General features: G+C 39.9%; 4 protein-coding genes across 11 annotated transcripts in view; 2 read left to right on the plus strand and 2 right to left on the minus strand.

Annotated features, from left to right (window-relative positions):
- PDCL3 (phosducin like 3) overlaps positions 1–4644 on the minus strand; it is a 17048-nt gene extending 12404 nt beyond the window's left edge. The window contains exons 1-2 of one of the 3 annotated variants that reach the window (XM_081949504.1): positions 4289–4644; positions 908–1040 (exon numbers count right to left, since the gene is read on the minus strand). In XM_081949504.1, coding sequence (XP_081805630.1) covers positions 908–1040; positions 4289–4300 — 145 coding nt within the window. In that variant the 5' untranslated portion in view covers positions 4301–4644. Of the gene's footprint in view, positions 1–907; positions 1041–3186; positions 3340–3579; positions 3712–4288 lie in introns of those variants that run through there. The other 2 variants (XM_081949505.1, XM_081949503.1) reach the window with 2 other exon arrangements.
- Positions 4645–11114: 6470 nt separating this feature from the next.
- On the minus strand, positions 11115–24894 carry NMS (neuromedin S). 4 transcript variants are annotated; one of them, XM_081947652.1, is made up of 12 exons: positions 24763–24894; positions 18871–18885; positions 18019–18074; positions 17695–17745; positions 16645–16704; positions 16526–16552; positions 16384–16437; positions 15144–15218; positions 14323–14358; positions 13783–13824; positions 13029–13078; positions 11115–11494 (listed from the first exon to the last, which is right to left on the minus strand). In XM_081947652.1, exons 1-11 carry the CDS (start codon positions 24785–24787, stop codon positions 13040–13042), a joined length of 480 nt encoding a protein of 159 aa, XP_081803778.1. In that variant the 5' UTR covers positions 24788–24894; the 3' UTR covers positions 11115–11494; positions 13029–13039. The 4 variants fall into 4 exon arrangements, with proteins under 4 accessions (XP_081803778.1, XP_081803775.1, XP_081803776.1 ...); XM_081947649.1 differs by lacking the exon at positions 24763–24894 and having other exon boundaries at positions 18871–20382; XM_081947650.1 differs by lacking the exon at positions 24763–24894 and having other exon boundaries at positions 13761–13824; positions 18871–20382.
- A 138-nt stretch (positions 24895–25032) lies between these two features.
- Positions 25033–41357, plus strand: CHST10 (carbohydrate sulfotransferase 10). 3 transcript variants are annotated; one of them, XM_081947648.1, is made up of 7 exons: positions 25404–25538; positions 29063–29253; positions 30538–30673; positions 32244–32335; positions 33616–33850; positions 35719–35824; positions 38033–41357. In XM_081947648.1, exons 2-7 carry the CDS (start codon positions 29215–29217, stop codon positions 38568–38570), a joined length of 1146 nt encoding a protein of 381 aa, XP_081803774.1. In that variant the 5' UTR covers positions 25404–25538; positions 29063–29214; the 3' UTR covers positions 38571–41357. The 3 variants fall into 3 exon arrangements, with proteins under 3 accessions (XP_081803772.1, XP_081803773.1, XP_081803774.1); XM_081947646.1 differs by lacking the exon at positions 29063–29253 and having other exon boundaries at positions 25033–25538; positions 30535–30673; positions 38033–41356; XM_081947647.1 differs by lacking the exon at positions 29063–29253 and having other exon boundaries at positions 25033–25538; positions 38033–41356.
- Positions 41358–55789: 14432 nt separating this feature from the next.
- On the plus strand, positions 55790–94590 carry LONRF2 (LON peptidase N-terminal domain and ring finger 2; the record flags this gene model as incomplete). Its single annotated transcript, XM_081947645.1, has 12 exons — positions 55790–56552; positions 73750–73868; positions 74386–74508; positions 75172–75333; positions 77233–77452; positions 78195–78294; positions 78986–79100; positions 80216–80337; positions 86784–86942; positions 87512–87674; positions 89198–89347; positions 91375–94590. The coding sequence occupies 12 exons, from the start codon at positions 55790–55792 to the stop codon at positions 91531–91533; spliced, it is 2355 nt and encodes a 784-aa protein (XP_081803771.1). The 3' UTR covers positions 91534–94590.
- Positions 94591–144179: the final 49589 nt, after the last annotated feature.

A 144179-nucleotide genomic window follows, 5' to 3' on the forward strand; every position in this document is an offset into this window, starting at 1 on the left:
TGAGATGGGTGGCATATAAATTGAATGAATGAATGAATGAAATGAATGAGTGAATGAATGAATCAATCAATCAATCAATGAGCAGGCAAGAATACCCTTTACAACTAAGAGAATCTCTGGAATTCTTGATTAATCATTAGTGTTGACCTAGGGGCATGTTTTTAAGATTGCTATGACTTTTAGAAAACTATGCAGTTTGTAGCTATCAGTCAAAGAGTATTGTTTACAAAACTAATTCTTATTTATTTTGTTGCTTTACAAAACAATACCCTTTCCCTGACTTTCTATAGGGCCGGGATGGCGAACCTATGGCACCCGTGCCACAGGTGGCATGCGGAGCCATTTGTCAGGGCACGCGAGGCGTTGCCCTGTCAGCTGGCCAGCACGCATGTACGCGCTGACCAGCTGACTTTAGTCTTTTTTGGAGGCCATTTTTCACCCTCCAAGGCGCCAGAGCTTTATAGGAGCCTGGGGAGGGCGAAAACAGCCTCCCCCACCCTCCTGGAGGCCCTCCGGAGGCTGCAGGAGCTTCCCTGAAGCCTCTGGAGTGCAAAAAACGGCCCTACGGGCAAACCGGAAGTTCAAAATATAGAAGCCTTCCCTGAAGGTTCCAGAGGATGAAAAGCCACCCTACAAGCAAACCGGAAGTCACTTCCAGTTTGCTCATAGGGTCCTTTTTTGTCCTCCGGAGCCTTCAGGCAGGCCTTCTGAAGGTCTCTGAAGCCTCCGGAGGACTAAAAACGGCTCTACGGACAAACCAGAAGTGACTTCCGGTTTGCTTGTAGGGTAGCTTTTCATCCTCTGGAGCCTTCAGGGAAGGCTTCTATATTTTGAGGTGATAAATAACCCAGCAACCTGGGTAATAGTAGTTTCATATTAATTCAGCATTCTAAACTAGACTACTTACCAACTGATTGTTGCTGGAGGATCTGCTGCTCCTTTTCTTCTTCCGCCTGTTCTTGCTCTTTCAGCTTTTCTTTGGGAGGAAGAATGCCTTTTTTACGCAAAATGTCATTCCATTCTGTATCTGCATTAGGATCCTAGAACATAAAATGATAAGAGCACCATCATCATATGCCAACATGACAATCTTATTCCACCTCCCTACATATTAAGACTGTACCAACTTTACTACAAAGTTTGAAGATTCCTTTGAAAAATATTGTCAGGTCTGTAGTTATGTTTCTTTTAGGATCTTTGGCCTGCCACACTTTCTATTATTTTCCTATGCTGTTTCATTAGTGTAGTAGTTGGGAGGGGGGAATAGAAAGGAGTAGGATTGTGGAATGTATTGTTCTGATTCTTTCTAGAAGCTCAAGGTCATCTTTTGTCTCCGCACCTCGACACCTGACCAGAAGCAGAGGGGTATAGATGCCAGCGTGGAAGATGATGATTGGAACATGTGATGGGATTATGGGTGTGGGGATAGATCATGATCTTTCAACTGGGTGGAATTCCAGGAAGAGAATCAGAGTTGGAATTCCATAGCACAATGCCAACATGTCTGTCTTATTAAATTGGAACTTTAAGGAAAGTTTTGCCTTTGATTCTGATTTAATTCTGCATGATATTTGGAACGCTGACAAATATAGTGGATTACTGAAGGAATACCAAACCCCATGACTACCACCCAATTTGCATGTCTGCACAGATATAGTGCATAGTTAATGAAATATTTCAGCTAATCCTATAGTTCTCTTTAAAGAGAGACAATTAAGGGAGAAAATTCAGTTGAACCCAAGGGACATTTTTTTGTATCAGAGTAAATATCCAATCCTGCTTCCATAAGAAAAAACCCACAGAAAAGCAACCAATAGCTAAAAATAATAAAACTGAAGTACAAATATATGCCTTAAGATATAAAAACAGCAATTATATTTCAACCAATAGTTAATACAAGTGTTTTTAGTAATATTTGCATACAGAAGAAAATAAAGACATGGCAATGTAACTGACCACATTGCCATTATGCCAATAAAATCATAATAGTGGCTAAAATGCATTAAGCATGGGAATCAAATAGCTTAATCATTTCATGCTGTTTCTTATGCAATCAAAAGACCAGCAGAAAGCTAACACATGCTCTCCTTGATGGGCAAAATTCAATAAAGTAAAATTCAAGTGGTAATACTGGAAGTACGGACTGTATGAAAACACACAAAAAAGAAAAAAGAACAGATCAATTCTGGGACATCCTTTTATGTAACAACAAGAGATGTACTTTGGCTTTTAAGAATTGACATTAAATAAATCTTTCTTGGACTTTCAACTATAATCAAGTGTGTTATCATAATAAAAGATGCTGGGATGAGATATTACATATGCAACAATAATGCCTGCCATCTCCCCGAGAGAGCTGCTCACAACCTCTGCCTGGAAAACCAGAGATGGTTAAATTGATTCCTTCATCCAAAGAAGAAAATATATTTAATTTTCTATTTGGAAATTGTTTCTGGATATTGTACTTGCATACTTGTTTTAACTATCCATTTTGTTGTATGATGCCCAAAGTCAATTTGTGAGATGGGCAGCTATATAAATTTGCTAAATAATAAATAATTTATCTTATGGCATTAAGAAACAGTACTGGGAATATTGGGGGAAGCCCTGTTGCTATCCTCTTTTCTTTAAAGCACATGTGCCAAACTCAATTGTGTCACATGGCGACACATTGTGATGTTTTTTTCCTTTGCAAGGCCAGGGTAAGTGTGGCCTGTGTGCGATGCATCCAGCCCGTGGGCCTCCAGTTTAACAGGTGTTTTAAAGGGTCATCATTTTACTAATTATACTTTGCAGCTTTAAAGTCATTATGTCGGATTAAAATTATATTACCCTGAGAGGACACAGTTGTTTGTGGGTTCAGGCACCCAATCCATCTTCTCTAATCAAGCAATCTACAGTCTGGCTACAATTTTCAGCTTTTCCCTTCCCTATCATTTACAACAGGAAGGCAGTTAAACGAAAACAAAACCAGACTTCATTCTTTCTACTCCTCCAAACACAGGAGCAATTATTGCAAGAACTTAGGAGAGTCCTAAGAATATACCCTAATAAAGGAGAGTGTTTGTAGCTCAGGTTGAAATGAGGGGTTCTTGGTGCCCTCTGAGCTTGGGTTGCTTGCTTGCAGACGTTTCATTATCCAAACTAGGTAACATCATCAGTGCGCTCACACTCTTGAATACATACTACTGTACACTCATCCTCGGCACCCGGAAAAGCGGTCTCGGAGCATGCGCTGAACGAACATTCAGCAAGGGAAAAGAAACACAGGCGAAGAGTCGCCACCACGTGTAGCTTCCTCCAGTGTTTCTCAAGCTTGGCCATTTGTAAATATGTGGACTTCAATTCCCAGGATTCCTCCAGGCTGGGCGAATGCTGGGAGTTGAAGTCCACATAGCCCCAGACTGCCAAACCTGAGAAATACAACGCTAAATTGACGCACCCATGAAGATTTATATCCAGCTAATCAATCCGGATTCCGGATTCTCACCTCCCTGGCGGCTAACCCTCCCTCGAAATCTCGCTCCTATTAGGCAGGCACTCGAGACTTTCCTCTTCTTCTTTCCTAATTTGGCTAACCTGCATTTTGGGGAAAGGTCTCTCGTTGCTGTTGCCGCCGCCGAAAGGCCCAGATCGCGGAGAATCGCCCACGCGCGTCCCGGCGGATCAGTGGGAGGAACCCAAGCGGGCGTTGCACACACGCTACTAACCCGCCCACTGTCCGTCCCGACGTCTCCTTATTAGGCTTGATCCGGGCATTTTTTGTTCCTGGCCTGGGCGGCGAAGTAGTCCGGCAGCATTTGTGCTGCTATACACAAGGAGGAGGAGGAGGAGGAGGGCGGGGGGCCTCTTGCAGTCGGAGGAGCTGTTTTTATGAGGCACTAAATCAGAAGTCTTCAAAGTTGGCCACTTTTAAGACTTGTGGACTTCAACTCCCAAAAATTCTGGGAGTTGAAGTCCACAAGTCTTAAAATGGCCAAGTTTGGGGACCTCTGCATTAAATGATGATATTCTAGAAAGTGTATTTAATGTCCACACGTTTTCTTAGTGCGCTTGTGTTCAGCAGGGAGACGGATTGATAAATCATAGACACGGTTCTCTTGCAGCTCAACTTTTTTTTTGGAGGGGGGGGGGACACCAGGAGGCATGGCGAGTTACTGGCTAATGTGTATTGTGCCAGCTATACCCATGCGTTATTTTATTTTATATGTTGATTTTTGGTTGAGAACGCCGTTAGGTCCATCTACAGTAAATACAGTAAAAATATAAATGCAAAATGAATACATACCAACAGAAACATGAACCCCGTTAAAAGAGAATATATGTAGCTCAGGGATGAACTGTGATTCTTAAACTTGGTGAGTTGCTTGCAGGCGTTTCATAATCTGATTTAGGTAACACCAGTGAACATTAGCACCTAGTTGGGTAATGTCTGCATGCAAACAAACTCAGCCCCTAGATTTGACTATTGATTATAAATTATATTGTGGTTGTAAAGGTAACTTTCCAAAGCAGGTTTCAAGGATCAGACAATTAGAAATAAAACATCCAGTAAATAGTACATTTAAAGATCTTTTTCCTATTAAGTAAGGACCTTGTGAATGGAGGAGAGTGGCTAATGAATGACCTGGGTGTTCAGCACACTTATTAATTCAGCACAAGAAATATGTCTTACTTTTTGGAAACTATGCTTACATTCTTTGGAAAGAATGCTTACAGGGCATTTTTACTAACTTAAAGCTAGATATATCTGCATCTCGTGTATTTCTAGCACATCAGATTTGGCCTTCAAGCTGGTTATGAATGTACAGTTGTGGTAAACATCTTGCTGACCATAAGTTTTCTATTGTAAGATGGGATTGTAGTTTTGTTGCCAAGGAAAAATCAGCACAATTACAATTAGTATTAATAGGGAAATAGATGCAGCTGCTTAAATCCACACTAATTATAAATAGAGGTATTTAAAAAGAGGCAGTATCTGCTTCAAGCAAGAAGGAAGTATTTGGCTGTATAAGGACACTATAGAGTAACATAAGCTGTGAGTAATTTTGGGTTTTTTTTTTAAAGTTATAAATACTGACTTTGGTTTTGGCTTGCTTAATATTATCTGACAAAATAAGAACATATAGTTAGCTTTATATTATAGAGAATGTTGATTTTAAAAAATAATATAACTAGATGTTTTATTTAAAACATTACAATATTGGCCAGAAACATTTAAACTGTTCTGTAGCAGTTATCTAATAGCAGATTTAAGTAATAAACATCTAATATTTTATATCTATACAAAGAAACCTGCTTTTTAGTATCCCATTTAATACATTGTGCTAAATGGTGGTTTATTCAATAAACTGTAATTAAATATAATCCACTGATAACACACACACACACACACACACACACACACACAGCCAATATGAAACAAACTGTATTGTGGATAATGATGATGAACCAAGATATTTCATAGTTTTATACAGAAGTAGCTACAAAGCATATTCCTAGAATATGTAATGGTTCCACTCTAAAACTGTATTGTATTTGCTGGGTTAAAGTTAAATCTTAATAATTTATTCTTGTTATACTGAACTGCAGTTGATGCCTTTTGTTATTCTGAAAATATTTGCCAGATTTTTCCAAACTGACTGAACCTGATAACATCAGTAGCAAAGCTGTTGCATTAACCATGATTATCTTCCAATGGAAAGATGGGGCTACTATTTAAAAAATGGTACTACTTTAACAGTCTTTTATAGAAATATGGTAACAGGACTTGTATTCTTACTTGTAGAATTCATGTTTAATGGCTAGTGCTTAAGTTTGTGAGCAGAATAGTCTTATTAAGCTCTGTTAAATTGCAGAGTTAAATTGAAGTAATGAAAGGTTGTCTTTGTTTATAGGAACAGAATGTCTGGGCGTGGCAAGAAACACCCAAAGCCTGCACTGCCTGCCAGAATCACCAAGACAAAAAAATGTGGCTTGCAGTTTCCTGTGGGCCGAATTCATCGGTTCTTAAAACAGGGCCATTATGCCGAAAGAGTAAGTCCAGGAGCCTCAGTGTACCTGGCCGCAGTCTTGGAATATCTGACTGCAGAGGTCATAGAATTATCTGGGAATGCTGCTCATCAGAACAAGAAGAGGAGGATTGGACCACGCCATATCCAGATGGCAATAAGGAATGATGAAGAGTTGAACAAGTTGTTTACAAATGTGACCATTCCTGAAGGAGGAGTTCTCCCCAACATCCAAGCCATTCTTCTTCCTAAGAAAACAACACTGCTGAAAGAAGCCACAGGGGATCCTCAGTCCCAGGAATTCTGAAATCTTCTACATCTTATCTTGCAAGAACAGACTCTGCTAAAAGGAAAAGACTGGAAATTGGTTCTGTTTGTAGCAGTTTCCACTAGTTATCCCCCACAGTCCTCAAAAGAGGAACAATGTCCACCTAGCTAATATAAATGGATTTTAGTCCTGGGGCAGAGAACTAATGGTGCATACCTTTCTATTTCCACACAGACTAAATATTAGTGATCATCATTTGTAGTGTTGTGGGAATCTTGTTGCAGAAAGCATAGATGATATCTTATGTTAACCTGGCTATCTTTCAGATATGTAATTCTTCAAACTCACAACTTAAGTGTTTTTTCCTGTTTTTTCAACAGTAAATAAAATGATTGGTATTGGCAAAACCATTCTTATATTCATCAAGGTTTTGCCCCCAGTTTGGCACTTTAAATTTATTTACTTGCATTAAGAATTATGATTGTGAAATAGAACTGAGTTACATTCTTTCTTGCATTTATAGTCTTGGTTTTTATGATATGGGGAACTTGTTAGCTTTTACTTCATGTACTTTTAGATGAGTTCCTCATTTCAGACGTTCGTCATTGAATTGATAAAAATTCTTCTTGACTGTTTGTTTCATCTAATACAAATCCTTTATGTAATGAATTCATAATTAAAAATGTACCTCACTTGCAAATGTGTCCCAAAAGGTTTATAACTCAAAAGCAGAGATCATGCTTTTTGTGGCAAAGCTCCCAAGTTGGATCTCCAGGACCCATTGTTAGCATTATCAACAATGCTGGTCTAAATGGATTAATAATTTCAAATTGTGCTGATCCATAATGTGGTTTGCTTGGTTCTGATTAAGTTTGTTGTATGAGTCCATCATGTATTTTTTTAAACAAACCATGGCTTGGTACTAAGTGAATGTTGGCAATAAAAGGCAGCTTCCTAATTCATGCTTCGTTGACATAGAACTAGCTGCATTTATCCACCTATGAGCAAGCATGCAGAAATGAAGAGATGAATGTTGAATCTGGCATTAAAAGTAAATGGAAGCATCTCATAATTACTTGATCTTCCTCAAATGATTTTAGTAACATTGGGTTGGCGATAACTGTGTAAATGTATTCTATAGATATTGAGTGCTTTCAAAATATTAATGAACTTCAAGTCACATTTGATGGCACAGCTGTCATAGTTTGGAAATTAATTATAGTATAAATATATTATATTCCTAGTACAATTTTAACCATGTGAGTTCACTCCAACGACACATAGTTGTTCCCAAATATACAGTATTTAAGGTTTCAAGTTTACTTTATACTTTATTTATTTGGTCGTGTGTGGTTAGACAAGGAATTTGTCTCTGATACAGAAGCATTCAGTATACTTGCAAAACAACAAGCTATAATACAACCAATAAAAGGGATAAATAATACTGCAGCCACACCCTATGGGTTAACATTATATATACATTAGGCCAAAAACTTAATAGCCACTGTTTTTTTCCAGCTGCAAGAATTAGCTGTCCAGCAATGAGATGGCATGAGAAAGAAATTGTCCCTGTGTCTAGTTTTGGCATAGAACGCCCTATAGTGCCATCTCAAGGGAAGGAGTTAAAACAGCTGTATGTAGATCCATACAACTTTAGTGTATATAGTGGGGAGAGAGATAAAAATAATTCAGTTTTGCTTTATCACCTATAACTTGCATTCCTATTTTGTTAAATTGTTAGGATTGCATTAGAAGCATTTGCCCTTGAAACCTATACGTTGTATATTCAGCGTATGGATCAGTGGTGGGTTCCGGATTCCGTTCCAACCGGTACAGTTAGAATGGCCCCAGCGTCAACCACATGGATGCATGCAGCATGCACGCACATGCGCATGGTGCGCACATGCGTCGTACTTGCCTGCGACGCTTCCGCAAGCTTCCATGACGTTCTAGCTGCTTGGCGGAGCATCGCGCAGGTACCATACGTGCCATGCATGTGCGCGGAAGTGCCAAGGCTTAAAGAACAGGTGAGCTCGGGCAGGCAGGTGGGCCCTCCGGAGCACCATACCGGAACGGTACCCAGTGCTCCGGGCAGGCTCCAGTACGCCCGTCCCATGGTGTACCGCCTGCAACCCACCACTGGTATGGATTACCTAGCTTGAAGTTTCTTGCAAGTAAATTCTGGAACCCCCAAAACCTTTTGTGACCTATCAGTAGAAACTAATAGAATATTTGATATTTATGCTAAATTTTATTTTTCATTTTTAGTATTTTTAACAAAATGCCGTTATTTGGTTAACTTAAAATTGTATTTCATAGCTAAATGCATTTTAAACAGGATACTTTTTCCAGCCATTGAAAATTAAACACATGTCACTTTGTTGTCAATATCAACCTGAAGCCACACAAGTCTGGGAAAAAGTTTGGAATTCTGTCTTACACATAGACCTCAAGATACAATAGTTCATTTAGTGACTGATCAAAGTTACAACGACACAGAAAAGAGTGACATGACCATTTTCTACACTTATGACCATTGCAGCATCTACTTGGTCACATGATTAAAATTCAGAAGTTTGGCAACTGATTCATGACGGTCGAAGAGTCCTGAGGTCTTGTGATCACTTTTTATAATCTTCTGATAAGCAAAGTGAATGGGGGAAGCCAAAATCACTTAATAACTGTGTTACTAACTGAATAACTACAATGATTCACTTAACTGTGGCAAGAAAGGTCGTAAAATGGGGCAAATTTCACTTAACAAAGGTTTCACTTAGCAACATAAATGTTGGGCCCAATTGTGGTCATAGGTCAAAGACTACTTATATTTAATGGCCTCAGAACTTCCTGGAATCTCCAGGATAAGGGAAGATCTTTCCTCATCCTGGAGATTCCAAGAAGTTCACTAGGGAGTGAGGCAGAGGGAATGTTTTCGGGAATCAGTTACATCTGAAAAGATAGGTAAACTTATAAGAATATTGTGTTAAATATGAACTTTGTTTTCCTATGTTAGATCTCAAAGTCTCTCTTATTTCTCTGTACTATACAAAATGTACATTGAAATAAAGCGTGGAAGATCATTAAAGAATGGTCCAACTTAGAAGTGAAAAGAAATTTCCTGGCAGTGAGAACAACTAAATCAGTGGAACAGCTTGCCTCCGGAAGTTGTGGTTGCGCCATCACTGAAGCTTTTTGATAAGAGACTGGACAACCATTTGTCCAGAATGATATATGATCTCCTGCTTCAGCAGAGGTTTAGACTAGAACAGGGGTGTCCAAACTTGGGAACTTTAAGACTTGTGGACTTCAACTCCCAGAATTCCCCAGCCAGCATGGCTGGCTGGGGAACTCTGGAAGTTGAAGTCCACAAGTCTTAAAGTTCCCAAGTTTGGACACCCCTGGACTAGAAGATCTCCAAGGTCTGTTCCAATCTCATTATTCTACTGTATGTTCTATGTCAGTAATGGCAGCCCTTTTAGAGACCGAGTGCCGAAACTGCAACCCAAAACCCACTTATTTATCACAAAGTGCCAACATGGCAATTTAACCTGAATAATGAGGTTTTACTACCTAAAATAACGATAAACAACGCAGAGTTCAGATCATTATTCTAAGAAAAATGTGATAAATGCACTCTTATACACCTTCATTTTTTTCTGCTTTTGAAATATTAACGTTTTGCAATAATAAAAGCTTTTGTAATATCATTTCTTTCCCTCCTTCTTTCCCCCCTCTCCCTCCCTTTCTTTCCCTCCATTTTTTCTTCTTCCCTCTCTCTGCCTGTTTCTTTCTCGCTTTCCCTCCATCTCCTTCTCTCCGTTTCCCTCCCTCCCTCTTTCTGCTACTGTTTCTCTTTCCCTCCCTCTCTATCTCTATCTCTTTCTCTCTTTCCCATTCTCTCTCCCCTCTCTCTCTGTCTCCCTATTTCTCTTTGCCTCTCTCCCTCCCTCTCTCTTTTTCCTTCATCTTTCTCTCCCTCCTCTCTCTCTGCCTCTTTCTGTTTCTCTCCCCCTCTCCCTCCTGGGGGGGGAGGGGAAGGAATCACTGAACTGGTGCTGGGTGGTGGGAATCTGACATCTGGAACAGGGGTGGGTTTATGCCAGCATTACTGCCAATTCGGTGCGCGCACAATTTTGTGCTCCGAAGCCCCAGAGGGCAGGACAAGAAACTGGTTAGAAACTAATCAAAAAGAGAAGCAACCTGGAATTAAGGAGAAACTTTTTAACAGTGAGGACAATTAACCACTGGAATAGCTTTCCTCCAGAAATCGTGGATACTCCATCACTGGATATTTTTAAGAGACTAGATCAGGGGTGTCAAACTCGCGTTGTCATGTTGCCACTTGATTCCCCCCCCCTTTGCTAAATGGGATGGGTGGGGCCAGCGTGTGATGCCTGCGGGCAGTGAGTTTGACTCCCCTAGTCTAGACAGTCACTTTTCTGAAATGATATAGGTCCCTCTGCTTCAGCAGGGGACTGGACTAGAAGACCTCTAAAGACCAGCTAAAGCCTAAGCACAGTATGTTTGTAATTTGTCAGGCTTTTATCTTTCCCTGATTTATCTACCTGTATGTCCCTAAATGCTTGCTTTTTTTTATTTCTTTTTAGTGTAATCTGTTTCCTGTTTCCTGAAGAGGAAAAGGAAGAGCTTAACGTTTAGCCAAACAATTCTAACCTAGAATTGCCCATCTGCTCTGAAGCACCTTGTATGTATCTCCAGACTGCATTAAAAGAGAAACTATGTAATTATTTTGTATTCAATAGCATTTTTGTGCAATCTAAATTAATGCCTTCAAAGAAGAATGCAAATTTCCTTTTAAGCAATCTCATTACTTTAATGTGATAGCTTTTGCCATTGAATTAGAACTTAAAATGGAACAAGCATGATAAATTGGATTGTAACACAGCGAATATCCACTTTTATCTTCTAAATTTCATATTATTCGGGTTAACCAACTGTAAACTTGATTTTTAGTTCTAAGTAATTTGTCGAATCGGTCATATGCAATTCTTTATAATAATTAATTTGGAAATGAAGTGAAGCTGAAAAGATTATCTTTGAGCACCCACACACATTTTTCCAACAAAATGGATAGCTGCAAATTTATTGTATGTGACTTCACATGATACAGAACAATCTCTGTTAATATTCATAGTTTTCATAGTAGAAAGTAAAGGAGAAAATAGCCAAACATGGATATATCTTCTGCAGAAATCTGAAAAGAATTACATTTTAAATTATGTTCAGTCTTTAGAGGACTATAAGCACTTAAAATATGATGCAAACAAACTTTCCTATCCAAATGTACCATTATTTACTATGTGAATCTCTGATGAAATATTAATTTGTATACTAAGATTGTGCCATGCATATGAGGGAGCGATCAGCCTGGGAGTCATAAAGCTAAGCTGAAATCAAACCGTATTATTTCTTAATGTTATTTGGGATTGAGACCAGTGGTTCAGTCCTTTAATTTTATGACAGTTCTGGTACACACATTACTACAAAAATAAGGATTAATATATAACAGGCATAAATACTTTATGTGAAGTAATTTATAGCTCAGACAAGTAATCTCTAATAAAGGATGGATTGAGAACCCCTAAATTATATCCACCTTGGGCCAGATTCAGCCTATGTTGCTTTTGAAAATGGTCCATATTTCCAACAATTACCATATTTTTCGGAGTATAAGACGCACCTTTTTCCCTCAAAAAAGAGGCTGAAAATTTGGGTGCATCTTATACATTGAATACAGCATTTTTGCCACCCGAAACCCTGCCCCCTTCACCAAAATGGCCGTGCAGAGCCTCTAGGAAGCTTTTAGAGAGCTCCTGGGGCTGAGTAGGGCAGAAATGAGTGGAAAAATGGCCCGTTTTTTTGCTCAGTTTTACCCCGCCATCCCCCAGGAGCATTCTATAAGCTTCCTAAAGGCTATCCGTGCCCCCCCTTTTTTTTACAAAAAATGGGCCCTTTTTAGCTTGTTTCCCCCCCTCCCAGGAGCACTCTGCAAGCCCCCTGAAGGCTATTCATGCCTTTTGGGGGAGGAATGGGCCTGTTTTCACAAAAAACTGACTGTTTTGGGGAGGTCTGCAGAGTACAAAAACTTTTTTTTTAATTTGCCTCTTCAAAACCTTGGTGCGTCTTATACTCCGGTACATCTTATGCTCCAAAAAATACGGTAATTTTAGGAAGAAAATAATAATAATTAACATCAATAAATTAAATAGGGCCTCCTTCAAATGAAACTCAACTCCTGATGTCTTGATAACATCTCCATGCAGCATTCGTAGCTACAATATAGCTTAGGAGGTTTTAGAAACCTTGCTTTCTATAGACTAAAGCTACTCAGTAGTACTAAGTACACATTGCAAAACATCAACTCACTTAAATGATTATGGGTATAGAATTATCTGTTGAGTGAATGAATGAATATTGTGAAGTGTTACAAAGGCATCATGTTAGAGAAGCATAGCAGTGACTACAGCTCTTCCTGATGAATAAGACATAAGCAACATGAATAATACCTTTATAGGTAGGAATATGTATGATCATATAGATCCTACAGATGATGCTGTTAAAAATGATTCATGCAGGACAAATACAATGTCCCCTGAAAATGCTACAAGGACTAAATAAATATGTAACAATTTGTTCCAAGCTGCATCTTATGATAACATTTCCAAAGACAGAAAGTGTGTAATTATATGAATAAAGAAATACTATTCTTATAAATAAATAAAAATCACCTTCTAGTGGCCTATTTGTCATCTGTATCAACAGTTCTTCCATTTCTAGGCTGAAAATGAATAATAAGATGGTGCTTGATAATATTCCTTATTAGATACCAGTTTGTACTTAGTTTGCAATAAAATTAGGCACTAGGTAATTAACAATATCAATAACACTTAGACTTATATACCGCTTCATAGTGCTTTACAGCTCTCTCTAAGCAGTTTACAGAGTCAGCATATTGTCCCCAACAATTTGGGTCCTCATTTTACCAACCTCAGAATGATGGAAGGCTGAGTCAACCTTGAGCCAGTGAGAATTAAACTGCCAAATTAGCAAGAAAGATGGGCCTATGTTTCAATTAATCCCTCCTTCACCATCCTATTGCATACTCCCTCCCCGTCTCAACATCATTTATTCCACTTAAATAATGAGAGTGCCATATTATGACTCAACTAGTACAATGTAATACCTTATTTTGGCTTCTTCCTCAGTCAATTTCAAAGGAGAGACTACTAAACATAATTATATTTTGCTATTATGCACAGAAATATTTTAATTAGATTTCTTGACTAGGCTATTTTATTCCTCATCAAGCTTTTAATTAGTATAATATATTAGCTTTTTAATTTGGGGGAACAGAAATTCATTTGTGTAGGGTTTATATAATTTGTTATAACCTATAAATATGGTTTCCATTTTTATTTTATAACAAAATGGCTGTAAATTAAAATGAAGTTTCTTCTTACAAGGAAACAGAAAAATTAATACCCTGAAAAGAAAAAAGGATCGTCCTAAATCATCCAAACCATCCTGTAAAATAAATAAGAGAGATTTAATAAAATACTTCAAAACTCAATATAAGTGAACAGTTCTCAAACAGTTCTACTGTGTGTGACAGAAACATGATGTCATGTGCTCTCTCTCTCTCTCTCTCTCTCTCTCTCTCTCTCTCTCTCTCTCTCTCTCTCTCTCTCCCTCCCTCCCTCCCTCCCTCCCTCCCTCCCTCCTTCTCTCTGACATTAAAAATAATGAATACTTCAGAGGAGGTGAAAGTGGTAACAAACATTTTGGAGCTGCAAGTCTTCATCCAATAGCCCAAGGCCATATTATATGCACACACAACAATGGGCTGTGAGATATAATAGATGGTATAAGATTCAGAGGTCTCACATACAATACAAAACATGGTTCCTGGCATCTGTATCTTTAATTTGCTGATTGTGATCAATCAGTCCAAATCCCCATCAAAAGATTGGGAATTGGCAATAATATTTATATATAACAATAAGATCTGCATTTTAACATTACCCTTTTCCTGAATTCTGCTGCAGCAATCTGCCATTCCTGCAGGAGAGAACACATGTGAATTTCATTAGCTAAATGTCTTCAGTTTGTATCCTGTTAATAGTAGTTCCATTGTACTGTATTAAACAGAGCATTCAAAAAACGAAAGAAGGCAATGTTTGAAACAGAGTGAGAATAATAAACATCTTTAATTTATTGGAAATAATTTTTTGACCATGTTACAAACAGAAAGCACGTTTTGGCCACTTCAACCAAAATAGCAGACACATGCTCCTGAACATAATAGTAATCTCAATAACAGTCATATCTTATATTTTTTTATTTGTGCTAGGACTTTTGCTCTCCCCCTCTCTCTTTTATTATTTACTGAATTTTAACCCAGTCACAAGTTATAATTATTTTTATTTATTGAACTGGTTGCTAGTTGATAATTATTACAACTCACTTTAGACAAGTACTCTATCATATCATGATAATACAGGGTATTATGCTCCTGTACCAACAAAGAGAATAGAATATGGACAATATATGGGTTTGAAGCCTTAAGCATGAAGAGTATCAAGAGTTGGCCACTATTCATAACAGGCATAACATTTATTTTTTTTGACTGAGTTTAAATAAACAGCAAAGTGAGAAAGACTGGGTAAGATAGAAAGGATGGAATATACGTAGAAAGAAAGAAAAATGTTGAAGAAAAGAAGGGAAGTGGAATAGTATTTTTCTTTAGTAATTGCTCACAAGCTGATCACTTGACACAATGTCTTTAAAAAGGTGAAAATGTAAATTAAAAGACGCAAAATAATGTGGAATATCTGAATGCATACTGGATTAAGGAACCTTTTCTTTCTTCTGTCCGAGAGCTTTGGAGCGAGGCTCATTAAAGGATGTAGAGGGAATGACTATAACAAAAAGATATTGTGAATGCTACTTTAGATGTTAGAATATTAGAATAAGTAATATCTAAAATCTAGATACCAGCTAGCTGGTTTGATGCACGAATATTTCTAATGTAAACATCCATAAATTGGAGCCTTTTAGAGGTCTGAAACAGACATACTGACTGGGGACAAGAGTTGCATGCAGATAAATCTGAGCCCACCTGAGGATGAAGCTGCATATTACTTCAAGTCTGGGCGTCTTGTTTGTGCTATGTTTCTATCTATATCACCCACCTTTGCTCTCTGCCTTTAGCTGAACCCAGTGGTGATATTCAGCAGGTTCTGAACAGTTCTTGAGAACTGGTAGCGGACATTTTGAGTAGTTTGGAGTAGTAGTAGTAGTTCGGAGAACTGTTAAATACGACCTCTGATTGACTCCACTCTGCATCTATTCTCTGCCTCCCAGAGTCCCAGCTGATCGGGAGGGAATTTTGCAGTAACCTTCCCCTGGAGTGGGGTGGGAATGAAGATTTTACAGGATACTTCTCCTGCCACGCCCACCAAGCCATGCCACGCCCACAGCACCGGTAGTAAAAAAAATTGAATCCCACCACTGGCTGAACCACTTGAAAATTTACGTAAGGTCAGTATCTATTGCTTGTCTTGTCACCAGCACAGTAATCACTGTTCTAGCCAAATTATTCTTTTTATTATTGACAAATATTAATGAAAGAAGTAGTGACTGATAATATTGAATGTATGTAGGTACAATTATGAATCATCAGGAAGGAAAATCTAAAGAAAGGTGCAAGGGGCTCAATTTTGCATATTACATATTGCATATTACAGAAAGCTTTTGATAAACAGACATTTACATCATTGTTTGTAGTCAATTTGACTCATGAAACTAATCCTTTGATTTTTAAAAAATATCCTGAAATTACAATATAAATTACAGAAGACATCAAGCATCTGCAGCATACCAAGAGTTCATTAAAATAATGAAAAATGCATTATTTGCCCCCTCCTTGAAAATATCCATGGAAGATCCTTTCATTTTACTTTACTGACATGCTGCTTAAAGAAGTTATAAATACACTGAAGAGATATGTGTTATCTTATATACCTTTGTCTACTTTTTTGTATATTAAAAATGTATAACAAATGAATATGTTAAAGTACTAACCCCAGTTTTAAGTGGATATGTTGGGTCTTGAGCTCTAGAGTAGTGAAACAAAAACTGCATAAAAAGAGCTATTTTAGTATCTTATAGTGTTTCAATTAAAATATTGTGCATATCAATTCTATTTTTAAAAATTAATACTCACTCTTTTATACAATTCCTGATTATTTTCCTAAGAAGGACAATGATGATCATATTAGATTAATAATAATTATTACCAACACAATATTACAGTACCGTTTGCAAGAAGAACAATCACCTTACCTCATCTATCTGCAGGCTGTCAAACATGGAGTTACAAAAATCCAAAAACGCACTGGAAATCTGGAGGGAAAATGTATTTCAAAAATAATTCTGCTGTTGATGATATTATTTGATCTCAATTTTCCCTGAAATATTCCCATCCATCCATGAGAGAATTTTTGAGAATAATTGTCCAAACTGATCAAAGGGAAAGTTCTTCAGGATCACCTTGATATATTATTATAGATGTAAGCTTTTTTTAAAAAAAAATACAAAGAACTTCTAAACTAATTTTAGTGTTAAATTAATATATTAATAAGAATAGTAACATACAAAACATTTATATTATTTTTTTATAATTCCCACAGCTGCTTATTAGTAAATATTTGCCATTTTCTACACTTTATTGCATCATTTATTAACATAACATTATAAAAACATTTTATGAAGCAACAGTTTAAAATGTGAAACATGTTAATTATTCATCTCTTACCCGTGGCATGATCACTATAAAAATAGACTGGAATGTTAAAACATATACTAGCAGAATATAAAGGTTTACAATAGATCATTTTATAGTGTATGATCTAAAGTAGCCAAGGACAGTCAAAGAAGAGTTCAAAGTAAATCAACAGCTTTTAATAAATACTTTTAAATATAAAATTACTTTTTATACCCACATTCAGACACTAAGACTGAATGTTAGATTATTCCTTATGTTGTGTTATTTTCACACTGCTTTTTTATGTGGGGTTGTGGTTCCAACAATGTTAGTTGATTAGTTGACCCATAGCCAAATAGTGCATAGGCTGGAAAGTGTAGTTACTTAATATGAACTAATATGTGCATGGATAGGTTGCGAAATACAGCAATTTTACTGAAAATTGCTGAAGGAAAAACAAATGCTTATGTTTCAGTATTAGAGAAGGGCAAATAATTTACATTAATTATTTGCTTGAAAGAGGTTTTTAGAAAAATAAAATTAATAGCATGCGGGTGAATGTGCACACATTTTGAACGCATTTACATTGATGATTACTCTATGGTTCTAAACTAATTAGACATTTTTACCTGAGATTGTTCAAAGAGTTCTGTCCACTGACTGAAACATAGTGCCAGCCTCTAGAGCAAAAGTAGGAAAAAGAGAAACTTCTAATCTAGTTAAAAACTTGTGCAAGACATTATGATATTATAAGTTCTAACATTAGTTCATATGCAGTCCATATTTGTATATTTTGCTCCTATAACCATTTATTAACATGCATTTGCACACAGTAACCACTACTGTATATGGCCTTTCTTCTCTAACTGCAGTAGATTTTGTATTTTCCATGGATGTACTATTATTTATATTTTTCTGGCAGAAACATGGAAAATATGTTAAATGTTATGTACCTCGTTTTTAGGAACATTTGATTCACCCAGATAGCTGGCAAAAGTCTGAGGAAATCCTGTTAAAGTGAAATAATAGGTGAACATTTGATGTGGTAAAGCATGATTGATTTCATCTGAATTAACATAAAGAAAATGCATACACTCCTGAAAAAACTTGTATATTATAGATCAAACAAAATCCTCTGATCAGAGAATCATATCACTTTCTTTCCTAGAACTTTAAATTTGAATTTAGCATTTAAAAAGTTAATTCTGTAATTAACTCCCACTCTCACTTATAAAAGAACAAAAACCTTTAAATTGAGATACAAAAATAAACCAATATTACGTAACTGAGAAGGAAGAAGAGAAAGGGAATACATCTACACATATGAATGCATACTTTAAAGAGTGGTGATCTGGTTTTAATTAATTAATTTTCATGAATTGTTTCAACCAAAACTTTTATCTAAAAATTATCCATAGAAATGGACATGGTTGCCATGTTCTATTCAGGACCTTGGATAGCTCAGAGATTGAAAGTTCACTTGCACTGAATTTGTGCAAAGAAAAGAAGGAAATGCAAAGCCTGTTAATCATTCTTAGTCCATTGATTGAAAAACACTAAAAGTGTTAAATATGACTCAAGGAAAATCAGTATCTCATTTATTCAGCACAAGAGTTGTATCTCTTATGGTAACGTTCTTAAAACAAGAATTCCATGTTAGTCTTTGACTTTTTATAAAAACAAGAAGTACACCATACGCAGACAGGATATCTACAAGGTGTTTTTAATTTGTACAGTAAATCACCCATAGAGTTTGGGCAATACACAAACATCTTAAATAGATATGGAGTAAAAATGATTCTTACCTGAAGTGAATTGTCCTGTGCAAAAGCAGATTACAAAGACCAAAGAGAAAGGAGGAAATGACTGTTTCATTTTCATCCACCAAATCAAATCCAAACTTTTCTGTACCACCAATTCAAGTTCATGAAGCAGCCAGGTTGCTACTAATCTTTCTATGCCTAGTCTAAACTCAAGAGGCATCTTTATTTGCAACACTGAAAAAAGAACCAATCAGGGCCTCACAGTATCCTCGTTTTCTCATTAAGCTTCATGCTGTGTTTTTATTTAAGAAGCAAAGTTTCCCCCCATCAACTCTCAGCAAGTCTACCAATTAGTTAGATCTTTATATACAGAATGAAAGTCCTTTAAAAGGACAGAGAGGCGAGGGGGACTAGGACATAGCCAAGCGGGAAAGGGAAGTGCCTTTAAATTTTTCTGGTGAAGTAGTGTGGCTCAAATAAGCAGTCCCAGCAGGACAATTGGATACAGACTTAATCATACTTCCAACAGACACTGAAATCAGTTTCTATATTAGACTTAGACTTATCTACCGTTTTACAGTGCTTTACAGCCCTCTCTAAGCAGTTTACACAGTCAGCATCACAGGTGGGTTACTCCTGGTTTGGCCGAACTGGTAGTAACGGCGGCAGGAGGCTCCACCCGCCCGCCCGGACGCTTCTGTGCATGCGTAGAAGCGGTGCGCGAGCGAGATCACTAGCGAACCAGTAGTAAACTGGTTAGCAACCCACCACTGGTCAGCATATCGTCCCCAACAATCTGAGTCCTCATTTTACCAGCCTTGGAAGGATGGAAGACTAAGTCAACTTTGAGCCGGTAAGAATCAAACTGCCAAACTGCAGGCAGTAGGCAGTCAACAGAAGTAGCCTGCAGTACTGCATTCTAACAACTGTGCCACCATGGCTCATATGTTAAGAAAGCAAAAAGGAAGCAATTAGTATTATTTGTAATTCAACAGCAGGGGTGAAATCAACTTACCTTCGCTACCAGTTTGCAAATGTGAGCATGCGGACAGGAGGACATAACTCAGAGGACAGAACTGAGCACATCTGAGAGACTTGCCAACAAACTACCTTACAAAAGAACCAATACTGGAAAGTAAACTCTCACAGCTATATATTGAATGGAGGCTCACTCCATGGGAGCCAATACTGAGGTTTTTTTCCCGCCCCAAACTACAGTTCTAACATGTTTATCTTGCCATGTCATGCTTAAAATCTAGCTTCTACCTCACCTTGTGTTTTGTCTTGTTTTTTGGATTTGTCACTTGTTTAGTAGATTCCTTATCTCAACCTGAGCCAACCCTGTGATTACATTTATAGTTGCTGCCTTAAAATATTAGTAAAAAAGACTAATTTTTGCCTGAGCCTACATATTCACTGGATATTTTCTGCCTGAGCCTACATATTACTGGGGTTTCTATCTTGCTGGCTGGCAGTCAATAGTTCAGCACAGAAAAGCCTTATTGAAACCCAAAATCAATAGGAACTTGAGAGATAGTGATTAAGATATATTTTTCTTATCATGTTCTAATTATCCTTAGTAATTAGATAAATCATCCCACTTGTGGCTAGGTTACTCTTTAGCCAGGTAAACAGAATTGATTGCCAGATCCTCTCTGTATCATGAACAGCCCTTTTTCCAATTTCAGAATTGCACTGGGCAAGATTCTCAGAAATCCAGTCTGCACTTTTTATAGGGCAAGAAATCATAAACATAAAATATGTGGTATTTTAAACATTAAGGCTTACATTAAACAGAATCATATTGATCACCTTTCCATTCTGTCAATAGAGTCTATTCAAAGGGCGAAAGTCAGCATATAATTTCAACTGATTCTGGGTTTCTCAAAGAATATAGAACATAAAATCAATGAAATATAGTTAAATTACAGAACAAATATGAATTACAAAACAACTATATGAAGGCAAACCATACAACAATCATAAGATATAAAAAGAGCACAAACAGGAGTCTCAACCTTCCCATCCCAAGACATAGAAATAAAACCACGTTTTCAAGCTCTTCCAAAATGCCCTCCGATTGGAGATGTATTGATCTCGGGGAGGGGGGGATCTCATTGTTCAGGACAGGTGCTCCTATACATAGGGCATACTTCCCAAAAGATGACACATTCTTGAGAAAAATGAGACGTGCCAATTCTGCCAGATCATACTAGCCAGGCAGCAAGTGTGGGAAACAGGCAGGCTCTCAAATACCAAGCTGAAAGCCAAATGTGGCCTTATAAGTCACAACTAGGATTTTGAATGGCACACCAGCAACCAGGGCAGCTTGCAAAGCAAGAGTGAGACGTGGACATGTGAGGTAGGCTTGTTCTGATTGGTTTTCCAGGGGAGCTCCAAGTAGAGTATGTTGCAGTAATCAAGATGTGAGGTAACAAGGGCAGACCGAGTTTGTGTTCTGGCCATGCAAACTCGGAACCAAACCAAAGCCCGGGATGTTACACCACAGCCATCTGCTCAGGACATTATATCACAGAACTCAGGAGGTTACAACGCAAAGGCTCAGGATGTTACAACGCAGCCAACCATCCCAGGAGGTTGCAGCACAGGACTCAGGATATCACTATAATAGAGCTCAGGATGATATCACACAGCCCATTACCCAGATCGTTACAACACAAAAGAACAATAGGTACACAGCCAGTACCTCAGCCACACAGGATGTTACGAAACAGCCGACTAATCTGCAAACATCAACTCCATCAACTAATCAAGATGTTACAACACAGCCAACCAATCCGCTTACAGCAACAAAGCCAGCACTCCACACACCCCCACCAAAATTTATAGAAAGACAGCAGCTCCGATCACGCTTTGCTCGCACAAGCACGAAGCCGAAGGCACCAGCCTGAAGATGACGAACGGGACCTCGTCGAAACGTGGCCAAAATACTCTCAATCTTACACAGGAAAAGACCCGAATACGCCAAGACCTGCATACCTGTACCCGTGAAAATCTAAGAAAATACACACACACACACACACACCTCAGTGGTGGGTTGCAGGTGGTACACCCTGGTATGGGTGTACCGGAGCCTGCCCGGAGCACCGGGTACCGTTCCGGTACGGTACTCCAGAGGGCCTGCCCGCCCGTGCTCCTTACCTGTCTTTAAACCCTTTGGTGCTTCCATGCATGCGCACGGCACGTACAGCACCTGCGCAACACTCCACCAAGCAGCTGGAGCATCGCGGAGGCTTACAGAGGCGTTGCTGGACTGTAAAACACATGTGTGCACCATGCACATTCATGTGGAGGATGCCGGGCCCCATTGCAACCGTACTGGTTTCAACGGGATCCGGAACCCACCACTAATACACACACACAAACACACACACTGTTTTACATATCCTTCTCTTTTCTATTAATTCTGTACATAACATATTTTACATACCTACATTTAATCCTCTTATATTTCTTATTTCATACTATTTTTATCTATAGTCTATCTTGTGTTTCCCCCTCTTGTTCATTCTGTGGTTTTGTGTTTGTTTGTTTTTTAGTTTCTTGATTTTTCTTCTTCTCTTTCTTGCTTTCCTACTTTTTTTCTCTTTCCTCTAGCCAATTATACCATAAGTCCCATACGAAATAGTACTCGGATTTGTCTTTTGTGAGCCTGTCCACTGAAATTTAAATGGATTATAGTTCCAAAGAATGCGTTGTGGGAGATTGGTCCATTAGGGTACAACAGATCTTCCTTCTTGCCACACAAACAATAGTTATGTGCGCTATAACAAGGGGTATTTCATCTATGAGCAGCATCTGGGTATAGTCTGAATTTGGGTGACCAGAATATCTACTAATCAGAGGTAGTATGAATCTGTCTTAATAAAAGGAGCAACAAAAGAGAAAATATTTTGTAGTTTCCCCCTTTCTGAAATTCCAGGACAGAGCCTTTCAGCTTTTCAGATACTTTTTTATATTTACAATCCAATATTGCAGAGGAGAGAGCATGGCATCAGGCAAGGGAATGCTTTCTGATGGCTGGGTGTTTCTAGCTGTGTAAGGTAATTGGTAGCAGTGAAAATATATCTTGTATGCTGATGACAGGAAGACTGGGTCCTTTCCTAAATCTGCTTGCCCCCCTGCATCCTTTATCCTTTGCTTCAGGATTTGTTTTACCCAATTGTATTCAATTTTAAGAACTGAAGAAGGATGGTAGCCTAGATTTTAAATTAGATTCAGCAGCCTTAATCCACGTGGGACTGAAAATTATCCTGAAGAATTAGTGGTGCTGAGCCTTTAGGATAGGTTAGTCACACTCTTAGCTCGACTTTTATCATATCTCTCCTCAGGCATATATTTGCATTTGAGACACAGCAAGAGTTGAAAAGTTGCTCTAATGCAGGGGTGTCAAAGTGGATTTCTTCGAGGGCCGGATCAGCATTGTAGTTGTCCTCCACGGGCCAGGCTGGGGGGGGGGGGGAGGGAGATGGGACGGCCACCTCCTGCAGCAGCCTGCCAGCCAAACTAGGGCACAAGCAGCCGTGCATGCCCCCCACATCCCATTTTTGGCCTGGATGGCCTCTTGCAGAAGTCTGCTGGCAAAAATGGAGATCTTACTCAAAATATCTTGGTAAATCCTCTGAAAATGTAATCTGCAAATTTCAAAGGGTAATGAAATGAAAATGTAATGTAATGGGTAGAAATTCTGAAACCTGATAAGATCACATCAATATTAAAATTAAACTAAATTAAACATCAATACCCAGGAAGATATTGGAAAAGATAATCAAAAAACAGATCTGCGAACATCTAGAAATGAGGAAAGTAATAGCTAGAAGTCAGCATGGGTTTGTAAAAACAGATCATGTCAAACTAATCTCATTTTGTTCTTGGACAAAGTGACTAAATTAGTAGACCAGCTAAATGCTGTGGACATAGTATACTTAAGACTTCAGCAAAGCATTCAACAAAGTAGACCACAACTTACATCTTGGTAAGCTAGAAAAAAGTGGGCTAGATAGCATCACCACCAGATGGATTTGTAACTGGCTGACAAACTGTACTCAATAAGTAGTCCTTACTGGTACTACGTCTACATGGAGGGAGGTAAGTAGTGGGGTACCACAAGGTTCCGTCTTAGGCCCAGTACTCTTCAATATCTTCATAAATGACTTAAATGAGGGAATAGAAGGGGAACTCATCAAATTTGCAGATGATTCTAAGCTGGCAGGAATAGCCAACACCCTAGATGACAGGTTCAAGATCCAGATGGATCTTGACAGACTTGAACACTATCTAACAAACAATATCTAGCAAAATGAAATTCAATGTAGAAAAAAGTAAAGTCTTATACTTAGGCAAGAAAAACTAAAAGTACATAGATTGGGCAAAACCAGGCTTAATAACAGTAACTGTAATAGGGATCTTGGAGTCTAGTGGACAATCAATTAAATATGAGCTGGCAGTGTGCAAGGCAGCGAAAAAAGCCAATCTAATACTAAATTGCATTAACAGAGGAATTCAATCAAGATCACATGAGGTACCAATACCACTTTATAAAGCCTTAGTGAGATCACACCTAGAATACTGCATCCAGATTTGGTCACACTATAAAAAAAGATGTTGAGGCATAGAAAGAGTGCAGAAAAGAGCAACAAAGATGATTAGGGGATTGGAGGCTAAAACATATGAAGAACGGTTGCAAGAACTGGGCATGCCTAGTCTAGTGAAGAGAAGAATCAGGGATGACATGATAACAGTGTTCCAATATTTGAGGGACTGCCACAGAGAGGAGGGGTCAATCTATTTTCAATCCATCAATCATTCTTGAGGCGCATATAAGCGCCATTTATGAAGAAAGCTATTACTGGTCAGCCTTTGCTTCACTAACAAACGAAACCGCGGTTTAAGCGAGATTTGTCTCCCGCCTACCTCCGTCCACACGGCGGAGCAGCATTTGAAGAAGCTCCTCTTCTTTTGAACTTCCACTGAACAGGGTGCCGGCTTTTCCTCCTTGCTTCGCCCGCCCTTTCGAGGCTGAGTCAGCACAGCCCCCCAAGACGTTTCCCTCCTCCCGCTGGGAGCCCCGTCTGGTTGGCGGCCGCCTTCTCCCCCTCCCGCCTTTCTCTTCCTTCTCCGCCTCCTTACAGGCCTGCCCGCCCGCCCGCCTGCCTGCCTGCCCCGGGAGGCAGCGCAGAGAAGGACGCCGCGGACCTAGTTTGGAGGCAAGCAAGGAAATGGAGGCAGTGGTTGGTGGCGTTTCAGCGCAGCCAGGCAACCGGCGCTAAAGGGAACACCCAGGCGGGTGGCCCTGTTGCTGCTGGAAGCCGCGGAGGCGAGCCGAGCCAAGGGCGATGCAGCTTCAATTGCAGCTGCAGCCGAGCTTGGCTGCCCCTGTGGTCGGCTGAAGTGAAGCTTTTTCGGTGGCCCGGCCGGTAACTATCAGGACGGGCGGCCCTGGAAAAAGATGGCACGCACAATGCGCGAGGCGGACGCGGCGCTGCGTTGCTGAGCAACTGCGGCCCGGGGAGGAGGCTTTTTCAGCGCGATCCCCGGCAGCGACAGGAGCCCAGCTGCGATGTAACCCAAGGCAGGCGCGTTGCATGAAGGCCTCTCTCTCCAGAAGCGCTGGCCTTCGGCCGTGGGCAAATAAATGGTTCCTCTTGGACCCCAAAGGGATTGGCTCGTTTGACACGTCCTCCTCGGGAGTAAGTATTCACTTCTCCGTATGCAGCGCGGGGAGCCGGTGGCGGGCATAATGAGTGGTTGTTAAGACTCCTGGGAGCAGTTAACACCAGCAACGGTGTCTTTGCGTCACACGCTTACCTACTGTGTGACTCAATCATTGCTTTCTCAACCTAGTTTTCCGAGTTCCCGTAATACAGTGAACCATCAATGGTCTGGGTTTAAGCAAGATGAAAACCTTTGTGGTTCATAGAGAACGCAACTGATTCTTGAATTTAAAGCGTTAAAGAAACGATGTCCATTTCTTATATAAGTGTCATAGCCTAAATATGCAGTCCAAATATAAACTGGTTTATTATTTTGGAACAATTGACTATTGACGGACCATGTTTTTACCTCATTGAATTGACCCATTTTCTGGATTTGCACATTACATTGAACCATAAACTAACCAAATAGGTAAAGTCTTATAGTTGACAATCAGATTTGTCCTTTTCTACAAATGCTTTACATATGTCCTGAAGCCCAAAACTGGCTGAATTGCTCAGGAAAGGAATGTTCAGTTTCCCACACTCAGTGCGCTATAATTGTGAAAAAGAGCATATTCAATATTGGGAAATTACAGATTAAACAATTTATTAATTAAATACAGTTGCTGTAAAGTGCTCAGATTGCTCAGATTGATGCTAGCTAGTCCAGAGAAGCTGAAGTCTCATCTTGCAAAGTTATCTTGAGATGAGTTTGATACTGTGAATCTTATATGTAGAGGAACCTCTGTTGTACAAGTAAATCTTGCTTAGATACACAATTACAACCCCAACTTGTAATTTTACTTCCACGTTCTCCATTAATTTTGCTAGTTGCAAGCCACTAGTTAAGCACTCATGTGACTCTGGGACACAGTGACAATTATAAATGTGAGAATTGGTCACAAAGCTGCAGGTTTTTTTTAACACCATTGTAATTTTGATTGGTCTCTAAATGAGGCAATCAGTAAGCAAGGACTGCTCAGCTCCCCATAGTCTACAACACTCCTAGTTAATAAAAGCCTCCAGGTAGATGACTGAAAGCTGAATCAGAATGGTAGTAAATCTATCCTTCAGAAAGGAGTTAAACATTTTCTTTGAAAAAAGGGTGATATACCTCCTCACTCAACTCCAATATACTGTATAATTATTATCTAATCTCCAGCTTCTTTGGGGGCAAGTTATATAGCAGGTTTTTGCCTTGAACTTGAGATCCCTGGAGAAGCAGATTATTTAGACCCATTTCACTTTTGGCTCAGTATAGAAAAGGCATTGTTTCCCCTGTCAGTGATTTCTGGTGGGAGAGGAAAGTGATCATTCTGATCGGACTTGGTTTCAGCAGCTTTCAGAACCTTCTTTTTATCATTCTTTCATTCTCCAAGCATCAGGAATGAGGAGCACTATATTACATAGTTCTCATTCCTGAAGGGATAGAGGCAGTTGTGAGGGCAAAGTTGAGCAGTAGACCTTTCCATTGATGATTACTGCAGAGCTTGATATGGTCCTATTCAACATGAAATTAGTCTGAACAGGATTGTGCTTCCCAGGTGTTCACAATTTGAAGATCTCAAAGAGCAGGTGGCATCGGTGGGAAAGAGGGCCTTTACATATAGTAACTCCATCTTAAGCAGCAATAGCCTGAGAAAGCAGGCATTAACTCTGTGTCACTTGTGCCTTAGTCACCTCTCAGTTGGACTGGTTTAATGCACAGTACATGGATCTGCCTTGAGGAACATTAAAAGCTCCAGCTGGTCCAGATTGCAGCAGCTCAGATGTTTGTTGATGGTATACCTTAAGCCAATCACATAACAATTCTGCGGAATGCAGAAATTAACAGTGAGCTGCTGGGTAAAATTCAGAGTGCTGATTGTCAAATTTAAAGCCATTCCTGATTTAAGCTGCTTTCTCTCTGTAAAATCTGTCCACCCCATAAGATTCAGTAGAAACTAGTTACACGTCCCCATGATTAGAGATTATCACCATCAGGAACCACAGAAATGTTCCTTTTCAGACACTGCTCTTTCCTCTGGAATACTATATCCCCACCCCAATGTTGGATGAGGCACATCACTACTGGTTTTTAGGAATCTTGCCTTTTGGTCGAGAGATTGGAATTCTGTTAAAGTTTTACTTGCAACTCATAGTTTCATACGAATATTTCTAGTTATTTTTTATCTATTATATTAGAGAGTTTATACTCTGCTAGATCAGTAAGTTCTGTAAATAAGTTCTTTCCAATGATAAAAATAGGCAATTGGCAGTATATTTATTGACATATATTTCTCATTTTTCTGTGGGATTTTCTTTCCACTAGATGATGAGAAACTGTAAACATTTTGTACAATCCTTTGTACTAAGAAATGTTATTGTCTAAGAGAACAGTCCAAATTATCAAATGTCTGAAAGTTTGCCCCAAAACACTAGTGTATATGTGCATATACTGTAGTAAAATTGTTATTTTGAAATGCCACAATCTCTTGTTCTTTTGTTCAATATGTAGTGTTAATCTAACTTTCTAACACAATCAACTTGACCTTGACACAGAGACAAAAATATGAACATTTGATTCTGAGTGAAAATAACTTGAAAAAAATTAATAGTTTTACCAATTTTCTTTGCTTATTTGCTAGGAAATTCAGAGCTTTGTTAGTTGTGATTGAAGTAAGAGTACAATATTAATATTTCTATTCATGTTAGTGTTTTGTATTTTGATTTCACAATCCAAGAATGTATGAAACAAATGGCAGTTTTGGCAGTTTTGTCCAAAAATTAATTTAAAAAAACCTTGAAAAACTTTTTTGATAGACAATGCATGTTCCAAAGGCTAATTGTTCCCTGAACCACAGTCAAAGCCACATCGGTAGTCCTTTTTTTCATTGATTTTTTTAAAAACGTATTTTGCATCCAAAATCTATCAGAAATAGATTTTTATTATTTGTTCTTTAAAGTCACACTGCCTGTACTAATTGCAATGAAAAAAATATTTACCAAACTGGCACCAAATATGTTGAATTTAAAGTACAAAATAAGTAGATATTTATTAAATATACTTTGCATTCTGGGAATTTTAAAAATGTATCGGTGACTCACATGAAAAATATAAAATAAATTCCATACAAAAATAAAAAACACAAGAACAATGCTGTACTGCTGTAAGAACAATCTAATAATGTGCACAGGTGCTGGGACCAGGTCTAATCCCAGTTCCTCACTTATGACTTATTAGTTTTTTCTCATTAGTTTGTAACAAGCATTTTCCTAGGGGCCTATATGTTACAGAAATTTGGAATGGGATCATATTAAATACCTTTGGGGGGGCTGTTGTGACTTCCAGCAGTTGCTAAGCAACTAGTTATAAGTCAACAGTTTATTTGTAACCGTTCAAAGTTACAACAGCACTGAAAAAAGTGACTTGACCGTTTTTCACACTTAATAACTTTTGTAGCTCCCCTATGATTATGTAATCAAAATTCAGATGCTTGGCAAATGACTCATACTTATGACCATTGCTTTATCCCAAGGTCATGTGATCACCTTTTGCAACCTTCTTACAAGCAAAGTCAATGGGGAAACCAGATTGAATTAACAACTAGGTTACTAACTTTTATCAACTGCAGTGATTCACTTAACAATGTGGCAAGAAAGATTGTAAAATGGAATAAAACTCACTTAAATGTCTCACTTAACAACAGAAATTTTGGACTCAATTGTCGTAAGTTGCATTATACATTAATTTCAATTGTCTTTTCCTTGCCCATATTAGATTAATTAATATCAGTGGGCAGTAAAATGGTAATTATTTTATAAAATTCATATACATAATTAAGCCAAATTGCTAATAAAAGATACACGAGTACTCAATTTTGTCTTATGCTGAGGTCAGTGTAATATAAGCACCCCGCCACACCTGTGTCAGCAGAGGAGACATGCTACAGGCCCTGTCAGACAAGGAATTCTGGCTGGCAGGATCCAGGAGATGGGTCTCTGCTATGGCACCTGCCCTTTCAAACCTCTGAACTCCTGCAGTGAGATAGGCCCCACTTTTTTGAACTTCCATATGAGACACTTCATCTGCATTGTGACGTTATGTTACCAAAGATGGACTATGCTGTTGTATATACACTTCATTGAGCAGAATCCCATTGAGCTTATTCTGAGTAATATATGATTGCATGGTAATTGGGCTTCTTAATTCTGGCAATTATGTGCTGTTGTCTTTTACAAATCTGTTGTGAGTGAGCATGGTGCAAACAGCAGTGTTGATAGGGCTCATTAAAAACTGATTTATTCAAAGGAAGATTGATTCCTTCCTAGAAACACAGCACATCTGTACGTATTTACAAAATTAGCTGATAATGGGGGGGGGGAGTTTTGAAGTTAATTGCAAAATTACCTTTTAATTTTGAGAAAATTAGAAAAATAAGTTTAGGGAAATATTTTTTTAATGTCAACATACCTCCTCAACTTCGCTTGCTTACTGAGCTCAATAGCTATATTCTATAACCTTTGATATTATTGCTAAAGTCTGTCTTTCTCCAACATAGTTATAATAAACTAAATTCTCATTTTTAACATTAACCTACTCAAATATGTTCAGGATGGCAAATAATATTGCTAAATCTGAATGGTTACACAGTAAACCTAATAACAATAAAGGGAAACCTCATTTTTCTTCTATCCATGCAAAAATACATTAAAATCTCTAAGCTGCTTTTTTTTTGCATTCAAACTTTGCTTTGTTACATAGGAGCATTTCTTTAATTCTCCATATAGATGAGAACAAACCAAAATTTAGGGCAACTAAGTAGATTCATCTTTTCAGCAAAAATAATAATACAACAGGAAGACAAACACCATAGGTAGTTTAAAGGCTGTGCTGTGAGACCCCTTAATAGTGTACTGTGTATTTCAGATAGCTTTTGTTACTTGTAGAGACTGCTCATAAAATAAACAAAAGGGCACACATTAATTTATTTTTGTGGTTTTTAAAAAGCAGAAACGAACAGAAGTTACATGGCTCATATCTGACATCATGCAGCACCGGTGGCTGCTGTTAGCTGCATGCTTTTGGGTAATATTCATGTTCATGGTTGCTAGCAGGTTCATCACATTGACCTTCAAAGATCCTGATGGTAAGTTGATCCAACTTTATTCTTATTAATGCAAGTAATTGCTGAACAATTTTTGTGTCCAAAACTGTGTGAGAAAAATTAAACAGAGTTTCTAGTTTTGCTTTTTTCTTACCCATTCCTATTTTCATTATGTTGACTTCAAAATAAACCTAAATGATTATGCAGCTTGCCTGAGAGTTGCAACAGTGAAATATTTAATGCAAGTGATTCCCACTTTTTCTTGGTTTTTTCTGTCTTTGTTTTTGGCAAATGTCTAAATGTTGAATATTACAATCATTCTTTATTTCTTTCAACATTGAACATTATCGAGGAAAATGAAAGTGAAACAAAGATTTGATAGCATTTTAATTTTATTTAGAAAGGTATAGATACTGATTTTAACATATCTGAGCATTTTGTGTATTGTTCCTTTTCAATTTAACCTATAAAACTTGTGCATAGACATTAAAATCACTTATGTCCTGTCCTGTAGGGAAGGTTTTTGCTTAGCTCTATTAGATACTTCTATCCCTGTTCCTTTTACAAACTAGGAGAATGTTCTTAATTCACTAGAAGCACAATACCAAGTTAACATCTTCCAATTAACTTTGCAACACTTAGATAATTTTGCGAGACTTCCCTTTTTTATGCTCCTAGTCTAAAATTCACTCCTTGTGGTAAAAATGACATCTTTTCAGACTTGGTTTAAGAAACAGCACAAACATAACAGTCTCAGAAGATGGGAAGTACTGTATTGTCTCAATGCATGTAGGTGACAAGTTTGGAGAATCTGATTTACAGAGATTATTACAATAAGGGTTTCCAAATCATGAAATTTGTTTTTTAAATAATTTGCATTCTATTTAAAACCTTGAATTACAGCCTGATTTGAAGTGTAATCTATATATATAAAAACCAAATCCACTCACTCATCACGAAATCTCAGAACTGTAAAGCCTACAAATGTGAAATTTGGCACGTATGTTCCTCTTGGCTTCTAGGTACTTGCTAAGAAAGGGTTTTTTGAAATGACCATCAGATCATTAATATTTCTTATACAGTATGTGTGTGTGTGTGTGTGTGTGTATCTCACACACTGATGCTAATGAGTTAGACGTTCTACTCCCCCTCCCCATCTGAAAAGAATTCTGTTCCAACTGCCACTTGGGGTGGCCAGTGCGTGACTCATCTGGCTTGCGGGCTGGGAGTTTAGACAATGGGGCCAGCTTGAGGGGGAGAAGGGGATAAGATAGGAGAGGCCTGTGTGGGACATGCCTGAGAGAGAGAAGGGAATAAGATAGGAGAGGATCAATGCGGCCAGCCTGAGGGAGAGAAGGGGGATAGGAGAGGAAAGGCTTCTGTGGGACAAACGTGAGGGAGAGAAGGGGAGAGGAGAGGCCGATCAACTACTCATTAATTTTCAAGCTGTGTCGATTTATCAAGCCCAATCACATAGTTTCGTAGCGGAGCACGGGTATCCAGCTAGTTTAATTATAATCTTATGAGTATAAATTGTGATCAATCAAATCATTTATGCAGTATGAAGGAAAAAAATTTGCTTTTCTTTAGCTGCTCTGTTTTCTTCATCTAGTTCATGGTGCCAAGCCAGTAATACCAACAACTATAACTGAAGTAGGAAAAGATCACGTAACAAAAGAGAAGAGACTTCCGGGACAGTTCCAGGTATATAAAAGGGACAGGTTGAAAGGCTAAATAAATGGTATGGGTGCAGAGTTCTCTATGTCATATTTCATTGTGTTAGATTGTAACTGGTTCTTAGAATCAGTCAGCCAAATAGTATAGAGATTTATGAGCAAAGCATCTCTGTAGCCATCTGTATTGCCTTCTGTTCAAAAGCAATTTTCCCTTGCTTTATTGTCCAGGAATTGAGGAGTTTTAGTTTTGAAAACTACTTTGGTATTGTTTTATGAATTAAAATTTTGTTACATTATTGGGTTATATTCATTTTTAAAACACAGTATTTTATACGTGTATATAATTGGGGATACATTCCTAAACATGCTTATCTGGGAATCTGTTGAACATAATAACAGATTATAATAATAATCTGGAGAACCACTTTCTGTAACAGCTTTTAGAACACATCTAGAAGCTCTATACGTTTCTAAATTGTACTTCAGTTTTTCATTTAAATTTAAACATTTAACACAACCACTGTGCAACATTTTTGCATAATTTTTATTTTTAATCAGTATAGTTTATACAGAACCATCCAAAGTTTGCAACGGAAGCTGATGTAAAGTGAAAATCATCTTCCTTTTTCTTTCTATGAAAAAATATTCATTCATTTTAGCTCACATTTAAAATATTGTTTGGTTTGTGTTCCCCATTTAGTTGTAAATTCAATTTCTAATTTTTTTCCCCCTTACTGCTGAAATCAAATTACTTTGCATCAGCTTGATAGAAACAGCTAATTCAAAAGACAGTAATACTGCGATACCAATACCTTTAGAAACCTTGTACAGATAGTCCTCAACTTACAACCACAATTGAGCCCAAAATGTCTAAGCAAAACAGTTAAGTGAGTTTTGCCCCATTTTGCAACCTTTCTTGCTACAGTTAAGTGAATTACTGCTGTGATTAAGTCAGTAACAATTGTTAAATTAATCTGAGTTTCTAATTGACTTTGCTTGTCAGATGGTTGCAAAATGTGATCACATGACCCTGGGACACTGCAACTGTCATAAATACATGCCAGTTGCCAAGCATCTGAATTTTAAATCATGTGACCATGAAGATGCTACAATGGTCATGTGAAAATAGTCCTAAGTCACTTTTTTCAGTGCCGTTGTAATTTTGAAAGGTCAGTAAACAAATGGATGTAAGTCAAGGACTACTTGAATGTGTTTGAAATGCTAGATTTTCTTGTATGAGTTGAACGTTGAAATGCAAAATAATTTTTGTCTTTCTCTTCTGCCATCCCAATCCATTTTTATATCAAGACAATAGGAAAAGGTCTATCTGAAGACCTTGTACATGAAGGCCTGGTCCATATAGAGAGGCTTGAACTACTCAGGAATGTCTGCCAAGATGCATCTCTGAAAAACCGCACCCATACTCCTGTTTCCAAGTTTGTTTTGGACCGAATTTTTGTATGTGACAAGCACAAGATCCTCTTCTGTCAAACTCCAAAAGTTGGCAATACTCAGTGGAAGAAAGTCTTGATTGTTTTAAATGGTATTTATTTAAGTTTCAAATGTGTGTTTGCTTAGACACAAAAAAATTCAAAAATTTCAAAGAGCAAAATATAAAAATAATATGATTCAGTGGAATACATTTTTATTTTTGGCATTTTATATTTTGCTTGAAAGCTGCTTCGAGTATCCTAGCCTAGTTCTAGCTCTTCTGCTTAGGTGTGTTACTGCCCACCCAAAGAATCCTGTCCTGGTTATTTTGTGAAATGATTGTGTGCTGGGTTTAATAAAGGAGAAATTATGCTAACCTTTTAAAGTTAGGCAACTAAGGTATCACAGGTACCTTAAATTTAAAGGTTTAATTTAAAGCTCTCAAGATCCCAGGATTCTTCACAACATAAAATTTGATCAAAATGCAGCTTGGAGAAGGGAGGAAGAAAAGGATGATTGCAAAAATGTTTGCAGCGTATTTCCATATTTTAATCTCTACTGGAAAATGATGGTTTCCATGGCTGGAATTAATACAAGTCAATAGTTTAAATGTGTATATCCATTTTTTTTTAGAATTGAGCAATCAATTATTATTTGAACCTAACACGATATTTAGGGAATATGTAGAGGTTGTTTGGTAGAATGTTTATTCAATTTTATTTTAAATCACATGAGCAATAGCACCACATCTATCTCAGACAGATATAGATATAGATGGGGTCTGACAGCCTATCCTACTTAGAAGAAACAGATAATGCTTTATCTGTTATCACATTTTCATTGAATCCATTTTGAAATATTGGTAACATTTAGTTCAGGGCAAATTTAATTAAAAAAATAAAATAGTTTGTAAAAATAACAAACACCAAGAAACACTATAAAACAGAGTAATAAACATTTTAATTTATTTTAGTAGCACCTTTGATTTTAATATAAAACAAAGTAGCAGTGAGACAGATTTAACTGCATTATAAAATCAGATCAATTCCATGTGGATATTATTTGAAAGACAATATTGCTTTGAACAATTTGACTTTGGGAACAATTTGATTAAAATATTGTAATTAACGTCTTCTGTTGATGGAATTCCTTCTGACAGTGGACCTAAATAGGTACACTCAGAGTCTTTCTTAAAAATTCGAGACCCTTTGGAGCAGATAGGATGACAAGAGTATTACAAGTAAAGGAAAAGGAAGTGTATAAACAGATTTCTACAATATTAGATTTTGGCTTAAGGACAGGCCAAACTTGCTAAACTACCTGTATGCTTGTATTCTAGCTTATATACTTTTCAGACATAAGGCAGTAATGGAGAGTTACACATAACTCTAGGTAGTATGAAATCAGGGAATTGGCTAATCGCATGTCAGAATTAGGAATCTGACTTTCTGCCCAAAAAACTAGTACGACTGACCCACTGTATTTTTGGATCCAGCCGTTGCAGTTCCAGATTCAGCAAATGGTCTGACTTTGGGATAAAATATCCACGCATAGAATGTTATAATTTGGCATGCTGACAGCTGAAAAGGATTAATTACTCCAATATGCAAACTCCAGGAGTCTTTGAATAGAAACCCTAGATTGTCACAACATGCTGTCACATGGAGACCTGAGATGAAAACAATTCATTGAGCTTTCCATTTTTTAAAGAGCAATTTGGGGTTCAGGCCTGAATTGTAGGAAGATGAGAAACTTAATAGCAATATCAGGACATGGAGACTGGACCGTAAAGTAGAAAAGTATTCTATAAATAGACAGCAGCAAACTACTTGATGGACATTTTCATGAAGTCACCAAAGCCTGATTTGTCTCTTTTTACCTAATAACAAATAAATAATCATGACAGCCACTAGTGTAGATCATAATGGGAATGGAATGAAAGGTGCTATTGTAAGAGCAAGTTCTGACTTATTTCCTCAGGAGTTTTTCCTTCCATCGACGAGATCCCTGAAAACATTGTGCATGACCATGAGAAGAATGGTCTTCCACGCTTATCTTCCTTCAGTGATTCTGAAATTAAAAAAAGGTAAGTAGTATTTTAATGTGTCTTTGAAAACTCTTTCCATTATGAAAATCTCATTTTTGATCATTTATGCAGCTTATGATTATTTATTTAAATTGTATTATAGCTGCCCACTCCCATAGACTCTTAAATAGAGGCAATAGTCAGAAAAGGTTTTACAGGTAGTCCTCGACTTACAACCACAATTTGAGGCCAGAATTTATGTTGCTAAGTGAGAAATGTGTTAAGTGAGTTTTGCCCCATTTTACAATTTTTCTTGCCACAGTTGTTAAGTGAATCATTGAAGTTGTTAAGTTAGTAACACAGTTATTAAGTGAATTTGGCTTCCCCTTTAACTTTGCTTAGCAGAAGGTTGCAAAAGGGGACCATATGATCCCAAGACACCACAACCATCATAAATATGAAACCAATTGCCAAGCATCTGAATGTAAATCATGTGACCATGGAAATGCTGCAAGGATCATAAGTATGAAAAATTGTCATAAGTCACTTTTTTCAGTACTGTTGTAAATCTAGGTCTACCTGTATTATAGCTTTGGATGATGATCTGTGTTGTCTCTGTATAGGCTCACAGTTATATGAGAAGCATTAAAATGGTAGTAAAGATCAGTTTGCTATAAAATCCAATTTTTGTTATTTTTGCATGTCACATCATGGCTTTAGAAGAGAGTATAGCTGTAAAGTACTGCTTTGGGATTTCTAAGAAATCATGTGGAAGCAAGGACGGAGTTGACTGCCTACATACAAAAACAGAGACCTTTACAAGCAATAGTTCTGTGAAAACAAACAAAGTGATGGTTACAGTTATTACTTCATTTTTTAAAAATAATCCTTAATCTTGATAATAAATGGTATTCATAAGTGGCCTTGATAGCCTTTGCATTTTAAAAAATAAGATATAACTATGAAAAAATAATTTGAGTACAGCAAATCTTTGTTTAGTTGCTACAATTGGGACTACCAAAATCATAAATGTCAGGATTGATCATAAAGTTACTTCTTCATCACTGTCATAATTGTAAAAATTCGCTAAATGAGGGAGTCACTAAGCAAGGATTACCTGTATAGTCCTAGGAGCAGGACTAAAAGAAAAAATACATGTTGACATTGTCATCTCTTTAAATAGACTTTTGTATAATTTGATTTTATTTAATCTCTATCTTTATTTTTTGCTTTTTTTAAAATAGTCAGCTATTTTAGCAGGTGCATTCCACGTTAAGTGATAGAAGTTGATTGTGCACTTCTTGGAACAGATTTACAAGACATACAACACTGAGTAAATCCTGTTGACAGATTGCTGTCAGGTTCTTTGGCAATTGCTTACTAACAGTGGCCAAATAGTGCCTTGATTCTTTCCAAATAATATTCTCAAGGAGCTCTCTTTAACAAGATTGAGAAGAAAAGGATAGTGTTGTAAGAATTTCAACATTCTGTATTTAGTAGCAATGGATACCTGCATGATAGATACAAACTTCTCAATTTTCTTTCTAAGAGCCTTCCTGTAATCCTGCAAGGAGGTAGATCTTTTACTTAAAATGGAGAAGCTAGCAGTTTTTATCAGTCTAGGAACCAATTACAATAGTGTTTTTTTCCAGCAACCATTCCAAGTTATGGTAATGATAAACAAAGCGATTTGCAACTGTTCGTCACACACATGGTTGTCACAGTGTCCTACAGTCATTTGATCATGATCACTTGGCAACCAGCTTGCAATTCCAATGATCACAGCATTTGTAACTTTCATTGCTAACTTCCACCAAGGAAAGTCAATGGAGAAGCTGGCAGGAAGAATGGCCAGGTCATCTAATAATAGCAATTGGAACTGCTAGAACTGTGCTTTTTAAGTCAACATGGTCATGAGTTGCCTGTCCCAATTACATCTTTAAGGGAGGGCCATCTGTTCTATAATACTATTCTGCCATTAGATGAACGTAGCTGGAAGCAATCAAAGATCCTAATTTTTGCAGATTTCTCAGTTGAATAGTGTTCAAAAATGCTTACCGGCAAAATAAAAATATTCTTTCAAAATTTCCCTAACAAGTACATTTAACCTGTTTATAAAGTCTCTAACTATGGGATGCCTCAATTTCACATCATTTGCTACTACAGTCATTAGTATGGCAAATCAGCACTCTTGTAAACTGAATTTTTAGTAAATTTTAAAATATTAAAATACATCCACAATTATTTTTGCTTATGTTTTCCATTTAGATTGAAACTGTATTTCAAATTCTTCATCGTAAGAGATCCTTTTGAGAGGCTTATTTCTGCATTTAAGGATAAATTTGTCCACAATCCTAGATTTGAACCTTGGTATAGACATGAAATTGCTCCTGGAATTATTCGAAAATATAGAAAGAATCGCACTGAGACTAAAGGACTGCAATTTGAGGACTTCGTGCGCTACTTAGGTGATCCAAATCATCGATGGTTAGATATACAATTTGGAGATCATATAATTCATTGGATAACCTATGTTGAATTATGTGCCCCCTGTGAAATAACATACAGCGTAATTGGACATCATGAAACTTTGGAGGAAGATGCACCATACATCTTAAAGGAAGCAGGAATTGATCATCTGGTATCTTATCCTACAATTCCTCCAGGCATAACGATATATAACAAAACAAAAGTGGAACACTATTTTTCAGGTGTAAGCAAGAGAGACATAAAGCGCCTTTATGCCCGCTTTGAAGGAGATTTTAACCTTTTTGGCTATCAAGAACCAGATTTTCTACTAAACTAGTATCTAGAAATTCTGGGCAAATGAATCTAAATCTTAACTATAAACATATACTGGGTAACAGGCTCATATTATTGCAATGTTTCTAGATGTTCTTTGCATTTGTTGAATATTTGCAATAGGAGCCACAAAGGACTGCCAATTAGTCACTAAAAAAAGTATTACTACATGACACTGCGATAAAGCAGTGCAAAAATTACTAAGATAGTAAATGTCAGACATTCCTTTTTTCCTTAGCCAATAATGAATGGACCAGTAACCTGTAAAGAAACTTGATATGAATACAAAACATTTAGAAAGGGCAGGAAATAACACTTATGTCAATGGTCTTACAAATCTATGGACGCCAAACAGATTGGTAAGTATTGTGTAACTTAAGGAAAAGACTCCAGACCATGGAATCAATCTGAAAGCCTTATGATGGTTGCTTACTGTATTCATACAGGAAATAACAGTTGCACAAATTTTAATTTGTAAACTCTTGAGTTATTATGAGGTGAAAAATCTTTAGCCAGATAAGCTATGGATCCCATTGAAGAAATTTTAGAGAACACTAAAAATGATTCTTCATTTGCTTTGTAACCTTAAATAAATACCAGTATAGTATTGACTGCATAATTTACCGAGACCATTAAGTCTATGCATTTTGATATGGTCTGCTAATCCTATCCCACAGTGGTGCTATTATAAAGTTGCCATAATGAATGAGATCAATGTTCTATTAAAACCTAGCATCTTATTTTGGGGGTTTCTTAGTTTAAGAAATAACCATACATATAGATGAGGCAGCAAGCTGCCATAAGGTGTATTTATTTCATGTGTAATATGTTATGTAAGTCATTTTTGATCTCTCAAATCTTGATATTATAAAACGGATTACAAAATTGAGAAGCAGGTACCTATTGGTATAAACATGTGCCATGTTGCATCCTACCCATAATGAGGCATAATTCCATCCCTTAAATAATTTATGTGGACTTTTCACAACTGGCCACTAGGTTTGTTTATTTCAGGTTCATAAAATTAATAAATTATCCTTCCTCCCAAAGTACTCAATTTTTCCAAATGAGTTTCTTTTCATACTTTCACAGCAGAATTTGCCATATAAAATTATCAATCAATAAACAGCCAGCTTAATCCAAAATATTGATGTCTGTTTGCATAACAATGGAAATATTAATATAAAATGTAAATGCCCAGGATTGTAAAAGCATAATACGTGTGTGTTATTTCTTTTGGATGAAGAAAACTTTTAAGTTTACCAGCAATAAGATCTTAAAGTTGATGCCTTTGCTCCCTTGGTTTTTCAGGAGGAACAAACCAGTTAAATTTTAGTTAGCAGTACATCAAAAATAAATTTGGAGCAATAGTTTACGTGCTGTAATAAAGTCTTAATGACCTTGGCTAGAATGGTGGAAATGAAGAGAAAATCTATTAAACTGACTATAATTCTTTAAAACTTTTGTATTTGTAAACTTAAAAAAAAAATCAGTGCCAAAACTGTTCCTTTCTTTGAAATAAAGACCGTGCTAGTGAGGGCTAATTTCAGAAAGATTCCTAAAAACTGAGCCATTCTACACAATATAGAAACAAAGGTAATCAAATTCATAATGTAACAGTGGATGAGCAGGGGTGGTTTGTACAACTGCTTGGTTCTTTCTACTCCCCTGCATGTAAATAAGGAATAGAATAAGACATACAGTAAGTAAGTACTCTCCCAAGTCCTACAAAGCAAATTTGGTGATGTGGAATACCTGGGCCTATAGACAGTATTATATTTATTAACAAATGGTTCTGTTTTACAATCTTTCCATCTCAACTGTAGCAAATCTGGAGAAAAGTTCATAATCTTTGTGGGATTTTTTTTTGGGGGGGGTGCCTTCAAGTTAGTCTGGACTCCTGGTGATTCGATGGAGAAGACTTTGGCAACGTTTTTCAGGAGTAATTTCCCTTTGCCTTCTTCCTAGGGCTGAGGGTTGCTTTCATGCCAAAGGCAGGATTAGAACTCACAATCTCCTGGTCTCTAGCCTGGTGCCTTTAATCACAATAAATTAGCACTTCCTATGTGATTACAGAAAGCATATAAAATAACCCCCACATAGATTACTGCTATTTTTATTTTGTAATGTGTAGAATGGTTTAAATTTATGTATTGTGAATTATGGGATATTTTTTATGTAGACTTTTTCCTGACAGATTCCTATTCTGTGTAGGAAAATTACACATTAAATTGTTGTGTGCATAAGTGGAAAGCTTGTGTGTGCATACTGCCACTTGTGTATGTACTTGCAACTTTCCTTTAAAAAAGTAATCTCTCTATAAAAATTATTCTATATGAAGCTGTCCTTACTATTAGCAAGAAAATAACAAAACTTCATTCTTGTCCTTCTAAAGAAAGGATATTAATAAGATCTCTGACATGGTAAGATTAAAGTTATTTTTATATGAAGTGGTAGGAGAAAATATGTTTATTTCAGGATTAATGAGCTGATCAAGTTATTTCTCTGCTGAATTAAAATGTAATAATATGAGAAATGTGTAGTAAATTAAGGCCTTAAAAATTAGTTCTAATAAAAAAAGTGAATCTTCCCTTCTAATTGCCCAGAGTATATTTAGCCATGTCTCTGTTCTCAAAATAAATATGAAATAAAATACAGGTGATTGTATTTATGCTGCAAATCTATTTTTTGTGGTGGTTTTTTTTTACCTCATAGAAGATAACCGGCACCTTTCAAAATAGCATATTTCTCTGCCTCTGGAATGAGAAGGGTGCATATCACAGTTGCTTTATGGATGGCATCCCTTGCCACTCCATGACTTCACTTCATACTCAGTCAATGAAATCAGTTCTTGGTTTTGTTTTCCCTACTTTTTCCTAACAATCAGCATATGTCTCTTAAATATATAAATAATATATATGAGCACAGCCCTCATTCAATGACAGTTAACTAATTTTATATATTCCTAAATATTCAGCTGTTAAGACTCAGAGCAGCCTTAAACCACTTGACCAGTTTCAGATTTATGTTCTATTTCATTTGTATTATATTTGTATCCTGCTACAATGAATTCATCCATCAATGGCTTACACAGAAACTACATTTGAAATGAACATTAAGCAAAAACTTTAAAAAGAAGAAAAGTATGGTTCCAAACTGGTTAAAAAGTTCTCTGGAGCAGCTCCATCATTATCTTAAAAGAAGGGACTCTGGGATAGCACCTATCTGATATTTACAAGGAAACTGTTTTAGAAGATTACTGCGACTACTGAAAAGCAGCACCTCCTTGTTTCAACTCTCTTTAGTTCCTAGTGTGGAGGAGTAGGGTTTTTTCTAGATGATGTAGATGAAGTTGGACCAATTGGGGTTGGAACAGGTGTCATATCTTAAAGAATGTTATGGACAAAACCACCCAGGATCTGATTCATAGCCAGTGAATTTTTTCGCAATCTACATATTACTACCCCAACGACACTTCAAATGTAGCTCACCAACAAGTCCCCCGTACTATAGGCCAAGTTTTTGAGGTTGCTAGAACTTAAATTCAGTACATTTCAATTTTCAAAAGACCAGACCTTGCTCATCCTATATTCATAGTTGATCAGCAAAGGAAAGTCAAATGTGAAGGATAAAGGCAATTATCAATCTCACATGCTGAGTAATTTCCTTTGTTATAACTAAAGGTTTTGTATCAAGTGTCCACAATGGAACTACTATTCCAGGTATTGATGAAACCAGAATATATCTATTTTTGATGTGCCTTTTCCTTAATGCTTTCATCCTGTCTTATGCCATATTAGGTAATTTAATTACCATAACATGTGCTGGCCTAATTATCTCACCCTATTGTCATTTGCTGTAACTGCTTAAGGCACGCTGCCTATTGTCACCACAACCAGAATTATAACCATGCTTATCATAGTAGCAGTTTGCCTTGTAGTGAAGAGGCTGTCTTTCCAGAGCAGGCACTTAAAAGAGCTGATTTGCTTAAGGCTACAACGTTATCAAGTGCTTTCTCTACTTTTTAAAACCAATGATGCTGCCCAAGTTTTATTACTAGTAATGGTCAATTAGTTTCTTGTTAATGAACCAAACCACAAAAAATTCTCAAAAGAAAAATTAGCAAGAGAAACTCTTCTGATGAGCAGCAACACTTCAGTGAACTGTAGGATAGAATCAGTTGTAATTATACTTAGAGTAGATCAATTGGGATCAGTAAGACTTGATAGATTTACTTAGCATAATAATGTAATCTGTGTTCAACACTTTCAAGCATTTTGTGGGTTTGGTAATGCCTAATTGCACACAATAATGCAACTATGTGAAGTGCGCTTCATGTGTCTATGGATAGTTTCCATTATGTCCTGTTGGGTCTGTTTCTCTTTTCCATGCCTTTGTAATGATCAAAAACATGATTGGCTATTCCGAGAAAGAAAATCACCTACCTTTCAAAGCTTTTATAAGTTGGACAAGATACTTCTTGCTTTCTAACTTTGATGACTAACTAAGATTACAGTTTCAGATCAGACTTTCTCGAGTCCTATTAAAACTAACTGAATGACTATGGCATGCGTGCCACAGGTGGCATGCGGAGCTCTCTCTGTGGGCATGTGAGCCTTCGCCCAGCTTAGCTGCACTGCGCATGGTCGTGCACCTACCAGCCAGTTGATTTTGGGGTCTCTGCTGCACATGCAGGAGATGCGCATGCATATGTGGAGGTTGGGGGAGCAGGGGGGGTGATGTGCCCCCCCAGCCCATTTTTGATCCCAGGGGGGCTTCAGGGATGCCTGCTAGGCCAGAATGGGGTATGGGGGATCACGTGCATGCACGGGGACAGGAGTGCAGGGGGTCATGCGTGCATGCACAGGGGTTAAGGCACATTGCATTGTAGGTATGGGCATGCGTGCGCACGCTGTCATGCATGCGATTTTGGCATGTGAGGACAAAAAGGTTAGCCATTGCTATAGGATTATGTTATATAGGTTGCCATTGGCTTATTATGTAGCAATCATTTCAAATTATGATACATCCCCCCCAAAAAGCTATTTATGACCCACTTTCAAAGCTATGGCCACTGCAACAACCTCAGTCATCCACCCTTACGACTGACTTCAAGGACCTTGCAGCCCCCCCACTCCAGGTCCCTGCATCCACTCATCCAGCCAAAGATCAGGCAAACTATACTTCATGTGAATCAGCTGTATTTTGAAAGCTTCTGGCTTCCTTCCCTCCCAGTGACTAAGAGGAGATCAGGCCAGCTGGAGTTTGCAACTTAGGCTATTCTAAAACAAGTGCTATTCTCAGAATCCTGGAGATAGCTCATTTTTTAAAGGAGACTTCATACGTTTGTGGAGCCTCTTCAAAAAGGGAGTCCCCTACAGGTTCATGAGAATAATATCTGATGTGCCATAAGGATGTAAAAAAGCTTAAGAAGCTGCAAAAAACAGAAATGTAAGTTACTGTAGGTGCTGCTGGGCCCTGGAGCAGGCCAAGACCTGTAAGTCTCTGGATGGGAAGGAAACAAGCAGGAGGATTGCAAGCTGCAGATGGCCTGATCTCTTCTTGGTCACTGGCGGGTTTAAACTCCAGCCAACCTGATCTCCTCTAAGTCACTGGCTGAGAAGGACTGCAGGGATCCCAAAAAGCAAGAAGTGTAGCATGGATGCCTCAGGGGATAGGTGAAGCCTGGGGGTAGGGCAGGCACTCCTGAGGTACTCCATGTTCTGCTTTAAAAACTCATGCATTTAATGGCTGCATCAGAGAAAAAGGAGGGTGGAGGTCATTAAGTGAGGTCATCTTGCTCAATGGTCACCACCATCATGCAACCATAATGGGCAAGCTTCATTGCGATCATAACTTGACTACAGTCTGCATGTCAGCTCATAAAATATAAACCCATTGTGAGTTGTTAGATTTTATGGATTTGCTTACTAAGTTATTTTAACAATCTAAGGATGAAACATTCTGCAGGCGGATTAGACATTTTGTTCTTCGACTGGTATTTGTGTTATGTTAGAGATCCTAATTAGCATGTCCTACCCTGCTAGCTGAGGTTAAATGGGGCTTTAGTTGTGCTTATGGGATACTGCTCAAAATGATTGACCATTTCCCCCCCTTACTGTTAGCAGGCAATATTTTTTGTGCCACAGACACTGCTAAAGCTGATAATTCAATTTACAACTTTATTATTCTGACACAAATATGTGAAAGTCTCAAACTTGTCATGTTGGGCAAGGGAAGACAATATTTATGGGACCTTAAACACAGGTTTGTGATGAATTGTATTACTAAAGCATCAGATAAATATCTGCATGAAGGTGATCTGATCTTATGGAGTTAATGAATAAATGCTAGGAACTGAAATTATAAAATTAATTGTAAGTGAAAAGGCTAACATTTACATCGGAAAGAACAATGTGTCATCTCAGTTGTGGTTGTATACAAAAATAGGAAAGAACAAGGTGTCATCTCAGTTGTTATAATCCAGCGAACAGTGATAATGGAGAAATTAGGGATGGATTTGGAGAAACACTGTTCGTATTCTGAATGAATGTAGTTCAGGGAAAAAATTATTCTGTTAAATGATATGAATGGTTGGATGAGAATTAATGGAAGAATTTTTTTTAAAGTCTTGATCATTTAGAACAGGACTGTCACCATGATCCACGGGCTGGATGTGTCACATGCTGACCGCACTCATGCCCGGTTTAGCGAAGGGGGGAAAAGTCTTGATATGTCACATGATGTGACACTGCCAGTTTGACACCCCTGATTTAGACACTGAAGAATGAATAATTACTTTGTACAATATCACGTTTGTCTATTTCAAATATGAACTTTAAGCATGTCCATTTATTTAATGAAATTAGCATAAATCTAAAAGCTTGTTCTGTTATGAGGAAACAAGAAAGCACTGATCAATTCAAGGATGAGTAAGTTCTGAATGTGAGTAAGGCTAAGTAGTGTCAAAAGTAGAACTTTGGGAAAAAGGAAAAGTGAAAAAAGTAGACTACAAGAAGAGAAAATATGTCTTGTGTGAAAAAGTACAAGATATTGCCAAGAGAATGAACGAGAAAAAAAAAGAATCTCCAAAAGAAGATGTGGAAACTGTTGGAAACACAATAAAAAGAGTGTTATGGAATGCAACAGAAGTTTCCAAAATTATTCTAATGGAAGGTAAGAAAAAACGGTGGAATGTTGAAGTGAAAGAAGCTGTGGGTAAGGTTCCCTATTAAGAGGATTGCTGCAGAAATGGAAAAGAGAAAGGTATTGGTAGGAAGTCCACTAAACATGAGAAAAGAGGGAAAAAACTGAAGATATGCAAATGCTGATGGGAACTTTAAAGAACAATTAACTCCAATTTTGTCCCAGTATTGTTTTCCTAGATATGAGGTAGCAGCAACATTTAAAGATACATATTTCCTAAAGGAGGCACAAGCCGAACCTAAAAGAATTAGGATTATTTTATTAGCTTTATCTGTTCTTTCTTCAAAAGAAAAAAACAGAATATCCATTTAAGAAGTAGAACTCATTAGAATACCACTTGACAATATCAGACCCAATCCTGATGGCAACATTTTTGCCTAGAATGTTCTGAAATGCCAATTGCAAGTTTATGGCATGTGGATTATAACAGTAGCAATCTCAAGGGCCCAAAGTAGGAATAAGAACAATGTGTGAAAGCACAGAATTTAGATCCCCAAATCCCAAAAGTAAAAAAACCAGAAGATATAATGCCATCTAGAACTGAATTATTACCCAACTAGGTACTCTGAGATCTTTCTCTATAACATATACATGATCTTCCTTAAAAGCTCCACTAAAGATAAAACAGCTGAACAGCTGATCAACTGAGGTAAAATTCAGGAAGGGAGATCCATAGCTTGCTGGCCCAAGGAAACTATATGTTTTAAACCATGTAATATTTCTTTAAACACATCCTTGTAATAAATTGAAGGGAGTAGCAAAATTAATCCCTGCTGATGATAAATTTGGGACTAATATATTTTTAGAAAGCTATAAAATAGTGTGCTTACTTATTTATCAGGTTTAGATACAGAGGGACTCTTGAGTTGTGTACAGGTAAAAAATGTCTAGTGTTTATCATGCAAAATATTTTTCTGTTTGGATTCTTAATTAACTATAGTAAAGCATTTTGAAACAGTATTATGTATATTGAAAATCACTAGATTGTATGGATGTTAACCAAATCTAACTCTAATGGGCAATACAAGAAACAATATTCTTGACATTTCTGAAGAATTACAAAATGATGAGTATAGCCAAAAACACTTTAGTTAGCCTCCTATGTATGTTTATGTCTCATAGATTGAGATATAAGGCAGTTAGCAGCTGAAAAAGTGTTCCTTCAAATCGGCAGGGATAGGAAAAATCAATCTGTTTTTGCCTGTAGCACACTGCCAGCTAGAATGCATCATTGGACAATTGCCCGATGCTATATAGGTTGACGAATCACCAAAATTAACTGCTGCATCTGACGTATTCCTTCGACAAGTGAAATTGCTTATTTTCCACCCTATGAGTCAAATCCAAATTAGCCTTCCAAACTGAACAGCAGCGTGTGAGCAAGAGATCACGTTTTAGCTTTAAGGAAGTGAAAAGAAATTCTAAATGACAGCATCAGATTAAGAAAGAAAGATTCTTCAACATATGAATCATGCTTTTAGAGCAGTGGTTCCCAAAGTGGGCAGTACCGCCCCCTGGGGGGGCAGCGGGATGACTTAGGGGGGCGCTAAGAGGCAGGGGGTGGCAGGGGGCGCTAAGAGGCAAGGGGGAGGCAGGGAAGCACTAAGAGGCAAGGGAGGTGACAGAGGAGTGCTGAAGGTGGCCTCCTCGCAGGGCACAATTCTGCCTGGGGCTCTGTTGGCCGCCAGTCAGCTGAGCACTTCTGGCAGGGGTGAATTATGGGCAGTTCGGAGAACCAGTAAAATGCACCACTGACTGGCTCCGCCCTCACCTCCCACCCTTCCCACTCACTCCTTTTCGTACCTCGCCTGCCTAGAGACACAGGTGCTGCTGCTGCTGCTCCCTGGTTACCTCGCTTATCTCAACCACACAGCCCAGCAGATCTCTGCCCAGTGAGCCTTCCTTTGCTTCTATTCTAGCTACCTCCCCCACGCCCCAGCCAAGGTATCTATTCTTTTCCCAAGCTATTTCCCTCCGTCTGGGCTCTCCCTTACAGAGCTGAGCCTAGCATTCAGTTTAAAATCCAGGGCAGGGGAGGGGGGCAACAGAGCAGCCAGGAGGAGGGGAAAGGGTTTTCTTTTTTTCTAAACTATTTCCCTCCGTCTGGGCTCTCCCTTGCAGAGCTGAGCCTAGCATTCAGTTTAAAATCCAGGGCAGGGGCGGGGGGGGGGGCGCAACAGAGCAGCCAGAAGGAGGGTAAAAAGTTTTTCTTTTTTCCAAGCTATTTTTTTTTCCACAGGGAGAGGAGAAGAGAGGGAGGGAGGGAGGAAGGCAGAGAGAGAGAGAGGAAGAAAAGGAGGAGTGAAGTGAGAGGGAAAGAGGAAAGAAGTGAGAGGGGAGGAAGGAGAAAGAAAGTGAGAGGGGAAAAGATGGAGAGAGGAGAGTAAGAAAGAGTGGGAAGGAGATAGGGAGAGAAAGGGGGAAGGAGGGAGGAAGAGAAAAAGAGGAAGAGAGGAAAGGAGAAAGAGGGAGAGGGGAGGGAAAGATGGAGGAAGAGAGGTGAGAGAGAGACAACTGAACTTTACTTATGAAAAGGTGTTAATTATGTCAATGGAAGAGATAGGAAACTGCATTAGTGATATATATGTCAATGCATTGATTTGTAGCTAGAAGGGGATGATCTTCAAGTTTTTTGTGACCATTTGGACATGCTGCATAAAGATATATCTGAGCAATATCAGGATCTTCTTTTGATGGAAATTCCAGATTGGGTGATAAATCCATTTTCAGATACTGAGGAAGATGGGATAGTGGAGGAACAACTCATAGAGCTGCAAAATGACATTGAGCTGAAGCCAAGTTTAAGAAATCACACCGAGAGTTTTGGTTACAGAAAGAAATTTCTGATCGTTATCCTGCACTATGGACAGTGGTTAAGAAGCTCGTTGTTGCATTTCCAACATCATATTTGGTGGAACGTGGCTTCAGTGTGGTCATCCAATTTATCTCCAAGAAAATAAAGCAACTCCAGATTACTGAACATGGTGATTTAAGACTCCTGCTAAGTGACTTAAAACCAGATATTGGGAAACTGGTATCACTTCATCAAGCCCATCCATCACATTAAGAATTTACTGAACAGTGAAATAGTTACTAAATTTTACTGAGTTTACTAAGTTACTAGTTACTAAGGTTCTTGATAAATGACTATCAGACTTTGAAAAACTGGTATCACTGAATCATGTTCAACAATTTTGTTGAATTAACATTAACTAAAAAGGTTTTTTAATTGGATTTTGAATAAATGTGCAATTAATTGTTACAGTTTTGAATTTTACTGTTACTATCTTCCTTCCGTCATGCAAACCGCCCAGTCACATGACCCCCCAGCCACACACCCCAAGCCACGCCCACAGCACCGGTAGTAAAAAAAATTGAATTCCACCACTGGGTGGGGGGCACTGAGAATCAGTTTGTAGCACCAAGGGGGCAATGGACTGAAAAAGTTTGGGAACCACTGTTCTAGAGGGTAAACACAAATGGACGCTATGCTAGTTCTCACAGAAGGCTAAAGTGATCTAAGCAAAATGAAGTGACTACATCAAGGTAAACTGAATATTTAAAAGTCAATCCTTTTATAAATAAGCAAGCTTGTTTTATTTAAATTATGACAGATACTGGTGGAACTGGAGCACAAGTAATATCATCCCAATTCCAGAGTTCTGGGCCTATTGCTTTTGATGGTACTTAATTTGATGGTATTTAATTATGCCAATCCTGCTGCCATGGTTGATCAAAAGTGGGATCAGCAAGATACATACAGTATACCTTACGAGCCAATATTTTTGAGGTCCTTGCAAAATTGATTGCAATATAACAAAGATAAATTCTAGCAGGAAATACCGGTACCATGCTGAACTGCGTATTTGGTAAGAACTGTTGGACCTCATAACAGATAATCCTCAATTTACGATCATAATCAGGACCAATTTTTTGTTGCTAATCAAGGTTAAGTCAACTTAACACACACTTTTAAATGTTTACACCTGATTTCATTGACTTTCTGTCACTTTTAAATGAATCTGATTTCCCAAGATTGCTTGTCGCTGAGTTTTTCTTACTCTGCAAAGCTGCCTCTTTCATTACTTCTTTCTACTGGTATGACATACAAACTAGACAGCTAAACATAGAATTTTAGGCTTTGGCTACTATCTTTACCTTATGTAATATAGTGTGGAATCTGGTACAATCTGTTTCATGACTTTGGTTTCCCAAAATGGAATTATTGATTTCGTAATAGCAATAGTCCGACACCTTGTTTTGTTACTCTGCCTTCTGCCCTATTTCCCCAACTTGCTTGCCTATCTTGTTACACCTGCCCAGCCTTGCTTTATGGGAAGGTACCCTACATTTTAAAAAGAAGTAAACTAGCCTTAAGGCATACAACATTAATGCATTATAATTATTGTTAGCTTCAGAATTGTAGCAATTGTAGCTGGCCCAGGCATCCTTAAATATATTGTAATTTACAGGGAGTCTCTTCTTTGTTCTCAGAGGATGCAGCACAGTGGCAATACTGTTGTTTTAGCCACAGTGATAACCAGAGGGTGATTAGGGTAGATTCCATTATAAATAGACAGCTCTCAATTATTTGAAGCAATTTCTAATATGCAGCTATGAACAACAAAACCAAGCTAATTCTCTGATTATATTGAAATATTTTTCTGTTTTCACAAAGACAGCTACATCGGAATATAAGAAACTCCTGCTCTCTGCACAAATCTACCCTTCACATATTTTTGTGAGGGAAGAGAAGCTCCAAGTGAAATGAAATATTTGCTTTCTCAGTGGTCCCTCCGGTCTTATTAAGGATTACCTCTCCAATAAAGATCATTGATGTTAGATCTATGTATGCTCTCAGAAGGCAAACGAGTTCGGCTATAATTTGCAAGCATTTACTTCATAGCTCCCTATAACTAGATACATTTCTTAGCAATTTCTGCCCAGTATGTATTTTAATCACAATCAACTAAAAGTGATCCCTGCTATCATCTCTCTATCATTGCCTGGTAAATCAGAAATGGGCAGCTCCTGGTTGCATGCCAATTCTGGGTTTTCAAAAAAAAAATACATCAAATAACCCAAAATAATGGCATGATTGCTCATTAATTACGTACAGAAAACTAAATATAACAAGTGTGTTAAGTCTTGAACACAGTTATTAATGCTAAAAATAACTCAAAATTTAACAAATAGTGAGCTGAACATTGAATATCTCCTTTCTGACCCTTATTCCTTGTGGGTTTTTTTTTTACCACCAACTCTCCATTTCAAATTCCAGTAACTCTTAGTTAATTAAAAAAAAAACTTGCCTTCTCTGGAGGTAAGTGAAACTTGCTATGAGATTTGTCTTGAAATTATGCTGAATATTAAGAGTCATTACTTCATGGTTCATATTTTGAACCAAAATATATTAATTTTTTTAAAAAATCACTGTTGCAACCCGAAATTTTAATCAAAAAAGAGAAAAGTACTTCATTCCATTTATTAAAAAACCAAGAACATTTTGGATTCACATTGATTTGCTACATGTAGGAGTGTCCTGGGACTGCATTATTTGCTGACTAATTACAAAGTGTTTACCTTTGCAGAGCAGATAAACAAGTCACTGAAGAGACAAACAAGCAATTTAGTCATAAGTGCAGCTTCCTCCAACTAGATGCCCACACAGCTATTCTGCTTCAGGAAGACAGGTGTTGCCTAAGCCATTTGGAAAGGCAGATCAACAATGCATGTTGACACTGTTTTCCATTCATGATGCATAAACATGGCAGGTGATTGAAATTCAATTCCAAGCAAAGAAGCAAAACTGCCTGCCCAACTCCAACAGTCCACTGTCTTTCTAGTGACCTGAATTCAAAATTCCATGTTTTCACTGTTAAATGGTTCTTTTTTCATCTTAGAGATACATATCAGACTTGATAAATGTGTTATAAGGGGCATGAATGAGCTACTTCAAAAGTATTGATGTAATAGAAATCTCAAATCATAAAATACGCAGATAGTAAAGGTTAGTGAGAAGGATACATCTTGTTCTTCTTAGTCTCCTGGGAAATACCCTCTATCAAAGCATCTTACTTTGTTGTTGTTTTCTACAGCCTTCCACTGAAGGTACAGCCTTTTGTTTGTTTTTTAAATGCCAGCGGGGGTTATATATGGCTCAGAAGATTATTTGATGAGATGTTTTGAAAAAATAAAAAGTTGCTGAAGAAAGTAATGCCCAAACCAGCATTCTTTGCACACCTAGGACTTTCTCAGTTGCCTTTTCAATAAAGAGAATGTGCAACCACTCCAATAATAGATGGTGGAAGGTAGAATCAGTAAGAAAACATTAAACGAAATCTCAGTATATCATGGCCAGTACAATTATGTTGCCTTGGATGCAGTGGAAACCATTCTCACAACAAAGTACAAAATAGGTTGTCCTTGACTTATGATCACAATTGAGCCCAACATTTCTGTTGATAAGTAAGACATTTTATGACCTTTGTTGCCACAGTTATTAAGTGAATCACTGCCCTTGATAAATTAGTAACCCAGTTATTAAGTGTATCTGGCTTCCCCATTGACTTTGTTTGTCAGAAGGTTGTAAAAAGTAATTACATGACCTTGGGAAACAGCAATCAATATATTGCATCAGATTGTCAAATTGTCCATCATATGGTCAATCACATGATCGTCAAATCAAATCTATCATATGGCCCTCTGCAGCCTCCTCACATTCACTGTCGAACTGCTGGTTAGGTAGACCTACCTAAGACTTACCTAAGCATCTTAAATATGGTTCACTGACTTTAGAAGGGATTAGCCACGAAGCAACTTAAATATTAAAATATCAAAAAGCCGGTTTTGAGTACAGATGTCTGTGATGCTGTATTAAATTGTATTGTCAAACAAATAAACCTTCCCTCCTCGAGATAAAATCATGAATGGAAGATATAAGAAAGAATATCTAAAATGGAATTTCACTGGCCTGGAATGGTAAATGCATGCACTATAGTTCAAAGTCCCTGGTTCAAAGTTTACTTTAGCCGAGAATTTATATTACCTAGCTTTTGATAAGCCAAACATCACATTTTAGTATACACCATAACACAAAATTAATGCCATTCTAGATTTTAATGCTGCAGTATAGCTATTGCAATAAAATAAATGAAGAGTTTTCATTATTCCATTTTATGCTTTTTTCTTCCAAATCAGTTTACCAGATTAAATCTATGCTTCCCACCTTTTAGTTTAAAAACTACAGTATTGTATTATTTGGATTCACCACTAGATGTCCGTAACAAACAATTCTTATTAAAACAGAATTTTCAGTATCTTCTAACCCAGTGGTTCTCAACCTGTGGATCGGGACCCCTTTGGGGGTCGAACGACCCTTTCACAGGGGTCGCCTAAGACCATTGGAAAACACATGTTTTCAAAAAAATACAGAAAACATAAAATAATCTTATGGTTGGGGGTCACCAAAACAAGAGGAACTGTATTAAAGGGTAGCAGCATTAGGAAGGTTGAGACCCACTGTTCTAACCAATTTGGCAGTTGTTTATTAAACTAATTATTATACAAAATTAAAGGCATACAGGATGATTTTGCAGTAAGGATAATATATGAAAAATTCTGGTCCCAGAGATGTTTTGCCAGGTATCTTCATGGTCCAAATTTGTGAATAAATGGCTGAAAATGACTGTGTATTTCCATTGATTGTTAATGTGAAACACATAAATATATTTTTTGTCTATTTTAGAAAGTCCGGAGAATTTTTTTTTATCATGTCTTCATGACTGTACTGCGAAATGTATCTAAAGCTCAATTTTATTAGTTTCACAATGAAATTCTTTATGTGACTTGGTGAAAATGTTTTGAGTGGATAAATGATAAAATACACTGTCTATTTTTTAAAAAATCTGACGATTACTTTTCAATGCAAATTCTAGATAAGAAAGTGCTCTGTATTCAAAACAAAGATGACTGAAATTGTGATTGCATCTCTGCAGGAAATTTTGCCAATATTACAGAAGCAATTCGTCTTTTACCAGGTTTTTTTTTCAATTTCTTACTATTTAGTCTAACTATTTAATCTTTTCTGGTGGTTTCATTACAGCAGGGTTTCCCAGACCGTGGCAACTTTAAAACTTGGGGACTTTAACTTCCAGAATTCCCATGCTGGCTTCCCCAAGCGGAATTTTCTAAGTTGAACTTCAGGTATCTTAAAAAGTTTCCAAGATTGGAAAACCCTGCATTACAACATTTAAGAAATGTGCAAATGGAGAGTCAAAAAACAACAACAACCCAAGAACCTCTTCCAGTTTCCCAGGAATTCTAACCTAGTTAAAATGTGTTTCTCAATGGGATCACAATATCTGACAATTATAACAGATTCATGCAAACTATAAGCAGAGACTTACAATGCTCAAATTCTGTCAGTATATAATGGAAGGACTCGAATTGACATGTATAATCATAAAAATATTTCCCTGAAGCTGATGAAGTTTTCTGTCTGGCACAGAGCATGCTAGGTCCTCTGGCTATTTTACACTACCAATTCCATTATCCCAGATTATTAACCATGCTTGCCAAATGTATCAAGTTTTGACTCTCCCAGCCTAGTCAATTCAAATTGTAAGAAAATACATTAAAAAGTGGGGAAAAGGTTTACCTTGATAACCTTGGATCCTGATCAATGTAAATGTCATGTCTAATTTTGGAAGCTACTATTCAACACTAATGTTTATAATCAAATATAATCATTTTGATACTGAGGGGAGAGAATAGGTTCTTGCATAAGAAAAGAATGATAGAATACCCATGTAGTCTCTCTGTGAATATAATGCAAGCCATTCTTATGAAAAGATTTTTTAAAAAGGTTAGGCATAGGTTAATAAATTTGAGTAAGCTGCGTATTTATCTTGACTTTAGTGCAATTTTTAAACTCAGTATATTTTGCATGGTATGATTTATGATTCAGCAAACCAGGCCAGAGTTTTGTATTTAACACATTATGTAAGCTCTTATAAATTGTCATCTTTTGTTCATTTCCTGCTAAAAAGGAATCTAGACTAGATTAGAAGTAATCCACTATATGTTGAATTATTCGTCGAGGATCTCATCTTTCATTAGGTTCAATTTTTATAAAAACTGAATGGGTCCCGCTCCGATAAATGGATTACAAGAACTCCGCTGTGCCTGATAACGTTGCTGCGAAAGTTGCCTTCGCTTCCCTCGGACGTTGCAAAGGAAGGCGGAACAAGTTCGCCGAATACCTCTGTTTTTTTCTCCAAATTAAAAAAAAAGCAAGCTACGTAAAACGTGTCTATCAAAATACGCCAGATTTACACCCAATGGTTGAGAAGGAAGTTCTAAAAGCGTTGGGTAACTGAGACCGCCCCGTGGAGCTCTTTCGAAATCGATGTCACCTACCCAACTCGGCGAAAGAGCACACAGAGCCTCCCTAACGGGCGAAGGAAGAGGAAGCCCGGCCAGAAGGGAGCCATTTAGTTACCTGCGCTTCCCTTCCAGGAAGCCTCCGGACGGCGGGCCGACCTCTCTCCGGCCACGCACGTGCGCTGCGGCTGGCGGAGGGCATGTGCGCCCTGCTCACCAGGCTGGAGACTGGGCGGGCTCAGTAGGGCGGTGCTGCCCTCCGTCGGGGAGGATGAGTTATACAACGGCTCAGAGTTGCATAAGCGCCCGAGCCCAGAAATAGTCGCGGTCTCCTGTTCGAGTGGCTCCAGGGAGGGAGCGCGCGCCGTCCGATTCCTCCTCCCCCTGACCCCCGTCTTCACCGCCGGGGACCGCCCGAAGCAGGGCTGGCGGCGCTCCTGAGTGGCCCAGCCCTCTAGCGCGAGGGTCCGAGGCCGGGCTGGGCCGTGGGCGGAGGCGATGGAAGGCTACGCTGGGACGATTCCCCGCGCCGCCTGCCTTCACGGAGCCTGACTTCGACCATGGAGCCATAGCAGCCGCAGCCCCCCGCTGCCGCCGCCGCCGCCACACCCACTTGGCTTCCTGGCGGCGACAATGGAGCTGGGGCCGGCCGCGCAACAGTATCCCCACCATCCCCAGGCCCTGTCGGGTGGAGGTCCCTGCCCGGAGATGCTGCAAGTGGCCGAGGAGGCTTTCCGAGGCGGACAGTTCGCGCTGGCGGCCGAAATCCTGAGCTCGCAGCTGGCCGAGCTGCCGCAGCCCGAGCGGGGCCTGTGCCTCCGCCAAGGGGACGCGCTGGCCCGCGCGGGGCGCATGGCCGAAGCCTTGGACTCGTACAGCGTCGCCGCTAGATTGGCCCGCTTGCGTCCCGAGGAGTTACGCGAGCTGACCGAGAGTTTCGCCCTCCTCGTCCGCGACAAGGAGCTGCGGCTGCCTCCCTGGCAGGGCCCTGGGAGCGGCGGGGGAGCCCCGGAGGCGGCTGACCCGCTGGAGGACCCCGCTTGCTGCCGCCCTCCGGAGCCGCTCTGCTGCCCTTCGTGCCTGCGTCTCCTCCACGAGCCGGTGACTCTGCACTGCGGGCACACCCACTGCAAGCGCTGCGCCCGGAGCGGCGGCGGGCAGTGTGTCCGCTGCGCCGTCCGGCGTCCCGTCTCCGCCTGTGCCTCTTCCGCGGCGCCCAGCGCGGCCGGACAAGCCCCCGCCGACCTCCGCGTCAATGTGGTGCTGGGCAGTTTGCTGGAAAAATGGTTCCCGGCCGAGAACAGAGCTCGCCGGCTGTGCGCCGAAGGGGATGCCTTGCGGGAGAAGCAGGATCTGGCGGCCGCTTTGGAGAAGTACAACCAGGCCCTTGAACTGGGTGAGTGTCCGTTCGCCTCGCCCCCATTTACATCGTACTCGCCTTGCTGAGTTCCCTCGGTCGCCGGTATCAAGCCAATTTTAGAAAAGACTGGCGTGACATTTAAACCTCAGTGCTGTAACAGTCATAAGACGACTTTTTTGACTCACAAAGAACGGAGGAGGGCTGGTGGTGAAAAAATAGGCCAACTTGTATTATTGCATGTTTGCTCTTAGCTAGGAAGCAGGTTAGTGGGGGAGGAAGCCCTGTGTACTGTAATCAGTCTCCCAGAGTGAGGTAGTGTATCTTTTAGACAATAACCAGACCTTGGATAAGTAAAAGGCAGACTTGCAAAGTGTTAACAAAGTTGTTCTGTTACTCTGCTTCAAGAGTCTGCATTTTGGGGTTGTGTTTCAGATATAACCATTTCTTACAACTATTCTATACTGTTCTGTGCGCCCCTCTGTGCACTGTTGACTATTCTGTGCTCCTCTGTGTTAACTGCTGTAACTTAAAAGAAAATCCAAACTTAGTTTAGATCACTTTTCCTGCAACATAGGCTTGTATGATGAATTGTATTACAAAAGGGAAAGCATCAGATAAATAAGGTTTCTAGTGCAATCCTGTTTAGAACTGTGACACAGATCTGAAAATGTAACATGAGAAGTTGATTTATTCCATCACAATTCAATGACATAGGTAATGTTTTTAAAAATTTGAAGTGGGCGAGGGGTAAATGTGATCTTTTTAATTACATTTACTGAATATCATAGGAGCCAGCATAAACTGATTTGCATTCTTCCACATACTATATCATAGCCAAAGATTTTCCTAGTTATGCAAACAACTCTCTTTAGTCTGACATTGCAATTGTAGAATGGTTCCTTGTTAAATATAGTGTAAGGAATGTGCTGCTCCAAAACAGTCATGAACTTGTGTGATATTTAAGCTGAAATCTTAAATCTTCTGTGAGTTGTTACATTTCTTGGTGTAAGTGACAGTAAGATATTCTGGGTCTGATGTGTGAATTAGTAAGAAAGAATTCTATTTGTATATTTGTCTGTTATATAAAACATAATTTTAGTACTGTTGTGAGAATTTTAGTGAAACAGCACTGTGGAAAAGTTAGTATATTGGAAACTTGGGAATGATTTAGTACACCCGAAACAGTACGCATATTACTCAGGACAGCTTTTTACCTAATATCTTTTTCTTGCCAACTAATAATAGCCAATCTGATTTTCATTATCTGTGTTTCCGCTAGTCATAGAAGTAGCTGGAAATGAATGCCACAAGTATGGGTATCAGGGAGCAGGAGGAATTATGAAACATGCACAATGACATCATCACATAAGTGCCACAACTTACATACATGCATCAGATATTGAGTGCAAGGATGGCATATGCTTTATGATACCATTATAGGGTGCTGTGTTAATCATTTTACTACCATTGCAGTTTGCTGCAGATGGTTTTGGTCCCCTTCCTTTGGGGCAGAATTCCTAGAACAGCGTTCTGTCAACAGATATTCTCCAGATACATTATAAACAACCACTTTCATCCCTAGATGAACCATCATGCTAGTGAAGATCATGGGAATTACAATCAAAAATATCTAGGGACCAGTAGGTGGGAAATACCTGCTTTAAAGTGTGTGTGTCGCTGTATTAAGACATAACTTCATTGCCAGTCCTCTTAATTCAGACCAAAACATCTAAGAACTTCCTCAATATTTCTTAAAATTTGGTTGCAATAGTATTTGTCATTGTTTTTATTATATGGAACAGGTCAGTATATTTAATTACAAATTCAGTTCAGATAACTTAAGAGTTGAAACAATAAGTACAGAATTGCAGCTGACAAAAATCAAATAATTTGCACCATCATCATTGCAACACAATAGGAAAGAGAAGAAGTATAATATAATTTAAAGTGCAAAATGCAGGCATTTTGAATGTTTTGGTCTTGAATGCTGCTTATGAGTTTTGATCTATGGTGCTTATACAATTATCCAGTAACTACTCTAAATTTTACATGTCAATCTAACTCTTGAAGTGCAAGTACAGAAAACATTTATAACAATGTTAGATTTTTTCAGTTTTGTAATTTGATCAGAAATATATGGATAAAGTTTGGGGGGGAAACTTAGTTAAAATGCTACAACCTATGAAATTATCTCATTCTTTTTTCCAAATACACACTGAAGGGTGCCTCTTTTTTGATGAATGATTCTTATATTCATCATGAAAACCATATACTCAAGCTAGGGTAAATTTGTGACTAATAGGTCATTCTTAAAATTCTAAAAGACACAATCACTTGTTTTCAGTAGTTTTACATCTTTCTTGCAAAAAATATGGATTTTGAACAATTTTAGTGATTAGATGCTTGTGATACAAGAAAGATAAAGTTGCTAAAAAGTTGTTTCCAAAATGTTAGAGCCAAGTTGCAGCTGTACTCAGCCAGCTGTGAAGCCAGCCCTCATTCTTTGCTTTGTTTTTCTGATCCTACCCTGTTTTCCCCAAAATAAGCCCTCCCCGGATAATAAGCCCAATGGGGCTTTTGAGCGCATATGCTAAAATAAGCCCTCCCCTGAAAATAAGACCTCCCCGAAAATATTTTAACACAGCAGCAACCATGAGGTGACCACGCTAGTCACCTCCAACTCAAAAATAAGACCTCCCCGAAAATAAGGCCAAGTGCTTATTTTTTTGGGGGGGGAGGGAGAAAATAAGACCATGTCTTATTTTGGGGGAAACACGGTAGTATTCCTAACATATATTACCAGAAATGACTAGATAGGATTATAGAATTTATACCAAACATGGCTGTCCCAGAAACGTCGTAAGTTCTTCTAAATCCACACATGCTTCCTGTGCCAGGAGAGTGCTGCAGTTTGGTCACTGATTGTATTGAGGCAGCTGTCGTCTGACTTTTTTTTTTAACCATATTTTGCAAACACCCCAGTCTACAATCCCACAGTACTGTAGAATTGGGTGATAGGAATTTATTTTTGTCATTGCTTTTCAGTGCAATTTATGTTTCAGATAATCTCCTTTCTTGCAATCATGCCAACCTGGCCACTGATGCCCTCCAGTTGCTTCTTTACAAGGCCTTGCTAACATGGTTGCTGCAGCCAAGATATATGTTGCTGTTGTTGCTTAGGATATATCCATAGCATCTTTTCTTAGTTGGGATTATAATGTGTTGGTTGGATTTGTCCCCCTTCTTATAGTTGTCCTTATGTTTAAATTTGTGAGGCTGTGCTTCCAGGTAGATAACTCATGACAACTGTTCAGAATCAGATCCTTCAGTGGGAATTTTCTTTTTACTTATATATGTGGGACAGAGAAAGTTTCAAGTTGGAACCCCCCCTCCCTACTTCATTTTGAATTAAAGAAAAGCACAGATGCAGCTGCCTGCTTCATAGTGAAGCAGTGACTTGTAGATTCTCCCTGTCTCAATTTTAGGCTACCAGGTATCTTATATAAACTCACAATCTTCTTTGAGAAAAGCGGCTGCTTATTAGATGAACAAAAGTTGACTTATCTCAGAATTACAAATGGAGTTGATTGTCAATGGCAGGGATTTCTTTTAAAATACGAAATAAGCTAGAAATAAACATTTGCGCAGAAGAGATCTTGCAGAGCAGTTTTTCATTTGATTACTCAGGGTTGAAAGAATATAGTTTTAGTTAGATGTCGAAGTGATTTAAACTTAAGTTTAAAGAGCAAACCTAACTGTCTCATACAAAAATTTAGGCCAGTCAGTTGATGATGTATTTGACCTACCGTATTTATAGTTTGATGTTAAACATGCCACAGATCTAGGTTTTTTTATAAAAAAAACATAATGTGACAGAGAAAGTCAATAAATCTTACCACACAACATTACCTAACTTTTATTTAAATGTGATTAGAGCTACCTTGTGTAGATAAGATAGAGGATATATGGAAATGCACATAATTTACGACAGGTTTTATCTACATTCTAGAGGAGTCTGTACTTTTAACATTGGAAGGCATTAGGTCTAGTAAATGGGATCCAATGGAAAACAAAGCTTGAATTAATCACTCTGAATCAAGTTATCAACAGTGAAATGCTTTACTGCCTTGCAGTTTATGACTCATCCTGCAGCATTTCTAGAAAAGCCTTTTCTGGTTTATGATGAAAACAACCATATGTAAAATGTGTTGGTACTGCTGCTTTGACATAAAATAGACAGATTCATTGCGGGACCATTACCTTTGTCCTCTGCTGGTGAAACATCCAGAGTGATTTATTTATTAATGATTTTATCCAAAGTTGCTAACCTTTGCAGGCTTATGTAACAAGTATACAGAGTAAGCAAGAGCCAGCTAAAGTCAGATAACAATTACACTTGAAAATTTTCTTTATTCAGAAGGTTAAAAAAAACCTTTGTAAGGAGTATAGTTTCTTATGCATTATGCAGAAGCAAAGCTAGGATTACTTCTGAGTATAGGGGTTAGCAGGGCTTTATAGTTAAACAATATCCTAAGGTAAGTAATGATTCCTGAATGTTGGCATAGCTGTATTATTATAGCTGTATATGTACTGTATTTACCAAGAAGAATAAGGAGGTCAGATAGCTGCAAATAAAGTTGGATGCCTTTGAAGATCCGTTTTTGCTGTTATAGGAGAAAAGCATTCATTCATTCAATTTGTATAGCCATCCATCTCAAACCAGTAACATTGGGCAGCATATAATCATAAAGACAATTTAGACAATAGAAAAGAATAATTAAATTCAATTAGCAGCCAAGAGATACTATAATCCATCAGTGTCAACATAAATCAGGAAATGGGGCCCTTCGCACTCTTGGGACCTCAGGCCTGGGTACATAGCCAAGTCTTGAAGGCCTTCCAAAAGGCCATCAGGGTTGGGACCATCCTAATCTCTACAGGGAGACTGTTCAAGAGTGCAAGGGCTATGACAGAAGGCATGTATCCTTTCAGCCAATATTCCCTGGCCAATAGGACCTGAAGAATGCCCACCTTGCCAGATCCAATTGGACAGGTAGAAATAACTGGAGAAGAGTAACCTGGCTCAAGACATGAAAGACTCTAAAGACTGATAAAGAGCACATTGAATTGCTGCCAGAAACACATTGGCAACCAATACAGCCCCTGAAGCAGTGGTACATAGCCAACACCATTTACAATCTAGGCAGCTGCATTTTGTACCAGCAGAAGCTTCCAAACAATTAAGGGCAGCCCATGTGGAGCATATTGCAATAGTCCAAATGGGAAATAACAAGTACAGTGAGCAGAGTTTGCTGGTCCTAGAATGGGCTCTTCCAGCAGGAGCGGTGAATCCAAGAGGACCCTCAGATTGTGCACCAAGCAGGACCAGAGCTGAAAAAACTTTGATACCAGAAGACCCAACATTCAAAGCCATTTCATTGATTGACTTTCCTGTACAGCCTTGAGGACGATTGCCTCTCTAGCCCTGAGGGTGGTTGTTTTTTGCTAGCTTTCTAACTGAGCTTTGCATCAGTTGGGCACACCTGTCAGCGGGGAAAGGGGAAGGCAAGTGGACTTGGCAAGATGAGGCAAAAAGAAGGCCAGGCCTCTTGGTAATATGGGAAGGGAGAGGAGGGAGGGAGAAGGTCTGTGTGTTACTGGGCCTAGTCAACTGAGGTCTTCCATCTGCAGAGGGGAGGAGAAGGGTATTGGAAATGGAGGTGGGAAGCCCACATGCTGTTGGGCCTAGCCAAGCGACACTTTCTGACCCATGTTTTCATATACCAGTAAAACTTGTCAGCAAAGTCCTCTTGGCCGGACTGGGGATTGCAACACTCCTGTGGTTGTAAAGGTGGGCACATTGCTAATCACCCAAACTTTGATCACAGGACCGCAGGAGTGTTGCAATGATTAAAACTTTAGGCAGGGGTTGTAAATCCCTACAGCACGGTTGTAATTTCAGATAGTTGTTTAATGAATGGTTGTAAGTTATCTGTACAATAAGAGAAGCCCAGTTCCACTAGGACATTCCTGCTATTGTAACTGGCATGCCTTTCAGGAATTGTGTGAATGGACGGGATTGTCTGATAGTACTAAAGAAGTTGCTGAGTACTTTTTAAGGATGTTTTTCTACCCACATTGCTATAAATAGGACCCCTGCTAGCCATTGAATTCCTAGACAGCTTTATGTAATTTGGACCTTGATTGTGTCTCCCAGCAGGCATTCCTGTTGCAAATACCAGTAACGCTCTTCTCACAGGTTTTATCCTCTTCAACCAGTTTGCTTTAAGAAACTCAATGTCTGAGCTGCTTAGGAATTGACATTTACTACAGTTTTCCTCTATGTTACTTGCATTGAACTAAAAACAATACTAGAGTATCAAAATGGTTAATGGGCAATGAAAATTGCATTCTTTTCCTCTTGAATTCTTTCAGGGAAGGTATTTGAATGAGTTATTCTTTATTTATTGTCTGAATATCTGTGCTGATCATTAAAATTAAGATTAATTTTCAGTATTAATTTCAATTCAGTCCCCGTCCCCCCCGCCATTTTGAAAACTGAACTAAATCTTGCTTGGTTTTGTCTGCTGTTGTGCATATAGATATTCTTCCATTTTGGATGCCATTTTATTGGTTGCTATGTGAGAAATCCACACTCAATAAATCAAGAGTAGTTCCTATATGAGAACTGCTATATTTAAACATTTAAGAATAGGTTCATACATAAGCCATGTAGTCAAATAATTTAAAAACTATAGTTAGCAAAACTAGCTTCTCTTTTTTTTCTTTCTGAATAAGAATTCATGTTTTTGAGATGGTTTGCAAGACTTGTGTGCGACAGTTGTGTTGTGGCAAAATAGTGATTAAGCATGTAGAATGGGGCGTTGGTTCTTACCTGATACGCCCCTTCTCTGGGCAGGTGGAGACAGCAGTCATGCGTGGGTTAACTTAGTCAGTAACCAATGGCGAAAGGCAGAGTCCATTAGTGAGACAGCGGTTGACATGCGCCTTGGCCATGGTGTTGTCCATTTGGATAAACACATGGGAGTTGCATACCAATGATTGGAAGTGGAGGAGGGCCAGATGGATAGCCCTCAGCTCCAGCCAGTTCATGCTGTGAGCGAGGTCGGAGCTGGACCACAGACCTTGGGCCATCTGATCGTGTAGTTGAGCCCTCCACCCAGATAGATTTGAGTCCGTCATGATGACGATATGAGGAGGCTCCCTGAAGAGAGATCCCTGGGAGATGGCTGGGGAGATCCACCAATCCAGAGATTGGAGTACCTCTGGGGTCAACCTGACTTTCACTAGGTAACAACTGCTGTTGGTCTTCTGGTACGGCAATAGGAACCACTGGAGGCCGCGGTTGTGAAGCCATGCCCACAGAACGATGGAGAAGCATGAGACCATCCTCCAGATTAACTGGGACAGTTGAAGCAGTGGAACCAGATGTTTCCTCTGTACCTCAGTAGTTAGATCCCTGAGACCCGCTTGCCGCTCTAGGGACAGAGAAACCTTCCCCTGAATTTAATCTATCAGGGCTCCCAGATGGACCAAACGGAAGGTGGGGACTAGGTGGCTCTTTTGATGGTTTACGGAGAATCCCAGTTCGTGCAGTACTCCGATAGAGGTGTGAAGAGCCTGAGTGTGCGACCTGGACAATAAAAGGATGTCGTCCAGGTAGCACAATATCTGAATGGGCTAGGCTGGAAGGTAGGCTGCGACCACTGACAGTAGCTTGGTGAACACCCTTGGGACTGAGGACAGCCTGAAGGGCAGGGCCCGATACTGAAAGTAGCTGCCTGCGTAAAAGAATCTCAGGAACTGCCTGTGGCATTTGAGAATGGGGACGTGTAGATAAGCCTCTATGAGGTCCACCGAGGTGAGAAGATCGTTCCTGCGCACACACTTCAGAATTGTCCGAAGAGAGTGCATCTTGAATCTCCTGTACCTTATATATGGATCGAGAAATTTGAGGTCAAGAATCGCCCTCCAGCCCACCAAAGACTTTGGCACGATATAGAGATGAGAGTAAAACCCTCGTCCCACCTGGCCTGGGGGCACAGGTTGAATGGGCCGAATGTGGAGCAGGTGATGAATGGCTTGCTCCACCAGGAGCCTCTTGTGAGGATCTCTGGAGATTGGACACGTGACAAAGTGGTTCGGAAGGCTGGAGCACAAATCCAGAGGTAGGCTGAATCTGACAGTGGACCTGACCCACACGTCATTGGTGATGTCATCCAACAATCTGCAAAGACCGCCAGGCGTCCTCCTATTGGGAGGGACTCCGGGCAGTCACGTCTGCCTCTTGAATGACTTATTGGAAGAGTCCCTGAAGGACTTCCGAGGGGCCAACCTCTGATTACTCCTGTTTGATCAGTTGGGGAATGAGGGATCCTCTCTGGGAGGGGCCTGACGTTGTGGACGAGAATTGGAGAAACTCCCATCCTGGCCACAAAAGGGCTGCCTGCAGTAGAAGGAGTGGCCTAGATCTTCCTGTTATTTAGTGGCAGCTTGGAGAACCTTCCTCTTATCTTTAGAGTCTACTAAGAGGGGCTCCAGTGGGGGGACCAAAGAGAAGGTTGGAGGAGTAGGCTGAAGAAACAAGCCTTCACTTAGCCCGGGCCTCTGCTTGACATTGCCTGAGCCAAATGAGTCTGCAGGACGAGATAGAGGAAGCAATAGATTTGAATGCGAAGCGGGCCGCGTCCAAAGAAGCGCCTGCGGTGTATTCCAGGGCTGCCTTTAGCTTGTTAATGTCTCTGCGAGCCCTGGAATTTCTAGGCGGAATCCTCTCCTGAAGCTGCCTGAACCACAGAAGGGCAAAGCGCCTCTTCAGAGCAGCAGAGGCTGCATTAGGAGAGGACAAGGTCAACACAGGCAAATCAATGGAAGGTACCTCAAGAGCTTTGGCGAGGTCGGGACCCACGTCATACAGACGCTTGTCCAATGTGGGGGGAGAGGACCTGTACCTGGCGACACCCACTGGTTCTGGACCACATCGATGAATAGTCTGGGGGAGATCACTTCCTTCTCTGCCCTGGAATGAGAAGAAGATGAAGACCTGTGTTTTAGTCCCGCAGCAATGCCCCGTTCAATGACATCAGAAATGATAGTTGCCATATCAGGTGTATAAGGCAGGGCCCCGAAGGGTGTATCACCCAAACGGTGGGAGAAGACCTCGCCTTCAGGAGTGAGACTCCTATCCCAATCCAACTCCTCCCCACTGTAAGCCTGGGCATTTGCACCCCTGGCTTCCTCAGGTTGAATGATGGAGGCTGCAGGAGGGAGATCCTCCTCAGAGTCTGAAGAAAGGTCTGCAGGAGGGCTAACCTCAACTCGCCTTTGGGTCTGGAAAGGGTGGGGTTCCACATGCTTGGTCTTCTCCCTGGCCTTTCTGGGGGCAGCCTGTTGAACTCTGCCCCCTTCCTCCATAGGAGTATCCGAAGTAGGCCTGCGGTCAGGCCTGGGTGTATTAGTTGGTGGTGGAGCGGAGGAGACCCCATTAGTGGCCCTGCGTTTGGAAGCCCTTGTGGGGAGAGGATCAGCTTGAGGAATAGAGGCCTGGTTGTCCAGGGGAGCCTGTGGGCCTTGATCCGGTGTGGCAGACATGGCCAGTACTCACTGTGACCTTCAAAATGGCCACCGAAGGTTTCCCACCAATTCAAAATGGCCACTGCGGCAGAAAGCCTATGGACCAGAAGGCAGCGTGGCCGAGAAAGCTGTGGAGATGAAGGGCACTGTGGGAAGCTTTGGCTGGGTCCCCAATGTTGCGGTGGAGGTGGCGAGCGCGGTGGCAAGGTCAGGGTGACAGCGAAGGCGGCGGCAGCAGTGGCTATGACCGCTGTGGCGACCGCGGCAACGGCAGCAGTGATGGCAAGAAAGTTCGGTCCCAAAGCCAGAAAGGCTGGAAAGTGCTGCCTGAGGGGTGGAAGCCTCCAATGACTAGTGCCCGGCAGCACCGCCACCAGAGAAGCTGTGAGGAAAAATGAGGCGCCTCGTGTTCTTCCTTCCCTCAGCCTTGAAGGGCTGCAAAGCCCAAAGCTCCAGGAGGAAGCTGGAACTCCGAAATGAGATCCCCTGCCCTATGGAAGCCAATTAGTAGCAGGGGAAACGAAAACAGTTTCCTTTGGTGTTGCCCTTTTTATTTTTTCCAATCTACTGAAATCAGCTGAGTCAGACCTGTCTAGACTTACTGAACATAAATGCTGCTAAATGGGGCACTTTTGAGAAGGCTACATTACTTTAGCTTTTTCTTCTCTCCAAAGCACATAGATTTAGTAGTAGGATATCTCTGCCTATTCCTGTTATTTAATTAAATTAGCTTAAGTATAAATCACTTTACTTTACCCTTTTCTCTCAAGACAAGTCTCTGAAGAATCTTTTAGTAGGTGTCCAATTTTTGGTGGTAAATACTTTGTTGTGTATATGATGGCTTATAAATCTGAAAAGAGTATTAATGCTGAAATTTATAACCAACCCTTTTCCAGTCAGTATAATGAAATAATTATGCAAATAGTATTCCTGCTAGAGTTGAAACACACCAAAGTGGAGAAAAAAGAAGATTTTCCCTGAGAGTATTTCTCCTGGTATTTATTAGAAATATTTTTGAGGGAGCATGTCTAGGATTGCCCAGTAAATAAAATATAAGTTTCACTGTGACTTTTGATACTCTCAATAACCTATAAACTTCTTGAATGTTCCCTGCTATTTGCCTGTTGCTGTACACCATGTGCTGTTAAAATATTATGTATTGCTATTATTATTAACATAGGTTCAGAACAAGCTTGATGTGAGTCCATTTGGAAGAGAATGTTTCAATCTCTTAAGTAATAATCTTTTGAATGAGATCTGTTGTCAAATGTGAAATAATTATCTGTGTCCATTACATTTATTGATGAGATTATGACAAGGATTTTTTCCTCCATCTCTGTCACCTTTTATGAACTTGTAGTGATGGTATGGAAATTATTATTTTGATGTTTTAATAGGTCTTGTATTGCAATTAATTGTTGTGACATTGTAGACTTAATTGTAGACTTGAGATGTGAATGGGATGCAATGTTTGATTGTATTTGATTAATATAGATGTCATCAATAATAGTACTCCAGGCATTTGTTCAATATCAGAAAAGATACCAGACATCTAGACCTGTTATGTAATATAAAGAATTTTTTCTTTAGTTGTAGAAAAGGAGACAGATAACCTAGTCCTAGACTTTTGTTGACCAAGTAAGTAGACAAATATTAATCACTCTGTAAATACTTACTCCCCCCCACCCCCGATTAACCAGTGTTGATCCATTGGTTGTGACAGGAATTGACTGACCGGCTTGTCAACCAAGCCTGACGTTGCTGTAGACATTGTGCTTGTTTGTAAATATCATAATGTTCTGTTGTTTGCCTTGGAACCTGATTCTGCTTGCTCTTTATTTGTTGCTTCTTGCGATAATGCTTTGCTACAACTTAAGGATATTATCCTCAAATACCTTGGCCACCTAATGAGAAGGAAGGACTCACTGGGGGAAGAGCCTAATGCTGGGAACCATTGAGTGCAAAAGAAGAAGGGGACGACAGAGAATGAGGTGGCTGGATGGAGTCACTGAAGCAGTCAGTGTGCGCCTAAATGGACTCCGCAGGATGGTAGAAGACAAGAAGGCCTGGAGGAACGTTGTCTGAAACTGAAAAGTATCCATGAGAAAGGGAATAGCTTTTGCTCCTTTTCATGGAGGGGGTTGTGTGTGTCTGTTTATCTCACTCTACTGTCCATTCTTGCAAACCAGGACCCAGTTTCTGCCTCACAGTCATGAGCAAAGTAGGAGGGCAATTGATTTGCAGTGCAATCCCTCTTTCCCCGTGGAATGGTTTGAACAGTGTTTTTTGTTGGGAGAGTAACAAAAAGATCATGACAGAGAATGAGTTGTTTCAATTCCATAATTGTGACCAAGCAAGCTCCATCTTCTTTTTTGCTTCTTTTTAATCTAAATACTTGATTAAAATATAACCTGGAAGTTTATACTTATATAATTTTGTTTTTCTTCCTTTGTTTGCTTTTATAGACTCAATATAAACAGTAAGGCATTGACAAGGTGCCCCACAAAGGACTTTTGCATCCTTTGACCTAGTAATATGTCTTATCTTACTTTAGGTTTAGGTTTAATAAGCTATTTCAGCCTTTCTGTTCCTATTGCCTTCTATGCAAATTCAGTGCACGTCTTATCCAACATCCTCAAGTCCTAACACATCTGGTTGGTGCTAATTTGTGGAATACTGTGTTGTTTGTCCACCCAGTACAAATAATTCACTTCGAGTAAATCTTACCCATTTGATAGAAAGTAGGTTTTATTAACCACAGCAGCCAGTTTAGAATGTATTGGTTCTTCTTTTCAAGCAGAGTTTAAAAATTAAACTATCTGACCATTATCAGGGGCATAAGAAATATATTTGAAATGAAATGGCACATCATTTAGGAAAAGGAAGCAATTATCCTTTTCCTTTCCAAAAGCATCACATTTGTTTCTCTGAAATTGGTTTTTATAGTTAGAAGACATGCAGAAGAAAGTATCATGCAGTGGGTGTCTAGTTACCTAGAGACTGTCAGTAGCTCACATTTTTATGAAGCAATTTAATTTTTTGTTATGATGACTCCTTTTCCAATCATTTTAATATACACTTGGTAACTAATTGGGGTCTTACATTGTGAGTTATTGCTAACAGGTATGTGCTGAAATATTGGGGGGGGGGGGGCTATATTTCTATTCCCCTTCCCTACTTGTCTCCCCCAAATTCTATATGTCCAAGGATGCAGTATTCTGACAAAAGAGCTTTAGGAAAAGGGAGCCGCTAACTCTTTATCCACCTTTTTAGTACATTGTAATTAGAATATTTACCATTGACATTACTGGAAAGAAGGAACCAGTGGGAAGGAAGGCAGCAATATTACAAGGATTCTACTTCCATTACCACCACTACCATAATTCTCTCAGATTACAATTTCCTGATTCCATAGACTAGCCAGTCTCCAAAAAAGGAGGAACAAAAAGTATATGTAAGGATTTCAGAAAAAAGGTAGATGGCTCCAAGTGACAGTAGATTCTGTGGTACTTCTGAATAGAACCTTGTAAGATTGCCTTCTTAAATTGTGAAGTGCTGTCAAGCATTTGTATTCCCAGTAACCAGGTACAAAAAGTAATTATTTTACAAGAATCAAGGCTGGGAGAACATCCAAGTGAAGAGGAGAACTAAACCCGACCATCTGACTCTCAAGTTAGGTCAACAGAATATGCTAGTGAGCATATTATGTTAATAGTAACATAGCAAATTATCTATTGGGCTTCAGTTGCATCAGACAAATTACTGTCTGGACATCCACCCTCCAAAAAAGTGAACATCTTCTTTAGAGCCAAAGTAATCAAGATTTAAAAACTGAAATCTTAAAAATCTATTTAATAATCCCACTAGATGTACCTTATTTGTGTCAATTTCTATCATTTGCAAGATACTGTTTTATGAATGACCTGAAGGCAACTTTTGTGTAAATTTTCATTTTTGTGGAAAAAAATTGTCTTAAATTTTCATCATCACTACATGAATTACATAACATCATTGCATGAATTACATAAACATCATTACAGTACATGAATTACATAAACATCATTACATGAATTACATAAATCACTGGGGATGGTGTACTGTAATTTATTTAATAGACATTCAGGAAGAATGGGCACCCCTTTCACCAAAAAACAAGCTTCACTTTGTCTGTATTACTAACACTGTTTCATTTTCTCAGTACAATTCAGTCCTTTTCTTCGTACAGACTAAAGAAAAGTATGCATAGGAACTGTGCTTTCACAGTTGTTTTACCTCACAATTCCTTCTTTCTTGATGGTTTCTTTACTGAACCAAACTTATGATCTCTTAACTCTGACTTGAAAATGTTTCTGAGATATATAGAGTTCAGACAATTAACTAACAGTATGTAGCTCATATTTTTAATATTTAGCAAGAATGGATGATGGCTTTGCTTCTAGGTCAGTTAGACTTTAAAAAAGGTTTTTTTGAGTCATTGTCATCATTAACAGAAATCCAGGATATAAATATTTCTAACCATATTGCTTGAGCTGAGATTGCATTATTGACACACTTTAATATTAATGCTCATTACACATATCTTATTTTATTGATTTCCATAGCATTAACAGTATGTATTATTAAACAAACTTTTTAGGCATAGACTTTAAATCAACTTTCCCCAATTTGATGCTGTTCAATTACCATCATCTTCAATCTGGCCAACCAGAAGCTAGCAAGTTGAGGAAGACTAATTTAAATTGACCTCAACTATTAAAGTCTGAAAGTAAAGATAACGTGATCTTTACGTCATCCCCAGCTCCTAGTCAGTTCAGGCACAAGTCTAGTAGTTTTCTTGGTGGTGTTGTTTGCAGTTGCTTTCATCCACAATAATTTCTATATTGTTATTATTCTTTGTATGTCCAGATATAACTCTGGGATTATACAATACAATAGCAGAGTTGGAAGGGACCTTGGAGGTCTTCTAGTCCAACCCCCTGCCTAGGCAGGAAACCCTATACTGTTTCAGACAGATGGCTATCCAACATCTTCTTAAAGACTTCCAGTGTTGGGGCATTCACAACTTCTGGAGGCAAGCTGTTCCACTGATTAATTGTTCCTGGTGGTTTCCTACTCTAGATTAGTTTAATATGATTTGGCCAGATGGTATAATAGGAAGTAGTCATATCTTGGGAAATGTCCATATTAGGGTATTAGGTGGGACAAAATATTATAATTGCAGGGAGTCCTTGATTTATAACCATTTGTTTAGTGATTCGAAGTTACAACGACACTGAAAAATTGAGTTATAACTGTTTCTCTCACTTACAACCTCACAACATCCCCATGATCAAAATTTGGGTTCCTGGCATTCAAGACGTATTTACAATGGTTGCAGCCTCCTGGAGTCATGTGATCACGATTTGCACTCTTCCCAGCTAACTTTCAACAAGCAAAGTCAGTGGGGGAAGCTATAATAAATTAACAACCACATGATTCACTTAACTGCAGTGATACACTTAACAGCCACGACAAATAGGTTGTAAAATTGGGTGCGACTCATCATCTTGCTTAGCAACCCAAACTCTAGTCGCAATTGTGGTTGTATCTCAAGGATTGCCTGTATGTGACAGTTTTTGCTCTATGCTGCTGATTGTGTTGCATAATTTAGATTGTAACCACTCTGCCAGAGCATGATTTCATCATATTTGTTTAAATATCAAGCATTTAAGTTTGAAAATGAAAATGAAAAAATGAAAAAAAAATTCTATTAGCCATTTATCTTTTATCTCTGTACAGAATTAACACAATGCACACAGGAATGGGCTAGGATGAATATACTTTGAAAGAAGCATAGCTTAACTGTTGGTTGGTAGATCAGCTTTCTCTAGTTACAAAATGTGTGTGTGTGTGTGTGTGTGCAGTCTGATTAATAAATTCTCAATTTAGCTTAACTACAAGAACATATTATAGGTGAAGGATGTCCAGATTGATTGATTGATTGATTGATTTTGTGTGTGTGTGTGTGTGTGTGTGTGGTATATATATTGTAGTGATTAGAGCATTGCCTTTGACATGGAAAACCAAGGGTTGAAATTCTAGCTGGTAACTACCTAACTAATAAAAGTCCTTGGATAAAGCTCCCCTAATGTTTCACTTGCCTGTGTCGAATATAAGAGTGACATGAACAAGCAGAGTTGTGCCAGCTTGGACATCACTTAAATTAACAGATTCATGTCAGATTTTGGGGGAGCAAGCCAATCTGACAACATTTGGGCTCCTGGAACCGACCATATATGGCGACAAGAGAACCTACAATTGATGGAATGCTATTACAACAAGAGACCTAATGAATAAGGATATATGAATAGGTGTGGATACATGATACATGAATAGGCATGAGTTTGCTTGATGCACAACCAGGCAGAAATGGTATCACCTGTTAAGACTGATAAGTATTCATACACTGCATAGACCCATTTATTTGCCTTTTGATAAAAGATAGCAACATTTAAATTAGAAAATCCAGAATCTTCTTGTTACACAAGAACCTGACTCATTGTATTATGAAATAAGTCATACTCTGGACTTAAATTTCTGTACTAGATGAAATGGAAATGATTTATAATTGGGGAAGGCTATTATCACTTCTATCATGGATGTATTACTAACAGCTTAAGATGTTCTGATTCATTTAGATTTCTAAGTGGCTTGTGATGCCATTGATCATAATATGTAGGCCATATTTGCATTGTTGTTTTGTAGGTTAGGTAAGATCCCAGTGGGTCCTTCCTAAATGAGGGCATTACTGAATTGGAAGATGGTAAAACATAGTTGAAATGGAGAGGCTGAAAGCAATGAAGTCTGATACAAAACCCTTTTCTAGATGTATATTCCTTGTGTTTCAAGAACAACATACTAATATTCATAGTAATATACCTTATTTCAGCATTTCCAGTAATAGCATCCATGGCTTAAAAATTGTTTTTCAAGTTTCATTGATCATTATTTTTAAACATTTTAGATCAGTTGTGTATTAAATGTACACATTAAAGCCTGAAAAAAGGAAAGGCTGCTTCCTGGAGTTTTGAAACACCTCTTATGACTAATGTTGGAAACTGCTGTATGCCTGAATGTGTTGGGAAGTTTAGAAGTAATGAAGAATGAACTGACTCGTTTGAATGAACTAGTTATTTTTTAAAAATGTAGTATGCTATAAGACAAGAAACTGCTTTATATTTGAAAGCAAAAAAAAAAAAAAGCTGTTTGGAGCTACAAGGATTTGAATGTGGCATTTGTGTGCAATTTATAATAACCCTGACAAAAAAGTTGTTTGGTTTAAGAAATTGCAGGTCAGGATGTATTCATGTTCTGTGCTTCAACATTCCTTCTTTGGCCTTAAACCAAAAGCACCATATGACCAGATTGTATTGCATTGGTTATATTTATATTTATTTATATTATCATACACATGGTATGGATTTTAATTTTGCAGGCTGTTTTTCCTCAATCGAGTACAATTTTAGTAACATACACATTTGTTCATATTACTTCATTTGTCGACATTTTTGTTACAAAAGAATGAGTAGCTAATATTTAGTTAATTACAGTTTCAGAAAGTCATCCTTTGTCATTTACACACTTTCTTCTTGTATTCCAGCTTCTTGTAAATGTTGGTTAATAGCACAACGGGCAGAACTTTGTACAGCTATGAAGAATTATCAAAAAGCCCTTCATGATGCAGAAATACTGTGTCAGAATAAACCCCATTGGCCTAAGGTACAGTATCTGTTTGCAAGTTGGCAGTTAAGAAAAAAAAATATCTCTTTGCATATAAGAAACAGGAATTATTTATCATGTATAATTTAAATCTCTTCAGTGAAGGTTTCTAGCTTGGTGGCTTAACCATTACACAAAACTGGCTTTTCACTAGCTGCCCTCAATTCTTTGGGTATACATACTGTCTCTAAAAATATGTAAGAAGCATTGAATGATATTCAAAATAATTGCAGCATTACTTGTTATTCCCTTTTGTAACTTTTCAAAGTGTGCACGGCCTAGTTGTTTGACTTAGATGCATTTCCTACACTTAAATTTATCATGTGGGATTAAAATTTGCACCCATCAATGTTTCCCTTTGCACCTTTGTTTCTTACCTTCGTTTTCTGTTCTGTTTTGAAATACCGTCATTCCCGTAAGAGGTAAACACACTTTAGCTGATATTTCTTGAAATCACAAAGCTTTAACTCCTTATCTCCTTCCTTCCTTCCTTCTTTCTTTCTTTCTCTGCATGCAGGGTCATTATGTCAAAGCACAAGCTCTTTCTGGATTAGGAAGGATTGAAGAAGCATTGAAGGAATTTCTTTATTGTGTTGCCTTAAACCCTGAGTGGAACTCAATGAAGATGGAAGCCCAAAAGGTAGAATATTATACTTTTCATCCATAAGCAAAACATGACACTTTTATGTACTTAGTTTTTAGCCTCTATAGCTATGTCATCTGACCCATGTAAAATAGAAGTTGTAAGCATTAATTGTTTAATTATTCATTTTTTAAATTCTGCTTTTTGCTCACTGAAAGCCAGTGATTTGCTAAATGAAAATCAAAGCTATTGGGTAAACTAAATATTAGGGTGATTTTTTAAAACATCAGAACAAATGTTAATATTTAACATAGTAACATGAAAATTCTAACTGGTGGCTTGGTGACTTTGAGTCAATCACTTTTTCTCAACTCTTGTTGGGAAAATAGGAGGAAGGAAAATGTATGCTCACCATCTTGAGTTATTCATAAAAATAATAAATGCATAATAAAAAATAAATAAGTAAATAAAGTAGCCAGTGAATTAGATATTCATATAATTATTAATCTGCATCTGTTAGCCTTCAAGCATCATTCAACCATGAATAAACTTTCAACTAGGAAGTATGACATTTGAAATAATCCTACATTTATTGGTCTTGTTTTCATTTTTCTTAATTGGATAGTGGAGAGGACAACAGTTTGCAACATGATTGCATATGAATGTGAAATCCTTTATGTATGAGCTGAATTTTATGATATTTCTATTTTTTTAATCTAGATAATGTGTGAGATGTTTTTTCCAGCATTTGAAAATGTTCCTGATAGTTTAACAACACCTTTTTGTAATCGGACCTCTTACACAAGATTGAAACCTGCATTTCTAAGTAGTATAAATACACAGTCTTCTAGTGAAGATGGGCCAACAGCAGAGAGCTCAAAGGTACTTAACACACGGGTCTGATCTTTATTTCAGGGCATTATATATGGCATTTTATTATATTCAGCATTATATTCAGAAGTATACTGTTATTTAATTTAATTTTAGCTTTAGTTTTAGTTTAGTTTGGGAAGGACATACTGTATTTTTCGGAGTATAAGACGCACCAAGGTTTTGAAGAGGCAAATAAATAAAAAAGTAGGTAGGTAGATAGAGGGATAGAGAGGGAGAGAAAGAGAGAGAAATACAGTAAGTAGATAGGGAAAAAGAGAGAGTAGTTAGGTAGGTAGGAGGTAGATAAAGATATATATATAGAGAGAAATAGATAGAGAGAAATCCACTAGGTAGATAGGGAGAGAGAGAGTGTGTGTGTAGGTAGGTAGATAGAGGGATAGAGAGAGAGAGAAATGGGAGATATATATATATAGAGAGAAATACAGTAGAGAGAGAAAGAGAGGAGGTAGGTTGGTAGGTAGAGGGATAAAGAGAGAAATAGAGAGAAATACAGTAGATAGATAGGGAGAGAGAGAGAGAGAGAGAGAGTAGGTAGGTACCTAGGTAGATAGAGGGGGAGAGAGAGAAATACGTAGATAGGTAGGGAGAGAGACAGAGTAGGTAGGTAGGTAGGGGGGAGAGAGCGAAATACAGTAGGTAGGTGGGTGAGAGGGAGTAGGTAGGTAGGTAGATGTTTCCAGGTATATTTATCCATGTGCTGGAGAAGGAAATCGCTGACAATCTGCAGCACCTAAGACTTTGTTTCTACTGGCACAGCACTCGATCAATGTAATTCTCATCAATCAGTTAAACAGCTTTCCAAAAGGAAAAAAAAAGTTTTTGCACTTTGCAAACCTCCCCCAAAATGGCCTGTTTTTCGCGAAAACGGGCCCGTTTTTTTTAAAGGCATGAATAGCCTTTGGGGGGGGGGTTGCAGAGTGCTCCGGGGGAGGGGGGGGGAAACAGCCAGTTTATTGTGAAAATGGGCCCGTTTTTCATCAGAAAGAATTGCATGCATAGCCTTTGGAGGCTTATAGAGTGCTGCTGGGAGCTCGGGGGGGGAAACAGCCCATTTTTTGCTCATTTCTGCCCTCCCCAGCCCCCAGGAGCTCTCTGAAAACCTCCATAAGGGTATGCACGGCCATTTTGGTGAAGGGGCGGGGCTTCAGGAGGCAAAAAATGCTGTATTCGATGTATAAGATGCACCCAGATTTTCAGCCTCTTTTTTGAGGGGAAAAAGGTGCGTCTTATACTCCGAAAAATATGGTAGCTTTCCAAAGAAAACTGATTAATAATGGAATGGAATGGAAACTAAAAGTAGTGATTGGTTATTAAAATGACCAACATTGATGTATTATATAAAAATGATTATGATTTAATATAAGTTAAATTTTGCATATGTGGAGAGCTCTTTTTAAAATCAGACATTAGCTGTGATCACTATGTTCCAATTGCAACCGTGGAAGCTATCCTATCTTCTCCCTATATTATACATTTTTGAAATCTCATGGATGTTTGACAAAATTTAAGGAAATGAGAACTTCAGCCATCGTTAAGTCCTAATTTAAGTACATACTTGGTAATTATGCTTTATGTTGAAACCATAATTTAAAAAAAAACTGTATGAAAATACAGTCCATCCTTTTGTGTTCAGGTAAAGTATGTAGAGAAAGCTTTACCAGAGCAGCTGATTCACTTAGTTTCTGAAATACCCATATAGTCTATCCATATTATTTATTATTATTTACATTATATATAAATAATAGAGTTGATAGAAGCAGTCCCAGCAGAAGTCATGTAACATGACAAGTCAGTTCTCAGTCATGGCTATGATAAACAAAGATATGTCTGTAGAAGACACATTTTTGTCTTTATGTATTTATATATAACCAAATGTTTTTATTGTAGGAGGCCATGTTGAGGTTAACAAGAAATCCTTCCCAAGAGAATAATGTCTATCGCTGTATTGATTCTTCAGTTTCCCATCATGATTTCTACTTTGAAGAGAATACGAAAACATTAGGAAAAGTCCTCTCCAGCCTACCCAGTGCAAACTTGAAAAGAAAATTTCCTGCTGATGGGAGAGACTTTCAGAATCTGGGTGTTCCTAGCAAAATTCCTAGAAAAGGTCTGTTGCAGCCGCTTACATGCTCTCAATTTTGTTTTTTGTTATTGCTTGTTGTTTTTATTTTAGAGGGAAAACCCTACAATTTTGAATCTTTTTGCTAGTTATGGAATATTTTGCCAAAGTCAATCTAGCAATTCCTATTTTAAACTGAATAAGTTAAATTGCTCAGTATTTTGTGTAAGGAAAAACATAAATCGTTTCAACAATCAGTAATAACAATATGTTATAACTTTAAATGAAAATTAATACAATGTGACATTTGTTGTTCTTGACAAGTTATAATGATTAGGATAGACTAGAACAGGGGTGTCAAGCTGGTGGCCCGCAGGCCAGATGCGTCACGCATAGGCCATGAAAACCCCACCTCCGTGAAAGGGGGAAACGTTGCGAAACATCACTTTGTTGTCTTTGCTCTAAATAGCAGATTTCTTATAGAAGGGAATAGTTGTGGTATTTTGTCAGCATAGATTAAGATGAAACTTTCCGGTTGCATGTCTGGAATCTTTCTTTAATTTTTCAGAACAAAAGTTGAATTGATTATTTGTACTCATTTTAATTCTTCAGAAATGCACAATGTTTAGTCCTGTGTTCCTGTCTGATAATTTTAGAACTCGCTGGAAATTATTAGTTTTTGAAAGACCTGGTACAGCCTCCTCCTCCTTTCTTGATATTTTGAATTATCTAATGAGATTGTTCAGAAAAGGAGTCATTTATTTCAAATGTTCTTTTTTTTTATTTTAAGATGGAGATGCTACTTGTGGAAACTCCGCTTCCCTTCCCATAAAAGAGATTCCTACAAATCTCATGGATCCATCTGACTTTGAGTGTTCCCTTTGTATGAGGTATTAACAAGCTGCACAAAATGTCTTATTCTAAAGGATTTAAATTTCAGCAGCAGTTGCGTGTATCTTATTTCTCTGGACTTAGAAGCATAAGTAGACTGAAGCCGGATTTATCATCACACAAATTCCATGATTTATGTTCTTATGTCAGACATCATGACATAAGTATGTAAGTCATAGTATCCATGCAATGACACATTGCAGTCATACAATTTTAATATTGTAATTTTCTTACAGACACTGTTTTATAGTAAGAATTCATCATTTTTCTTACATAATTGTGCTCAGAAGCAGTTTTTGAAAATGAATGAAAGAGTTCTATGTCAACTTCAGAAATAAGCTTTTCTTTAGTAAGAATGGGCTAATTGTGTGATGGGTACATGATAATACCTCATACTGTACATTTCAAGAGCAGATTACGTACATGATATGTGGTGTTATGCAACATCTGTGGTGTTATGCAAAATGCTTTTAAATCAAGTTGATTTTAGAGTTCCAAATTCCAAAAACTGTTACAAATGCTTTTATGTTGCAAGGTAGAAGGAAGAAACATTATTATTATTTCTGAAATAATCATAAAAAGCAATGCATTTAGAATTCAAGACAGTTTCAATATAAAATATTTTGCACACTCATTCAAGATATACAGATGAATGGATATATGAAATTGTTATTTTCATGTCTTTTTCAGGTTATTCTACGAGCCTGTCACTACTCCTTGTGGGCATACGTTCTGCCTCAAATGCCTTGAACGTTGTCTGGATCATAATCCTCACTGTCCACTTTGTAAAGAAAAGCTCTCAGATGTAAGTCTTCCCCATCCCATTTCCAGAAGCTGCTTAAATAAAATTCTTGTGTTTCTTGAACCTTTAAGGGCCCATTTACACCCTTAAACCACCTCCCAAAAAGGGGGGAATTGATCTGAATTTTGGAGAGGGCTTCAGAATGTTTTTTTTAAAGGGTGCAATACAAAAGTTCAGTAAGCCAATTTAATGCTTGAAAATCAAAATTCCAAGTGCTGATTCTAGTGTCCTGAAATGAAGAGGGAAGGAACACATGTGACTCGCCCTAATACAGATAGGCAGTATTTAAATATAGGTGATGTTTGACTTCACATATATTTAAATTCTTGCAAAACAAGAAGAAAAAGGGTAGCTTTCTTTTGCATCACCTCAATACATCAGGATTATTTCCGATCTCCGCTCCTTCCGTGTACAGTTGAAGACCCACCTCTTTCAATCATCCGGCCTGGCTCAACCGTAATCTTCTCATATTCCTCCTGACTGTCTTTTTTAAATTTTAAATTTTTATTGTATATTGGATTTTTTTATTTGTTAATGGTTTTAATTTGTCTTAATGTTTTAATCTATTACCTCCTCCGTGCATGTATGTCTTTTGTATATATGTATGTTTATATATGTCTTGGTGTACGCCGCCCCGAGTCCTGCCCGGAAAGGGAGCGGCTAATAAATCCAAATTTATTTATTATTTATTATTTAATACAGTATTTCGCAACCTTGGGCACTTCATGTGTGAACTTCGGTTTCCAGAATTCCCTAGCCGGATGTAGAATTCCAGGAGTTGAAGTCTACATATCTTCAAGTGCCCAAGGATAGGAAACACTGCTATATATTTCAGAGTTATTTTCTGAAGAAGCAGTGTAGAATAATTAAATGGCCACTCTTATGGGCTTATTATAGCCACTTAAAACCATAACAATAAACTGCTAAATATAGTAGTGATTTAGTAGTTGTGGTTTTAAGTGCTTGACTGTAGTATTCTGTGCAAATTCCTGATTCCATTTTAAGGTGTTAAAACTTTAAAACATTTATTTTACCATTCTATTCTCCAGGCCAGTTTAATTACTGATTAGTAGAATAGCTAGAACTGAATAACGTAGATTCTTAAATTCCCTTTATAGTTTTTGGCAAGTCGAACTTACAAAAAGACCATCCTTACTGAAGAATTAATAGTTCGCTACTTTCCAGAAGAATTATCTGAAAGGAAAAAGGTTTATGAAGAAGAAATGAAGGAATTATCAAAGTAAGTGATCTTCATTTATAAAGAGAATATTAGTAAAATTATGTGGGTTGATTAAATAATGTGTATATTTTCATAATATTTATAATTCTCCTGTGATCGTGGAGACAGCACCCAGACTGGGCTTACTCCGTCCAGTAACCAATTGGACTGAGTCTACACTTACGATGTCATTGGGCCTTTGTGGCTCCACCCCAGTTCAGACTCAGTCCAACCAGGACTAGCAGTGAGAATTGATCTCTCCTCCAAATTTTAGCTTTATAGCATTAATTGGTGATTTTTTTCCTTTAAATTGGCTTTTTAAATCATTTTCTTCTTCTGACCAAATTGGAGGGAAATTCAAAACTGCTTCCAGGCTGCCTCTCTTCAGCCGTTCTGACTGTCTGCGGCCACGAGTTCACTCAGGAAGCCTGCCTTGCAGTAGGATCGGCCAGCTCACGAGCTACGGCTCCGTAGCTGTTTCTCCAAGGCGCTCCTGGATTCTGGGCACTTGAAGAGATGCGGGACCAGCCCTTTCGCATGCAGCGGTTCCAGGCGAGGTCGGTGGCCATTCTGTGGAGCGCCCGGCCACTTTGGGTGTCGATGGGCATTTGCGGGTCAAAAAAGCTGCGAAGATAGCGGTGGCCATTTTGAGGCTTGGAAAAGCCTCGGAAGAAAAAAAGTCAGCCATTTTGGACACTTTAAAAAAGGTGCGAACTCTGCAGCAGCCGTTACAGGTGCCCAGTGACCCAGGTGGACTGGATCAGGAGCACCTGGCCATCAAACGGGTGAGACAGTTGCCTATGTTTATTGTGGCTTGATTTATGTCGGGGGAGATGGCTGACCAAGCTGTGTCTGCAGATAGAGGATTAGAGGAGGCAGGGCAATCGGGGGCGAAGAGCAGTGGGAAGAGGCAAGCCAAAGAGGTAAATCCCAAGGTCTCTAAAGCCACTACCAGGGCGGAAGAGCGAAGGCAGAAGGCTCTTGAGAAAGAATTTCAGAAGGCTCAAAAACAACAAGTTCTAACTTCCCAGTCCTCCCCCCCTCCTCCCGAGGGTCTCCAGGTTGTCACCCCAGATCCACCTGTCTTGCCTCAATTGGGCCCTCGCCCTTCACTGGCAGATTCAGATGGGGATTTGTCTTCTTCTGAGTCCTCTTCTTCTATTGAACCTAACAGAGGCAATTTCTTTAATGTCCCTCTCAATAGGGAACCCACCTTTGAGCAGGCTTCCCTCCCTATGGCGCATGGTTCAGGGATTCCCCAAGCCATGTACATCTTTCCTGCAGATATGGCAACCATCATTGCTGAAACCATCAAACAGGTCATGGCTTCTGGCCTACAACAGCACCCCCAACCTGCTCCATCACATAGCCATAAGCATAAATCTTCTGCAGCTGCTCTGCTTCTACTTTTCAGGCCTCAGTTTGTGGTGAACAAGATAATCTGCGGAATTCAGATTGTCTGATGACGAGGTGATCATCCCAGATGCCCCGCCTTTGCCAGATTATTTAAAACGGAGCATTTTAAGTCCCTACTGTTTAAGGCCATTAAAGCTGCTAACTTACCATCTTCTGCTTCAGCTTCTACTTCACAGGAAAAACCAACAGAACCGGCTACAACTGAGGGTCCCGGTACCCCATTCACCGAACCTACCGTGGAAAAGGAGGTGATCCCTGTTCCCAAGATCTTCCTGAACATGATCCAGAAGCAGTGAGAATCCCCAGGCACGGATCCACAGCCAACCAACCTCGACAAACGTCTCCATAACATTGCACCGGAACTCACCAAATTCCTCTAGTCTCCCCCAGTGGACACACCGGTTGCAGCACTTTCATCCCTACTGTGGTCTCGAGCCACTGAAGAAGTCCTCAAGCCTGAGGAGAAAAGGTCAGACCAAACCTTAGTCAAAAACTATTAGGCAGGGGCCTGGGCCGTTAGGGCCTCCACTGCCACTTCCTTTTTCTCTAGAGCGGCCCTAGTCTGGATTGAACAGCTTCAGGAGCGCATTTCTCCTACTGACACTAGATCCCATAAAAACCTCAACAAGATTAGGGCAGCCGTTGAATATGCGGCTGATTCTTCTCTCAGTGCTGCCAGGTTCGCTTCCAAAGGCATGGCCTTTTCAGTCACGGCCAGGTGTCTGCTTTGGCTCAAGCCATGGGTACGCAAGACAATTGGGTACTCAAAACTGTCAAATTTGGCCTCATGCTGGAATTCCTCTCCATCCCCAGGAACACTTCGTGCTATGCCCAGCCTCTTGGTATCCTCGCAAGAGGGCACTAATGGAACAGGCCATTCAGCACCTGTTGGAGATCCGGGCCATCCAACTGGTTCCTCCCCATAAGGAAGGGCAGGGTTTTTATTCCTGCCTGTTTGTGGCACCGAAGAATTCCGGGGGATGGAGAGCAATTTTGGATCTAAAATGTTGAACCGCCATATTGTCTTACCAGCGGTTCAAAATGCATTCTCTGCACACCATCCTGCAGGGAGTCAGGAAAGGCAATTTCCTCACGTCGGTAGACTTGACCGAAGCTTACCTTCATATTCCCATCTTCATAGACCACCAAAAATATCTCTGTTTCTCTTATGGGGGGAAGCACTTCCAGAACCGAGCTCTTCCGTTTGGACTGTACTCGGCCCCCAGGGTATTCACAAAGGTGCTGGCTGCCCTAGCCACCCACATCAGGTCATCTCCAGTTCGGATTCTCTGTTATCTGGACGACATCCTCTTGTTATCCAGGTCTCCGACTCAAGCAGAAAGGGATCTCGCTCTCACCATTCACACCCTGCGGAATCACAGGTTCGGGGTCAATCTCAAGAAGGGTCACCTCGTTCCCGGCACTTGCATTCTTTACCTCGGGGTCTTGATAGACACCATGGAAGGGAGGTTGTTTCTATCCAACGACCGCATTCTCAGTCTGAAGGTGCTGCACCTACACAAGGCGTCCCTTCTTCTTCTCTCCCAAGTCTTGGGTAAGATGGTGTCTTGCTTCGGGGTTGTCCCGTGGGCCAGGTTCCACAGCAAGATCCTTCAATGGTTCATGCTTCCCCATCAAAAGGCCGGCAGGAGCTGTTCCTCTCTCTGGGTTCCCCTTCCCAGTCAGGTCTTACAGTCCCTCAAATGGTGGCAATCCCCGGCAATTTTGCAAGGGACCTTGTTCAGGGATCCGGACTGTCTCACACTTATGACGGACGCATGTCTGACGGGGTGGGGGGCACACATGCAGGACCTAGTTGCTCAGGGTCTGTGGTCCTTCGAAGAGAGCCAAAACAGCATAAATTGGCTAGAGTTACGGGCAGTTCACTTTGCCCTCACACAATTCCAACACAGGGTTCAGGACCGCCACATATTAGTCCTAACAGACAATACCATGACCAAGGCACACATAAACAGGCAGGGGGGAACATGTTTCTGGTCTCTGATGCAGGAGTCCAACCTGTTGTGCCGGTGGGCGGAATCTTGCCTGTCATTTCTCAGGGCAGAGCACATATCAGGGGACTCCAACGTCCAGGCAGACTAGCTCAGCCAGACCAGGATAGATCAGGTGGAGTGGAGTGTCCATCTGAACCTCTTCCATCGACTGACACTACGATTTGGTCTCCCAGTCCTAGACCTCTCTGCGACAGCAGACAACAACCAGGTATCCAGGTATTACTCACGGTTCATGGATACAATGGCAGAAAGAGTAGATGCCCTCAGGCGCCATTGGCCCAAAGGTCTCCTGTACGCATTTCCGCCCCTTCCCCTCATTCAGAGAGTAATTCGGAAAATGTTGGAGCAGAAGCAGAACTATTGCTGCTAGCGCCGAATTGGCCACACCGGCCTTGGTATGCCGACCTAGTGACTCTGTCAATCTCCACTCCATGGCACATTCCACGGTCTCTCCGGTCTCTACACCACGGGTCAGTTTGTCATCCTGACCCTGGGTGGCTACAATTAACCGCATGGCGATTGAGCAGCAAGCCTTAACAGCTGATAACATCTCCCTCAATGTCATTGCTACCATTCAGGCATCACGCAGAAGCTCTACTAACCACATTTACGATGCCACTTGGAGGGCATTCGCACTGTGGTGAACCAACAAGACTATTGACCCACTTAAAGCGTCCATTCCACAGATATTGGACTTCTTACAGAGGGGGCTTGATCAGGCTCTTACCCCTAATACGTTACGCCGATAGGTGGCTGCTTTGGCTTCTATCTTAGACGGTCTTGCCTCCGACCATCTACCTTCTCATCCCTTGATCCGGAGATTTCTCTGTGGAGCATCCAACCTGCATCCCCCTACCATCCATAGGTATCCGACTTGGGACTTGCCTCGTGTCCTAGAGGCTCTGACTTCCTCACCTTTTGAACCTATGAGATCCACTTCTTTGAAACTGTTGTCCTTTAAGACGTTGTTTTGGGTGGCTATAACATCTGCCAGACGTATTTCTGATTTGGCTGCCCTTTCAGTCAGGCATGACTTGTACGTGTTCCATCCAGACCAAGTTGTCTTAGGCCTGGATCCGACATTCATACCAAAGATCAATAGCTGTTTCCACAGAGGTCAAGAGTTAATCTTGCCTGATTTCTGCCCATCTCCTTGTCATGAGAGGGAGCGTAAGTGGCAGACACTTGATGTACGACGTGCCCTCAAGATCTACATTGAACGCACCACTTCGTTCCATCACTCGGAAGCTTTCTTCGTATCCTTTCACCGGACCTCCTTGGGTGAGAAGGCTTCGGCGTTGAGTCTGGAGCGGTGGATCAGAGCCTGTATTAAACTGTCTTATGAACTTCAGTCCTTGCAGGTTCCTCTAAACATTACAGCTCATTCTACACGTAGTGCTGCGACAACTGCTGCTTTGTCCATGCTAGCCACATTGGAAGAAGTCTGCCGGGCAGCCACGTGGGCATCTCCCACAGTGTTCATACGTCATTACAAGTTAAACAAGTATGTGTCGGCTGACGCAGCTTTTGGGCACAGGGTTCTGCAACAAGTGCTTGTGCCTTAACGGACTTTCTCTAGTATCCCCACCTTAGTGGACAGCCCAATCTTTGGTACATCCCAGTCTGGCTGCTGTCTCCACAATTAAGGAGAATGGGCGTTGGTTCATACCTGATACGCTCATTCTCTGTTGAAGTGGAGACAGCAGCCAACCCCACCTTGGGGTGCGTCACGCAATTCAGAACTTTTTTGTGCGGAGGAGAGAGAGAGAGAAACAGAGGATATGGATTTGACACATGTATGTTTTTGCTCACAATTCTCACTTGAGTACAGTTTTCCTTCGTCTGAACTGGGGAGGAGCCACAAGGGCCAGATGACATCGTAAGTGTAGACTCAGTCCAATTGGTTACTGGACGGAATAAACCCAGTCTGCTGCTGTCTCCACTTCAACAGAGAATGAGCGTATCAGGTAAGAACCAACGCCCATTCTCTGATCTTCAGGCAAAAATTATTTTATTTTAGCGTGCTGGTATGGTATATGTCCGGGATGGCGAACCTATGGCACGCGTTCCACAGGTGGCACGCGGAGCCATTTGTCAAGGCACATGAGGCGTTGCCCTGTCAGGTGGCAATAATGCTGGCAGCAATCCACCCCTGCCATGTGTGCATGTACAGCTCTGGTGCCAGCAGCAGGCATGCCCGCCCTCTGTTTGCGCAAATGGAGCTTTGCATGCGAGCACCAGCGGAGAGTGCTTGTGCATGAAGTTTCATTTGCACAAATGGAGCTTTGCACGTGTCAGGCCACCCCTCACATGAGTAGAGCTTCTTGTGCAAGCACAAACGACCTCCACTCAAGTGCTCTTATGCGAATGGAGCTTCGCCTGCACACTTGCCCATCATTGGCACGGCCCAGTTTCGAACCGGGCATTGGGGACTCGTGATTTGGAGGATAAATATGCAAGATTATATATGAAATTGCTGGTTATCTTGTACAGAGAAAGCCTTTGTAAAAGAATAAAATTGATAGAACAGAGTTGTTATAGGACCAAATTTTTGTTCATTTTATTCTAAATCCCATATTGTCTTTGTATGTTTGCAATCAGATGTGTTTCTTGCTACATCTGATTTTAGTTGAGTAATTGTTTGAAATAATAATTATGTAACAAGCAGGCATACTGCAGAATGAAACATAAATTTTCCCACAGCCAATGATACCAGTTCTATGAGAACTGTAGCATGTTCCAAATTTCCAATTTGTCCACCAGCCACAAATTTTTGCCAACTTCTCTCATATATATATGATAGCCTTTAGCCTTTTAGCATGTACTTGAAATATTTCAGCTGAGCATGGTCTTTGCTATGTTTAGATTGTCTTCTCTTGTATTTATTAATAACAGAAGAGAGATTCAGGGAAGCTGAGTGAAAACACGAATACAATGAAGCTTATTTCATAAGTAGTTTTAAAGATGGATTTCAATTATGTGTTTTAACAGATATTGACCTGCATAAGCATAAAGTAAATTTTCCTTCTCTTGCAGCCTAAATAAAGATGTTCCCATTTTTGTATGTACTATGGCTTTCCCTACCATTCCTTGTCCTCTTCATGTCTTTGAGCCCCGTTATCGATTAATGATAAGAAGATGCATGGAAACAGGCACTAAACAATTCGGCATGTGTTTAACTGATGAACTGAAAGGGTAAGCTTTCCGAACTCCTTTATAAAATACTGCATTTCTCGGTGCAAAAATGGAAGAGGGGTTATGTCTATCAGATATGGGAAAGTGGTCTCATCAGGAAAATGGGGGTTGTTGTTTCTTCTCCAGTATTGGGGAATACACCAAGATCTAGCAGTTGGCTGATCAGTAACAATCTTAGTGTAAACTTTCTATTTGGGAGAAATGCAGTGTTTAGGGAAAAATCTGACCGTCTAGACAGGATTCCTAATTTATGCAGATCTTTGCTTCCCATATTCTTCTGGTGAGAATTTAATGGGATCTGAAATCCAGCTCATTTGAGGGTTATTACATTTGGACAGTTAATCTAGTTGCAGCATCAAAAGAACTCAAGTAGTAATTTCATAACTTTTTACAGAACTGGAACAAGCAATATTTCTGCAAGCCTTTGTACCTCCTCTTACTACATTAAGCCTAATAATTCCTTTTACAACTTCATTCCAAATATATTTAGGCAGGCTACGGGAAATCTATAAGGCTGCTTCCTAAAATATATTTAGAATCACAGCCTTAACATGGCTTTGTCCCTTCAGATTTGCAGATTACGGCTGCATGTTGGAAGTCAGGGATGTGAAGTTTTTTCCTGATGGGCGTTCAGTCGTTGATACAGTTGGTGTTCAACGTTTTAGGGTCTTAAGCCATGGTCAGCGAGATGGATATAATACTGCAAACATTGAATATTTGGAAGACAAAAAGGTAACTTTTTAGTGAAGTAGTTTTTTGATACCTCATCTATTGAAAAAAAGTTTTGTGAGACATCCTTTGTCTTCTAAATTACAGGACAACCATAATCTAACTTTTGTGGGGGGGTTTCCTTAGCTGTTGCATGAATTAATTTTTAACCCAAAGCTGTAGTTACTTCTCCCCTTTTGTTTCCATTCCCTTACTAAAATGATCAGCACCAAATTCCTTTGATAAACCATCTTTTTAAAATCAAAATGCCATATTCTGAAGTTTTAAACACTCAGTTCAATACTAAATCCTACCATGTTAAAATATATACCCCTGAGGAGATTTACAGCATTACTATGCAGTTGTTCAGTCACCCTCTTTTCCAGGGTAATGTTTTAAATAATAAAATGGCATTAAGAAGCATGCTCTAAAGGAAAATAGAAATTTGAAAAACAGATATTCCATCCAAATGTGTGTGTGTGTGTGTGTGTGTGTGTTTTTTTTATACAGACAGGAGATTTTGAGCAGAAAATGTTAGGAATGCCACTTTCTAATCTGCTTGCAATTATATCAGATCTTCAAATGTGTAGCTCCAATTCTCTTCTTTAAACTGATGCAAAGGTATTAGCAAGCTCTATCAGATCACATGTTCCTTAAGCATGCTTTGGTTAGTGGCTTTTAATCCTATTAATTTATATGATTGGTTTCTCTAAGAGTATAATGTAAAGCAGCTCTAAAGAGAAATAGACAAAGAATAGGCTCTCCTCATTTAAAATTAAATGGACTGGCATTCTAGATGAACAATGGTGTAATCCAGAGTTAGCATTTTACTATCATTTCTCAAATGTAATTCAAATATTCAAATAATTCTTATGTATCTGCAAACAGTTTTTATATCTGAAATACTGAAAAATGTTAGTTCCCAAGTTCTGTACTTTTCCACATCAGTCTTCATCATTGATTGTGAATAGAAAACAATCCACTAAGTCAGAAGTGTCAAACTGGATTTCTTCGAGGGCCGGATCAGCATTGTAGAGACCGACGCCTCCTGCAGCAGCCCGCCAGTCAAAACGGCCTTGGGGGCCACATGCAGCCCCAACTGCACCCCATTTTCAGCCTGGATGGCATGCAGCACTTTGCCAGCCAAAACAGGGTACAAGGCCTCGCACGTGCCCCCCTGTGCCCCGTTTTGGCTTTCAGAAGCACTGCGGGTCAGTCCTTTGCTATTTCCAGGTCAACCCTGTGGGCCAAATTTAAGCACCCCGAGGCTCACCAGCCTTGAGTTTGACACCCCTGAGGGATAAATTGGCAAACAGCCCTAGTAATCAGCTAGTAATCCAATTTTCACTATTATCCTATTGAATACTCAACACCTACCTGTGCTGCTTTCTTGGAATTTTGGGCTGATTCAAAAGGGAGATGATTTTTAAAAAGTTCTCTGTTTAGGATATTTAAAAGTAACTAAACTCTTTTTAGAATGGTATTTGCTTTTGTTATGCTGTACTTAACATGCATTTATTTAAATCAATTTTCATAACTCAAATTAGGTTGAAGGGGCAGAGTATGAAGAGCTGGTCCGCATTCATGATTCCGTTTACGATCAAGCTGTGTCCTGGTTTACTTCTCTTAAAGACAATATGAAAGCACAAATTTTAAACCATTTTGGACCAATGCCAGGGAAAGAACGTGAGCCGCAGGTAAATATGCAATGTTATATCAATGCTAAAAATGAACGGTACAACAGCAAATAACCACAGTGATTAATATATCCAAACAATTCACATAAAGTAAGTGCTTAATTTAAAATCTGTGAAGCTAAAATGTTCATAAATTGTGTGAAAATACAGAGGATATGAAGTTGAAAAATGCAATTCTTCATTTTTTTTATATATGGTATATATCCACTTATGGCTAGTTTTTAAAAAAAGCAAATGTCATTGGCAGTGGCAAATGAGAGGCGAAAAGGAAGAGTTCAGTACCCCCTGTTCCCTCAATAGCTCCTAGTGCAGAATATCTGATTTGTTCCCATCTTCCACCTCCTTCCCTACCATTTGTCCACTTCTGCTTCTGTTAATATTTCATTGTGGCATCAGCTAATAGTTCACCTATATCTCCAATCTCTTCCCTGACATCCCAATATGCCTTATTCTATCATCCTGTTCATTTACCTCCATTCTACCAGTGTCCTGCCTTCTTTCCTTTCCTCTCTGCTCTCTTCTGCTCTGATTTTTTGGAGAGGGGGGCGGGCGGGAGAAAGCATAGGTAATGTTTATAATTGTACTTATAACTCCTATAAAGAAGATCAGAAGCCACTTCTTCGTACCTATTTTCTTTCTCTTCTATTTTTCATTTATTTTTTTCTTACACTTTTAGCTGTGATTTCTTTCTTTTTCTTCTGTAGTCTGTATTAATTTAACCTTTGTTTTTCAAACTGTTAATAAAATTATATAAGTAATTATACAATCACTGGCAAACAGTTTGCTGTATTACCTGAAGAGGACACCATGAGTAAATCTCAATAGTTTAACCCCTTTACAGGTCAAAATCCAATAATGAGAGGTATCTTTCACAGTGTGATAATTTTAAAAGTGATTATTGTAAAACTCTACTGGTAGGAATCCATAATTTGGTTTTCAAGCACATGCAACTCCTGAAAATATACTGGTGGCTATTTAAAATGTGCCCTGTTCTCAGTTACTTTTAAATTTAAAAAGATTAAACTCAGTTGCATTAATCCAATTATATTTTTGTTTTTGAGATTGTATTTTGGGCTACCGTAAGACGCACTGTATTCCCTACTGGAACCATAGTTCCATTTCATTTTGCTCAAATAGACTAATATTTGTCTTTACAGCAGCATTTGGACAAATTGTGTATTAACATTTTAGACAGAGTTTTGTTTCCTTGGTTGCATTTACCTTTTCTTAGACTATGAGTCATACATTTATGTTACAGTGCATAATGAAATTGCTCCCTTAAAACCAATAAGGCAGTTCTGCTAAAATAGTAATATAGAACGTACTTTAATGTTGTGTTTCTTCCTGGTTTGTTTCTGTAAATTTGTTGTATTTCTGTGGCCTTTACAATCCCTTTTGAAATGAAGTCATGGCCAAAATCATGGGTAAGAATTTGCTTTTGAGGTAGGGGCTGCTTATTTTTGTTGGCCAAGAGTTCAAGGAGGAGAAAAATTATGTGCTTTCAGATAAACAGGGTGATTGTGTTTCAGGATTTTTAATTCCATGGGGGATTTAGTCACTTCAGGGATGTTTAAAGTTTCTGAGTTTTCATACTGTAAATCTGCAGGAAATTACATTCATAATGCTTGATGGTTTGCTATTGAATTTTGGCACCTTACCCACTGGACTCTATGGGAGCCAGAAAAAGCAGTGTAGAGTTTGGTTGTCACCTGTCTTTGTTCTATTGTTTTAGGTTGGTATTTTTCTATAATTGCAAAATATCAAGATAATGACAATAATGTTGGGGGACAGTCTTACTACATAAAATAGGCAGGACTGTGACTCTCTAGATCTTACTGGACTAATTTTCTGCATTCTGTAAGTTCACTATAGAAATACTTTGTGGGTGACCAAGAATTATTTTCAGTTTCTGCATTCTGTGAATAGCACAGAATGTTGTCTTAGATTTTCTTACAGCTATCATATGGTGTTTATCTGCTTGAATTATGTTACTAAAAACAGTTAATTTATTAATATTTTCTTTACAGAGTAATCCCAGTGGCCCAGCTTGGTACTGGTGGCTGTTGGCAGTATTACCACTAGAGAACAGAGCCCAATTGGCCATTCTTGCCATGACTTCACTTAAAGATCGTCTCATTGCCATTCGCCGCGTATTGATCTTTGTGACCCGCAAAAGACCTAGATGACCCAGTCTTATTTGAGAAGATACACTGAAAACAACTGGTTTCTAATGCTAATAAGAAAACAGTTGGCAACTGAACAGTTCTTCCCTCTGCTCATTTAAGCATTCATTCTTCTTTGCACTCACTGGACTCAATAGTTAATCAAGTATTCTGTGCCTCTTGTCCTGGAATAATCTGAGCCTCTTGGAAGTTATGCCACAACAGAGCGTACAGTAGTTGCAGGCATCAACTGAGTACATAATCGCCATCTTCTCATCATAATGAGACAACTGAGTCAGAAGTACTAAAATGTCTACAAATCCCCAGTTGACATTTTTATTTGTTTGTAGAAACAGACTTGGAGTAGTGGATTAGAAGCTGAGAATATGCATTGTCAGAATTATCCTTTTGGTAGCCAGTTGAAAAGAAATTCTCAAATGATCCTCTAGAAGAAAGCACCAAGAGCAACTTTGTATCTGCAACATGTGGACAGAAATATCGGAAGTAAATGGGATTGCCAGGATAAAATGTTCCACTTCCAAAGAACACTGTCCAAAAGAGTATATGATGAACAGCTTTGTGGCTGGTTAGCCAATTCCTTGTGTTTGTAATTTGCATGCTGTATGTACTGAGAAAACTGTTTCATAATATATCTAAGAAGATTGAGTCATTCTTCCTTCCCAAGCCCCCCCTCCCTTCAGAATGACATCAGGAACCTACAGTAAGGAGTTACCTGTGGAGAGCCTTGTAGTTGTGACATGGAACTAATAGCCTCTCATAGTGGACATAATTGTGTCTTAGGGAAAGCTTCTCTCTGCCATTAAATACTTGAGATTGCGAAGCTCTGTGGCTGGATCATGGCCAGCATATTTAGTGTATATCTACACTGTTAATTTCAAGCTCTTCAGCGATTATCTTACTAAAGGCTGTTGAAAAATCGAATCACCATTTCAATTTTATCCTTCTAGTTTTGTCTGGAAGTAACACTTAAATAAAAACCATCTTTACTCACAACTGCCATAACCAGCCTAATAGGTTCTTCTACGAAAACTTAGTTAGATATACTTTTGAAAACCAAAACCTTAATATTACTTGTTATGTACCGAATACTGTTCGTGCTTGAAATTCTTGCTGACATGAAAGGAGACACAAATGGAATCCTGTACTGCAAATTTCAATGCAAGTTTAAATTAGATGTAAATATATCTGTATTTTGATGTCTTTGTATATGTGGTTAACTTTTTAAAAATGGTCAAATTATTGGAAATAGTTTAGTAGTTTAGTTGTAAACATGAAACAGCAAATCAGTATTGCTAATTCAAACTGCTGGATCTCTGAATTTCCGGAAACAAACAAACAAAACGTGAAAATAATATTAGTTCTGGTTTTAGAACATAGTATAAAGACACAGCAAGGTAAAAGATATCAGTTGTAAAAAAAAATCTGGCAAGAAAATAATGACAATACCAAATTATTTCAAAAGTGCCTCCTTTATGAATTAGAAACAGCATGTGCTCTTTGGACAAAGGCATAGAAATTTCATATACAGGAAGTCTAATCATCAAAAAGACTGATTTTAGTAAGTGCTATAATTGGTGTGGTATTGGAAGATTGTCTAAAAAATCTTGACCAGATAGCAGTTTCCTAAGACTGATCAACACAGCCTGAATGTACTATAATTGCTTCTTCTTGGAATTCACCTTTTGTAGTTAAGTATTGACCTGTGACTGCTCTTTCAATTGTTAACTGTACAACTTGCAAATGAAGCTCTAATAATTTCTGCCATAGCCTTCCTGCAAGTTCTAATTTCTTTACTAGAGTTTGTAGATTCTCTTTCAAATATTTTTTAAAAGTTTGCACCTGGTCCTGGCTGACCTTGGTTGATCTTGAATACTAAAGAAAGTCAGTTCTCATTATTGCTTGGATGGGAAATCATCTGGCATCTCTAAAGCTGTATGTGAGATCAGGAAATTGAATTTTAAAAAAAACATGCCAGAAGGAAGCCATGGCAAACCACTTCAGTATCATGCCAGGAACATCACATGAATTTCTCCAGGTAGTCACCAGAAGTCAAGCATGATATTTGCCTGTTTCAACATTAAAGCCAGAGAGAAGGAGGCTCTCACTCTGTTCTCCTTTCTATCCATTACCTGGGTGCTATCACACTTTCCTTCAACACAGCTGTCTTCCTGTTCATTCACTGGACTCTAAAAGCTTCCAAGTTTTATCAAGAAAGAGGTTTTTCAAAATGAGCCCTAGTGGGTTTTTTGCAGGGAACTTGGACCACCTTCATTATTTTTCACAGTTTTAGCTGTGATTGCTTGGACTGTCTCTGGCAAGATTTGGGTTCACCTCTTGGTTTTCTCTTTCTCTTCTATTTTTTGTTCCTAAGTTACTGTTTTGGCACTTCCCATTTTTGAGGCAGAATCCTATATACTATCCCTAGGATTCCCCTCTAATCTTTTGGATGAGGAATTTTATGAGAGTCTTCAGCATGGTACTTTTGCGCTTTAAAATCAAAAGCCAGGCTGATGAGCTTTTCAGCCATCAGAATTGGTCACCTCAGCAGGAATATTAACGTAAGTATATGATGAAAGCCAAATTTTTATGTTCTTTCGCTTAGGCTGATCAATCTGGCAATTTAGAGAACTGAGGATTGCAGTGTCGTCCTTATCTAAAATGCTTTGCAGAAATAATATTCAGAACATACTTCTATTGAGTATAATAGGGCTGCAAAAGCACCCCAGCTACTCCTGTAAAAAGCAAACACCCAAAAACCTGAAATCCATTATAGGTCTGCATCCAAATAATAGGTGATGTTTAGACCATTTTAAATTTCACTACTCATGAAATATTTGCTACAGTGGCCTTTATCTACTGTTTTCAAATATCCTTTTTTTCTTTTCAGTTGCTAAGGGTGCTTTGGGATTTTGATAAGCTGATAATCAGCAGATTTCTGCTCTTTGATTCATGCTGCAGTTCATTTTCAATGAAAAGGAATAAGATTTGTTCAGAAAACTGTGTGCATTAGTCATACAGCGCCTTGCATAACTGAAGGTCCGGTGTTGGGTAGCGCCTTAATTTTGCAGCACTAGAATGATTGTATCAACAAAGCACCATAAAAAACAAAATCTGGCACTCATGACCAGTTTTTTTAAAAATATTTAATGTAGATAAAACTTGAAACAAATATACTCATGTTTTGAAACTAGTTGATGTGTGTATGTGGATAAGTGTAGATCGTTGTACATATGTGTAAATATAAATTATTCCTTACTTTTTATACTTAGTAAAACAAAAGTCAGGTATGTGTTACAGCTATGTTTGACACTTCGTTGCATAAAACCAAACCTTTTTTTAAAAAAAATTGCTGCAATGTTCTTTTTGTGTATATTTGGAATATCCATGGGAAAATGTATTTAAGTGACATTTCAAATAAATAATTTTGGTTTGCCATTGTCGTATTTAACTTTCCTAACTATAAAACATGAGCAGTTTTATCAAAAGTCAAATGTTGTATACATCTCTTTTGAAAGAAACTGTAATATTACTTTTTCAAGACATTGAAATTTAGTTACATCCAATATTAGTCGTGTTATTTTCTTCATTGATTGGATGCTGTTTGCACATGGTTATTAATGTGCAAGGCATTGTCTGAGATTAAGAATAACAGGAATAGAGTTTCTTACGTATTTGATTTCCAGGCATTTTCTCTTCAGAATTGCACTACCTCTTCCCAACTGTTTTCTTGCCTTACAGGAGGAGGAGAAAATGTTAACAAGCTCTTCTCTTCACTATTTTTTCCTGTTTCACATTTTAAAAAAGTAGAAGTATTTTCATCTTAAAATATTTCCTGCTGTCTAATCTCTAAAGAATTTACTTGCTACTAGTTGCACACATTTTAAAGGCCTGTCACATTTTATCTCCATAATAGTCTAATGAAAACTACAGGTGGTCCTCAATTTGTGACTGTAATTGAGCCTGATAATTACAACCGTAAGTTGTGGCAGTCATAAAAGTCGGTCATCACGTGACTGACAGAATTTTATGACCTTTATTTGCAGCTTTCATTAAATAAACAACATGGTATTAGTGAACATTAAATATGAGCCAGCAGTGTGAACATTAAATATGAGCCAGCAGTGTGCAGCAGCTGCCAAAAAAGCCAACACAGTCCAAGGCTGCATCAACAGAGGGATAGAATCAAGATCATGTGAACTGTTGATGCCACTTTATAATGCCTTGGTGAGGCCACATTTGGAATACTGCATTCAGTTCTGGTCGCCACGATGTAAAAAAGATGTGGAGACTCTAGAAAGAGTGCAGAGAAGAGCAACAAAGATGATTAGGGGACTGGAGACTAAAACATACGAAGAACGGTTGCAGGAACTGGGTATGTTTAGCTTAAGAGAAAGAAGGACTAGGGGAGACATGATAGCAGTGTTCCAATATCTCAGGGGTTGCCACAAAGAAGAGGGAGTCAAACTATTTTCCAAGGCACCTGAGGGTAGAACAAGAAGCAATGGGTGGAAACTAATCAAGGAGAGAAGCAACTTAGAACTGAGGAGAAACTTCCTGACAGTTAGAACAATTAATCAGTGGAACAGCTTGCCTCCAGAAGTTGTGAATGCCCCAACACTGGAAGTCTTTAAGAAGATGTTGGATAGCCACTTGTCTGAAACGGTATAGGGTTTCCTGCCTAGGCAGGGGGTTGGACTAGAAGACCTCCAAGGTCCCTTCCAACTCTACTATTGTATTGTATTGTATTGAACATGTTGCTCACAATGGAGCACTTTTGCCAGAACCTGGAAGTAAATGCCAGTTTTCAGCAAACACATTGCTAACCATAGTCTCATGACCTCAGAATGCTGTGAATGGCCATAAATGTCAGCCATCTACCAATTGCCTAAAATGTGATCAAATGTCCATAGGAACTACAGAACTGGGTTGAAAGTAACTTTTGGGAAGGTCCGTCATAACTTCTGGTCATAAGTCAAGGACTATCTGTAATTTTAGCATGGTTGGAGGAATTTATCAGGCAGCATTTCACAGCACAATCTATTGATATGATTATTCTTCTTAACTGGAATTTAATTTTTAAGCTATGTATATATTTTATAAATTTTTATGTAAAGCTTTGCAGGCTTTAAAACATGTTAATTTTCATTAGTGGAATTGTTTTTTTATCATATTATACTTTAATACAATATATCACAGAATACTGAATCATCATCCAAACTGAATTTAAATGCTGATGGTCATTTAGTAGTTTTAGATCTTGGTAATGGGTTTGGAACAAATTATGCAATCAGAATGTAAATTCCAGTGATTCCCACTGCCTGGTGGTCATCCTGACCCAGTTCCAGGATAATTATATCACCATCCGCTGGGTGTTGAAATATTTATCACTACAAACAAAGAATGTTCCTGAAATAATAATTCCAATATGTTATTTTTAAGTTAAAGGTTTTTTTAAGTACGTAACATTCCAATTTGTACATACTCTTATTTTCATTGCAGTAAAGACTATAGAATATATATGAGATGTATGGTAATTAATTGAGTGAGTGGATACAGGTAGTTCTCGACATGACCAAAACTGACCCCAAATTTTCTGTTGATAAGCAAGACAATTGTTAAGTGAGTTTTGACCCATTTTACAAGCTTTCTTGCCACAATTGTTAAGTGAATCACTGCAGATGTTAATAACAGTTATATAAAGATTCCCCATTAACTTTGCTTATCAGAAGGTCTCAAAAGATAATCACATGGCATCTGAATTGAAATGGAGATGCTACAACAGTTGTGTGAAAAACAGTCAAGCATTTTTCTCAGTTCCGTTCTAACTTTGAACAGTCCATAAGCAAACTGTTGTAAATTGAGGACTACCTGTAATTTACCAAACTGCTGAACTATAGCAACGTTGGTATAGAGCATTCATAATCTTCATTAGGTATAAACAGATCATTGACCTGTCAAATATTCATTAAATAGTATCAAATTCCAGTGAGGTTTAATTGTCTGATAAGGCAGGACAGCTTTCAATGTTAAAGAGATCAAAGGTCATCTTGTGACGTTCCACAAGATATTTTGATAGGATTTTAATAAATCATTTGTTATAATCCTGGAGATATACAATCTTGGTTATTGCAATTCTCCATAGATCCAGCAGGACGGCTCAGGCGTGGGTTATTCTCATGCCCTGATTGGTCCAGAGACTGAGTCAATAATGCTGAAGCCATGCCTCTGACTCCTCTTCCTTGGCCCCAGTTTAACTCAGTCTGATCAAGAGAGGATTAATTTTCCCTTGGCTCCACTTCTGAATTATTGATTAGTCCTTGGATACAACTTGAACTAATTTGGTGGATAATTGAATAATCTAAAACTTTAAATTGGGAGCTTTATACAGGGGTAGTGTATCGCAGCCTCCTGATCCGCAGGGGTCTCCCTTGCCTTAAGGGAGATTCCCTTGCCTCCCATTGCTTTTAGGAGCCAAGGAATCCTCCGGAGTAGCGGAGGTTATGAGGCTTCCTTAAAAATCGTTCTTTTGGCTTCTCTGCTGTGAGGGAGAGAAACGGAGCTTTGGAAGCCTGCAGATCGTCACGGCAGCCATTTTGAAGCTGCCAACAGCCTCTCCTCAGCGCGGCGGCAATTTTAAGCTGCCAACATGGTGCACTTTGTGATCGGCTTGGAAATAAGCCAATCACTTTGAAATAGCCGCAAAAGATGATTGCGAGCAGAGAGGTGAGCAGCTGCCACACTCCAGGATTAACTTCATACCTTTGCAGCAGCACAAAGGACAGTGAGTGGGGACATTAAGACCAGTGCATGGCTAATAACAGGACTGTCCTCCTAGAAAATCCAAAGCAAGAGAGGCAGGGCACCTGCGATCCAGCGCCAATCTAGGGCAGTTGAGTGAGCAATGGAGGCAGAAGACTCTAGAGAAGAGGACTGCCAGGGCTGAGAGACAATTAGCTGCTCACGGGATCAGTCCTCCTTCTAGATCAATAGGGGGCTTAGGGATCTCTCATCTTCTCGTTCCCCACCACATTCCAGGAGAGGCAGGGATATTTCACTATCTCCTCCCCTATCTGGCAGGGATGTAGGCGAAATACAAGGGGATCCTTTATCTTGTTCCACAACTGCCTTGGCTGACTTGGTCCCACATGCCCCTTTGGCTCCCCAGTGGCCTATGATACCTAGGGATGTTTCCTCTCCTGGAGATTTTATGCAGGACATCCCTGAATGCATGCAGCGTATCATTGCGCAGGCCATATCACATGGCATTGCTTCAGGCCTACACCAGAAAGACAAGGCCCCACATAAGCAATCTGGGGACAAGGGGCACAGATCCAGTCATAGCAGGGAGGCCCAAGGTTCCCTGCCTGCAAGTCCTGTTTCTTCCTCGGTGGCTAGTGAAGTTTCCTTTCTGGGGGAGAAGCCACAGAGGGATTTGGATTTATCAGAAGATAAACCAGATCCTCCTGCCTTTTGGGGGCGTTTCCCTCCCTCCCTCTTTAAATCTCTCCTTTGTAAGGCTAGAGTGACGGCTGACCTGGAATCATCTGCCCAGGCTGCACCCAACCAGACCCCAGTGGCCCAGTCTTCCAAAACGTCTAGGGGTCCTCACCTCTTTTCCCAGCCCCCACTGGACAAGGAGGAGATTCCAGCTCCACAATTATTCTCTGAGATAGTGAGCCAGTGGGCCCGTCCAGGGGTGTTTCCCAATCTGGGGGACAATGACCACAGATTCTATAATATGGATCAAACCTTTTCCCAGATTCTGCAGGTTCCAACAGTCGATGCGCCAGTGGCAGTGCTGGCGACATCCTCCTCCCTCGTGGCAGGAGCATAGCTGACAATCTTAAGCCAGAGGATAAAAAGGTGGAGCTGACCCTTCGGAAGAATTTCCAATCGGCTGCCTGCATTAAGGCTGCCTCTGCTGCTTCATTCTTTAATAGAACCTCTTTGTTGGGGCTCCAACAGATACAGGAAAGGATTCCCCCCTTTCCAGAATTCCCGCCTCCAGCAGGATTTCAATAAGCTGCTAGCCGCAACCCAATTTTCAGCAGACGCCACCCTTGCAGCGGTGAAGTTTTCATCCTGGGCTTTGTCCTCCTCTGTTGCCACCAGAAGACTGGTGTGGCTGCGCAGCTGGCAGGCAGATGCAAAATCCAAGTGGAGGTTGGTGGCAGCGTCTTATTCAGGGGGATCATTATTCGGGGAATCTCTCAAACCTATATTAGTAGAGAATAAGGACAAGGAAAAGGTCCTTCCCACTTTGACCACCAAGCATTCGGAACAGCGACCGGTGCCCAACTACTGCAGAGCAGCCTACCATCCACCTGATCAGGAGCAGTCCTCTCAGAGGTATTATCAGCCCCGTTCGGATAGGCAGGCAAATAGGGCGTTTTACAGGGATCGGCAGAGATACCAGCCTTAGTATCAACCCCAATATCAGCCCCAATCTAGGAGGCCCTTTCGAGGGGGCGGAGGCCAACCCTTCCAGAGAGGGAGGTGATTCATTTGGGGATCCTCCAATTGGCGGTCACCTCGCCATCTTGGCGGGATCTTGGGTGGCAGTTACCATGGATGCTTGGGTACTTAGCACGGTGCGTAAGGGACTTAGGCTCGAATTCTTCTCCATTCTTCCTAATTGCTTTAGAGCATTCCCCATGTCCAAGGTCAAGGAGAAGCATAAGCTTATGAGAACCGCCATCACTCACCTCCTTGACATTCAGGCAATAGAACCAGTTCCAGAGGCAGAAAAGAGGTTGGGGTTCTACTCCAACCTTTTTGTGGTTCCCAAAACCTCGGGGGGTTGGAGAGCCATTTTAGATCTAAAATTCCTCAACCACCACCTGGTGTATCGCAGATTCAAGATGTCACCATTGAGACTAATTCTAGCAGGTATTAAGGAAGGAGACTACCTAGGTTCCATTGACCTTACTGAGGCATAGCTGCACATCATGATCTTTCCAGACCATAGGAAATTTCTCAAATTTTCATATGCACGCACGCATTACCAATAAAGAGTGTTCCCATTTGATTTAGCGTCAGCGTCCAGGACCTTCACAAAGGTATTGGCAGTGGTAGCGGCTTACCTTTGAGCAGTTCCAGTGAGGATCCAGTGCTACCTGGACAACATCCTGGTTCAAGCAACATTTGCAGCCTGGGCAAGGCAACACCTGCAATTGACAGTATAAACATTGCAAGATCTGGGGTTCTCAGTGAACTTTCAAAAGAGTAATCTGCAACTATCATAAGACTTCAGCATCTGGGACCCATTATCAGCACCAGTGCATCCGCAGCACTGGTGTGGGTCTCTCTGCAAGTTCTTATGTCTTTGCGATGGTGGCTGTCCCCAGCCCTAAATGAGGGATCCGAAATTTGGGACCGGCTGCACCTCATGCTCACCACAGACTCTATGGCTGGGGGCAGGGTTGGAGAATCAGATAGCACAGGGCCGATGGACAGAAGTCAACCTCTGCCCCAACATCAACTGGCTGGAGCTCAAGGCGGCCCACCTAGCCCTCCATCACTTCCAGAACCATCTCAGGGGACAACATGTGCTGCTCCTAACGGACAACATGGCAGTAAAAGCCCATGTCAATCGTCAGGAGGGCACTCACTCCAGAGCCTTATGGGTCAAGACTCTAAAACTGGGCATGTGGGCAGAAAGACATCTGGTGTCAATAGTGGCAGAGCATATCTCGGTGATGGCGAATCTGCAGGCTGATTGGCTCAGCAGGGTCACGGTGGACCATGAGGAGTGGCAGTTGCAACCCGAGCTGTTCCGGAAGATTTGTCAGTGGTTCGGGATGCCAGAGATAGACCACTTTGTGACTCCGGAAAATGCCCAACTGCCCTGATTTGTCTCCTGGTTCCAGAAGTGGGGAACAGAGGACACAGACACCCTCCGATGCTGCTGGCCACCGGGCTTCTCTATGCCTTCCCTCCTTTCCCCTCCCACTCCTTCTTTCAGAATTATTGACTCAGAATTACTGGCTTCAGAATTATTGACTCAGTCTCTGGACCAATCAGGGCATGAGAATAACCCACACCTGAGCCGTCCTGATCCATGAGAAACAACATTCAGGTAAGACAATGTATGTTCTCTGTACATAGTTGCCCTAGAAAACACTGCTGGTTCTGAATGTAGCAAGGTAATTATGACCAAGTTGTGATGTCTCATGTAACACCTCTGATTCATGGCTTGTACTGGTTACTCATAGGCTTTTGGGAGCAGTTGAAGATTCTGGGTATCATCTATAAAGCCCTTCATCCGTGTACGACCTGATCGTTTGAAGAACTGCTGCCTCCAGTAGCTTTTGATTGTCCCATAAATTGTGACAAAGTTGTCATGCTGCAGATCCCATTGATTAAATAATGACACCTTCAAGCAGACCTTCACTATCATGGCACCTGCACTCTGGAACAACATTCCCCCTGAGATTTGTATGGCCTCACTGTGGCCTTATTTAAGTGATTTGTGAAGACCTGGCTGATCCTCTAGGCACTGAATTTGAAAGGATGATGGACCTTTTGTGTGGTGTTTTACTTTTTATTTGCGTCTATTTTTATTGGGCACTACCTTCACAATATCTATTAACTAAATTCCTATTTTTGCAAGCTGCCCAGAATTGTGCTACATTCGGTTAACCTATAAATAAATATGAATTAGAATATAAATAAATGTTAGAATAATGTTAGTATAATCCAATTATACAAAAGAAACAAAAATCATTATTTTTTTCTAAAGATGGCTCTAAAAGTATCAAATACCTCTCCCATATTTAATGAAGCTGCTACTATTCCAATTTATCTGACTTTATATAAAAATATTAATAATATTTGAGACTTTTCATAAAGCCAGACATTTTTAAAAGCATTAGTATAAGTGATGAACAACACAGGAGTTTTTTTAAAACATCAGTATGTGACTCATGCCATTCAATAGGATAACCATCAGAACTGGCATTTCCTGCTTTCATAGATTTAATAGTATCTATTTTTTTCCTGAAGAGATAAAGCTGAAGGCTGCTCATGTATAATCTTTCTAAGAGCTACATTATATTTTAAATGATTACTTTCTTCTCTCAGTATAATTTGACTTCATATTATAAAAATGAGTACAATTTTTAGGGTTTTAAATTAGAGACATTATGGACTGTGTCCTGAGCATCCTTAGAAATAGAAATTACATTCCTTTGTCACTTCTTTAATCAAATGACCAATGTTTTTCAGGTCTTTCCTCTTAGTCTCAGTATTTTTATTTTTCACGATTCAATTAATTACTACATAGCAGATGCATAAAAGGAACTAAGACCCAATTTGGAAATATAAATAGTGTTATATAATTCACATGCAATTATCTTACATAAGTATTATTTGATTATTATATAGTCGACTCTTTTGAAATCAGATAGATAAGAGTTTCTCCATATATATTCAACATTATTTTTGACATTTATTATTTAGATGTTTTATTACTTTAACATGAAGTATATATAATAATACAAATATGAATACATAAATATTTCCAAACAGAAACTAGGTTTGTGCATTGTATGTTCAATCTCTCTAGTCTTGTTTTGTCCATTTATAATGCATTAAAATATCATGTTGAAAAAGCAGGATGACCTTTTCCTATAAGTGATAGTATTACTAGAACACGATATTTCAATGTCTTCCCCAATGTAACCCTTTATCTGTCCAATCAACTAAGCATAAATTATTACTTAAAAAAGTAACTAGGGAAAAAGTTTGATGCAAAATTGAAGAAAAAGTATAGTCTTGTTACAAAGGACTTTAGTTACACAAAAACTTTTAATACTGTCTAAAAAAAGGACCTTATATGTGTATGTATATGTACACAACAAAGATACATGCATAGACATAGAGGTTTAATATGCCTTTGGGTATTCGTTTTACTTTTGTTTCTTGTATGTTTGCTTTTTGGTTAGATGGATGGTTATATAAATTTAATTAATAAACAAATACATGTATACAGTATGTAACTGTAGAAGCAAGAGGGAATATGTAATGTGTTTTATGAAATATAGAGGTTAAAAGCAGTATAGTCTTCTCCAACCTAGTATCCTAGTCCAAATCACATATTTGCATTTGTACTGCGTCAACAGCATTGACAATAATAATATGCAAAACGTAAGTTACAAACATAGCTATTTGCTTTCAGAATAAAATGCACTTGTCAACCTGCATGAACTGATCTTGAACTGTAACTTCTTATTCATAGCAATTCAGATTAATGTTGGATAGTTGACTTTATCTATATTGGATACACACATACCGAACAACTTTTAATGACTGAGTAGTACTTAAATTCTTGATATTTACACATCCCCAAAGAGTTATTATTTTGTTGTTATTTTGTGTTGCAATCCATGTACTGTCCTCTTATCAAAAACCTGCATTAGAGGTTTTTCTGAATGTTCAAACTCATATTTAACCCTTGATATGTTAGCCATATCACTGAAGCCTTCCAAATACATTATCCATTTTAATTGTTAGTTTAATGTTTTGCCAATAAATATACCTTTGACAAAGGAAGTAACCTAAAACCAGTTAAATAATTTCAGGTTCTCTGTGTTCAGAATCCTGCTGATTAAAGAACCTTGTGTGATGTAGAATCAGTGATTTGGACTAGGATACTAGGTTGGAGAAGACTATACTGCTTTTAACCTCTATATTTCATAAAACACATTACATATTCCCTCTTGCTTCTACAGTTACATACTGTATACATGTATTTGTTTATTAATTAAATTTATATAACCATCCATCTAACCAAAAAGCAAACATACCACCCAATTACAGGTTTGTGTCTACAATTGCCAGTGACCATTGCTTTTCTACTTCCCCATCACTGCAGGACTCAACAAATTTGATTTGGACAGAGATGCTTTGCAGATGAGTTGTAGATAAAGAGTAATTGCACAACAGAAACCTGTGCATGATGGAGTTTTGTGTGGAACATTACAAAAGTGCAGTTCCATTCTCTCAGCAGAAGAGAACTTAATCCAGTGGTATGGAAAATCATTATGGCAGGTGACCATTCCTGCTGCAGTAGGCCAGGATGTTCTTAGCACACTACAACACATGCTGGGAATTTCTTCTTGAAGATTGGACTGTTGATCACATGGTGGGATACAAACATTCTCATTTCACCAAGAGTGAAAGATCTATTGGCTCCATCACCTGGTTTGACCTATCTGCTGAGACAGTTTACCAGAATCTGGTTGCTGTGCATGTTACAGTTACCCTGTACAGTTACAGATGAGACTGAGTGCCACTGGGGATCAAAGATGAATAATCAGTTCTATGAAGGCCATGGCAGACCCTTCCACCAGAGTTTATATCCCTCTCTGAATACCCCATACTCCCCAAGGGAGATTATAAGATTGCAACTATCTATTGAAGAGAAGGTCAGAAGTCAATATATTTTCTAACTTTGGTTCTTCTCTTTTCTTTCTTGTCTATCTTTTTCTTTAGATTTGTTTTTTTCTGAAATTTTTAATAAATATAAAACCATAACGAAAACCTCATAGAAATAAGTTTGCATACCTGGGCTTGCTTATCTTCAAGCCTGACTGTTTAATGGTCAGAACAAGGGTGGTGATGTTAAGTCATAGTGTTATTCCAAAGAATAATTCTTTTGTTCAGTACTCTATTGAATCAGCAACCTATTTTTAAAAATTGAAAATACTTCCCTATTAAAATTAGAAAAGACAGGAACTAATAACATAATTTATTAAAATTATTTTCCAGATATTGGAGTAGAGCTGCATTCTCATTGTTTCCAATTTGGATCTGTTTTAATGTTATTATGTTTTTAAAATCCCTTGACCTATTTTTTTTTCCAATTGAGCTGGCTAGTAGTAGCATGGATTGCCATCCAACAACTCCTTGGCTTTGGGGTGAAAAAAAAAGACCATAGTCTTGTTCCAATAGCATTGTTCCCTAGGTTGGGAACAAAATATTTTTAGTTTTGGAACACACGTATGCTTTTGAGTTTTGTTCCATCAGAATATAGCAACTCAAAATGTATCCATGATGAAAATATATCTATGCTGAATATACGCATTCAATACAAATCAGTGATGAAAAGTGACAAAACATGAGTCATGACCTATTAATGCAAATTGTAGCCTTTAAAGTTTTATCTTGAACTTGTATACAAGGACATATGTTAAGTCACAGGGTGTTGAACTGCAAAGCACATTTTGTCTTTTGACATTTGTAGGTGTCATTCCCAACTAATCAGAATAGTGATAGTGTGTTTTTCAGCACCATATCATGAAGTTTGTATAATTCTTCTATCAAATTAAAATTATTTGGCTACCATGAATCCGCAAAATATAAATTAATGTTCAAATAGCCACTGGATGATTGCACAACCACCTACTGTAATAATGTTCTGGAATTAAGTAGGTTTGGGCTAACAGGGAACGGTAATCAGTCTTCTCTTCACAAGCATCAGACAATTATGCTAATTTAAGAGAAGGATGTTGAGCAGAAGGTTCTCCTCTAGTTCTCTGACCTGACCTAACTCTAACCCTAGCTCTTCTTAAAATCAAAATCCCTTTCAATACAGTAAGTGTGGCTACATATGTATATATTTTCAGTGCAAGTAACCAAGATTAGATCAGGATAGTGGGTGGTCACACTACATTAGCTACAAAGTTCTGCCAACCTTTATATACCTGAGAACATAAATTTCCCCTGCCAAAAGGTATCACTGGTTTAACATCTATATTTTGCACAGCCAAGTATCTAAAATAGCCTTTATATTTAAACATAAATTTTAAATAATTTGTTTGTTTGTTTGAAATGTTCTCATGTATTGTAAGATCAGGAGATAGAAATAGGTTTCACTTGTTATCATGAACCCGAAAAAGAATTGACAGTCTCTGCAAGTTGAAGTTCACAAAGTCTTAGGTACAAATAAATCAATTCCTTTAACAACAGCTCAACATATTCATGTTACAGCAGACTGACACATTTTAATCCATAAACTTCAGATTGTTATTAAACAACAGATGTAGACCTAGGCACTATAAAGGAAAGGAAAGCATGCAAAACATTTTTTCTGGAATTGTTCCCATACTCTTTATCAGCAGTAGCTATATGAGAAATCTGTATATTTTTTTCTGTGTAACAAACATGCTCCATTTCTGGATTTTATACTTTCTTCCCAGAGAAAATTGTGTCTATGTACATGTTTGTGTATTTATGTGTAATAATGATCAGGATAGTGCATATGTGTTACCTGTGTCTATGTAATAGGTTTGATCAGTGCAGTTATGTATGTGTGTTGCCCATTTGGATATTCACAGAATTTATTTCCAATACGTGTTGCAAGGAATAAAAATGATTTTTTAATGACAGACTCTCCCAATGTCAAGACCTCCAATTGCATTAAATTGTGGAAATTTATATTCCTACATATCTCAAGGAGAGCCCATTTACTGTGAAGGTTAAGTTATCAGGCTAGAAATGGGACCTTGTGATTGCTTTAGGATCAAAGCCAACTGGGTAACTTTGGGCCAGTCACTCTCTCTCAGCCTTAGCAAGAGGCAATGGTAAACCACTTCGAAAAACTTGCCAAAAAGCCAGCTGGATCTAGTTCTGCCAGGATTAAAAAACGGTGGCACGCGCAGTAGACATGCACACATTTCTCTAGAACACCAGAGTGGGGAAGCTGATGAAAAAGGAATGTTTCGCTTATGTGGTGGTGTTTGCTGCGCATTTGCATTGTGACCATGACGGTAAGGAAAAGAGGGGGCATCCCATTGTAGACTGACTGAATTTTGACGCAGGCTTTATCGTTCCAAGGAGGATGTGAACTCCTCCCGCTTTCCTGACTTGCAACTTCCATCGGCCTTTGTGACAAAACTTTAGGGGAGTTTACCTCACAAATCGAGGCCGTGCTTTTGAACCGTTTGACCCCAGGACGTGTTTTATCCCCAGCGCAGTGTAAAAGAAACCCTCCCTCCACCAAAAGAGCCACAGCCCTGAGGCCGAAAACCCCCAAAGGCGCCTTTTCCCTCTGCTTGGCAATTTAGTCCCAGGAACCATTAATCACAACTAGCAACGAGTTGTTATCTCCCGCCTCTTAACAGCAGGACCTGCGAGCGGGCTATTGTGCTGTAATCGAGCCTCTCTTGTTACCGCGACAGGTGCCTCGTTGGCAGCCCGCCCGCATCATTTTTTCAACCCAAACGTAGAGGCCAGGAAGGACGCAAGAGAGAGATTCCCACCCACCCCAGTCTTGCGTCGTCCTCTCTCGGCCTCCGCACTTTGTCTCCTGCCCGAGCGGCGCTGTCATTCCCGCTGGCGGGAAAGAGTTAAGGCGGCCTCGCTGACTTGGAACATGAGTCATCTGTCCCTGCTTGCGAGGCCGCCTGTTTTCTCTCACGTAGGGAGGCTGGAGAGGTTCCTGGAACACCAGCTCCCCGCTCACGTCTGACGCGCAGCGAGCGAGGCTACTCGCATTAAGGAGCAACAACAAAAACACCTTGGGAGCCCTCAAATGCAGGGAGGCGCCTCGGACTTTCTTCTGGGGGTTAGCTAAGGACGTCTCCTACTGTTACTTCACTCTTGCCCCGGGAAGGGAGACTTGTGTTTTGTTCTGATTTTTTAAAAATCTATTGACTTTATCCATGCTTCTCCCCAACCCTTCCTAGTATCCACTAAAGTCTCAACCTGGAATTGGGGCGCCCTCAGCATTTTGTGGTAGATCACAGAGGCAGTAGACCCAGAATGGATACTTTGCAGGAGGAAAGGAGTAGGCTAATTAAAGTGGGAAGCCACTAGAAGCCACAGGTGAACAGCTGTAGTTTTTGGAATGTGCTGTGAATAAAATATATAAGTACCTAATCTATTTAAAAATAAGTGGGAATAAAACTAAAGGAACACTATTGTTGAGGAATTAAAACGTTCAACATCTGGCAGTTCAAGAGTTCAGAATTTTTATATGCTGGGACAATCGTACTTGTGAATGTCTGCCGTTCTCCAGTTTTCAAAAATAACTAGGAGGGTTTTTTGAGGTGAGAGTGCAAATAAATGACAGCTCTTTGTTTTAGTGCTGTAAAAATTGGCATGTAAATAAGCAGGATGTTTTTAAATAGAAAGAAAACGATTGTTACTGTTCACTTATGAATTTATGCCAGTGTTCCCAATCTTAGCAACTTTAAGAAGCGTGGAGTCCAATTCCAGAATGCCTTGGTGGCTGGGAAATTCTGGGAGGAATTCCTCACATCCTAAAGTTGCTGAGGTTGAGAAACCCTGACATATCCCAGTGTGTGTTTATATGTTCAAGGTGGAACGTAGTAAAATGAATGGATCTTAAATTTTGCCTTGGAGACATGAGACGGTCACTTGATGTTTTTCATATTGGTATGCATCCTTGTTCTCACTCTGGGCTGCCAGATATAGACTGCAAAATTCTGAAGAACCTTTTTCTTTTCTTCAGTTCTATAATATCTATTTCTCAATGACTGCCTGGATAAATCCCCGTAGTACTCTTGGCAAGGTTTTTCAGATGGGGCTTGCCATTGCCTCTTTCCTGGGTCAGAGAGAAAATGGCTAGGCCAAGGTTACCAGCTGGATTTGTACCTAAGCCAGGCCTGTAATTCATAGTTTCCCATTTCTAGCCTGATGCCTTAACCACTACACCAAACTGATTCTCTCAAAGAACCATTAGATGGCAGCAGAAAATTACAGAATTTTGTGTCTTACGGGATTTTATAATTCTATCTAGTAATATTGGGCTTCAAGTATCTTCATTGGGGATATGTAAGGGGTTTTGTGGTTCCCCAATACACCATCAATTTGGAGAAAGACTTATTTAGGATCTCCTTTCAAATATTATTTATTTATTTATGTTTCATAGAGCTGCCCATCTCTCTCAAATGACTCAATATTGCCACATCACCATCCTGGAAGGCCTTTTTACCCTCTTTTAAAAAATTATATGCCATCAACTTTTAGTGACCACACAGATAGATTTTCTCCATATAGATCTGTCCCTAACATGGCCTTTCAGGTCTTCCAATAGTTTTTATATATATTCTTTTTTTATATATAAATAATTTTTATTGAATATTTTAATATTTAAAAACAATAAAAAAGACACAACAAGGAAAAAAAAGCCACAATAAAACAAAACAGAACACGGAACATACATAACAATATAGAGTAATTTTACAGCTTTCATATATTTTTTTATATATTCTTATGCAAAAATAACAAAAAATCTCAGTAATGCTAGTGGACAAATGGCAACAAATACTTAGGACTGCAAAATCACAATGATGAAAACGGCTACACAATAAAACCTCTTTGTTTTATCTTCTCACTTAAAGCAGCAACACAGGTTAACTATTAAAGTTAAAACTATCTGAAACTGAAATGGAGTCCGTAATCCCCTGAACTCCAAACACAGCTTGTATCTGCTATCCAGGGGTTCCATAAGCTTGCATTATGAAATGGACTATGTTTCTAGTACAGTGCATGATAATATATTTCAAGCTAGCATAGCCAATGTTTTGGGGTATTAGGAGTTGTAGTTTACCAATACTGGTGAGCCACAGTTTTATTTTCTGTGGAATCTTTTCTTGGATTAGTAGCAAAATTGTAGGAAAAGTCTACTTCATATTATACTTGGGTTACTCAATTCCTCTTTCTTTAAAGCGTGTTTGCTTGCGTAATTGCATCATATTAATATATTATTTTCTCTTCCCCAAATTTCTATACAAGAATCCTTTACATAACTCCAGTACTTCTTCTTTGATCTTGTTCCTTCTCTTCCATTTATTATCTTCACTTCTTCCTTTTTTATATGGTATTCTCTCAGTATTTTATTTCCTGAACCACTTTTATTTTCTTATTTCTTTCTCTAGCCTTGTTTCTGTGCTCCTATTACAAAAGCTCAGATCCTAATTACATTCTCAACTATTAGTAGCCTTGTCTTGCTCTCTTTTTCCTGCCATTTTTGTGATTTATATTTATTAAATCAGACTTAAATGTGATTTACAGTACCTGTCAGCCTTTAATGGCAATTTCTCTTTTGCTCTGTCAAGGCCTATAAAATATTTCGTAATAAATTTTGTATGTGTTTCAATAAATGTTTGTCTAATAAGGATCTTATCTAAATAATGACACATTTATATCTTAGGTTTGGCATACTGCATTAGAAAAGTTCCCACACGCTCTTATTCATTCTTTCCCACTTAATGCACAGCATGTCATGATTTATCTTCTGAACTACACAACCTGGATATTAGGTGTCTACCTCTTTATAAACCAGATTTCTCACTGACCTTTCCCTTCATGACCGAGAATTTTAAGCAAAACTATTGGTTGACTAAGTCTTAGGGACACAGTACGACACTTTGCACAAAGGATAATAGCAATTAGTGGCTATCTGCAAATATTTCTTTCTTGGATAAGAAGCTTCAATAGATGACAGTCAGACAATTCTTCTTTAATTATTGTCTAGGTGAGTCTTTCTGTTTCCTCCAGATGTGACTAGATATAATCTTGTTATTTTAATCCAGCTGTTAATGGGGCATTACAGAATTTGCAGGTCGGAAGGCACATGTCTGAAGAAGGTTGATCTAAGAACAGTGATAGTGAATTATGCTATGCATGTTAAAGGTGACATGCCACAACATTTTGGGTGACATGTTAAAGTTTATCAACACGTAATTCTCAGTAGCCTGCCCCATTTTCACATTATATTGGAGGCTGAAGATATGTGTGAGATTGGAGTTCGCTCTCATATCACCTCTGAACCCTCCAGAAGCCATATGAGAGGCTGTCCTCTCACTCAGTCTCCTGGACCTTTGAAAATGAGTTTGTATTTATTTGAAATAAAGTGTTGAGTTTTCTGCTGTATTTGGATAGGTCTATTGTGGTTAATTTATTTATTTATTATTATTTATTTCTTAGCACTTCTAGACCGCCCCCTCTCCCAAAAGGGACTCGGGGCGGTGTACAGTCCACACAGCAAATACATAAGTGAATAGGTATAAATATAAATATAAATATAAATATGGAGGAGGTTAAAAAAGATTAAAAGAACTGTACAGCGAGAATATAAATATGGCTTTAAAACCCCTAAAATCAATTAAATTTAAAACGATACCCTTAAAAAACCAGTTAAAGTATATTTCCAGGAGGTAACAGTTATAACAATTATAATTATGCCAGGCCAGCTAATCGGAACAGGTGAGTCTTCAATTTTTGTCGGAAGGAGCGGAGGTCCGTGGTGGTTCTGATATCGGGGGGGGGAGGTCATTCCAGAGGGTTGGGCCCATCACAGAGAAGGCCCTGCTCCTTGGCGCCGCCCGCTGGCATTGCCAGATCTGTGCTGGATCTAAAGCCAACAGGTAGGTTAAATGTGTAAGGGGAAGTTGATAACTATGCTAAAATTGTTTGCTTAAATATAAATTAATGAATAGGTCACCAGATGGAACTGGGTTAACATTTTCAGCCAAGCTTTTTTTTAAATATAAGGGGCTGTGGTTCAAGTGTGTTAACAACATTATTTACCTTTTATGAATACAATAAATAAATACCATATTACTGAAACCTGGCAGTTGGTTTTTTTTCACATGATTACAATAGATATAAAAGCTTCAAGGGTTGAAATTTCTGGCTATTATTGTCATGCTACAAGAATGAAGGTAAGGAATTTCTTTAGAGTATTGAGTATTGTGACATAATGATGAAACATAACTTCATAATTATGAACAAGAAATGAGTTTCATCAATGGAATATTACCACAGAGCTTCACTTCAATTGATATTCAGAATTTAGATTTTGGATATTATATATTATAGTTTTCTGAGAAATTGGTGATATTATTCACATTGATTTTCTTTCAATAGGTACGTGAAACCATTGGGTGAGGTCGTTGATTGGTTTGGAATCTGGTATAGTCAATATAGAGATGCCATCCAATTATACATGTCAACCCTCAAGGCGATGTTGTTAATGTTCTTTCTCATTAACTAGAATATTTCAGTCTAAAGGGGAAGAATAAGTTCAGGCTCAATCTTGACAAGACCAAGCAGTGCGGATATTTAGCCTATATTTTCCATCTTTAGTTTTGGATGTCATTAGTTTTAGTTCTGCATTGGAGGATGGGATACACTGAGGATCATCTTGGATTAACAGCTCTTGCTTGAGAAGAGGGTATCCGCTGTGGCTAGGAAGGCCTCTGCAGATTCATCTGGTGCCCCAGTTGTGCTATTCTTCAATTGGGAGGCCTAGTCACCTCGCAAATGGACTACTGCAATGGACTCTGCATGGGACTGTCCTTGAGAACTATTGAAACTATAGGTGGTCCACAATGTGTCAGTGCATATAGTGATGAACATGCTGTGGTATGCCCATATGTCACTGCCACCCTGCAAGCTGCATTGTTACCGATTTGCTTCTGGCTGCATTTCTAGATGCTGATTATTACTTTTAAAGCTCTTCATAGCTGAGTATTTGAGGGACTGCTTACCTTCAGTAGCTTCTAATCATTCAGCAAGATTGTGCAGAGTGAGTACGGTATACTTTGATTAAATAGTCTCACTTATCAGGAACTAGAAAACATGCTTTCTCTGATATAGTATCTGCCACCCACCCTCCCTGAGATCCATATGGCTTCCACCTTGATAATATTCTCAGTCTTTGAAGATCTGATTGTTCTCTCAAGCTTGAGTCTAGGGAGGGGATTGAGCCCATGTCATATTTTTGTCATATTTTATTTTTTTCTAGATTTTATTATTCTTTTTTCTCGGTTTTATGTTTTGTGCACTTACTTTTTAAACTGGAAGCTGACCAGAGTAATTCAGGTGGCCTTTACACTTAAACAAACAAACAAACCTGGTGCTATTGCTAATTTATAGTTGAAACCCTAAAAGTAAAATGCATATATATCCATAATTCATTTGTAGGGATTGAAAAATAACCTGTATAAAAATCTCCCTTGCCCAGGTGTAAAACAAATTGAAAAATTTCAGTTTAAAGTTTCATTTTAAAGCCCCTTCCCAGCAAAAGGAGAAAAGAACACTGTTTTAAAATCTCCACAAGAGGTCACTGTAATCACTAGCAATAGTTTAATTGGAATTTAAACTACTGCAGAATCAGTGTCCCCTCTCTTAATTGAAGACCAATCAAGAAAGAATCTGTTAGATTGGGTAATGGATAGGCACACAAAGGCTTAACCATAACAACAGCTCTTTATTAAGTACAACAAGTGAGAACAATCCAGCGAAAGCTGAGTCTGACAGCAGCCCTTTTATAGGGAGCTGTCAGACCCTTCGACCAATAGGATTAAACCTCTGTTCCCGCCGGAACAGAAGACCTTGGTGGAAACCACTGTAGTTAGAGCAAATATCTTAACACCCCTCCCCTCTTGGATGGAACAATCCTACTTGTTACGTAGTCATGCAGGTAGGTGGGCTTTTGGGTAGCTCTGCCTGACCTGCGCAGTTCAGTAGGAGGGGTTGCTCTTGCTTTAGAGTAGACCACGGCATGATGGTCAGTGATGACCCGGTGTTGGGCCTCTGTTGGCGGTTTGGTGCGCTTCTAGGCTGCCAGGCAGTGGCAGGAAATTCGCTCCGGCGAATTTCCGTTGGCTATGTGCCCCTTTCGCTCGCAGCACTGGCATGGTCTCCGCAGCTAGCGCAAGGTGGGAGACGCGGTTTGAATTTGCGCGCCGGCTGGGCTTGGCTACTGCACATGTGGCAGCTGTCATCTTCCTTGCCTTCTGAGCTCTCGGGCTCTGCAGCCTCGCAATGTACGCATGTACTCTTTTGTGCGTCTTGTGGAGTGTTTTGGTGCTGCAGAGTCTCAGTAGATTTGACGGCTGATTCGGACACCCTGGCCTCATCCAGTGCGATCTGCAGAGTGAGGTTAGATTTAGCGAGTAACCTCCTCTGTAGGTTAATGTCCCGCACGCCACAAATTATGCGGTCCAGAATCAGCTCGTCCAGGTCTCGGAATTCGCAGTACGCTGCAGCCCTGTGAAGTGCTGCAACATACTCATTAATCGACTTTCCCTCTTTCTGGTTCCTGATGTTAAACTCATGCTGGCGAACATGCTTGGACGGCTTGGACGCATAGTGGGTCCTCAGCATCTGCTGAAGCACGGACCAGGCGACTGATTGTAGCGGTGTCGGCTCAGAGAGGTCTTTCACCGTCTCGAACACTTCCCGGCCACAGTATCTGAGGAACATGTTCTTCTTGCGGCCTTCAGAAAGGCCCATGAGGTCGTTTGCCTCGAGGAAGCAGTCAAATCGTAGCATGTACGAGTCCAGTGCTCAGTGACTGGGTCATACGGAGTCAGTGGGGCGTGCATGGCCATTTTGTGTTCAGAGGGCGTTGTGAGTTTGCTGCTCAGAAATGGCTGCTCGAAGCCGCGCTGAGCTCCGGCCTGGATGTACTTGCTGGATTGCTATGCTCTTTCGGTTGGCCTAGTTGCCTTCCAATCCCACCTTCGTCGCCAGTGTTAGAATGGGTAATGGATAGGCACACACAGGCTTAACGGTAACAACAGCTCTTTATTAAGTACAACAAGTCAGAACAATCCAGCAAAGGTTGAGTCTGACAGCAGCCCTTTTATAGGGAGCTGTCAGACCCTTCGACCAATAGGATTAAACCTCTGTTCCCACCGGAACAGAGGACCTTGGTGGAAACCACTGAAGTTAGAGCAAGTATCTAACAGAATCCTTTTTAAAAAACCAATTACTTTTATTTGGAGTCTCATCTGCTTTCTAATGATTTGTCTAGAAAAGCTCTTACGGTGTTTTAAACTTGCCAGGAGAAAGTGTGCATGTAAAAACATGACCAAGGAAGCCATTTCTCCTCTTGTGCCTCTCCCAGCCCCCAAATTATGACCTTTGTGAAAGAAGACATTTTAATTAAAAGGATTTACAAGGCATGGCAGTGGCACAGCTGGCTATCTCTGAGAAAATGCATATGTAAAAGGGTCCTAACAAACCATATTGTACTCTCTAACTGAAAGCAGTATCTAATATAACAGGAGCGTTATATATAATTCTCTAACAATATGTTATTCATCTGCTGGTTTTTTTTTTAAAGGCAGATTCAGGGCAGTTAAGCAATTTATTTTAAACAATAAGCCACTGGAGGAAAACAAACGTGAAAATATATTTATTTCAGATACACATAACATTTTACAGAATTGTAGCTAATTTCATGCTATTTTATACTATTTATGCTTTTCCAGGAAAATGTAAAATAGGGTAGGCTATATTACATCAAACATCCATGTATATATTTCAATATTGTGAATGTATGGAATTTAGAGAAAACAAAATTAAGACGAACAAGAATACCGTTTGTTTATGCACTAGATGTATGTGAAATTCAGCTAATACTAACCATTTGAGAGTACTGTAATAATCCTATTAAGTAAGTTACCAAAAAGAGGAATATCATAAATAACGTATTTTAGTATATTTGGCTATAAAACTGAATATATGCCACTTGCCATTTCCAAAATAAACTTGTTCATTTTGATTGATTAATTATTGGGCCAACCATCTACCAGTAGATAGATTTTATCTTGCATAATTTGTCCCTGTTTGGTCCCTCAGCTCTTCCAATGGTCCTCCCATCACCACTGTAATTGAGTCCATCTTCCTTGCTGCTCATTATCCTCTTGTCTTTTCCTTCATGTTCTAATATTACTTCTATAAAATTATAACTGTCTAAAAATCTTCATTATGTCTCTTCTGAATTGTTTGTATTTCTAAGCTATGGTTCTCCTCCTCTTCCGCCCTCTCTACAAATCCATGAAAACTAACAACATCTCTCAGTTGATCAATTATTTTGTTCACTGCTCCCCATGTCCACTCTATCCTTTGATAAAGTTTGATTGATAAAGTAAGTAAGTAATATTTACCTATTCCAACTTACAAGTAGGAATTACAAGTATGCATATGCAAATTACAAGAGGTATTTTGTTCAGCTTCTGGTATTTGTTTATACATAAGGGACGAAGGAAAAAAAGTGATAGGTACGGTAACTAACAGATGCCATGCTACATGAGGGCTAGCAAGTTGAGTTAGGAGTGGTAACTGTGAAGAAAATATATTCCCCTGCATGGTAGGGTTTTGTGTTTTCTAAAGTGCACTTGGCACAGTTTCTATGGTATAACAATGAAGGTGCCATTATCTTTTCATAACAGAGGCCATAGGAACTTGTTCAGCCCACAGCAAGAGTCCTTTATATCTCCACAAATGTCTGGGTTCTCAGACAAAACTAAAAGTCAGTTGTGATCTGAATAGCAATCAGGCTGCATCTGTACTGATTTAGTGCTGGAATGAGAATATAAATGTTCTGTGATAACTAGGAACTAACTGTATATACTAAGACCTGAAGATCTGAAACAATCTGGTTCATAAGAATTCATCAAGAATTTTAGAAACAGCTGATTCAAGAAAGAGCTTTATATAATTTAACATCCAGATCTGAAAAGAGAGATTCAGAGGAAAGTGCTCAAACTTCGGTGGTTTCCACCAAGGTCCTCTGTTCCAGCGGGAACAGAGGTTTAATCCTATTGGTCGAAGGGTCTGACAGCTCCCTGTAAAAGGGCTGCTGTCAGACTCAACCTTTGCTGGATTGTTCTCACTTGTACTTAATAAAGAGCTGTTGTTACCGTTAAGCCTGTGTGTGCCTATCCATTACCAAATCTAACACTGGCGATGAAGGTGGGATTGGAAGGCAACTAGGCAAACCGAAAGAACGTAGCAATCCAGCAAGTACATCCAGCCCGGAGCTCAGCGTGGCTTCGAGCAGCCATTTTTGAGCAGCAAACTCCTTAATTTCTACAGCATCTTTCTTAAACAGAAAGTCACCGTTGCTGGGCCCTTACATCATCTCCTGGCTAAGAACGCGAAGTGGTCCTGGGGCAGAGCCGAGGTGGCCGCATTTGCCGTGCTAAAACAACTGCTGTCCGTGGACTCCTTCCTGGTACAATATAGCCAGACCCTGCTGATGGTGCTGACCTGCGATTGGCGACTTTGCTGGCCAATCAAGCACAGTAATCCAACAGTCATTGAACCAGGTTTTGGTGCTTTTGGCAGTGTGGGCAGCTGGTAAATGAAGTCAGCATCCCCTAAATCCCGTCTGCAGAAGGAAGCATAAAGTGCTCCAAAATCTCTTGGTAGATGGCTGCGTTGACCTTGGTCTTAATGAAGCAGAGTGGTCCAAAGTCCTGTTGCTCAGTGATCCAAAGTCCTCTTTTTTAATGAGAGCAACTTTTGCATCTCATTTGGAAACAAAGGACCCAGAGTATGGAGGAAGAATGGAGAGGCCAATCAAGCACCGTAATCCCACGGTCATTGAACCAGTTTTTGGTGCTTTTGGCAAAAGAGGACTTTGGACCAAGAAGCAACAGGACTTTGGACCATTGTGCTTCATTAAGACCAGCAAACTCGCCTGACCTGAACCCCATAGAGCAGGGGTGGCGAACAAGTTCGACAAAAAGAGCCAAAATTTTAAACTGTGAGAGTCAGAGAGCCACACCACGCAGTGACCTGCCAAAACAGACCCGGAAGCAATGTTCCCTCTAATTTTTTTTCGATGTGAGCAGAAAAGTATAGTGTTTGAGCGGCACATTTTCATGCCTGAGCACCCGAATTTTTTTCACAGATGTCACCTAAGACAACAACGAAATCAGTATTATTTGAAACTCAAAGTTATGTTTCTTCAAGGTACCCGCTTAATTCAAAGTGTTATATAATATCAGTATCACTTAACAACGCTCCTGCTTAGCAACCAAAATGTTGGCTCAGAAACTCTGGCATTTGAAGCACGCAACTCTTAAAGCTGTCAAGTTACAAGACCCTTGCACCCCTAACCCTTTAAGGGAAAAAAACCCCAGGGGTCTTCAAACCTGACAGCTTTAACACTTGTGGACTTCAACTCCCAGAATTCCTCCTCCAGTCATGTTGCAGCGACGTCATCTGCGTGGATCTGCTCCATCTTTGCTTTCTTCATTGTGGGCAGGGCTTCTGCTGAAGATGCCGACGAGTACGAGTTGCCACCAGAATAACTGCTGCTACCTCCTCCTCCTCCAACAGAATCACCAGATTTGCTCCTGAGCTCAGCGCTGGGTTACCTCTGCCCCCTCCCCCTCCTCCGTGCTTTTGAGGAGCCATGAGGCTTTTTTTCCCCTGCTCCCCCCCGCCTTCCTACTGGCTCCTGCAGCCTCATGGCTCCTCAAAAGCACGGCGGAGGAGGAGGAGGGGGCAGGGGTAACCCAGCGCTGACTGAGCTCAGCTGCTCCGAGCGGAGGGGAGGCGCCGCTGCCATGCGCGGAGATGCCGGCTGGAGCTTTGGCGGCTTCATCTCAGCTGCAGCGCCGGGTGGCAAATCCGGCAGTGCTGCCTGTTAGAGGAGGATGAGGAGGAGGTGGCAGCAGTTCTTCCGGTGGTGGTGGGGGCTTTGGGGCTTCACAACTAGCCTCAGTCGCCCCGTGCTCCTCAAAGCAAGTCTGGGGAAGTCCTTTGCAGGCGTGGCCCGTTCTAGCTGCCTGCAAAGGACCTCCCCAGCTTCCGAAAGGGAGCGCGCGATCCGAGCCACAGTATACTAAATAATGATAAGAGGCAAAGAGCCTCATTTATTTTGGCCGGGAGCCGCATGCGGCTCGCGAGCCGCGTGTTCACCACCCCTGCCATAGAGAATCTATGGGGCATTGTCAAGAGAAAGATGAGAGACATGAGACTGAACAATGCAGAAGAGCTGAAGGCCGCTATTGAAGCATCCTGGTCTTCCATAACACCTCAGCAGTGCCACAGGCTGATAGCTTCCACACCACGCCACATTGAGGCAGTAATTGCTGCAAAAGGGGCCCAAACCAAGTACTGAGTACATATGCATGCTTATACTTTTCAGAAGTCCAATATTGTTCTATGTACAATCCTTGTTTTATTGATTGTATGTAATATTCTAATTTTCTGAGATGGTGGATTTGGGGTTTTCATGAGCTGTACGCCATAATCATTACAATTATGACAAATCACGGCTTGAACTATCTTGCTTATCTCATATATTAGTTTCACCTTTTAAGTTGCATTACTGAAATAAATGAACTTTTGCACAATATTCTAATTTTTCAAGTTTTACCTGTACAAGGCAATTAAAAAAATACCAAACTATTGCTGAATTGATCTGTTGAAAATTAGCAAGGAGAAACTGAAATATTTTGGATATGTGATGATAAGCTGTGGAAAATAGGAAAAAAACAATAGATACATTATATGGACAGAATGGAATTTACTGTGAATTAATTGAAAATATGGAGAGCTTATCATCCAAATATTTATCTCAGAAAGAAGGAGTATCTGACAGGGAAGCATTATTCATTTATTTATTAGATTTAAAGGTTGCCCATCTCCAGAATGGCTCTGGGTAGTTACAATTTACAATAGAAAAATGATAAAAGTACCTAAAGTGTCTGAATAATAATATCCTATATCACAGAACACTGACTAGGATCCACAACTACTCTAATCTGCAAAGATTGTAAAACCAGACATATGTATCACTAGGAGGGATGGGAGCCACATATGTGTGTAAGAGTTTTCATTTCATATTCTTGGAAAGCTTAAAAGCCTTAATTATCTTTAATTATTAGGATCTTAATAGGAGCATCTTAAATATCCTACTGTATCATTGCCTCTTTCAAAGTTTTTAAAAAATGAAATGTAATTTTAAAATTATATTAATTAAATTCATTCTTCCGCCTTGTGTACTGAATATGAGTTAGCATATTTCAAGAAATATAGTTTCCAAACCAATGAAGTTAATAGTATTTTTCATGGTTTGAAATGAAAAATGTCCAGACATTTTTAAAATGCAGAGAAACTGGAATGGATACAAAGAAAAATGATGAGGGTATGAGGATAAATCAAAGAACTGGACTATAGTTTGCCTTCAAAAAAAAAAGTATGACCGCGGGAGTGGGGTGGTGATAGAGAGAATGCCATCTCAAGTATCTGTTAACCAAAATAAGGTAATTTGTTCTTTGTTTTCTCCATGCAGAACTTGGAATAGTGCTCTTAAACTAGATTCTGATTGAATATAAAGTACATTCTACAACTTTAGCAGAACATTTTTACTGAAGTTTGGAGATGGAGAAACCACTATCCAACTGAGATTGATTATTCAGTGCTTAATTTATTTCCAAATAAATCAGACATAGGTACCATTATCCTGGAATTACCCTGTAATTTTAATCAGGTTTTACTATTGACTGTGCAGAGTTAATAATATCTGGAAGAAAGCATATTACCCAATTTTGATACAGTAGTAATACAATAGCATCTCAAAACTTAAGAACCTCAATCAGACTACAGTTCATGTGCTTCCATTTTGGACCCTAATCTGGCTGTTCAGGATTGATTATGCCAAGAGATGCTTGAAGCAAATTATGCAAGAGATTCGACAATCAGCTACTTTAAGAACTTTTGACTACTAAAATAATACAACATAGTCATTGTAAGAGAAATTATTCTAAAGGAAGTTGAAGACAAACATAGCAGTGATTGGAATCTGTAATTTAGATATACCTGGAAAGTTGTGTAAGAAATCTCAGAAAGCATACTAGTTAAACAAAAATGTCATTCCCGCTTTTCAAATAGAATAGCAATGCAATTTGGCATAGTCTTAATATGCTGTATTATGGCACTCTACATACAATCTCAGTACTTACTACTACTAAACAGTAGTGTATTAGATTCACATACCCAAGAATTTCAACCACTATAAACTCCTCTATGATATTTCCTAAAAAAAAATACTCATCACTTTCCCAATATATAAGAAAGGAGACAGATGAGATCCTGAGAGCCACAGTCCAATTAGTCTTTCCTCTGTAATTAGTAAACTTCATGTTAGATTTCTGTATGTCCAGATTTATTCTACATTCTACAACAATTCAGTGTCCAATATTACATTAGTTGGTAGAGAAATATTAGAAACCTTTGAATCAAACTCTTTTTGCTGGCTTAATTCACTTTGACTTCATTCCCTGAGAAAAACTTGAGGAAACTGGCTAATTCAACAATTGATCACTGTCTTAATTTGATTATTCAATTAGACTGTGATAACACTTTGCTGGCTATTAGTTCAGTGATCTAACAGAGTTTATTCCCACCCACAAAGTAGTTGAGCACGGATATATTTTAGACTCCTATTGAAAAAAAATAAAGACCAAGATCTGAGACAGTATGGATTGTCAATATCAGTCCTTACCTGCCTTAGGCCTAGAAAACCCTTGATAGAATATAATCAGAGGGCATTGAATTTAGACATTCAGGTGGATAAACCAAACTCTCCCACCTTTTAAATAGGCAAATTGTTCTGTCCTTCTGGACCCTCCCCAATTCTATGAGATACTCTTTGGCCCACAGGCTCTTCTCCCTAGCCCATATCCTGTAGGTACTGTCCCCACTTGGGTGATAGCTGGTTGATATGTCAACTTTCTATTCGAAGATCAGATATGCATCTACTCAAATAGAGACATTGTTTCTATTTTGCATGTCCTTTTAAAGCACCGACTGTAAATACACTGGTGAGTAGAGCTAATATGCACTTTAATTAGATAAATCCACTCATAATGAGGAAATTGAGGTGTTGATATTAATGATCAATATCCAGGTATTCCGAAGGTAGTAGCAACATCTTTATTAATAGCTCTAGCTTAGTCTCTTCCATACAATTTAAGGTTTATAAGATGTCATGCACACACTGTGTGTATGTTATACCATTATTAACAAGAATTATTCCCTAGATGTCAGATCAGGCCTGCACCACTGCATAATGTAACTCTTAGAACCAGAGACTTTGTCAACTCTCATTAATTATTGGTTCTTTCATTTTAGATGCATTGCCTTAAAAAAATGTTGCTTTTCTCAGAGAATAATCTCAGATTTTTTAAATTATCTCAACTGAGAAGTACTTCTATCTTAGTAAACGTTTTTTTAAAAATTGCTTGAAGAGACTATTAATGAATTTCATGTTTCTGCAAACTTAGCAGTGTGCTTTCTGATACTGGACATTTTTGATCTATTTTTAATTTTCTTTAGTCTAGGCCAGGAGCCTGCCAGCCTTCTTTTCTTCATTCCTAGTATGCCTGCCAGATACAAGCTAAGGTTGTATCTGGGAGTGTCCTTTACATTCATTCTGGAATGCATGCAACTTATATCCAATAGTAATTGCTTTCATTGTTTTTAATTGTTTCATTGCCTTCCCACCCAGTATTACCCAAGAACCATTCTGTTGTAGCCGCCTTTTATAAAACAATATATTCTCTTACACATTCGTGTTTTTTTAATCACTTCCACTAAAACAATCACTCTGTATTCACAATACAAACCACAATATAGTCATACGGTCTGAAGCCAACTATTGATTATCTTCATTTCTATGTCCATGAAACAACTATTTGTAAGAAACCCCCTTCTTTAAACAATTTCCTCTCCAATATGAAAATTTAAAAAACAAAATTCAAATACTGTTGTGTGCAATAGCCCCTTTAGTCACAACAATCCTTGTTTCCCTAGTCCATTCCAAAGAAAAAGAAAAAGAGAGAAAATAATGGCATCAACCTAATCCATTTGTGTCTTATAGTTGGTCACACAATCATCCAGATGTTTAAATTGGCATTTTTATCCACCCATTGAGTCCTTCCCAAGAACATGAGATAGCCAGATGTGTTTGATGGTGTTAAATATATCATTACAGCTGCCTTTCACAATTGACTGATGGTGATTTTGTCAGTCTGACAGTGTTCAGGTTATGCTTGTTTGGAAATTGCATTCAAAGTGCTTATTCTTATAGGTCCGTGATGGTGAACCTATGGCACGCATGCCACAGGTGGCACGCAGAGCCATTTGTCCAGGCACGCGAGGCACGCTGGCCATGTAACTTCGGCCTTCTTTTGAGGCCATTTTTTGCCCTCCGGAGGCTTCAGGAACTTCCCTGAAGCCTCTGGAGCACGAAAAATCGGCCCTATGGGCAAATCGGAAGTTCAGGAACGTACTTCTGGTTTGCTCATAGGGCCAGTTTTAGCCCTTCAGAGCCTTCAGGGGTCTTCGGGAGGCTTCCCTGAAGGCTCCGGAGAGCAAAAAACGACTATGATCAACCCGGCAGTGACTTATTTTCGCCCTCCCCAGGCTCCTATAAAGCCTCTGAAGCCTGGGGAGGGTAAAGAAAGCACACCAAAATGGGGGGGAGTGCTGGTCGTGCATGCATGCATGCTCGGGTCATGCGCATAGCATTATGGGTGTGGCATGCCTGGGCGCGAACCCCCTACATTCCCCCCCACTTTTGGCACACGAGCCACAAAAGTTTTGCCATCATTGCTATAGGTACTATCTTTACTTTCTTTTGCTAGTTATTCTATTTCTATTTGTAGGTTTCTATATTTTGTGAATTTCTCCAGTTCTTTCTCTTCTACATTCTCTGGGTACTGCACCATTCACTATCCAATTTTTAATGTCTTTTTTTTACCAACAATTATTAAGTTTAGGGTGTTATATGGCTGCTGCTGCTGCTGCTACTGCTATTATTATTATTGTTGTTGTTGTTTTAATTAAACAAAAAAAACACACAAAAACATTCTTCATTACATCTTCCAGAAAGCATGTCGATTGGTTACAATTAAATTTCGTATGTTACTACAATCATTCTTTATATTTCATTCATATTGAATTGTACATTTTAAATCAAAAATCTTTATACCATCAATATACCAACATTCTCATTTAACTATATTTGTTTGAACGTACTTTTGTCTAGAATCATTTATATTTATATTATAATAAATATCATGATGAGTTATCTGTTAACGAATAAACATTTTAAAAACAAAAACATTCTATAAGCAGCTACAACGTTCTACTTATTTATCACCTAGAATTAACTAATTTTTTATTTTTATTTTTATTATTTTTTTTCCCATTCGATTATGTTTTATTTGGGTTTCACCATTCTTAACTTTCTTATTTTACCCATAACTATTACTTTTAAGTTTTGTTACATTCCTTCATTGATTCTTATTTCTTTCCTCCATCCACCTATACCATTTATCTCATATCTGGTAGAATTCTGATTCTTCTTTTCCCTGAATTTCTTTAATTAGTTTGTCCATTTCAGCACAGTCCATAACCTTTCTTATTATTTCATCTTCACTTGGAGTTAGTTTGTTTTTCCATTTCTGGGCATAGGCAATCCTTGCCGCCGTTATTATATGTAGTATTAAATACTGGATTTCAGTGACGTGCGGTCAGTGGAGGCAAGGGAGGCGGAGCCTCACCTCTCTTCATGAAATAATAGTATAGGAGGTATAATATTATACATCCATCCGGATGCGCCCGGGAGCTGCGGAGGACGGAGGCAGAAATGTTGTCGGCGCGCCCAGATGATGAAGGCATGAAAGCGACAGTTGACAGTCACTTTTGTGCCTTCGTCATCCGGAAATGCCGACATTCTGCCGGGCGCGCATGGACGGAAGTAGGCAGAATGGCGCCGATCCGATCCGGCGGGCGAGCGACCGAGGATCGGGCTGCCTCGCTCACTCTTTCGTCCGCCCGGATCGCCTCGGTGTTGCTGTGGCTACCTCCGTCCGGGAGCTGCGGAGGGCGGAGGCAGAAATGTCGGCGTTTCCGGATGACGTCATCCGGGAGCGCCGACAACATCAGCACGGACGGAGGTAGCCACAGCAACACCGAGGCGATCCGGGCGGACGAAAGAGCGAGCGAGGCAGCCCGATCCTCGGTCGCTCGCCTGCCGGATCGCCTCGGCGCCATTCTGCCTATCTCCGTCCATGCGCGCCCGGGAGCTGCGGAGGGCGGAGGCAGAAATGTGTGCCTCCAGCACACGTGGTCCCATTCCCCGCCTTCCTGATGACGTCACCAGCCTCACCAGCCATTAACATCACAGCACGTCACTGCTGGATTTCTTTTTTGTATTTCGCAGACATTATTCCTAATAAGAAGATTTCCGGTTTCCATTCTATTTTAACTCCCGTTATTGCCTCCAGCCAATTTTTGATCTTTTTCCAAAACTTTTTAGCCTCCTCACAGGTCCACCATAAATGGTAATACGTTCCGTGTATCGATTCGCATTTCCAACATTTTGGGGTACTGCAACATTCACTATCCAATTTTTAATGTCTTTTTTTTACCAACAATTATTAAGTTTAGGGTGTTATATGGCTGCTGCTGCTACTACTGCTATTATTATTATTATTATACGATTGTATCACAGCGGCCAGTTGATTCGCCGGATTTGGCATTGATTACTAGTCGGGCCCCACCCAGGGGCCTAGGACGTCGTAACGTATTTTCGTAATATACATGCAGATCCAAGCAGTGCAGCTTTTTGCATTTGACTGATGGTGATTTTGTCAAGTTTTAACTGTTTTAAATGTAATTCCAGGGCTTTTGGAATAGCACCCAGTGTGCCGATTACCACTGGAATTACCACTGCTGGTTTGTGCCATAATCGTTGGATTTCAATTTTTAAGTCCTGGTATTTCGCGACTTTTTCATGTTCCTTCTCCTCAACTCTGCTATCACCTGGTATTGCGATGTCTATGATTGTAACCTTCTTTTTCTCAACCAGTGTGATGTCTGGTGTGTTATGCGCTAGTACTTTGTCTGTTTGTATACGAAAATCCCACAGGATCTTGACCATCTGATTTTCGGTGACTTTTTCAGGCTTATGTTCCCACCAGTTTGTTGTTGTTTTAATATTATAATTTTTGCACAAATTCCAGTGGATCATTTGTGCTACTGAATTGTGCCGCAATTTATAATCAGTCTGCGCGATTTTTTTACAGCAGCTGAGTATGTGGTCAACAGTTTCATCAACTTCTTTGCAGAGTCTGCATTTGGCATCATCAGAGGATTTTTCGATTTTGGCCTTAATGGCATTTGTTCGGATAGCTTGTTCTTGCGCAGCCAGGATGAGTGACTCTGTTTCTTTCTTTAATGTACCTGTTGTTAACCATAACCAAGTTTTTTCACTGTCCACTTTATCTTTTATTTTTTCCAGAAATTGACCATGTAAGGCTTTGTTCTGCCAACTCTCCATTCTTGATTTTATCACATCTTTTCTGTATTCTTGTTTCGTCTGTTGGGCCTTCAGTAGATTTTTGTTCTTTACTTCGATTAATAGATGTTCTTGACTTTCTTTTAAATAATCAGCTAGTGCATGTTTTTCTTCTTCAACTATTTGCTTCACTTGTAATAATCCTCTGCCACCTGATTTTCGGGGCAGGTATAGTCTATCAGTGTCACCACGTGGATGTAAACTGTAGTGCATTGTCATTAGTTTCCTTGTTTTTCGGTCCAAAATGTCCAAATCAGCTTGTGTCCAGTTAACTATACCAGCTGTGTATCTTATAACTGGTATTGTCCAAGTATTTATGGCCTTGATTGTATTTCCATCATTTAATTTAGATTTCAAAATTTTCCTAACTCTGTTGGTGTACTCTCTCCTGACAATAGTTTTTACTTCTCCATGTTTGATGTTATCCAACTGCAGAATGCCTAAGTATTTGTAGGCTTCATTTTCGTTGCATTTAATTAGTTGGCCATTGGGCATTTCAATTCCCTCACACGCAGTGATTTTGCCCCTTTTTATGGATACAGTGGCGCATTTTTCCATGCCAAACTGCATTGAAATATCGGTGCTGAATACTCGGACTGTGTTTGTCAGTGATTGGATTTCTATTTCTGACTTTCCATAGAGTTTCAAATCATCCATATATAATAAATGTGAATTTTTTTCAGCTTCTTTGGCTGTTTGGTAGCCTAATTTCATTTTTTTAAAGATTACTGATAGCGGGATCATCGCGATGATGAAGAGAAGAGGTGAAAGTGAGTCACCCTGGAAAATTCCTCACTTGATATTGACCATTCCGTAGTTCTCATTCCCTACTGCCAACTCAGTTCTCCATTGTTTCATCGCCTTTTCAGTGAACGATGTAATATTTTTGCTAATGCCAGTTGTTTCTAAGCATTTTATGATCCAACCATATTCAAGTTCGTTTTTATTCTCTTACAATTTTCTAATATCATTTTATCAATCAGGAGCTGATCTTTTGTACTCCTGCTCCTTCTTTTATTGCCTTTTTGCTCTACTGGCAAGATGTTATAATAATAATAATAATAATAATAATAATAATAATAATAATAATAATAATAATAATAATAATAATAATAATAATAATAATAATAATAATAATAATAATAATAATAATAATAATAATTTATTTGTTAGCCGCACCCTCTCCCGAAGGACTCGGGGCGGCGTACAATAAAAACATATAAAATACAAATATGGACAATACAAACACAAAATAGACATATACGTGGAGGAGGTAGACAGATGGATGGAAACAATTAAAATCACAGTTTAAAATCCCCTAAATACAATCACAAAATTAAAAAACCCGTCAGGAGCGATATCATCAAACTATGGTTGAACCAGGCCAGCTACTTGGAATAGGTGGGTCTTGAGCTTTACACGGAAGGCGCGGAGGTCAGAGGTAATCCTAATATCCGGGGGGAGGTCATTCCACAGGGCTGGGCCCGCCACAGAGAAGGCTCTGCTCCTAGGCGCCACCCCCCGGCACTGTCTGGTGGACGGCACCTGGAGAAGTCCCTCTCTGTGTGAGCGAATTGGTCGCAGGGATGTATGGGGCAGAATACGATCCCGCAGGTATCTAGGTCCTGAGCCATGGAGCGCTTTAAAGATCGTTATCAAGACCTTGAAACGCACCTGATAGACCACAGGAAGCCAGTGCAGCTCGCGCAGGAGAGGTGTCACATGGGAGTACCTTGTACTCCCCATAATTACCCGCGCGGCCGCATTCTGGACCAACTGCAGTCTCCAAGTGCATTTCAAGGGAAGCCCCATGTAGAGAGCGTTACAGTAGTCCAGGCGAGACATCACCAGTGCATGAGTGACTGTGTGCAAGGCGTCCCGGTCCAGTAGGGGGTGCAATTGGCGCACCAGGCGAACCTGGTGGAACGCCCCCCTTGCCACGGCTGTCACATGGTCATCCATGGACAGCCGGGCATCCAGGAGGACACCCAAATTGCGCGCCCGCTCCACAGGGGCAAGTTGTACGCCCCCGATGGCCAGAGATGGGATTAGCTGGCTGAACCGGGGGGCCGGAACCCACAGCCACTCCGTCTTGGAGGGGTTGAGCTTGAGTCGGTTGTCATCCATCCAGACCCGTACGGCTTCCACACACCGGGACATCACTTCGACGGCCTCGTTGGGGTGGTTCTTGGTGGAAATGTACAGCTGAGTATCATCAGCGTACAGATGGTATCCCACCCCGAACCCACGGATGATCTCACCCAGCAGCTTCATGTATGTGTTGAACAGGAGTGGCAAGAGGACCGACCCCTGTGGCACCCCACAAGTAAGGGGGGTTAGGGTCGACCTCTGCTCCCCTGCCAACACATGTTGCGTCCGGCCGGAAAGGTAGGAGCCGAACCACCGCAAAACGGTGCCCCAGACCCCCAACCCCTCCAGCCGGTGCAACAGGATACCATGGTCGATGGTATCAAAAGCCGCCGAGAGGTCTAATAGGACCAGGATAGAGGAACAACCCCTATCTCTGGCCCTCCAGAGATCATCCACCAACACGACCAAGGCCGTCTCTGTGCTGTGCCCGGGGCGAAAGCCAGACTGGCGCGGGTCTAGATAATCATTTTCCTCCAGATGTCGTGGAAACTGATAGGCCACCACACTCTCTACAACCTTCGCCAAAAAGGGAAGGTTGGAGACAGGACGATAATTGGCCAGCTCCGTAGGGTCCAGGGAAGGCTTCTTGAGCAAGGGCCTCACCACCGCCTCTTTCAAGGCGGACGGAAGAGACCCCTCACTCAACGAAGCGTTCACTAGGCCCAGGAGCCAGTCACGTGTAACCTCCCAGGATGCCAGTACAAGCCAGGAGGGGCACGGGTCCAGTAAACATGTGGTAGGTCGCAGTCGTCCACGCATTCTGTCCAAATCCTCGATGGCAACCAAGTCAAACTCCTCCCAGATAGATTTCTCAAGACTCGCCACGGACGTCTCCACTGGGCCACTGAAAGGGACCCAATCCTTCCGGATTTGAGCGATTTTATCCTGCAGGTATTTCCCAAATTCCTCTGCCCTACCCTGTAAAGGGGCCTCCCGCGGCCTCTGAAACAGGAGGGAGCGGGACACCCCAAACAGGGTGGCAGGGCGGTTTTCTGCAGATGCAATGAGAGCAGCACAATATTGACGTTTGGCCGCTCTCAGTGCCACAAGGTACGTCCTTAAATGGGCTCGTACTTGTGTTCGGTCAAATTCGGAACGGGAGGATCTCCAACGACTCTCTAGGCATCTCTTGCGGCGCTTCATCACCCTTAGTTCCTCGGTAAACCAAGGGGCCAGGGTGGATCGTTGCCGCCGGAGAGGCCGCAAAGGCGCCACCCGGTTCAAGGCCCTGGTAGTCGCATTGTTCCACGCGACCACCAGGTCCTCTACCCGAGGGCGGGTCAGGGCTACAGAAGGTGGCCCAAGCTCCATCTGGAACCTCTCTGGTTCCATTAGGCGCCTGGGGCGGAACCATCTGGTGTTTTCCGGTTCCGCCTCCCCGCAGCGGGGGGTAGCACCAGGGAAGTCAAGACGGAGGAGTGAGTGATCTGACCATGACAGGGGAGTGATGGTTAAGTCCCCTCCTCCCAGATCACTCAACCACTGGCCAGAGACAAAAACAAGGTCCAAGGTGTGACCTCCCTCGTGTGTCGGGCCCTGAATCAATTGAGTCAGGTCCATGGCTGTCATGGAAGCCATGAACTCCCGAACCCCCTCAGATGCTTCTCCCACCGATGGCAAGTTAAAATCCCCCATCACTAAGAGTTTGGGGGTCTCAACCGCCACCGATGCGATCAGCTCGAGGAGTTCAGGCAGGGCTGCTGATGTATAGCGAGGAGCCAGGTATACTATCAGCAGGCCCAACTGTCTCCCAGGGCCCCATTTCACGACAAGGGATTCGCACCCGGAATCCCTGTTGTTTGTTTCCTATTATTATTATTGTTGTTGTTGTTGTTGTTGTTGTTGTTGTTGTTGTTGTTGTTATTATTATTATTATTATTATTATTATTATTATTATTATTATTATTATTATTATTATTATTATTATTATTATTATTAAAGAAAAGCTTTTTTTTCCTTATGGGGAAAGCCACCATGCTCCAAAGTTAACATTTTAAATATATATCTATTAAAAAGCCTCTACAAGTTTGATGTTGGAAGGAGAGCATAGTAGCAATTTTGAAACCAAATGCTTTTCTGAATAAGTCTTACCATAGTCTGTAGATTATGCATAGACCCTTTCTATTTGAAAGTGGGCAGAAAATAATGGTGTGTGTGTGTGTGTGTACATATGTATAATAAACAACATTTTGGTGCACACTCTCCACACTCTCTCTCTCTGAGGGAGATGGGCGTTTCAAAAGAGAGGGAGGGAGGGAGAGAGAGACAGAGGGAGAGGGAGAGGGAGAGAGAGAGAGAGAGAGAGAGAGAGAGAGAGAGAGAGAGAGAGAGAGAGAGAGAGAGAGAGAGAGAGAGAGAGAGAGAGAGAGAGAGAGAGAGAGAGAGAGAGATTGTGTTTCCCCGAAAATAAAACCCAATCTTATTTTCTTTTGACGTCCAAAATAAGCGCCAGGGCTTATTTTTGGAGGATGTCTTAATTTTTTTTCACCTACCCTTCTGGGCAGCTCAGTGTCAGTGGCATTTCAGTTAGGCCTCTGCTGCCGCAGAAGGCATTGCTGGCGCTCACTGAGCATGCTTGAGGCCAGGGAACAGGAACAGTTGGAGCCACAGCTGCAGCTTCTTCCTGTTTTAGCTTTGCCCTCAGTTGGGAGCAGGGTGGCGAAATGGTGGGTGAATTCGCTTGTAAAGTATTCCTAAAGTTTCAGCAGGAGGGGTGGGTCACTTGGATAGTAGGCTAAGGAAGTCAAGCTTAGCTTTTCACCTTCCTTTTGTGAACTTGTGGCTGCATGCAAGAAAGCAGAAGCAGCAGAGACTCTGGTTTGTTTCTCTCCCCCAAACTCCTCCAGAAATGGGTCTTTGCAAGGCTCATTGCGGCGGTGTAGCCACTTGTGGCAGGACGCCGTGAGGCTCATTTTGCCGTTGTGTGCATGAGTGGCGGCACTGCCATGAAGCTTGTAACAGTACCGCCGCTCGCACACACAATGGCACAGCAAACTACACTGCTGCGACAAGCCTTGCAAAGACCCATTTTTGGAGTCTTTCCACTGAGGGCAAAGCTAATGGAGGAAAAAGAGGCCATGCATGTCCTGCTGTGAGTGGCTACAGAAGAACTCAGAGAGTGACATGACAGGTGTCAGGGAATGGGAGGCCTGGCTGTGGCAGTTCTAAGGTCAGTGGGTGTGTGGCGCCTGGGGAAGCTCCTCCCCTCCCCCCATGTTGCCATAGCTTGATTTTTTAAGCCTGGGCTTCACCTCATCTCGTACAACCAGATGGTGGGCGAGGCTTAACTAGGACTCTTTTTGGAGTGTGACTTATTTTGGGCACAGGTATGAAAATCAAGCTAGGGCTTGTTTTTTGGGTAGGTCACATTATCAGGGAATCACTGTGGTTGGATGAATGAATGAATGAATGAATGAATGAATGAATGAATAAATAAATATTTCTTAGACTAATTTAGATTGTTGCAGACACTGGACATATGCTAAATCAGTGATGGCTAACCTTTTTGTCATCGCATGCCGAATGTGTTCGCCTGCATCCATAATGCAATGTGCGCCTGACAACCTCCACCCCTGTGCATGCGTACATGACCCCTTGTGCTTCCCCATCCACTGCGTATGCACACACAACTCCCCCCCCGCATCCTGTTTTGGGCCTAGTAGGCTTCCTTGCTGCCTTCTGGGACCAAAAATGGGCCGCAGGGGGTGCTGCACCCCCTCCCTCACTGCATGCAGGTGAGACCCCCTCATGTGCCACGCCCCTGCAAATGCGCGGCAGAGACCCCAAAATAAGCTGGCCGGTGGGAACTGCGCGTGTGTAGCTGAGCTGGAGAAATGGCTCGCGTGCCCATAGAGAGGGCTCTGTCACATGCCATAGGTTCGCCATCACGGGGCTAAATAATGCCACCAAGAATGGAAAGGGGTTTTTACCACTTGGTGCAGTCATTATATTCTTTAGGCTTTTTTTTTCTTTTTCCTCTCTTTGAATAACTTAGAGCCGTGGTGGCGAACCTATGGAGCCATATTTGGTGGCACGCCAGCCATCAGCTCCGCCAGCTGATTTTTCATCCTTCCGCCCTTCCACCAGCCATCAGCTCCGCCAGCTGATTTTTCCAGAGGGCATGGGGAAGCTGTTTTTGCCCTCCCCAGGCTTCAGGAAAACCTCTGGAAGCTTGGGAGCGTGAAAAACGCCTTTCCCCGGTCCTCCAGAAGCCCTCCGGAAACAGGAAACGGATCATTTCCAAACTTCTGGGTGGCTGGTTGGTGCCGTTTTTTGTCCTCCCCAGCCTCTGGAGGTTTTTCCTGAAGCCTTGGGCTTCCAGAGGGCCTTCTGGGGAGGCCGTTTCACCCTCCCCAGGCTTCAGGAAAGCCTCCGGAGCCTGGGGGGGGTCACACATACATGCACAGGGGGGTCACATGTATACACAGGTGGGCGGTGAGATTGGCCATGTGTGTGTGTGTGATAATGTGCGCACCCGCAATTTTGGCACACAGTAAGAAAAAGGTTTGCCAACACTGACTTAGAGACTACTGGCAAATGTCTGGACATGACCCTACAGTTCTCTTAGCGGGGATTCAGAAGTAGTTTGTCATTGCCTCCTTTCTAGGGCTGAGACAGTATGCGGGGCCCAAGGTCAACAGGTTTACTTTGTGATTAACATGAAACTAAAACTCACAGATTCTTGATTTCTAGCCTGATACCGTAACCACTACACCAAATATCACTATACCACTATACTTATTTGCAAATGACTTTATAGGATCAATCATGTTCCATATCTTTTTAAAAAATCATTTTATGCCAAAAGGAATATTTACTTAATAGGTTCAAAAGTGCTAAATTATGGCCGATCTACTTATCAAGTACATTTTGTCTGCTTATGTCTGTGCGTTAGGTTCATTTTACAATCAGCTACTGTTCTCTTCCTAATCATAGAATGGCATTGTGGCACTGCTAGTCCCTTTAAACTCAAGTAAGGCATTTCCAGAGTATGATATCCTTTTGATTGTTCTGGATGCTTCTAGCAATTGCATTTGGCTTTTTATGTCTTCAGTGAGACCGATAAATGGTGTAATGGCAGCATTTTCTAAGAAAAAGATATCAAATCTTTATATTTTTAAAAAACAAACAAAAAATGCTCTAAACCTCATTGTAATTCAGGCTTGAACTGTTCACCCTGGACATGTCCAGAAACTCATTTTCTAATACTAGATGCAGCATTCTCTGGAGGAAAATGTGCCATCTGTTTCCTTATGATGATAAGCTGCTAACTCTGTGCATTATTTATTATATATACCAGTTCATGTTAAGCAATGATTTTCTTCTTCTCCAGCATTAAGAATTCATCTGGGTAAAAATGGGATATGCATGTTAATAAAATCTGGTATTAGAAGGGCAGGGGGGGGGGAGATGAAAACACTGCTTATATTTTCAGTTTCTGTCTTTGCAACGTGGGATTAACAGTCCTCTGCAATCACTGGCGCAGGAGAGGAGATATGGATTAAGAGTAAGTGTCCTGAAGAACATTTCAGAATTTATTTGTAACCCATCCTTAACCAAATGCATCTCACGATGAAAACTACCACCTTATTTTAATCGAAGTTAAATGTTAACAATGACTGCTGTCAGTGATGTATAATTATAGCTTGAATTTCACAGAAAGAATCATATATACATGCACATATACATAAACTTACACATATTTCTGTTATTGGGAGCATGATGGCTCAGTGGTTAAATATGCTGAGCTTGTCAACTGGAAAGCTGGATGGATTGCACCCCAAGGGTCTGAAGGAACTGGCAGACGAGATCTCAGAACCATGGAACTTTATCTTTCAATGATCCCCGAGCACCAAGGAATTGCTAGAGGACTGGAAAAGAGCTGATGTAGTTCCCATCTTCAAAAAAGGAAAAAAAAATGATCCAGGAAACTACATACCTATCAGCCTAACCTTAATACCAGGGAAGATTTTGGAAAAGATAATCAAGCAACCAATCAGTGAACACCTAGAACCGTGATGGCGAACCTATGACACATGTGCCACAGGTGGCATGCAGAGCCCTCTCTGTGGCCACACTAGCCGTTACCCCAGCCCACTCCACCGTTCATGCCTTCTGCCGGCTAGCTGGTCTTAGGATCTCTGCCATGCATGCATGGGGGCTGGGGCTCATGAGGGGCACACATGCACACATGTGTAGGGTCCATGTGCAGGGGTAGCTCGCATTGCATTTTGGTGGTTCACACATGTGTGCCCCTGGCATTCCCATTTGGGGCCTGGAAGTCGTCATGCACCAACCTGGAAGCCAAAAATGGTTGAGGGGGGAGCATGCACAGAGTGGATGGGGTGCAAGCATGTAGGGGTGCATACTGGGGGCAGGGTACATGTGTGGGCACTCACATTGCATTTTGGGGTTTTGCACACGTGCTTGCACTTTGGGCACTCAGCACCAAAAAGGTTAGCCTCACTGACCTAGACGCAAACAAAGTAATAACCAAAAGCTAACATGGGTTTGTCAAAAACAGATCATGGCAGACTAATCTTATTGCATTCTTTGACAAAGTTACAAATTAGTGGACCAGAAGAATGCTGTCGATACAATTTACTTGGACTTCAGTAAGGCACTTGATAAAGTAGACCATAACCTATTGCTAGGTAAAATAGAAAAATGTGGGTTAGAAAGAATCACCACCAGATGGATTCGTAACTGGCTGACTAACCACACTCAACATGTAGTCCTCAATGGAACTGCATTTACATGGAGGGAAGTATGCAGTTGGGTATCCCAAGGCTCTGTTTTAGGCCCAGTACTCTTCAACATCTTCATCAATGATTTGGAAGGATGGATAGATGGAAAAGATGCCACAAAGAAGAGAGAGTCAAGCTATTCTCCAAAGCACCCGAGGGCAGGACAAGAAGCAATGGGTGGGAACTAATCAAGGAGAGAAACAACCTAGAACTAAGGAGAAATTTCCTGACAGAACAATTACAATAGGACAATAGGGGGATGAAAAATAGAGGGCAAATGTTAGGAATGTATGTATATACACAATGATGAATAAAAACAAGGAGTTGAAAAATCTTGTGATATCCATGTGATTCTTCAAAGGATATTTGGCTCAAGGCTCTTTCAGGCCTGAGAGTATTATTTAGACATTATGCTTCTTGTTATGCAGTTGGACTTTATTGGGAATAGTTTTAGTAATCACTTTACTGACATGCTCAGTTTAAAATTCATCTTACAGCAGGGGTGTCCAAACTTGAGAACTTTTAAGACTTGTGGACTTCAATTCCCAGAATTCCCCAGCCAGCATGGCTGGCTGGGGAATTCTGGGAGTTGAAGTCCACAAGTCTTAAAGTTCTCAAGTTTGGACAGCCCTGTCTTACAGCATATATCACTTCTAAATCAATGAGTTTTCTTATAAAATACTCTGCATGAGGAAGACACCTGAAAATCATCTGGACTAAGGGGTATTTCAATCAAAAGTATGTTTAAAAAAAGTGAAAAAAATATCCACCCTCCTCCTTTGGGCTTTCTTGCACTAATACATATGCTAAAATATGCAAAACAGATTTGTATGCCTCTACCAGTATCTCTATGGCTACAGCACAGTGTATGCTGAACTCTGAACTCTAGAAGTGGTATACCAGCCGTCACAGAATATCCCATGGTATGAAAAGTTGAGAAAAAAACGAAACTTCAGACAGTGAGACTGTCACATTTGCAGCTACTTAGTTGGAGGATGAAAGAGGAACGCTGAGACAATATGGGCATTATAGAATGGCAAAGATTAAGCTTCTGAAAATGGACAGCTTATATCCACATTGCTGAGGTTTGTACTGTATTTGCTTAGATTAAATGAATAAGGCTGAATAAAACAAATAAAATGGCTAAAAATAGTTTTTAAAATATGTTTTTATTACTTCTTCCCACCACCTGTTTAATTAGCTAACATGAAGCATTATGTGTTAGCATTGAGAGAAAGCAAAAGAAAAGTGGTAAAACAAAGTAGAAAAAATGAAATATAGTAAAGATCAATCTGTAAGGCATACAAAATAGGCCATACAAATTTGTATGAGTAATTAGAGTGTCCATAGAGTAGGTAAAACATAGACTTCCTTATCTCTTATACCAGGGGTCAGCAAACTGCGGCTCTGGAGCCGCATGTGGCTCTTTCCTCCCTCTGCTGCAGCTCTGTCACCGGTCGGTGCTACAATTTTGAAAGGAGCTTCCTGGGGGGGGGGGAGAGAAGCACAGTGTGCCAGGAGAAGACTCTATGGCAAGCAATGTTCCCTCTAATTCTTTTTCAGTGTGAGCAGAAAAGTATAGTGTTTGAGTGGCACATTTTCATGCCTGAGCACCTGAATTGTTTTCACAGATGTCACCTAAGACAACAACAAAATCAGTATTATTTGAAACTCAAAGAAACTCAAGGTACCCGCTTAATTAAAAGTGTTATATAATATCAGTATCACTTAATAACGCTCCTGCTTAGCAACCAAAATGTTGGTTCAGAAACTCTGCCACTTGAAGTGCGCAAGTCTTAAAGCTGTCAAGTTACAAGACCTTTGCATCCCTAACCCTTTAGAAAAAAAGACCCCAGGGGTATTCAAACCTGATAGCTTTTAAGACTTGTGGACTTCAACTCCCAGAATTCCTCAAGTCATGTTGATCTTTCGCCTCGGTGCCGCTCTCCATTCAGACCTGGCAGCTGCAGCGACGTCATCAGCCTGGATCTGCTCCATCTTCGTTTATTTCACTGGGGTCAGGGCCGCTGCTGAAGATGCCAATGAGCCTCCGCTGCCCGCCAACAGAATACCTGTTGCCGCTCCTCCTCCAACAGCATCACCGCATTTGCTGCCTGGTGCTGCGGCTGAGGTGAAGCCGCCAAAGCTCCCGCCGGCGCAGTGGCGTTGCCTCCCCATCTGCTTGGAGCACCTGAGCTGGGCCCCATGTTATCCCTGTCGCCTCCTCCTCCGCCACCGTGCTTTTGAGGAGCCATGAAGCCTTATTTTTCCTGCTCCCGCCCCCTCCGCCGCCTTCCTACTGACTCCCGCGATGGCACCACCGTCAGGTTCCTCCTCGCCACCTCACCTTTGCCAGGGCTCCGGCGCCCTTTTCCCCTCCCACGGTCGGTTCGCACCTGCCGTACAGCTCCCGCCCCGCAGGGAAAAAAAGGCCTCATGGCTCCTCAAAAGCACGGCAGCAGAGGAGGTGGCAGCAGAGATAACATGGGACCCAGCTCAGATGCTCCGAGCGGAGGGGGAGGCACCGCCGCCGCTGCCATGGGCCAGGGCACCGGCGGGAGCTTTGGCGGCTTCACCTCAGCCGCAGCGCTGGGCGGCAAATCCAACAGTGCTGTTGGAGGAGGAGGAGGAGGCGGCAGCAGTTATTCCGGTGGCGGCGGGGGCTTTGGCGGCTTCACCTCAAACTACACAAACTACCATCAGTCGCCCCGTGCTCATCAAAGCAAGTCTGTGGAGGTCCTTTGCGGGCGGTCAGTTCTAGCCGCCTGCAAAGGACTTCCTCGCGCTTGCTTTGCTGAATACAGGGCGACTGACGGTCGTTTGAGCAGCGCAGCCAGCCCCTAGGAGGTCCTAGGAGACCGCCCGTGCCGCGTAAGCTCCTGCCGCCATCCCCAACCCCGCGCCCGTGCTAAACCTAACCAAGGCAGAAAATCTGAGGCCCCTCAGCTTCCGGAGCCTGTGACATTAGAAATCACCATGTGGCAGTTGGAAACTGCTGCATGGTGCTTTCTTGCCACGTGCGAGGCCGTGCAGCCGCGCACCTTAGAGGGAACATTGATGGCAAGTGGAGGGTTTTCCAGTTGTCTCCACAATTGCTAGGGCTTTTGGTTATGTCAGGTAGAGGAAAAAGTACACTGCGCTAGGAGACTCTATGGTGGGGGAACTGAAATTCCAGTCAGCTCCAGAATTGAACAGGGGGCTTCCGGTTAGGACCTTTGTGGCTCCTAGTGTTTTCTGTGGGAAATGGGTCCAAATGGCTCTTTGAGTGTTTAAGTTTGCTGACCCCTGTCTTATACTATCATCTTCGACTCTGTTCTCTTAGCAAAAGTAAATATCTATCTAGGATTTAATTTTTAGTCCTATAATGAACTATTCTATTTTTTTTCTGAATTTCTTTTGGCTTATCTGAAAATAATAGTTTCACTTTATTACATTTTTGGACAACTCGTCTTTTCTTTCTCGCTCCTTACTAGCACTAATGATGTTACCGAGTTTAGGTAATGAAATGTCTTCAATGTAAAGCTTCTAAATTGTCTCTTTTGAATTTCATTCTATTATTTTTATTTCATTTCCCTACCATGTCAGACTTATTTTGAATTTCATTTATGTCTTCTAGAGTATTAACATTCCCAAACAATTTTATGTCATCTGGAACTTAATGAGTATTCCTCTATCTATGCATCTAAAAATTTAAAAATACATGATTAAAACATTCAAGGCTTTAAATCAGTGGTTCCCAAAGTGGGCAGTAGTGCCATCTGGGGGGGTGGGATGGCTTAGGGGGGCACTAAGAGGCAAGGGGGGTGGCAGGGGGGCACTAAGAGGCAAGCGGGGCAGCAGAGGAGTGCTGGAGGTGGCCCCCTCTAGCGAGCCATTTAGAACCAGTTCGCTCATTCACCCCCACCCATCCAGAAGCTTGATGAGGTCGCCACAGTTGCCGGGCGCAGACGGACGGAGGTAGCCAGAGTGGCGGGGCAGCCCGGGCGGGCGGGCGAGCTGCCTGAGCCTCCTTCGCTCGCTTGCTCACCTGCCCAGGCTGCCCCACCGCTCTGGCTACCTCTGTCCGCACCCAGCAGCTGCGGCGACCTCATCAAGACGAAGGGAGGCGAAGGGGCCTCAGTGCCCTTCCTGATCCTCCTTCGCTCACCCGCTCAGGCCGCTCTGGCTACCTCTGTCCGTTTGCACCCGGCAGCTGCAGCAACCTCATCAAGACAAAATAGGAGCGAAGGGAGGTGAAGGGGCCTCGGTGCCCTGCCTGATCCTCCTTCGCTCACCCGCTCGCCTGCCTGGGCCACTCTGGCTACCTCCATCCATTTGAGCCTGGCAGCTGCAGCGACCTCATCAAGACAAAATGGGAGCTAAGGGGCCTCGGTGCCCTGCCTGATCCTCCTTCGCTCGCTCGCTATTTTGCCTGCACGGGGCGCTTCAGCAGAAGCCCTTTGCTGGCGGCCAGACCTCCCCTCCCTGGGGCGATGGGCAGTAGTTTGCGTGGTGTGGCCAGCGCTAGGTGGTAAGCTCCCGCCACCGTCCCCACCTCCGCGCCCATGCTTGAAGGCGGCCATGCAGCCCTGTGCTATAAGCAAGCCAGGGATCCTTGCAAGGCTGCTGAATCCTAAGGGAGATGCGAATGGGACCAAAATTCGAAAAACAGGTGAAATTCTTTCTGGAGACCAGAAGGAAACACACACACACACACACACACACACACACACACACAAATCAAAAGTGTCTGGTTTTGAATATAATCCTCCCTAGTGCTTGGGGAAAAAATAAGAGGAACATTTGGATATACATTTTGAATTAATTTGGAAAGAAAATTGCTAAAATCACTTTTAGCTGTGTTCTGCATTAAGGATTCATGCCGTAGCATTTCTTGTTGAATTAGCAGAGTAATATTTACAACAGCCAGCTAAGATAGTTTTATCTGTCTTATAATGTCCGTGGGTAGAGGACTTAGGCATAAGTGCAATGTTTTCCTGTGATTATATAATACATTCATAGCATATACATTTGAATTGTTTGTGAACCACTGCTTTAAACGTTATAATCCATACTTAAGTGTGATGGGAAGTCAATTCATTCTTGAGTAAGATTTTTGAGTGTCTTTTTGTTGAGTTTTGCTTTGTTTATGCCCTTGTGCTTTGGCTATTTGGAATCTTAAGACTTGTTGAACAATTGAACAACCTGCATCAAGTCAATTTGATTAGTTTGGTGAGATTTGATTTCTGCAGTATGTAAATCCTCTTGTGCTGGATTGTGGAGGATGCAGATTCATTTTGAAATGTAAAAACTATGGTGATCAGATTCATTTGGTTGTTTTGACATGGCTGCGTTTTGTTCATCCTCTTGTGCAGGGGTCTCAGAGTCAAGGCCCGTGGGCCAGATCCAGCTCATGGGGTGTTTAAATTTGGCCTGGAATCTTTCCAGCCTGGAAATAGCAAAGGACTGGTCCAGGGTGCCTCTGGCAGACAAAATGGGCTGGATTTCGGCCTGGATGGCCTCCTGCAGCACTTTACCAGGCAAAACAGGAGACAGGGCGGAAGCGTGCAGCCCCCACACTCCTTTTTGGGCAACAGGTTGCTGCAGGAGGTGTCCATCCCATCTCTCCCTCCCCCCTGCCACCCGGTGGAAGAGAACTACAATGCTGATCCAGCTCTCAAAAAATCCAATTTGATATTCCTGCTCTTGTGTGTAAGTAAGAAAAACAGCTGTCTTTTACAGATAGTCATGGTTGTGAGCCTAATGAAATTATTTCTGTGTGAATATAGTAGAAAACAGTAGAATGGCATTCTTGTTGAATCTGTTTCTCATTTTGCATTTATTTTTCATTAATTCCCATTTACATCAATGTCATACGTATGCAATCTAAGTCAATTGTATGGAAATCTCAAGGGGCAAATATCCATCGAATAAACACAAACTATAGATATTTCCTAAAGTATTTAAGTCCATAAGCAGGTTTAGGAAAATATTTTTGTAAACTGAATATGAAAATAAGAACTAGGAAACAAAAGGTAGCCAAAATAGGGTCACAATCATGATAATACGATATTACTGTATGTATATGTGTAAACAAATGCAGAAAAATTTGCATCTGCTATTTCTAATTTTCTGAATCAAAGTTACCTAATACTCTCATGGCAAGAAAACTCTATTTTTTAAAATAGTTTTGGGGTTTTACAAATATAATTTTCATAAAAAGAACCCCTCTCTCTCTGTTCCTTTCTCCCTCTCTTCTTTTCTCTCTCTCCCTCCTTTCCTTCTCCGCCGCCCCTCCCTGTTCCTGTTCCCATCCCGCTCTGCCTCTGATTCCCCCCCTCCTTCTCCTTCTCCTTCTTCTTCTCCTTCTCCCTCTTTCCATATACTGTACCAGAGGTGTTATTCTACCGGTTTGGACCGGATCGCCTGAACCGGTAGCGGAAATCGTGGGTGGCGCCGTCCACCTGCAAGCGGTTCTATGGCATCCCATTTAGGCCATTTTTTTGGCCTAAAGCGCATGCACAGAAGGATCTGCGCATGCGCGTGCTCACATTTGCAAACCAGTATAGAAGGTAAGTGTATATCACCCCTGTACTGTACATATAGTCTGTATGGACAAAAGGTTTTATATTATATTAAGCCTTAAATTTACACTAAAGGCATATAACAACATAAAAAGAAATCTATCATTTTTACATTTCATTAGGAAATTGTCTAATCAAAATTTTGGGTCTTACTTTATTTTTACATTGAAACATAATTAGTCCTATGAATACTCACATCTCTTCTTAACCCCCCCCCCCCAATTGACCATCTATTAAACTGGTGATTAAGAGGTCAAATTATTTTCCTTTTGTATGGTAATTCCATTGGCCATGAATGAAACAAAAAAGCTTACTATGAAACAATTAAATTGTCATGCAATAGGTAATAAGGTGAAAAATTATTGTTGCTTAGATAGTATTCATAATCAGATTCTAAACTAGCCATTAGTCAAAAGAAGAGGTTCCCTTCAATGAAATGATTTTGTGCTGTTAACCCTGCAATCCAAAAGTAAGTGTATTTAATGATATATTTAATGACGAAGGTTGCTTAGAGTTATGATTCAGCAATATTTGGAAAGCAGTGGCATTAAATAGATTTATCCCAATGGAGCGCATGCTTGAATAAATAGATTTAAAAATTAATATATTTTGTCGGCTTGAGGCAGAAGATAGATATGAGGCAAGTTTAGGTGTATATTTCATTGCATTCATCCATGCAAATTTCCAGTGCAATCCAAACAGTCACACTGATATCAGGTTATGCATCTGAATCAAGATATTATACATCCAGGTTTTTGTTCTTAATAGTACATGCTTTCTCTTTCAACTACTATGCATACCTCAAGATAATGGAAACAACAATGTTTCCACGTAGCATAGCTGGGATCTCAGATTATTTTTGCTGTAGATACAAGTTTTCTGTACGATAGCTTCATCAAAGAAGAAAAGCGAGGTGATTAAATGTTAAATTAAGGTGCAATTTTCAATTATATTCCCTTACATTTACATTCTTTATATTACAATTTGGGGGAAAAAAATTACTCCTAATTTCCTGGTGACTTTTCCTATCAGTCATGATAAATGTGCAAAATAATATTTGCATAATGATTGTTAGGATTTCTTTATAAGAAAGTATATAGAACTAATAACTAGCTGATCACAAGAGAAACTAATATATTAGAATAATGAGAGCCTGGTTTAGAGATAAAGATTTGGCTGTTGCACCAAAAATAGTCACTGCGAGTGTTAATCACCAAAATTGAATTTTACTGTGTACTGAACTGTGTACAAGTCTGACACTTTGAAATTGAACTAATCAATTTTCCTGCAGGAACACCAGCGTTGACACTGCAACCTTTACTATTACTGAAGGGAAAGAAAATACACAAATGTCAGATACTGCATTAAGATTGGATTACATTGTGTTTGATTTAATATTGCCTCATTGGGGTTTTTGTTTTGTTTTGCATGAACCAGGGTTCACAATAAGTTTATGTAACTATTTGATTGCCAATTATTCAAATCTTTCCCTCAACATTTTAAAATGCAATTGTTATAGCTTCCCAATCTTCTCTTATCTGTTTTGTTAATTATACTAACTATCCAATGTTTTCTCCTCCAAAGAAAACCAAGTGTGGAATACAAACCATCAGCGGTTCTAGATTAAATTGTGACTATCACATACCGTAAATGCCAGATTACTATTTTTTTCTCCATTACTGAATTGAACTATGTACTAAGTTTCCTATTTGAGTCAATGTAAAATAATGATGGGGTAAAACTTGCCATCCACATTCTTGCTTTGGCTGTTGTGAGAAATTGATGAATGCTGTTGTCCTGCTTTTAATTGTTACAAGCAAGGTTATTGGTTTACTTTGATGGTTCCCCCTCCCACCCGATTCCTCTTTACTGTGTTACTACCTAACAGGGGAATCAATGTAGATGGGAGCAGGGAGGACAGTACAACATAAAAAGGGTCTGACTCGGGATTTTGCTTGTATTCCTTTGTCTGCAGTCCTTCCCATGTCCTATTTGAGCACATAAGGTGATTTTAGGAAAACCTTGCAGCAGCAAAAG

Source organism: Natrix helvetica (assembly GCF_964273705.1).
Source record: "Natrix helvetica genome assembly, chromosome: 3".
In the NCBI taxonomy this organism is placed as follows: domain Eukaryota; kingdom Metazoa; phylum Chordata; class Lepidosauria; order Squamata; family Natricidae; genus Natrix; species Natrix helvetica.

Coding starts and splice junctions, on each gene's coding strand:
- NMS (XM_081947649.1), bottom strand. CDS start 19,048: ATGCCTCTTGAGTTTAGACTAGGCATAGAAAGATTAGTAGCAACCTGG. Junction 16,553..16,644: donor ACAGCCTGCAGATAGATGAG/GTAAGGTGATTG, acceptor TGTCCTTCTTAG/GAAAATAATCAGGAATTGTA. Junction 16,438..16,525: donor ATCAGGAATTGTATAAAAGA/GTGAGTATTAAT, acceptor CTTTTTATGCAG/TTTTTGTTTCACTACTCTAG.
- CHST10 (XM_081947646.1), top strand. CDS start 25,434: ATGAAGGCCTCTCTCTCCAGAAGCGCTGGCCTTCGGCCGTGGGCAAAT. Junction 32,336..33,615: donor GACTTCCGGGACAGTTCCAG/GTATATAAAAGG, acceptor TTTTATATCAAG/ACAATAGGAAAAGGTCTATC. Junction 35,825..38,032: donor GATTCTGAAATTAAAAAAAG/GTAAGTAGTATT, acceptor TTTTCCATTTAG/ATTGAAACTGTATTTCAAAT.